The sequence below is a fragment of the Ascaphus truei genome, chromosome 14 (assembly GCF_040206685.1).
Source record: "Ascaphus truei isolate aAscTru1 chromosome 14, aAscTru1.hap1, whole genome shotgun sequence".
NCBI classification, from domain to species: Eukaryota; Metazoa; Chordata; class Amphibia; order Anura; family Ascaphidae; genus Ascaphus; species Ascaphus truei.
Window position 1 is genome coordinate 14,761,257 of NC_134496.1, and position 140,000 is coordinate 14,901,256.

The 140,000-nt window shown below is 48.7% G+C and overlaps 4 protein-coding genes and 1 long non-coding RNA gene across 5 annotated transcripts in view; 1 reads left to right on the forward strand and 4 right to left on the reverse strand.

Annotated features, from left to right (window-relative positions):
- LOC142465425 (glycogen phosphorylase, muscle form-like) overlaps positions 1-17,084 on the reverse strand; it is a 35,510-nt gene extending 18,426 nt beyond the window's left edge. The window contains exons 1-7 of the mRNA XM_075569383.1: positions 16,695-17,084; positions 12,627-12,728; positions 9,075-9,153; positions 4,735-4,838; positions 3,895-4,026; positions 1,556-1,667; positions 542-624 (exon numbers count right to left, since the gene is read on the reverse strand). Of these exons, the coding sequence (XP_075425498.1) occupies positions 542-624; positions 1,556-1,667; positions 3,895-4,026; positions 4,735-4,838; positions 9,075-9,153; positions 12,627-12,728; positions 16,695-16,937 (855 nt within the window). The 5' untranslated portion in view covers positions 16,938-17,084. The remainder of the gene's footprint in view (positions 1-541; positions 625-1,555; positions 1,668-3,894; positions 4,027-4,734; positions 4,839-9,074; positions 9,154-12,626; positions 12,729-16,694) is intronic.
- Positions 17,085-24,374: 7,290 nt separating this feature from the next.
- Positions 24,375-45,322, reverse strand: SF1 (splicing factor 1). The gene is given in 13 exon segments (XM_075569770.1): positions 24,375-25,661; positions 27,231-27,290; positions 27,293-27,379; positions 28,481-28,667; positions 29,412-29,604; positions 30,750-30,857; positions 30,952-31,067; positions 31,255-31,438; positions 32,475-32,564; positions 33,905-34,057; positions 40,002-40,077; positions 42,057-42,182; positions 45,168-45,322. Coding segments are annotated over 13 exon segments (1,698 nt in total). The 5' UTR covers positions 45,172-45,322; the 3' UTR covers positions 24,375-25,347.
- A 1,126-nt stretch (positions 45,323-46,448) lies between these two features.
- MEN1 (menin 1) lies at positions 46,449-82,566 on the reverse strand. Its single transcript, XM_075569769.1, is given in 12 exon segments — positions 46,449-47,669; positions 53,930-54,299; positions 58,070-58,222; positions 59,305-59,357; positions 59,360-59,412; positions 64,162-64,298; positions 68,375-68,462; positions 68,839-68,879; positions 69,126-69,254; positions 69,638-69,846; positions 73,950-74,751; positions 82,354-82,566. Coding segments are annotated over 10 exon segments (2,010 nt in total). The 5' UTR covers positions 74,734-74,751; positions 82,354-82,566; the 3' UTR covers positions 46,449-47,669; positions 53,930-53,936.
- A 360-nt stretch (positions 82,567-82,926) lies between these two features.
- On the forward strand, positions 82,927-85,635 carry LOC142465639 (uncharacterized). Its single transcript, XR_012787938.1, has 3 exons — positions 82,927-83,472; positions 83,635-83,692; positions 84,086-85,635. It is a non-coding gene; the product is annotated as an uncharacterized LOC142465639 (long non-coding RNA).
- An 8,151-nt stretch (positions 85,636-93,786) lies between these two features.
- LTBP3 (latent transforming growth factor beta binding protein 3) overlaps positions 93,787-140,000 on the reverse strand; it is an 83,003-nt gene continuing 36,789 nt past the window's right edge. Inside the window, exons 9-25 of the mRNA XM_075569384.1 lie at positions 139,035-139,054; positions 136,885-136,969; positions 133,095-133,190; positions 126,277-126,402; positions 126,062-126,193; positions 123,409-123,537; positions 123,157-123,276; positions 108,531-108,659; positions 108,010-108,177; positions 107,643-107,726; positions 102,823-102,951; positions 101,592-101,729; positions 99,820-99,960; positions 98,721-98,873; positions 97,660-97,740; positions 96,021-96,152; positions 93,787-95,057 (exon numbers count right to left, since the gene is read on the reverse strand). Coding sequence (XP_075425499.1) covers positions 94,906-95,057; positions 96,021-96,152; positions 97,660-97,740; positions 98,721-98,873; positions 99,820-99,960; positions 101,592-101,729; positions 102,823-102,951; positions 107,643-107,726; positions 108,010-108,177; positions 108,531-108,659; positions 123,157-123,276; positions 123,409-123,537; positions 126,062-126,193; positions 126,277-126,402; positions 133,095-133,190; positions 136,885-136,969; positions 139,035-139,054 — 2,015 coding nt within the window. The 3' untranslated portion in view covers positions 93,787-94,905. The remainder of the gene's footprint in view (positions 95,058-96,020; positions 96,153-97,659; positions 97,741-98,720; positions 98,874-99,819; positions 99,961-101,591; positions 101,730-102,822; positions 102,952-107,642; positions 107,727-108,009; positions 108,178-108,530; positions 108,660-123,156; positions 123,277-123,408; positions 123,538-126,061; positions 126,194-126,276; positions 126,403-133,094; positions 133,191-136,884; positions 136,970-139,034; positions 139,055-140,000) is intronic.

A 140,000-nucleotide genomic window follows, 5' to 3' on the forward strand; every position in this document is an offset into this window, starting at 1 on the left:
GCCTGCTGAGTGAGGGACACACTGGGAGAGAGGAGGGAGGGGCGGGAAAGAGGAGGAGAGAGGGGGCGGTAGGGAGGAGCATGGGAAGGGGCGGGAGGGATGAGGCGGGAGGGAGCAGGAGGGCGGGAGGGAGGAGGAGGGAGGAGGAGGAGGGGGCGGAGGAGGGAGGGGGCGGGAAAGAGGAGGAGAGAGGGGCGGTAGGGAGGAGCAGGGAAGGGGGAGGAGGGAGGAGGAGGAGGGAGCAGGAGGGCGGGAGGGAGGAGGAGGGAGGAGGGAGGGAGGGGGCGGGAGGAGGGAGGGAGGGGGCGGGAGGCGGGCGGGAGGAGGGAGGAGGGAGGGAGGGGCGGGGGGAGGGAGGGGGCGGAGGGAGGGAGGGGCGGGGGGAGGGAGGGGGCGGGGGGAGGGAGGGGGTGGGGGGAGGGAGGGGGCGGGAGGGGGCAGGAGGAGGGAGGGGGCAGGAGGAGGGAGGGAGGGAGAGAGAGGAGTGAGCGGGCGGGACAGAGGGGGAAAGAGAGAGAGGAAGGAGAGAGGCGGCACTCACGTTATCATTGGGATACAGCACACGGGAGATGTTCTCTGCCACATTACGGCCTAATACAGCCTGGATATAACCGCCCACATTAACTGCAGAGAGAGAGAGCGTTAGAGAAACAGAGACAGTGGGACAGAGCGAGAGAGCGAGAGAGCGAGAGAGATTCAGGAAGGTGGCTGGTTGAGGACCATTCAAGTCAGTGGAGATTTTGGCCAATAGCCATTAGGGCTTAATGAATAACACTGAGCGAGGGAAGAGAGAGTGCTAGAAAATGGCACAAAGCGACAGTAAAAGACTGTTACTGAGACACACAGAGAGGGAGGGAGAGAGAGGGGGAAGAGAGTGTGGTGCTAGATAGGGGTGCACAAACTCTTCTTCCTGCGCCCCGCCTGCTCGGCTCCGGCGTCAAGTGACGTCACGTGTCATGGCAACACATCGCTTGAACGTTAAGGTAAGTAAGTTAGAGGTCTCGCGCGATCCCTGGCATTTAATTTAAATGCCTTGGGGAGAGTGCAGGGCCTCTGTAACCGCGCCCCCCAGTTTGCGCTCCCCTGTAGCTAGAAAGAGGGAGAATGTGATCCAGCAAAGTGTGCATGTGCAGAAAAATGAGAGAGAGTGAGGGGGAGCGAGACTGAGGGGGAGCGAGACTGAGGGGGAGCGAGGCTGAGGGGGAGCGAGGCTGCGGGAGAGCGAGGCTGAGGGAGCGAGGCTGAGGGGGAGCGAGGCTGAGGGGGAGCGAGGCTGAGGGGGAGCGAGGCTGAGGGGGAGCGAGGCTGAGGGGGAGCGAGGCTGAGGGGAGCGAGGCTGAGGGGGAGCGAGGCTGAGGGGAGCGAGACTGAGGGGGAGCGAGACTGAGGGGGAGCGAGGCTGAGGGGGAGCGAGGCTGAGGGGGAGCGAGGCTGAGGGGAGCGAGACAGTGATGAGGTGTTATAACTTAGAATAACATCAAGCTATAAATATTGAGAGACGTGTGGAGCAGTCTAATGAGATTCAGGCGATGTAGAGGCAGCGGGAGACACTCACAGTCCTTCAGGTTGAATTCGTTGGGGGCTTTGGCTGACCAGAGTCTCATAGTGTTAACAGTGTTATTTCTATATCCTGGAATTGGCGTGTCATATGGGAGAGCGAGGACCACCTGAGGAGGAGAGAGAGGGGGGGGGGGAGGAGAGACAGAGGGGGGGAGAAGAAGAGACAGAGGGGGGAAAGAAGAGACAGAGGGGGGGAAAGAAGAGACAGGGGGGGAAGAAGAGACAGAGGGGGGAAAGAAGAGACAGAGGGGGGGGGAAGAAGAAACAGGGGGGGAAGAAGAGACAGAGGGGGGGGAAGAAGAGACAGGGGAGGGAAAGAGACAGAGGGGGGGAAGAGACAGTGGGGAGAAGAGACAGAGGGGGGGAAGAGACAGAGGGGGGGAAGAGACAGAGGGGGGAAGAGACAGAGGGGGGAAGAGGAGGAAGAGACAGAGGAGGAAGAGACAGAGGGGGGGAAGAGACAGAGGGGGGGGAAGAGACAGAGGGGGGAGAGGGAGGAAGAGACAGAGGGGGGAAGAGACAGAGGGGGGGGAAGATACAGATGGGGGTGGGGGAGAGACAGAGGGGGGGAAGAGACAGAGGGGGGGAAGAGACAGAGGGGGGAGAAGAGAAAGAGGGGGGGGAAGAGAAAGAGGGGGGGAAGAGACAGAGGGGGGGGAGAGACAGAGGGGGGGAGAGACAGAGGGGGGAGAGACAGAGGGGGGGGAGAGACAGAGGGGGGGGAGAGACAGAGGGGGGGGAGAGACAGGGATTACATCATACACTGTAACTCTATCACAATATACATAACAGTTACTGTATTGCAGTGTTACCCTATTACATATATCCCGCACTTACTGTATACATAATAGATCACAGTGCTAATCTATGTTACACAGTGTTACTCTGTATCACAATATGTCATAAACAATTACTCTATATCACATTGTATCAATCTCACACAATATTAATTTCAGATTCATTGTAGGTAGCGATACATTTCAGCGCCAACACAGCCGTTCTTCGAAGATAAAAGGACGATGTTCGGGAGCGGTCTGAACCTCACAGGTTATTTCTCAATACACTTAAAGAAGAAATCTATGAGGTTTCCATAAGGTACTTGAACTTTTAACTATACAATATCCATTGTATCACAATATATCACACAATGATAGACTACATATGGTGATACACAGGGACAGATGATATATGGTGATATATCACATATACCATGATATAGCACAGTGATAAACAATCTATTGTGTTATATCCCTCATGGACAGACTATATATTGTGATACAGTACATCAAACATTGCCAGGCTATATATTAGACAACCTTAGACCCTATTTGAGTCTGGCTTTCTTTCCTATTTAGGATATTGCGATGTAAAGTGACAGACTATATATTGGGATATATCAGAGTGACAGACTATATATTGGGATATATCAGAGTGACAGACTATATATTGGGATATATCAGAGTGACGGACTGTATATTGGGATATATCAGAGTGACAGACTATATATTGGGATATATCAGAGTGACAGACTATATATTGGGATATATCAGAGTGACAGACTATATATTGGTATATATCAGAGTGACGGACTGTATATTGGGATATATCAGAGTGACAGACTATATATTGGGATATATCAGAGTGACAGACTATATATTGGGATATATCAGAGTGACGGACTGTATATTGGGATATATCAGAGTGACAGACTATATATTGGGATATATCAGAGTGACAGACTATATATTGGGATATCAGAGTGACAGACTATATATTGGGATATATCAGAGTGAAGGACTATATATTGGGATATATTAGAGTGACGGACTATATATTGGTATATATCAGAGTGACGGACTATATATTGGAATATATCAGAGTGACAGACTATATATTGGGATATATCAGAGTGACAGACTATATATTGGGATATATCAGAGTGACGGACTGTATATTGGGATATATCAGAGTGACGGACTATATATTGGGATATATCAGAGTGACAGACTATATATTGGGATATATCAGAGTGACAGACTATATATTGGGATATATCAGAATGACGGACTGTATATTGGGATATATCAGAGTGACAGACTATATATTGGTATATATCAGAGTGACGGACTATATATTGGGATATATCAGAGTGACAGACTATATATTGGGATATATCAGAGTGACAGACTATATATTGGGATATATCAGAGTGACAGACTATATATTGGGATATATCAGAGTGACAGACTGTATATTGGGATATATCCGAGTGACAGACTGTATATTGGGATATATCAGAGTGACAGACTATATATTGGGATATATGGCTCTTACCTGAGTATCCACCCACTCTATCCCTTGTGCTGTGCGCTGAACTCGCCCATAATACTGCACAGGTAACATATACTCAGGCCGAGCCTTCTCCCAGGGGTTCCCATACCTCAACCAATCATCTGCCTCTTCCATCTGCAGAGGGAGAGAGAGAGAGAGAGATAGGGGGGAGAGAGAGAGAGAGATAGGGGGGAGAGAGAGAGAGATAGGGGGGAGAGAGAGAGAGATAGGGGGAGAGAGAGGGAGATAGGGGGAGAGAGAGAGATAGGGGGGAGAGAGAGAGAGATAGGGGGAGAGAGAGAGAGAGAGATAGGGGGGGAGAGAGAGAGAGAGATAGGGGGGAGAGATAGAGAGAGATAGGGGGGGAGAGAGAGAGATAGGGGGGGAGAGAGAGAGAGATAGGGGGGAGAGAGAGATGGGGGGGAGAGAGAGAGATAGGGGGAGAGAGAGATAGGGGGAGAGAGAGAGAGATGGGGGGAGAGAGAGAGAGAGAGATAGAAAGAGGAGGAGAGAAAGAGAGAGATAAGTGAATGGATGGATAGATGAGAGAAATGTGTGTGTGTGTGTGTGTGTGTGTGTGTGTGTGTGTGTGTGTGTGTGTATAGTATGTGTGTGTATAGTATGCGTATATATATTACACACACACACACACTGTGTATCACGGTTATGTTGGTCAATCACTCACAGCAACTTTTGAAAAAACGAAGTGATTTATATAAGTATATCTGCATGTATCTGTATATCTATATATATGTATTTTAAGTATAGTATATGCATATAAGTAAATGCATATTGCATATATGTATATCTATATATCTATATAGACACAAACACATAACACACCTGCCAGCCATTGGAGATCTTTTGGTTGAAGATCCCAAACTCATATCGGATTCCATAACCATAGGAAGCCAGGCCAAGGGTAGCCATGGAGTCCAGGAAACAGGCTGGCAGAGGGAAGGCAAGGAAGGGGGAGAGAGGGGGAGAGAGGGTGACAGAGAGAGAGAGAGAGAGAGGGTGGGGGGGAGAGCGCGCGAGAGAGAGAGAGAGAGTGGGGGGAGAGAGCGCGCGAGAGAGAGAGAGAGAGAGAGAGAGTGGGGGGAGAGCGCAAGAGAGAGAGAGAGTGGGGGGAGAGCGCGAGAGAGAGAGAGTGGGGGGGAGAGCGCAAGAGAGAGAGAGAGAGTGGGGGGGGAGAGCGCGAGAGAGAGAGAGTGGGGGGGAGAGCGTGCGAGAGAGAGAGAGTGGGGGGGGAGAGCGAGAGAGAGAGAGAGTGGGGGGAGAAAGAGAGATGGTGGGGGGGAGAGAGAGAGGGTGGGGGGGGAGAGAGCGAGAGAGAGGGTGGGGGGGAGAGGGTGGGGGAGAGAGCGAGAGAGAGAGAGAGGGTGGGGGGAGAGCGCGAGAGAGAGAGAGAGGGTGGGGGGGAGAGCGCGAGAGAGAGAGAGAGAGAGAGGGAGAGAGAGAGAGAGAGAGTGGGGGGAGAGCGCAAGAGAGAGAGAGAGAGAGAGTGGGGGGGGAGAGCGCAAGAGAGAGAGAGAGAGTGGGGGGGGGAGCCCGCGAGAGAGAGAGAGTGGGGGGGGGAGAGAGAGAGAGAGAGTGGGGGGGAGAAAGAGAGATGGTGGGGGGGAGAGAGAGAGAGGGTGGGGGGAAGAGAGCGAGAGAGAGAGGGTGGGGGGGGAGAGAGCGAGAGAGAGAGAGAGGCGGAGAGATAGGGGGAGGGGGAGGGGGAGAGGGAGGGGGAGGGGGAGAGAAGGGGGGAGACAGAGGGAAGGGAGGGGGAGACAGAGTGAGGGAGGGGGACACAGAGTGAGGGAGGGGGAGAGAGAATGAGGGAGTGGGAGAGAGAATGAGGGAGTGGGAGAGAGAGGGTGGAAGGGGAGAGAGAGGGTGGGATGGGGGTTAGTGAGAGGGGGAGAGAGAGGGAGGGAGGGGGGAAGGAAGGAGAGAGAGGAGAGGGAAAGAGGGAAAGCAAAAGAGGAATAGAGAGAGGGAAAGGGAATTAGAGAAAGATGGGGGATAAGGGAGAGACACGACGGGTAGAAAGAGATGGAGAAAGGACAGGGAGAAGTGGGGGGGAGGGAGAGGGAAAGGGGGAAGAGAGGGAGGGGAGATGGTGAGAGGGGGAGGGACAGAGATGGAAAGGGTGGAAGAGGGAAACAGGAGAGGGGGGAAGGGGGGACAGAGTGAAATAGGGGAAAGAGATATTGAAAGAGCGGGAAGAAAAGAAGGAAGAAGAGGGACATTATAAGACAGTGTCACATAGTGCCTCAGACACACAATACAGACAGCATTACCCCCCCACACACATACACACACACACACTCCCAACATCTCACACACACACACCATCCCATCACACAAACACACAGTCTCCCAACACACAAACATACACACAGTCTCCCAACATCACACACACACACACCCTTCCAACATTGAACACACACACACACACAACATTGAACACACAGCCTCCCATCACACCACACACACACACACACACACAGTCTCCCAATATCTCTCTCACACACACAGCCTCCCATCACACACACACACACACACACACAGTCTCCCAATATCTCTCTCACACACACAGCCTCCCATCACACACACACACACACACACAGTCTCCCAATATCTCTCTCACACACACAGCCTCCCATCACACACACACACACACACACACAACTTCCCAACATCACACACACGGCCTCCCAACATCTCACACATACACAGCCCCCCAACATCACACACACACAGGCTCCTAACATCACACACCCACAGCCCCCCAACATCACACACACACACACACACACACCCACAGCCCCCCAACATCACACACACACACACACACACACAGGCTCCTAACATTACACACCCACGGTGTCCCAACATCACACACACACACACACACACACACACAGGCTCCTAACATTACACACCCACAGCCCCCCACACACACACACACACATACACACACACACACTCACAGGCTCCTAACATTACACACCCACAGCCCCCAACATCACACACACACACACACACACACACACACAGGCTCCTAACATTACACACCCACGGCGTCCCAACATCACACACACACACACACACACAGGCTCCTAACATTACACACCCACAGCGTCCCATCACACACACACACACACACACAGGCTCCTAACATTACACACCCACAGCGTCCCATCACACACAACACACACACAGCACAGCACAGAGGCTCCTAACATTACACACCCACAGCGTCCCATCACACACACACACACACACACACACACACAGGCTCCTAACATTACACACCCACAGTGTCCCAACATCACACACACACACACACCCACAGTTTCCCAACATCACACACACACACACACACACACCCACAGTGTCCCAACATCACACACACATACACACACACACACTCACAGGCTCCTAACATTACACACCCACAGCCCCCCAACATCACACACACACACACACACACACACACAGGCTCCTAACATTACACACCCACGGCGTCCCAACATCACACACACACACACACACACACAGGCTCCTAACATTACACACCCACAGCGTCCCATCACACACACAGGCTCCTAACATTACACACCCACAGCGTCCCATCACACACACACACACACACAGCACAGCACAGAGGCTCCTAACATTACACACCCACAGCGTCCCATCACACACACACACACACACACACACACAGGCTCCTAACATTACACACCCACAGTGTCCCAACATCACACACACACACACACCCACAGTTTCCCAACATCACACACACACACACACACACACCCACAGTGTCCCAACATCACACACACACACACACACACACACACACACAGGCTCCTAACATTACACACCCACAGTGTCCCAACATCACACACACACACACACACACCCACAGTGTCCCAACATCACACACACACACACACACACACACACACACCCACAGTGTCCCAACATCACACACACACACACACACACACACACGGCGGAGATGTTTGCGGGGCTCAGTGCAGTGACATGCTCGGGGGCTCGGCGCTTACCTTCTCCGGCGGCTTCTCCCCTGCATGGTCCCATCATCCCTGCGGCGCCACAGGGTGTGTTGACGTCACATGGCATTCCGTTGTCATGGCAACACAATGCCATTTGGCGTCGCGCAGCCGTGATGATGGGACCATGCAGGGGGAGCAGCCGCGGGAGAAGGTAAGAGAGTTACAGAGGCCCCGCACTCCCCTACCCCCACCCCCCCGCACTCCCCCTCCCCCCATCCCCCGCACTCCCCCCTCCCCCCCATCCCCCGCACTCCCCCTCCCCCCAATCCCCCGCACTCCCCCTCCCCCCAGCCCCCGCACTCCCCCTCCCCCCATCCCCCGCACTCCCCCTACCCCCACCCCCCGCACTCCCCTACCCCCACCCCCCGCACTCCCCCTCCCCCCCATCCCCCGCACTCCCCCTCCCCCCATCCCCCGCACTCCCCCTCCCCCCAGCCCCCGCACTCCCCCTCCCCCCCAGCCCCCGCACTCCCCCCTCCCCCCATCCCCCACACTCCCCCTCCCCCCACCCCCCCCCGCTCTCCCCCCTCCCCCCCCCTCACTCCCCCTCCCCCCCTCCCCCCCCCCCCCCTCCCCCCCACCCCCCCTCACTCCCCCTCCCCACTCCCCCTCCCCCCCTCACTCCCCCTCCCCCCACTGACCCCCCCCACTCCCTATAATCCCTATAATCACGGGGCTCGGTGCAATATCACAACATCACACGCACACACAGCCTCACAACATCACACGCACACACAGCCTCACATTGCACACACACACACACCCTCAGACACAATATCACACGCACACACGCACACACACACACACACAACATACAGCCTCACAATATCTCACGCACACACAGCCTCACATTGCACACACACACAGACACACACACAGACACAATATCACACGCACACACACAAACACACACACACAACAAACAGCCTCACAATATCTCACGCACACACAGCCTCACATTACACACACAGACACACAATATCACACGCACACACAACATACAGCCTCACAATAGCACACACACACACGCCATACAGCCTCACAATATCTCTCACACACACAGCCTCACATCGCACACACGTTGCCTCAACATCACACACACACCTGCCAACCGCCCCAGACCCCCATTGCCCAGGCCAGCATCTTCCTCAATCTCCTCCAAATCTTCCATGTCGAGGCCTAGCTGTGAAGAGACACAACCAGAGAGACACAACGCAGTGAGATCAGGCGGAGAGAGACACAACCAGAGAGAGAGAGACACACACAACCAGAGAGAGATAGAGAGACACACACAACCAGAGAGAGAGAGAGAGACATACACACAACCAGAGAGAAACACAACCAGAGAGAGAGACACAACCAGAGAGAGAGACACACACAACCAGAGAGAGAGACACACACACACAACCAGAGAGAGAGAGAGAAACAACCAGAGAGAGAGAGACACACACACACACACAACCAAAGAGAGAGAGAGACACACACAACCAAAGAGAGAGAGAGACACACACACAACCAAAGAGAGAGAGAGAGACACACACACACAACCAAAGAGAGAGAGAGAGAGAGACACACACAACCAAAGAGAGAGAGAGACACACACACAACCAAAGAGAGAGAGAGAGACACACACACAACCAAAGAGAGAGAGAGAGACACACACACAACCAAAGAGAGAGAGACACACACACACAACCAAAGAGAGAGAGAGAGACACACATACAACCAAAGAGAGAGAGAGACACACACACAACCAGAGAGAGAGAGAGACACACAACCAAAGAGAGAGAGAGAGACACACACACAACCAAAGAGAGAGAGAGAGAGACACACACAACAAAAGAGAGAGAGACACACACAACCAGAGAGAGAGAGACACACACAACCAGAGAGAGAAAGAGACACACACAACCAGAGAGAGAAAGAGACACACACAACCAGAGAGAGAGAGAGACAACCAGAGAGAGAGAAACAACCAGAGAGAGAGACACACACACACACAACCAGAGAGAGAGACACCACCAGAGAGAGACACAGCCAGAGAGAGAGAGAGACACAATGCAGTGAGATCTGGCGGAGAGAGACACAACCAGAGAGAGATACACAATGCAGTGAGATCAGGCGGAGAGAGACACAACCAGAGAGCGAGAGACACAACCAGAGAGAGAGAGAGACACACAACCAGAGAGAGAGAGAGAGAGAGAGAGAGAGAGAGAGAGACAACTAGAGGGAGAGACACAATGCAGTGAGATCAGGTGGAGAGAGACACAACCAGAGGGAGAGACACAATGCAGTGAGATCAGGCAGAGAGAGACACAATGCAGTGAGATCAGGCGGAGAGAGAGACAATGCAGTGAGATCAGGCGGAGAGAGACACAATGCAGTGAGATCAGGCGGAGAGAAACACAATGCAGTGAGATCAGGCGGAGAGAGACACAATGCAGTGAGATCAGGCGGAGAGAGACACAATGCAGTGAGATCAGGCAGAGAGAGACAATGCAGTGAGATCAGGCGGAGAGAGAGACAATGCAGTGAGATCAGGCAGAGAGAGAGAAATGCAGTGAGATCAGGCAGAGAGAGACACAATGCAGTGAGATCAGGCGGAGAGAGACACAATGCAGTGAGATCAGGCGAAGAGAGACACAATGCAGTGAGATCAGGCAGAGAGAGAGACAATGCAGTGAGATCAGGCAGAGAGAGACACAATGCAGTGAGATCAGGCGAAGACACAATGCAGTGAGATCAGGCGAAGAGACACAATGCAGTGATATCAGGCGAAGAGAGACACAATGCAGTGAGATCAGGCAGAGAGAGACACAATGCAGTGATATCAGGCGAAGAGAGACACAATGCAGTGAGATCAGGCGAAGAGACACAATGCAGTGAGATCAGGCAGAGAGACACAATGCAGTGAGATCAGGCAGAGAGACACAATGCAGTGAGATCAGGCAGAGAGAGACACAATGCAGTGAGATCAGGCAGAGAGAGAGACAATGCAGGGAGATCAGGCGGAGAGAGACACAATGCAGTGAGATCAGGCGGAGAGAGACAATGCAGGGAGATCAGGCGAAGAGAGACAACTCTGTTACAGCCTCACTTTTGAGCTCTACAACTCACACCTTTACCCCCCCCCCCCCCCCCCACTCCCCCTCATCCCCGCAGCTTCCTGTAAAGCAGGAAAATATGTGAAATCTTTTTTTTTTTTAAATAAATCAGTTCTGTAGTATTAGATAAGTGACTTTTTATTTTTACTTCAACTCAATGCCATTTATATTCAGTTTTAACGCATCCTGTGATTTCTATAGCAGGTTTTAGCCCACCAACCCAGCAGTGCAAGATCTTTGCGAAACTTTCCTGTTTGTGATCATTTGTTGCCAATGTTCCCCAGCAGTTTGAGCTGCAAACTGTAACAATAGATAATGTTACCTTTGTAATATAAGGACACATTGTAGCTGCTGAGTGGAGGATTGATTGTCACTGAAAGGCGGCCATTATGTTAGGCACACAATCAGGATTCTTAGATTTATAACAGGAGCACCACACGATTGCCAGCTCAGGTAAGAATTTAGAATGATACATTGTCACACGCGTTACAAATAAGACACACGAGATATGTGACAGTGAAACGTCCCAGCAGCTGCGGCCCTGAATAGCAGAAGATGTGGGTCCTGTTGGACCTTACACTGGTACCCCCTTCATCCCGAGGGTCTTTAGCCGATTGGCCTTAAGGATATACTGTATGTTGTGCGACGCATTTAAATATACTTCCATATAGATATTAGCATATCTCCCATGGTACCGGAGGTATGCTCATTTTTCAGTACAGGCATCTCTCCCTAATTAATTTGGAGGGAGGTTTGAGGGGACATATATACCTCTGAATATATCTATTAAGTTAGGAAGTCCTCGTCCTCCGGGAAATGGCACACGTTAAGTTCTTTTAGCTTGTTAAGCAAATGAGTGTGTGTCTCTGTGTGTGTGTCTCTGTTTGTGTGTGTGTCTTGTGTGTGTGTGTATGTGTGTCTCGTGTGTGTGTGTGTGTCTCGTGTGTCTCGTGTGTCTCGTGTGTCTCGTGTGTCTCGTGTGTCTCGTGTGTCTCGTGTGTGTGTGTGTGTGTGTGTGTGTGTGTGTGTGTCTGTGTCTGTGTCTGTGTCTGTGTCTGTGTCTGTGTCTGTGTGTGTGTGTCTGTCTGTGTGCGTCTGTCTCTGTGTGGGTCTGTCTCTGTGTGTCTGCGTGTCTGTCTCTGTGTGTCTGCGTGTCTGTCTCTGTGTGTCTGCGTGTCTGTCTCTGTGTGTCTGCGTGTCTGTCTCTGTGTGTCTGCGTGTCTGTCTCTGTGTGTCTGCGTGTCTGTCTCTGTGCGTCTGTGTGTCCGCGTCTGGGTGTCCGTGTCCGCGTCTGCGTCTGTGTGCGTGCGTCTGTGTGCGTGTCTCTCTGTGCAGATTCCCAGCAGAAAGTCTCCGCATGTGGGACATAAAAGAGAATATTTGTCCTAAAAATGCCGGAGTTTTGCTCTTGCTTCAGCCCACCAATCCCCCCCCCCCCCATTCCTTCTATTTATGGGTCTGTTCATCATAACCCTACACTCAGATCATTGCACTTTACCTTGCTCCTGAGCGTAGTTGATCTCAGAATGTAGTTCCGGCTGTTAGTACATACCTGGTATGTGGCCTCATCACAGGCGTTTTCTAGTGCCAGATTCACCATCGTATTCTGCAGCGTCCGGCCCATATAAAACTCGAGAGAGAGGTAATAAATCCTCTGGGAGAGAGAGGGAGAGAGACCCAGTTATTCTCTCACTCTGTAGGTCTCTTGACCCCATTCCTTATTGTGACCTTTAGGACTATACTGTAGCGTAAGCTTTTCTGACCCTCACCAAACTCTGACGAATAGCATCACTAGGACTAAACATCAGATTGCAAGCTCTTTTTCTCACCCTCCTTTCCGGAGAAGACCCCAAGAACACCCCACTTCAAAATAGGATACGATGGCCCCAATGGCATCTTCCCAAGACCTCTAGGACTGGACATATCCAGATTGCAAGACTTTCAGTCCAACACAACTTTCAGAACAAGTATGGAAGCCCACCAGAGACCACTAGGACTAGGCATTAGATTGTGAGCTCTGCTTTTCTGCACCCAAAGGGTTGACCCAATGGCAACTCACCAAGACCACTAGCACTAGTCAGATTTTCCCCCAGCACTCAACTTCTAGAATGAATATGGAAGCCCACCAAGACCACAAAACCCTATCGCCCAATATTGCTTATCCAAAACCTCTAGGACTTTACATTGAAATTCTTCTTCCAACACGCAGCTCAGAGAAAGACCTAATGTGCCAAAAAAAAAAACCTCTAGAAAATCTCTACGACTACATACTATTGGATTATACGATCTTTGACGCATACCTCACTCCAGGAAAGACAACCCCAAGACGCCTATTCTAAACTTCTAGGGCTCCTGACTTCTGCAGGCGCACCTACAGGTTCTTACCTGGTCACTTAACTCTGCAACTCCCTACCCGACAGTATCTACTGGCAAGCTCCTCTTCAGGTCACAAGAAGGCTGCAAGTAATGTGCCACGGTGCAGGTTGGACAGCGATCTGTCTGAAAAGATTCATATTATCCCAATCTGATCTTCCCCGGTGGTCCAATGAAAGTATACGGCCCACCGCCTGGCTGCTATTTCCAATCTGTCTGCCCAGGTCTCATCGAGGCGGCTGGAAACTCGCCTTTTCTCTGCCCAAGGCAGGGATTGAATGAGCAAGCTTTTACAAAAATATATATTTGTTTTAATTCATACAAACTTTAATCTACATGCTCTGACAGTTTCTGCTACTGGAACTAATTCCACACGTTATACCGCTGTGAAACGGTGCCTCACTTGCTGAGAAGTTGATCAATCGTTCTACATTCTACTGACTGCATCAGTAATTAAGACTCTTCTCTCCAGGAAACTGGCAACTTACTGACTTCTCTGCCAAACTACCTGTTGACTCAGCAGAGGAGTACAGTATCTAGCACAAAAACGTCTAACTATTATTGCTAAACAACTCAGCAACTTAATATCCTCACTACGGCCGCGACCAGGGTGAAAGCGCGCTCGCTCATGCTCGAGCGCCGTGACATCACGCGCTGAAGAAGCTGGGGGATTCCTGGCCTGCAGGGTTGCACAATGGGGGGCGTGGCGAAGGCGTGCCCGTGACATCACGTGAGCGGTTCGCCCTCATTGGCTGAACCGCACACGTGACCGCGGCAATCGCTCAACAGACAAAAATGTTTGTCTCTGCACGCATTGCGCCTACCCACACGCACGTGCACGCAGTATGGACACTACAATTCAGGTACATTGTTTTGATCATGCAGCTCGCGAGTGAGCGCGCAATCACCCTGGACCGACCCGGCCTAAGAGAGTAGTCACAATGATATATTTTACCTTTTTGGAATACTTCTGGAAAGACTGAACACTAAAATTGGTTCTGCTAACAGGGTACCAAGGACCCTTGATGTGAGGTCCTGCATGTCAACTGGAGGAAACGTTACTCGGCACCGGGTAAGTTCATGCTTCGGAGAGTAAATACAAAAGGAAGACACTTTTGCTCAGCTGGGGGTGGTACATGCAGTCTCTATCTCCCATAACTTCCTCTCTGAAAAAAAGAGATTGCTAAAATACAAAGCTCTTTGTTTTCCCAACAATATACCATGGTCTTAGAACTTGGCCAAAGGTAGTCCGAGTATGAGGATCAACCTGGCCGATATTGCCCAAGGATGGATTTGTTGAATAAACTGGAACTTCTCTTGCAATCTGGAATTGAAAACAATGAAAACAGATCTAACAATCTTTTTATCACTGGCATTTCAAGACCAGCGAGTAACCAAATGCTCCTTAACCTTCCGTATGAGTGTCCCTTTGTCCAGACTATATGCTTGACCCCATCAAAAGTCCACATTTTCAGTGTACCAAAAGCTGGGACTGAGAGGTCAATAATGGTGGATTTTCTAAGAACACATGATCAAATTAACACTTCAAGAACTTTTCTGCATAGATCAAACTGTTATCATATTATAATAATAATAAATAGCACGTTCTTGTATAGCGCTGCTAGTTTTACGTAGCACTTTACAGATACATTTTGCAGACACAGTCCCTGCCCCGTGGAGCTTACAATCTATGTTTTTGGTGCCTGAGGCACAGGGAGATAAAGTGACTTGCCCAAGGTCACAAGGAGCGGACACTGGGAATTGAACCAGGCTCCCCTGCAGCAAACTCAGTGCCAGTCAGTGTCTTTACTCACTGAGCCGCTCCTTCTCCTTTTTCAAATGACTTGGAATTCTGTTTGGAGGTGGCTAAAAGATGTCAGAGTCCCGCTCCAATAACATGATAACCTCAACGCTAAAAGCGCTCAGTCTGAAGAACTTCTCAAAATGGAGAGAACCAACGGATACCTTAATGTCAACGTTTCCTCGGTCGCAGTTTTACCAGTTCACCTACAGAATGTTAAATGAGAGATTCTCACACATACCTTTGAGCTCTAATGAGCAGAATTGAGCGATACTTTTGGAATATTTGCGAATTTGCAGATCTTTTGAGTAAAGAGGTCATTTTCCTTTGCAATCTTATGTTTATGAAAGTTTCCAGCTTTATTGTTTGATAATGTATATGCTAAATGAGCCCGGAGTGCTTGTTTACCAGTCTGTTTGTTTATATGTTGGACCAGTTGGATCGCTTCCCTTGGTAACCCGAAGGAAGAAACTTTAAACATCGAATAGAAAACATTTTGGAAAAAAAAAAGTCTTGAAATTATCATTTTTTATTTCATTTAGTATTCGCACACATTGTGTTTCTTATCTCTGTACAGTTGTGCATATTAAATACACATATAAGGCTATATATAGTTGATAATCTCTACTTCCAACAAAAACTCAAGAATACCCAATAACCCCTTCAACACCTCTACGGCTTTATATGAGGTGGTAAGCACCTCTTTACACAAGAGATGACGCAATGAGCTAAATATACCTCTTGAATACCTCTAGAACAATATACATTTGTACTGTGAGATCTTCTGCTCGTGACTCACGCAAGAGAAGACCCAATGGGTCACAGACACCTCTCAAAAACGTCTAGAGGCTAGAGTTCTTCTTCACACAACAATCACCAGAGAAGACCAAAAGGGCCAGTGACTCCTTACAAATAACTCTAGAATTGTACGGTAGCCAAGTTCTTCTTCCAACAACACACAAAGACTCTGGGCACCAACAACCCCTTCCCAAAACCTCTAGGGCTACATGACATGGTAATCTCTTCTTTCAACAAATCAACTCAACTGAAGACCCAATGAGCCAACTACACTTCTGCAATACCCATAGGAATATATAAGATTGGATTGTAAGTTCTTCTTCCCACTTCCCACTGATGAGAAGACCCAATGAGCCATCAACATTAACCACTATAACTATATATTTTGGATTTTCTGACCCGAGATCCTCCGGACAGCCACCAACTATACATTAGATGGGAAGCTCCTCTTCACACAACAATCTCAAGAGAGGACCCAATGACCCAACACCTCTTCAATACTTCTACAACTATATATGATTGGATTGAAAGGACTTCGGACCCACAACCCACTCAAGAAATGACCCATCATAGTGTCGCCAAGACCCCTATGGTTATATAGGATCTTATAACCCTCAGGAGATCCTCCTCCCGACCACCAAACCTCACCTTGGGGTCGGTCTCGTAGTAATGCTGCTGAGTCCGGATCCACCGTCCCACCAGGTGGTCCCGCACGGTGTGGGCGAGAGCAAAGTAGTAGTCACGGGGAGTGGACACATTGCGATCTTTGACAAGGGTGAAGTGGAGGTGGCGGTTGAAGTTCTTCTTGAGATCAGAGACATTTTCAGCCCCAGCCAAACCCCGGACGCTGATTTGTTTCCGTTTCTCCTGGTCGGTTAATGGGCGAGACATGGCCAAGATGTGGTATAAAGAGATAGAAAGAGGGGATGGAGAGAGAGAGAGAAGTGGGGTGTGCAGAGCAGAGTGGAGCTAAGACAGCTCTGAATCCCTCAGGGTCTCCTCTGTCCCAGCACAGCCTGGCCCCACCCCTGCTGCATAAGTAAATAGCTACGGGGGGGGGGAGGGGGGGGTTGGGTTTATATAAGGGGTGAAGGATAGGAGAGGGGGCAGTCATAAATATATAATGAGAAGAGCGTCAAGTAACTCCTATCCCCTGGGCATAGGAGATGCTCTGCGGGGTCTCCGGAAGAGGAGGGGTTAACTGATGCTCTGCAGGGCTCTGGCCGGAGAGGGGTTAAGTGACACTGCAAAAGAGGGGTTAGGTGATGCTCTGCAGATTATATTTAGTCTGTCTCTCTGGTGTCTATATATAGCTGTGACCTTCAGCTGAGGGTATATATATTACAGGGCAGGGGGGCAGGAAAGAGGTATGGGTGTGTGGATGTATCCCCTCCTTCGTGTGACCCCCCCCCCCTCCTTTCCCGGAACATTCTGGGAAATGCAGTCTTCTGTGCTAACTCACTTAACCCCCACTCTGGCCAGAAACCAGCAGAGCCTCACTTAACCCCTTCCTGCAGAGCATCACGTATTCCCTCCCCTGCCAGAGAGCCTGCAGAGCATTGCTTAGCCTGTGTCCTGCCAAAACCATGCAGAGCATCACGTAACCCGTCCCAGAGCCCTGCAGAGCATTGCATCCGCTTTCTCAGGGTGAAAGAGTAAGGGACCCAATTGGTATGCAGAGCATTTCGCCTTCTGAAAGGTCAAGCTGAGACTGAGAGGGGTGGGAGGTGAGACATGGCCCCCTGCAAGAGAGAGACCACAGCTGTTACAGGGAGGAGAGAGAACTCTTATAGGAAAGTGTGAGGGAGCAGTACGTTAAAGAGACATCTCCTGTGAATGTGACAGTCCTATGTGACGTGACAGCTGCTCTGGTCTACGTGGGGAAGTCTATAATTACCTCCCCATAAGGGGGGACGACGTTAGATTGACAGGTAGACCTGCCAGCTGTTAAAGGTCAAAGGTGACACACAGGACAAGCCCCCACCACCACCCCGTGTCACCTTCAAATTGATTGTCAGCTCATGAGGTAAATGTGACAGAAGGGGGTAACCAGGCTCCCTTATAAAGGTCAAGCCCGTTTTAGTTACCCCTGATCCATGTATAAGGGTCCCAGAGAGTCAGCTCTTGGACCCAGTAACATTATATCACTGTGTTATACTGTCTGTATTAAAAGCATGCTTTGTGTTTTTCCCTTTCGGGCCATGCCAGCGAGCAGGGAGTGCCAGCGAGCAGGGAGTGCCAGCGAGCAGGGAGTGCCAGCGAGCAGGGAGTGCCAGCGAGCAGGGAGTGCCAGCGAGCAGGGATTGCCAGGGTATGAGATTCAAGGGGGGGTTTGCGGCAGAACCGTTGACAGAATGTGCCTAGGAGGTTGGGGTCCGGAGTTGTCTGTTCCCCCATAAATGTACCCGGGAATCCTGTCTGATTCTCAGATACATGTAGGCACATTGTCCCAGCAATATCTCCCCTTAAAAACGCAAGCTCGACTCACCACTAGGGTACCCTGCTTCAGCACAGCCGAGAAAGGAGAATGAGGCACAGGGATAAAACATGTATTCCTGTAGCTGAGGGAATCCCTAGGTTAAGGGGGATACCCCAGCTAGTGCCTAGGTGACCCCCAACCAGTATAGGGTTTGCTGGTGCCCCATCCGTATTTAAGGTTGGGGGGGGGGGAATAAGGCAGATAGAAATAAAACTACAACCTTTTTCCTTTTCTGTCCCCCAAGACTCAGAACTGTATTAAAATATACTTTAATATAATGTAATGTGCTTTCTACATTCGGAACCAATGTCCAAACAGGCTGCCGGAGCTAACCCATAGGCGCCGGTCAGTCTGCTGGACATCGGAGTTCAAAGCAGCCAGAGGATGCACAGAGGTGTGAAAAGCATTTGGTCAGCGGGGAAAAGCGGAGTACCAGGTCCGGAGATCAACGGCAGTCCTCCGGGATGCCACTTGTTCTGCCAGACCTGGTAGAGCCTGCCCAGCGGGTGGCATCGAGATAGCCAGGGAGAGAGGTGGCAGACTTGCGCATGTCTCTTGGCTATTTTGAATTTCCCGCTGACCCGGCTTTTCTAGCCGGCTTGGCTCTGATTGGTTGCTTTGGAAAGTTCCCACGCGTTGATTAGCTGTTCAGTTTTGTGAACGAAACTGAAAATACTATACTATAAGAATCAATGAGCTATTAAACTCAATGAGCCAATCAGATTCGGAGTCTCCGGTAGTAAGAGAGCAGGCGGCTTTTCAAAGTCGTTTCTGTGCGAATAGCAGAGCAACCGGCTTCGATTTTCTGAATAGCCTGCCCGCCAGAGACTAAGTCCAGCTTTTTGCGCCCAAGTTCTCAGAAATGATCGTCGCAGACGCGACTGGGATTTTATGCCGATTTGCATTCCAGGAGATTTGGACTAACTCAAGGTCAGGAGGGACCAAGTTCTCAGAAGAGAACGTGGCGGTGACGTGTGGAACTTTATGCCGGTTTGGGTTCCAGGAGATTCCTGACTAAGTCCCGGTCAGGTTATAACTCTCCCATAGAGTTCCCTGCACCTCGGAAAGTCTCGTTTTGAACCCCAGTCTCAAAGTAAGTGTCTTTTTGTCTGTATTTTGTGCATCATTGTGTGTAAGCGAATTTATGCCGAATAAATTACAATTTATTTTTTTACTTTGTTTTGCTCAATGAATGATCCCTGTAAAAAAGGTGTAAATAGCCTGGTCTCCCGTGACAGTAAACAAATAAGAATGGGCTATTGGAGGGAGGCGCTACCCTATAAACTCATGTACAGAAACTATTAATGTCCTCTAGTACAGGGGTGCGCAAACTTCCTGCGTTGTGCCCCCCTGCCTGCTCTCCTACTCAGTCGCGCCCACCTTACCTCCAAAGTGTCAAATGACGCTGCGGGGTCATGTGACATCCCGTTACGTGACCCGCGGCGTCATTTGTCGTCACGTCTCCATGGCTACGCGGTGTCATTTGACACTGTGTTGCAATGGAGATGCATGGACTGAAGCCGATAAGTAAATTTACAGAGGCCTCACGCTCTCAGCACGGGGCCTCTGAAAACGCCAAGCCCCCCAATAAAGTTGCGCGCCCCCCAGTTTGCGCATCGCTGCTCTATTACACAATTCACAAAATGTCATGGCACAAATCTTCTTCATGTAGACGGAAGTGTGTAACGGAAGTGACGTCATTGAACTGTGTTGGCCGCGCAGGCACAGAAGCAGACATAGCCACACACATGCGCAGAGGCAGCCAGCTCCGGCAACGCATGCGCAGATCCGGACACGGACACACACACACTGATATACGGTCCCCGAAGTAATCAGAAAGTTTCCAATGAAGAGAGACCATGGGAAAGTTGTACAATTGAACAATTTCCGCTGCTATCAGATGGTGAAAGGAACAAAGTAGCTGCAGTATCCACTATACAATATGGAAAATGTACAATAAACGTAGAATACTCAATAGACATGCGTGCATAATCCCTTCCAGAGTCTTACTCAGAAGCCTCAGCTCCTCCCCACAACACAGAGACTATACAATAATATACACAATTTCCCTGACAAAAGACAAAGAAGTTTCACTTAAAATGCACATGCTCGGCACACACTTTTTTTTATAATATAGGCAAGCCCTATAACTACTATTAAATATTTTACAATACAGAAAGACCCTATTATTATCCTACCATGCAGAGAAAGCCTATTATTGACCTATAGTACATACATGAAAAAAATGGGGGGGGGGGGGGAATTGGGAAAACATCCGTAACTGGTGCTTCCAAAAACTCACTGTGATATGTGGGAAATATGTGGGAAACTATAGGAAATTACTACAGGACATGAGTTTGGTCTGTATGTACTATAGAGGAAGGGCTGGAAGTAATGGATAAAATGTAACAATTACATTGGCATAATAGCAAACAGAAAGATCCTCTGACGCATTAACGCGCCACCCGGCGGGAAACGCGTCAGAGGATCCTTGTTTGCTTTTATGCCAATTGAATCATTACATTTTATCCATTGCTTCAAGCCCTTCCACTATAGTACATACAGACCAAATTCATGTCCTGTAGTAATTTCCTATAGTACACACAGATCCCACAGGTGACGCGCAGTATATAGACACGCTGCGGCACATGTTGGAATAATAATGTTTCCAAATAACCGATAATAAAAATAATAATGTTAAGGTCCTACAGGGCACATAGACCATATTATACAGGCAGACCCTATCACCACCCTATAGAACAGACCGTCCCTACTATCATCCTTTAGTACAAGTGGGTTAGATAACTGGCACACTTCCTTGGACTTTCTCCGGTGCCAGTACAGCCGCCCAGTGGCGCCCGATCTTTAAGCCGCTCGCGTTCAGCCGTGCAATCAACAAGATGCAACCGCACTGCAAAGTCGGTGGGGAATAAAGAACAGGTGGGACCTGCTGTGTATTCGTTTCACACCCTAATGTGCGGGGACTTTATAATATCTGCACATTAAGACGTGAAACTAATAAATATTACTAATAAACAGCGAATTCCGCTGTTTTGGGCACCTAATCTGCAGCGCCGTTACACCTTGTTCATCCTATACAAACCGCTCCTAAAACACCCTATGATACAGGCACACCATACTAACACCATATAGTGCAAACAGACCATATTAATATCCTTTAATACAAGGGTGCGCAAACTTTTCCCCATGCGCACCCCTGCCTGCCCCCCCCCCCCTCCTCCTCCTCCTCGGCAGGGTCATGTATCGGGACCCCGCAGCATCATTTGACACCGGGTTACCAGGACGACGTGTTGCTGGAAGGTAAGGTAAGTGTGTTATAGAGACCTCGCGCGGTCCTCCGGCATTTAAATGCTTGGGGGGAAACGCGGGACCTCTATAACTGACACCCCCGAAAATCTAGTGCACGCCCCCCCAGTTTATGCACTGCTGCTTTAATACAGTCCCTATTAAAGTCCTATAGTACAGGCATACCATACCCCATAGTGCACAGACCTTTAATGTTCTATAAACATCACTCACCCCAGACATGTCCATATGGCTCTAACAATGGCCGTATAATTACCCCATAAGGAACATGCAGAGGACAGTGGGATAACATCCCAACTGCCCCTGTGATCAGGAGATGGTTAGAGACAAAGGGGTAAGTTATATATACAGTAGTGTGAACCAGCAGTTTTCAGTTTAAAAAAACCCCACAAAAAACCTGCTTCAGACTATATACAATTTACTCCTAAAACTCTGGATTAAATTCAGATTAAGACACAATATTGTAGGAAACACTTTTTGACATCTTCATGCCTAAATCTCGAGGGCAAAAGGGATATTTGTGGGTTGGGTTTTCTGGGCGTTCTCTTTCAATCTGGAGTTAATCTTGATTTGGACACATTGGATGTAGTTCACTGGTGGGGTTTCCAGGTGACCTTTTAATTTGGATTCAATGTACAGTATATGTGGGGTCTGTAAAGTATGCCATTCTGGTTTTGGGGTGCATTTAATAAGCAACATCAGTGTCCATAATTTTATTTATTTTTTATAGTGGGATTCATTTTAGACTGTACAGACAATGAACAATCCTGTTGTTGGGTTTTATTCGGAACGTCTTTGGAGAACATCCAGACTAGAATCTATCCTTGTAAATAATCTGGGGGTGGGATTTCTGGGCGTCACTTTTTAATCTGGAGTAAATCCAGACTATGGCTGTGTGCATAGTGCGAGCGACAGCAAGTGCGACGCAAGCAAAATACAGCTGCTCGAGCTGGAGTCACTAGGCTGGTTCATTACTTTCCCCCATATGTGTCCTCCTGACTTCAAAAGACAGAAAAGCCCAATGCTATTCCTATCTTATATTCAGTTTGCAACATATTGCGCTATCTGGCCGGCCACATAAGCAGTTCAGCCAGAGGGCGAAGCAGCCTTGTGACATCACAGCCACGCCTCCCCGTCGCGAGCGATCCAAGTCCACAGATCCTCAGGCGACAGCCTCGGGTGCCTGCACTATGGACCATGCCTATGGCATCCTGGAAGTTCCCTCTGACCCTGCTTCAGGGCAATGTGCATGAGAGCACCTCAGGAAAAGGACTTACACAGAAGTGGCATTTCCTGGGTGGGACCCTTTCATTGGGAGCTCATTCCAAGATGTGGGTCTGGTTTGCGAGTGCTTGAACAGCTAAGGCTACGTCCATAGTGGTTCCAACGTTGCTCACACCAAATTCAAACCAATGGGAGGCCAATGCGCATGTGCATAATGCGTGCCAAGGCGACGGATGTATGGCGAGACAAACTTGTTTGCCTTTGCCACGCAACCTGTTAGGCCAATGAGGGCAAGCCAGCTCCATGACGTCCACACCCCCCAACACGCTGCTGCCTGCAGGACAGACATCTCTCCTGCTACAAGCGAGAGTGAAACCGCACGAACACTCTACATATGAGGCCCCAGAAACACTTAACTATGTTATAGTTTTTTTTTTATATATACTTTTTTTTTTATTAAAAAGTCATATTTGGTGACGCTCCTGGACTTTTTGGGTCATGGAAAATCCGTATTAACTCGGCGCCATTAGTACATCGTCTCTTTGTGCAACACTCCTGGTTGCTGAAGTCCATGAGAACAGTTCAGGATGATCTTGCAGACCAGTTATTTGGAGCATGCTCTGACCTTTTAATTAGAACTCAATGCAGATCGACACAGGATTTATGAGGGTATGCAAGCCTGGTTTATACATGGACGGCATTTCACCCAGACTAGGAATTGTGGAGACCCACAAATTATGTCTTTACTCCTGCGTTTGTCAAAGGAGAATGTTTCCTGGTTACAATAATTGTTAATCCAGATTAAGTAGCACTCGAGTTGGTTAGATTTTGCTGTAGGGGGATTTGAGGTTGCAATCACATTTAATGCAGATTATCAGACATGGTATAGTAGGGCATTACTCCATTTCCAGTGTATCCACTATAAAACAGGCAGGATTCAGAATTAATCCAGATTGTGGCATATCTGATCTCAAGGGGGATTCGTAGATTATTTTAAAATGGTCCCATAACAAAAAGGCCCATCTCATACAACCCTATTTGACAAAGTCCTGGCTGTCATCTGTTCAGTTCAAGTCAATCCAGTTTAAAAGAAAATGTGATATATAAGCTCCAGGGGAAGAGGAAGGAGGGAGGTATGGAAGGAAGGGGGGGGGGGGAGAGAAGCGTGTCACTGTCAGGCTGCAGGGAGGGAGGGGAGAGAGAGAAGAGAGGAGAGAAGCTCCCTCCTGTCACTGTCTGGCTACAGGCAGGAGGAGACAGGCTCCCTCCTATGTCATACTTAGAGAGAGACACACACATAAAAAAAACAATCCTTTTAATATGACACAAGCCCTTGTTACAGGGTAACCAGACAAAGCAGGCAGAAGTTGGGCAAGCGGGCAAAAGATTTGTCCACCCGTACCTAAATCCTATACAAGCCGCCGCCTAGAGGCAACCTACAAGGCAAGCGGCAATCATTGACAGAAATCTGCCCCCACCCACAATGTGTCCCCTTCATGTCAGGGTGCGGGGGTTGGAGGGGCGAAGGGAGAGATGCATATCATCTTTACCCGCTCTACCCCTTTGAGGGGGAAACTCACAGGGGCAATGAGGCTCTCCAGAATGAATGACGATGGGTTCCTCCAGTGTCTATACAAGGAGTTTAGGGGGGGGGGGGGAGAAGTAATGAAACAAGAAGCAACCTGTGAGACTAGAGGAATGTGGGGTGGGTTTATGGGTAATAGCAGAGATAAGAGGGGAGGATACTCCCCCGTGTGTGATTATGTCTCTAAGGTCAGGTAACGAGTCTGATGGCCAAAGAAGTGGGACTTGTGAGCGTTAATATGAAGGAGACTGGCTGGGCATGGCATGGAACTGAGCACCGTCCTGCAGTGGAGGGAAGGGGACACGGCCCCCTTCCCCTGGGATAGAGACCATTCCCACTCTCCATTTCTGGGGGGAGAAGGAATCTCGGCTTTGTGGTAGGTCGGGAGAAGGTACTCCCAATTGGAGAGGGGGGAGAAAGATTAGCGCCCTTGAAATGTGGGGCGCAGAGGAAGTTCTGTCCACCTTCCCTCCCGTTGTAGTATAAGGGGGGTAACAATAGCCCCATATTTCTCAGTTGTGGGCGGAAGGTGGGAGATAAATGATGAAGTGGGGAGGACACTCCCCTTGGTTGTGGTGGAGAGAGCAAGGAGAGAATATTTTACCCCATCCAAGTTTCAGTGGGTGAGTTTAAGACAAATGTACCCCCTTTGTTCAGGATCAGGGAGAGGGATTTCTTTCTCCCCCTCAGTTTTGTGGTGGCGGGGGAGGAGGGGCAGGGGGCATGGAGAAATGGGACATACCCATCCCCATCATGGTAACAAAGTTGGAAGGGTCGAGGGGGGGAGGTGGAGGGGGAGGAGGGGCATAGAGAAGGCTGGAGGTGCCCAGCGGAGGAGGGGGTGGGGGAGGAGGGGCACTCAGCGGTAGAGGAGGTTGGATGCCAGGCGGGGGGGCCACCAGGGAGCCAGTCTGGATCTGTGCGGCGGAGTTAGAGGAAGCGGCGCCCCCCCCTTGCTGCTGCCATGGAGGAAGAGAGCCCGAGCCAGAGGTTTGGGAATCTGTGGGGACAAAGAGCGTGTTAAACTCAAGAAAGTGGGGTGGTGGAAGAGAGAAGAAGAGCGGAGGGGGGTGGGTGGAGGAGGAGAGTGGGGGTGGGTGGAGGAGGAGGAGAGAGTGGGGGGGGGGGTGGAGGAGGAGAGTGGGGGGGGGGGGTGGAGGAGGAGAGAGTGGGGGGGGGTGGAGGAGGAGAGAGTGGGGGGGGGTGGAGGAGGAGAGAGTGGGGGGGTGGAGGAGGAGAGAGTGGGGGGGTGGAGGGGGGGTGGAGGAGGAGAGAGTTGGGGGGTGGAGGAGGAGAGAGTGGGGGGGTGGAGGAGAGAGTGGGGGGGGTGGAGGAGAGAGTGGGGGGGGTGGAGGAGAGAGTGGGGGGGGTGGAGGAGAGAGTGGGGGGGGTGGAGGAGAGAGTGGGGGGGGTGGAGGAGAGAGTGGGGGGGGGGTGGAGGAGAGAGTGGGGGGGTGGAGGAGAGAGTGGGGGGGGTGGAGGAGGAGAGAGTGGGGGGGTGGAGGAGGAGAGAGTGGGGGGGGTGGAGGAGGAGAGAGTGGGGGGGGGTGGAGGAGGAGAGAGTGGGGGGGTGGAGGGGGGGTGGAGGAGGAGAGAGTGGGGGGGTGGAGGAGGAGAGAGTGGGGGGGTGGAGGGGGGGTGGAGGAGGAGAGAGTGGGGGGGGTGGAGGAGGAGAGAGTGGGGGGGTGGAGGAGAGAGTGGGGGGGGTGGAGGAGGAGAGAGTGGGGGGGGGTGGAGGAGAGAGTGGGGGGGGTGGAGGAGAGAGTGGGGGGGGTGGAGGAGAGAGTGGGGGGGGTGGAGGAGAGAGTGGGGGGGTGGAGGAGAGAGTGGGGGGGGTGGAGGAGGAGAGAGTGGGGGGGGTGGAGGAGGAGAGAGTGGGGGGGGTGGAGGAGGAGAGAGTGGGGGGGTGGAGGAGGAGAGAGTGGGGGGTGGAGGAGGAGAGAGTGGGGGGGGTGGTGGAGGAGAGAGTGGGGGGGTGGTGGAGGAGAGAGTGGGGGGGGTGGTGGAGAGAGTGGGGGGGTGGAGGAGAGAGTGGAGGAGAGAGTGGGGGGGTGGAGGAGAGTGGGGGGGGTGGAGGAGAGAGTGGGGGGGTGGAGGAGAGAGTGGGGGGTGGAGGAGAGTGGGGGGTGGAGGAGAGTGGGGGAATGGAGGGAGAGTGGGGGGAATGGAGGGAGTGTGGGGGGAATGGAGGGAGTGTGGGGGGGAATGGAGGGAGAGTGGGGGGAATGGAGGGTGAGTGGGGGGAATGGAGGGTGAGTGGGGGAATGGAGGGTGAGTGGGGGGAATGGAGGGTGAGTGGGGGGAATGGAGGGTGAGTGGGGGGAATGGAGGGTGAGTGGGGGGGATGGAGGGAGAGTGGGGGGGATGGAGGGAGAGTGGGGGGGGTGGAGGGAGAGTGGGGGGGGTGGAGGGAGAGTGGGGGGGGGGGGGGAGAGAGAGGGAGGTTGGAGAAAAACACAAAGAATTGCACTCCCACCCATTCCATGACTACACCTCCCTCCCCCCTCCCTTATTCATCCCTCCTTCTCCCCCCCTCCCCAGACATGTAAATAAAAGGGTCCTTACTCACTCTGTTGCCAGGGAAGGGGTCCTCCAGGCTGGGCTCCCTGCTGCTGCTTGCCAGGGATGCAGAGAGGGGGCTGGGGGAGGGGCCGGGGCCACTGGGGGTGGCGGGGGGTGGAGGGGGCATTAGGCCCATGGGGTGAGAGTGCAGGAGTCCTGATAGGGAGGAAGAGAATGACTAATTCAGCCATAGAGCTCGGGGGGTGAGGAGGGAGAGCTGGGGGCAAAGGGCACGCATGGGGTGGCCGGGGGGTTACACGATTAGAAAAGCCGGCGGCAGAGGGGGAGCGGGACTGACAGCCGGGGGGGAGCGGGACTGACAGCCGGGAGGGGGGGGGACGGGACTGACAGCCGGGGGGGGGGGGGGGGAGCGGGACGGACAGCCGGGGGGGCAGCGGGACAGACAGCCGGGGGGGAGAGGGACAGACAGCCGGGGGGGGAGAGGGACAGACAGCCGGGGGGGGGAGAGGGACAGACAGCCGGGGGGGGGAGAGGGACAGACAGCCGGGGGGGGGAGAGGGACAGACAGCCGGGGGGGGGGGAGAGGGACAGACAGCCGGGGGGAGGGAGCGGGACAGACAGCCGGGGGGGGGGGGGGGAGCGGGACAGACAGCCGGGGGGGGGGGGGGAGCGGGACAGACAGCCGGGGGGGGGGGGAGAGCGGGACAGACAGCCGGGGGGGGGGGGGAGAGCGGGACAGACAGCCGGGGGGGGGGGGAGAGCGGGACAGACAGCCGGGGGGGAGCGGGACAGACAGCCGGGGGGGAGCGGGACAGACAGCCGGGGGGGAGCGGGACAGACAGCCGGGGGGGAGCGGGACAGACAGCCGGGGGGGAGCGGGACAGACAGCCGGGGGGGAGCGGGACAGACAGCCGGGGGGGGAGCGGGACAGACAGCCGGGGGGGAGCGGGACAGACAGCCGGGGGGGAGCGGGACAGACAGCCGGGGGGGAGCGGGACAGACAGCCGGGGGGGAGCGGGACAGACAGCCGGGGGGGAGCGGGACAGACAGCCGGGGGGGAGCGGGACAGACAGCCGGGGGGGAGCGGGACAGACAGCCGGGGGGGGAGCGGGACAGACAGCCGGGGGGGAGCGGGACAGACAGCCGGGGGGGAGCGGGACAGACAGCCGGGGGGGAGCGGGACAGACAGCCGGGGGGGAGCGGGACAGACAGCCGGGGGGGAGCGGGACAGACAGCCGGGGGGGAGCGGGACAGACAGCCGGGGGGGAGCGGGACAGACAGCCGGGGGATACTCACCCATGTGGTGGTGGGCAGGGGGGTGGCCCCCCTGGTGGTGTGGCTGCATCCAGTGGTGATGCCCACCCCCAAGGTTGTGCTGGATGTGGTGGCCGCCACCACCCCCTCCCATGTGGTGAGGGAAGGAGTGGGGGGCGCTATGGAGCGCTGGGAAGGGACGATCAGACGTCATCCAGGGCGGGCGGTTCTGAGGAGTGAGGAAGCGACACATTTGTGACGGTGACAGACGGAAGGGAGCTACAAGTGTCTCTTCCCTGCAGTGTGATTGGGTGGGGAGAGGGGGGAGGAGACCATGGGGCAGATTAATCAGGCCCCATTACCGGTAAGCCCACCCAATGAGAGTTACCACTGTACTGTTTACGCCAGCCCGTAACTGTGCTGGTGAATCTGCCTTTAAGTCCCATAAGTCCCTGCTACATACGACCATTTCTCCTCTGCTACAATTATATGGTGGCCTCACAAAACCTCATTCATTCGGCCCACAGTTTGACCCTATAAAAAGCCCACATCTCCCCAAAGAAATCCTTTTGAGGTCACATACCATTCTTTGAGAACCTATAAAAGATATTTTCATGGCGATCTTATGAAAGTCTATCTTACACCTCAAGAGTAAGGTAACTGCTACGGGTGAGATATAGGGCCATCTTCAGGGTGGTCGACTAGAAGCTCAACAAGCCCTGGGAAGGCAACTGTAGGACGGATTGTTTAGGGCCTTGGATAAATCAAGGGGAGATTTTAGAAAGCGTTATATTGTACTGTACTCCAGGGGGTATCTATAAAGCCATTTATAGGATTCAGTCTGACTGAGCCACTAATTGAGCCAGATGTGCTTAAGAAGGGATATCCTAAAAACCTGGCCTGTTTGCGGCCCTCGAGGACTGGAGTTGTGCAGGCCTGCTTTAGGGTAACTAGGTTTCACGGCGCTTCTCACCTGTGGCGGCTGGTTTCCTGCCAGCCCAGAGGGTCGCATTCCCCCCTGCATAGGATTGTGGGACGGGCCGCTGGAATGTACCATAGACGAAGGGACAGGGGCCTCCCCCAGCTCCGCCATGAGAGACAGGTACTCCTTATCCATCCTCGCCTTGTCCTGCGCAGACTGCGGCTCTCCGGGACGCACAGGGATACTGCAGAGAGGGGGATGGGTAAGATGGACAGCCTCGCTCTGATCTCTTCCTTCGGAGGTGACACGCATGTCCCATCGGGTCTGTTCTTACTACATATATGATCATTTCTCCTCTCTGGAACACGAGGTGTCGACATCAAAGCTTAACCCTATAAAGTGCCACCCACTCGTCTCATTCCCCGAGTGATTGGTCAAACAATGGTCTGGAACACCATATACAAGGAGATACCTCACACCCGCAGCTCCTCCAACATCGGAGACTTCCCCCATGACATTAACATAAGAGGACCAGTGATCGAGCAGAGACCACTACAAAATGCTATCCCGCTGCAAGGAAACCATGTAGACCCAAGGGAGACGAGCGAGACCGTTACATAAAGTGGTCCCTAATATTAGGATTAAAGAATTTAGACCCGTGATCGAGATTAAGAAAGTCCCTAATCTGGCAAACACAGAATGCAAAGCGGTTACACCGGGAGGAGAGACACCCCGGCAGGAGAGTCCCCAATCCCACTACTGTAACAGGCAGACCTGAAATAGAGGCAGCAGACCTCTTCTGTATAGAAGTGCTTAATACAACAATGACGTGATATAGACCTGAGACAGAGGGACCATTATATACAGTGCGCCCTAATCCAGGGGCGCGCGGCGGGTACAGAGGCCCTGCGCTCTTCCCCAAAGCATGACAAATAAACGCTGGGGAGCACACAAGGCCTCGAACGTACTTACATTGGCTTCGCGTCGCCATGGCAACGCGCGGCAAATAACACCGGTTCCTAGGTACGGGGGGGAGGGGCAGCGCAAGCACTGGGAATGAGAAGACAGGGAGGGCGCATCCCTGCCCTAATTACCAATGACAATGTAGACCTGTGACAGAGGGACCATTATATAAAGTATACTCTAGTGTGCCAATCGCGACGATGTAGACAGAGTACAATTGCATGAAGTAGGAATAGAGGCAGCAGACCTCTTCTGTATAGAAGTGCTCCCCAACACTACAATGAAACATTGCAGACCCCACATATTGAGATGGGGAGAGACCATCACAAAGTAATCCCAACTCCAGCTCGGATACAGAGCGGCGTACAATCCCGACGCTGAAGCAGCGCTGAGCACACGGGGAGCGGGGGGAACCCCCTGGCTCACCTGGTGAACTTGCAGTCGGAGGCGATGTGCCCGGCGCCCCCGCACTTGGTACACAGGGTGGTGTTTGTGATGCTGCGAGTCTCGGAGCTTTGCCAGGGGCGGAGGATCCTGGGAGGAACACAGACAAGGAGGTGGTTAGTGCCGGGGACATTAACCCTTCGGGGAGAGGGAGCGAATAAGCAGGGGTTACCACGGCTCTCACCTGTTGTCGTCCTCGCGCAGGGTCCCGTTGAGCCTCGCCAGCTCCCGCAGCTGCATCTTACGCAGGTCGTTCTGATCCTCGGGAGTCTCTATGCCCTGCTTCAAGATGTTCCGGATCTGGGGTGGAGAGGACGGGTCAGAAACATCTTAAATACCCTCCGAAACCCTCCGACCGTTGAGTCAGAGAACCCCGGCACGACGGTCATAGAGTTTGCGCCAGTTTTAGAGGACCCCTAAAACCCACATACGAGTATCACCGCCCCGTTCAGATGGGGTAAGAAGTGAGATCCTTGGTCCTGGTTACCTGTTCCACGGCCTTCTTGACGTTCTCCATGGTGTTGGCTGTTACCAGGGCATGGAGAGGCTCATCCTCCCCTGGCAGCATCTGTCCATCCTTCCTGCCCACCTTCCCCTCCTTCACTGAGCCCTTGCCCCGGATCATGATCTTGGCGTTACACTCCTTCTCTATGTTCTTCAGCGTGTTCCCCCTGCAAGACACGGGGGTTAGGGAAAGATGTGCCCCCCAACTCTAAGGGACATACTAAGCCCTTCCATGCCAAGGTACTTGCCCTGTGTATGGCCAAAGGAATTAGGATTTATTTGCACAACAATTTTAAAATAATGATGTGCCCATTTTGTGGTGTACCCTAGTAACCCTTACACTATCCCAGCATGTTACTGTTATTGGGGTGTACCCTAGTAACCCTCGCACTATCCCAGCATGTTACTCTTATTGGGGTGTACCCTAGTAACCCTCGCACTATCCCAGCATGTTACTGTTATTGGGGTGTACCCTAGTAACCCTCGCACTATCCCGGCATGTTACTGTTATTGGGGTGTAGCCTAGTAGCCCTCGCACTATCCCAGCATGTTACTGTTATTGGGGTGTACCCTAGTAACCCTCGCACTATCCCGGCATGTTACTGTTATTGGGGTGTAGCCTAGTAGCCCTCGCACTATCCCAGCATGTTACTGTTATTGGGGTGTACCCTAGTAACCCTCGCACTATCCCAGCATGTTACTGTTATTGGGGTGTACCCTAGTAACCCTCGCACTATCCCAGCATGTTACTGTTATTGGGGTGTACCCTAGTAACCCTCGCACTATCCCAGCATGTTACTGTTATTGGGGTGTACCCTAGTAACCGTCGCACTATCCCAGCATGTTACTGTTATTGGGGTGTACCCTAGTAACCCTCGCACTATCCCAGCCGGTTACTGTTATTGGGGTGAGTTGTGGTGTACCCTAGTAACCCGCACACTTGGGAGTTACAATACCATCTAACAGGTGACCATCTTCTCCTCCAATGTTGTACAGTGGGGATCATGGCGATGGGATAGCCAGAATGATGTTATAATGGGGGAGGGACTCCACATCGCCCAAATCTCCCGGGGAGGGTAGGTTGGGGGGTGATGTAGGTCCAGGCACCAAACACTAACCACAACATTAAATTAAGTGTAGGTTCCCTCAGTAAACCCAGGAGTAATTACTATCATTTGCCCCACCAGAGGTGCTCGTTCCTACCTGGGCCCGATAAGTAACCCTACAAAGTTGATCTCTGGGTATTCATCCTGAGGGATCATAACCTTGTCGCTGACGCGGGTGGCAGGTGGCCTAGAAGAAAGCAGGGGTAAGAACGGAGAAATGGAAAGGGGAGAGGGAAGGAGGAGGAGCGCGCAACGAGGAGGAGAGGGGGAGAGCGCGCAACGAGGAGGAGAGCGCGCAACGAGGGGGAGAGCGCGCAACGAGGAGGAGAGGGGGGGAGAGCGTAACGAGGAGGAGAGGGGGGGAGAGCGTAACGAGGAGGAGAGCGTAACGAGGAGGAGAGGGGGGAGCGTAACGAGGAGGAGAGGGGGAGAGCGTAACGAGGAGGAGAGGGGGAGAGGGGGAGAGCGTAACGAGGAGGAGAGGGGGAGAGCGTAACGAGGAGGAGAGGGGGAGAGCGTAACGAGGAGGAGAGGGGGAGAGCGTAACGAGGAGGAGAGGGGGAGAGCGTAACGAGGAGGAGAGGGGGAGAGCGTAACGAGGAGGAGAGGGGGAGAGCGTAACGAGGAGGAGAGGGGGAGAGCGTAACGAGGAGGAGAGGGGGAGAGCGTAACGAGGAGGAGAGGGGGAGAGCGTAACGAGGAGGAGAGGGGGAGAGCGTAACGAGGAGGAGAGGGGGAGAGCGTAACGAGGAGGAGAGGGGGAGAGCGTAACGAGGAGGAGAGGGGGAGAGCGTAACGAGGAGGAGAGGGGGAGAGCGTAACGAGGAGGAGAGGGGGAGAGCGTAACGAGGAGGAGAGGGGGAGAGCGTAACGAGGAGGAGAGGGGGAGAGCGTAACGAGGAGGAGAGGGGGAGAGCGTAACGAGGAGGAGAGGGGGAGAGCGTAACGAGGAGGAGAGGGGGAGAGCGTAACGAGGAGGAGAGGGGGAGAGCGTAACGAGGAGGAGAGGGGGAGAGCGTAACGAGGAGGAGAGGGGGAGAGCGTAACGAGGAGGAGAGGGGGAGAGCGTAACGAGGAGGAGAGGGGGAGAGCGTAACGAGGAGGAGAGGGGGAGAGCGTAACGAGGAGGAGAGGGGGAGAGCGTAACGAGGAGGAGAGGGGGAGAGCGTAACGAGGAGAGGGGGAGAGCGTAACGAGGAGGAGCACGTAACGAGGAGGAGCACGTAACGAGGAGAGGGGGAGCACGTAACGAGGAGGAGAGGGGGAGAGCATAACGAGGAGGGGGGCGTGAGCGTAAGAAGGGGAGGGGGGAGACCTAAGGAGGAATGAGAGGAGGAAGAGGATATCATCCAGATAGGAGATGGGAGATTATTTGAAGAGAAGAGGATGAGGGGAGTTTGGAGAGGGGGGGTAGACCAAGCAGAGAGAGAGAGAGAGAGGGAGAGAAAGACAGAGAGGGAGAGAAAGACAGAGAGGGAGACAGCTGTGGAGAGAGCAGAATATCAGACAGAAAGCCCCTTAAATTACTTGTAGTCTGCAGGCGGTTTGAAGTCGGGGTTCAGTCCCACCATCTCCGTGATGAGGTTGTGACGCTCCTCTTCCAGCTTTTTGCGTGTCCTGAATTCACGTGTGTTCAGCCGCTTTCCCTCGCTGTTATAGATGGGCTCCGGAGAGGGGGACCTGAGGGAGGGAGAAACTCGCGCGTTAGCAACCCCGAAACAGAGCCCAAAAACAGCAAGAGTCCAGCTGAGCTGCATACATTGGATTTTTTTTTTTTTTTAAAGAAAAGACACCTCTCCCTACAGAAAAGCCTTGTGTACCTGCTCATGCTGGATATTAAATGGATGCCGTTTTGGGTGGAAAAACGGCCGGTTTCAACCTTCGAAAAAATTAAAAAGTGCACTTTCTATAATCTCACATTGTAGAATTTGCAAAAAACGGTTATCCGTGGAAACATACCCTATATAAAGGTTTGTTGCGGTAATCCTTCACCCCCCATATGTTAACAAAACAAGCTTCCCTCGCGAAGAAGTTTTACACCGTTTTCTGACTAACAACTTGGCTATTTCTTCTTTTCAGAAAAAAAAAAAATGTAAAAACCAGGTGAGCAAAAATGGAAAGATTTGACGGTAATATAAAGAGAGAAAGAAAAAGTAATTCTCATGGAAATGGATTCTATTGAAATTGGGAACTGTAACAGCAATCCCGTTTGTTGGGGGGGGGGGGGAGAGATACTTACTATAGACGCTCCAGGAATCCCGCAGTATTCCACTACTCCACACTCTCCGAAAGACGCTGAACCCCCTGATGGAGCTGACTTTCTATTAGTACGGGCGGCCATATTTGTGGTCGTCAGGAAACGACAAAACCTTTAACGCCATTTTTACAGGCGGAACCCCTCAATCCTTTTAAGGTAAAGTTATTCTCCGGGGATAATGGCTATAAAGACTTTAGAAACAGCAACAATTTCCATTGCAGAAACACTTTAAATCACGTTTTACGGCATTATTTTACCTTTCCCTACAGTTTCTTTTTGCCAGGGAAAAAGGTCAACGGGAACGCAGTCGCTGCAGGGCCGGGGAGGGGCGCGAAACGCACAGTCGCTGCAGGGCTGGGGAGGGGCGCGAAACGCACAGTCGCTGCAGGGCAGGGGAGGGCGCGAAACGCAGTCCCTGCAGGGCCGGGGAGCGCGAAACGCACAGCTGCTGCAGGGACGGGGAGAACGCACAGCCGCTGAACCAGATTAGAGCCGGACTCAGCCTTTGCAGCAGAAAAAAACTCCCGTTTTCACCCTTTTTTTTACCGACTTAAATTTCCCATTTCTGCACAGAATGTAAATGTCCCCCGTCACCTGGTTTTTAGCAACAAAAAAAAAGGGAGAAAATCTTGCCCTCCTACAAGACATGGACTCGTTATAAATTGCCTCTTCTGCCGCCACAAACGGCTCTTTACCAAACCTATTACAATTCCCGTCTAAAAAATCCTATATATTTCAATCCCTGACCAACCTAGAGAATCATTGAAAACAGCGGCCCCTTTTCAGTGTGGTCAACTGCTACCATGCGCGGAACCATATAATGGAGTATCGCAAAACCCTATAAACACCCCAAATGTGGAGGGGACACGCTCAGAGAAGGGGCCCGACTAGGGCACAAACTCCCTTTCGTGCTAGTAAAGAGAAAGTCAGCGGGTTAAAGCTGCAAAATGTGGTTAAATACTCGGACGAGAACGCAATTTATTTGAGGTCTGCTTTGAGAAAAGAAAAGCCAACATTAGGGTTATTGAAACACTTTAGCTTCTGATAAACATTTTCTTTTTAAATGGGGGAGGGGGGGGGGGCAGATTGCTTAAAAACCTGTTTAAAAAGGTGTAAAGGTTATTAACCATTCAAAAAAGAAAAGGGTTAACCTCTCTAAAATAGTCTTTCCCCAGCAAAATATTGGTTAATGACACATTAGGTGCGGAGAGAAAGAGGGTGAGGTTATGGATATATATATATAAAATCAGATTTAATCTCGATTCTCCCCCTCCCCGCCATTTCTCTGGCATGAAATGCTTTAAGGTTACTGAATGCACTTTGCGCATAAATTCAATTTATGCTCTTTTTTTTGACGCTAGAAAAGTGTTAGAAACAGTTAAACGGAAAGGCTGTTGAAGACACGTTTGGGAGAAACGGGAGCGTTAACGGTAAAATAAAGTGGTTATTCGTTAATAGGATCCAGTCTGTTAAGGACTGGCGCTGTATCGTATAACTGGACCTGCATCTTCTTTCCGGTCACACTGATACTATAACGTTGCAGTGAATTATTAAGGCCAGCAGAGGCCATGTTTGAAACCCTATAGCCACCCCGCTAAATGATGGTACCTGGATGTGCTCTCCCACCCTGCAATACACACTTACAATGCTGCCAAAAGAAATAAACATGGATATTTCCAGGCTGATGTTGCTGTGCAATACAGACAAATAAATATATTAAATACATGTATTCATAGCGTTCCTGGCTTTCTAGTGTGGACTCTACAAAATGATAATAAATAAGATATACAGGTTGTGTATTTTCTGCTAACATGCAACAGGTTAAAATGTAATTTGTGTCACAAGACCGATTGTCCCCCAGAGGTTTATAACCAGCAGACAAATACAAAATGTCCATACAATAGATGTATATATGTGTACATATGTATATAAATATTGTATATGTACTAGTAAGGAAACCTATTAACACTTACAGTGTATAGCTATATTGGTGTCTATATGGGCATATGTAAAAGTATAAATATCAATATATATCTACATACACCTACAAAAGTATATGTAAACACCTAGTTCTATAAACAGATTATTTATATGAATATATATTGTATTATATATATATATATATATATATATATAATATTCAATATATACGCTATTCTGTGTTTTTCTAATCTAATGCAAAACATTATGTAACTGGACTTTGTCCTAAAAATACATTTAATATATAACTCCAGGCAGATCTACATATCCCGATGTATAAAATGATTTCTTTCCTTCTGCCCGCCAGCACAATAGCCGATGGTCAGTGGCACACCGAATATGCCGTCATCCTTCATTCACAGGTGTATACATCAAATATTTATAAGCAAATTGGATAAATATATACACACCTTTATGTAACTATGTGACTACTACACATGGTCCTGTTTTATACATAACATGCACATCATGTTCTTACACTGTGATGTTTAGGGGGGAAATTAAACAGATTGTGTGTGTGTGTGTGTGTGTGTGTGTGTGTGTGTGTGTGTGTGTGTGTGTGTGTGTGTGTGTGTGTGTGTGTGTGTGTGTGTGTGTGTGTGTGTGTGTGTGTGTGTGTGTGTGTGTGTGTGTGTGTGTACCTTCATTCTGTAGCCACGTTCTGACCACAAAAGCCCATGTGGGGACGGGTACAAGAATGGGAATCCACCCGTAGTGGGGTAGGCTCTTATGATACCCCTTGTTAAAATAGCCCGTCATGAATAAAACCATTAAAATCAACTCATTATTCAATCAGAAAAGGTACATCGCTGTGCTCCGAGGCAGCCACATTGGATTTTGCAACATCGCAGCAGCCAGAGGCTACGTGCAGAGACTCCTCTTCTAACGGCCCAGGAAGTGCAGAGGCCAGAGAGAATCCCATGTGATGTAAAAGCCAAGATGATGCATCCATAGCCCCTTCCCGGGCGCCAATGCGGAGAGATTAACAGGATGGAGCCGCGACTTCCAGACCTAAGCACTCAGAAAACTGCTTTCACATATTACTGGGGGTCTTCCGATAATTCCCCAAGCAGGGGCCTTATTACCCCCCCAACGCTTTAACACTAGGTTCTGGTAGGTGTGCTTTAGGAAAGTAAAAACAAATTATAATCCAGGGGGGTTTTATCATAAAAGGATTTTTGTAGGCGCAAAAAAATATGATATATTATACATATATATGCAGTAAAAAGGTGTCATTTCCCAAAATGACAAAGTATTCCCAAATATGTTCTAGATTCAGAACAGGGGGGACCCCCCGTTATCGCTCTCGCCATCCTATGCAAAATGGGAATAGGTTACTTAAAGTATTAAACATGATATTTATGGGGTTGCTTTAGCGATGGTGGAACAGAATTATAGTTTTTGGAAGTTAATATTTAGAGACGTCTGAAAAATATTCAGTTGGTCTTTATTTTACATGTAAATTTTTTAATATTTTTTTCCAACTTCATTTTATTTGCAGTTTTCAAATGGGATACAGAAAATAAAAAGGCCAGCGTTTATAATACTAGTTAACTTGTTAGTAATCGGTGAAATTATGTTGCATGTCTCTCCTTTCAAATATTTATGTGATTTTTTTAAACCAATACAAGAAAAATAATCTAAGATGATCTGTAAAGGTTTTCCATGTAAAATCTCAATTTGAAATTTTTCATTTACTAATAAAAAAATAATAATAATAATACGGTCTTCTGTTAAATAATCTCTAGATTTGTTTCCCTACAGCATTCAGTGTATTTTTTTATCCCAATAATTCGTATTTCTAGATGTTACTCGAACAAAAAGGGCCTAGATTCCATTCCCCACCGCCCCTCAAGAGTTCTAGATATCTTGAATTAACACTTTCCAGCACGCTCAAACCCCACCAATGTGTGTGCGTCAAAAGGAGTGCTACTAGGCGTGGCAAATGTATACAACAAAAGACAGGGGAGCCCAATGCTACATCCAATTGACAAAACATATATGGTAATAAGTATAAAGTTAAATATTTTAATAATAATATTTTCTTGGTCATTTAGTTAAACCCTTTGGCCAAAGCGTCATAAGCCTGCATACCAACGTCAAGGTATAACCAAATATGCAGGTCCTACACTACACTGTGAACCTTTCCTTTTACCTCTGTATGAGGCTAAACAACCACAGTGGGTCCTGTACGTACAGCAAAATGAAAAGGCCTCCCAAGTTAAAAAGGGGGGAGGGGTGAGCTCTGGGAGGAGGGGCACCTACCTCCAAACAACGGTTGCCAGTCAGAAACTGAATTAACACACATTCCAAGCTCGCTCAAACCCCACAAAATATATATATATATGAAGAAAATATTATTGAAGTATTTAACTTTATACTAATTACCATATGTTTTGTCAATTGGATGTAGCATTGGGCTCCCCCGTCTTTTGTTGTATTCTAGATATCGTGCCCTCATTCTAGATGTCCCACATCCCACAACATTTCCAGAATACTCCTGAGCATAATGTTCTAGCTTTCTTTGCACTGAAATATTCACTACATACCCCCATGTAACAAGGATGTGCCTGCTAAAAAACATCTGACTCATTTGATATTTAGATTTCTAGAGTTGTCCCCCATGAGCATTTCTGAATTTCCATCATTTCTCATTTTCTTTGCAATAAAATTAACATCTCAGCCAGATCATTTTAGATTTTCAGGAAGAATGTTTTTGAATATTTAAACTCATCCCGCTAGATTAGGTTTCCTTTTTCATTCCAGTTTTAGCTTTTTTCCCCATTAAATAAGGTATGCAGAGACCACTTGTTTGGGAAAATGTCGGATGACCCCACTAATCTAGAAAAAAAAAAAAGCCAGATGTGAAGAACTAGTTTCCTGAACCCCTTAACCAGTGTCTGGACGCCCCGCTTCACACCACCACAATTCCTAAAGCAGCAATCCCGCCTGGGATCTTACCTGAAACAGGGGTCCCCCGACGCTGATACGCAGTCCCTCGTTGTCCAGGTACCCCCAATTTAATTTTTTTGTGAAGGTTGACCAAACAAAAATGGCAGCGCACTGCAAACATGAAAGGGTGGCAAACGGAAACCAGCAACGTCATGCTTTTCCGTTGGCCACCAGCGCAACACTGAAACCCAGAAGCCATATTGTTTCACCTATCGGCCCAACGGACCCATGGTCCATCACAGGCTTGAATAAGGGGTACCCGGAGATCGGGGGACAACCAATGAGCTTGGGAGACCTCATGATTCAGGTAAAAAAAAAAAAAAAAACTATTTGCAGGCGGGTTTGCTAATTTAAGCGATTCTTAACGAGCCCAAGAGAAGATTAAAGCGTTACTGTCAGCCGATACACGCGAGTGGAGGGGGAGGGGTTCCCAACCTGTCTTCTGGGTTAGGGGGGATTCCGAGGTCTCCCGTGCGAAGCTTGCGAGTCAGATCCTCAATTTGCAGTTGAACTGGAAGAAAGCAGGTTAGAAAAAAAACAAAAAAAAGGAACGGGAAAAAATTGTTACAAACCCAAAAAGGAGAAAAAAATTAAACCCAAACAATTACGCATCATTAATATACAGATCATCGGGAGAGAGAATGAGTTAACATTTCATTGGTTAACTGCAGCGAATGTAAGACTGGCAAAGGGTTAAATGGTGGCAGTGGGAAGTGGGGTTTGGTTAACCTGTTAAACACCTTTTATGGACGTTGTCCTGATACAACAACCTGTGCAGGGTCTAAAATGGCCTAACTGGGGTCAGCAACATGCTAAATCCCCTAAAAGAAGGGCCCCGAGACAGTGGGATCGCTAACTGAAAATGACATTCAGTCTGACCTTTAAAGGTAAAGTTTGCAAAGGGCTCTGGGACACTTAACGTCAGGCAGAAGTCCTATCCTTCAGAAACCGGCTTTGGTAAAGGTTTAACCCTTTTCTGACAGCACATTTGAAGTATGATTACGGCCTGCCAAGGTTTATCTCTACCTTCACTTGTTGGAGTAAGAAACCTTGTCGGTGCTAGTCCGTCCCATCACACACTGGGCTGGTCATTGAAGCAAGACTGCATTGCCAACGATTCTGGGAAGTTCAACAACATCTTTTTCCCCACGTTAAGGTCAGGGGTTGTAATTAGGACTAGCTCGTTACATATGGCATATGTTGCCAGAACAAGAAACCTATTATTCCTATTAAAGGGACAATTAACTTCCATCAATAGGGTCATGGGACCTTTTTTTGTTAATTTAGGTGAACCAAAGTATTTCACTTGAACTGTAATTACAACTAAAATTAATGTAGTTTAACACAAATAACCAATTAAATAAATACATAAAGCATTTATGTAAAATGTGAAACAAGCTACTATTGATTAATGCAATTGAGAAATACAAAATGTATTTCATTGGTAAGCAGTAATTCCCTTGTAATTGAATATAATTAATGTAATATTCACTGCAAAAAGAGTTTTAAAAAGTGTTTTTCATTGTATAACCCCATTTATTTTACTGTAACCATCTATTGTTATAGCTGTGCCTAGGACATACTTGGAAAGGAGAGGTAACAATGTATTACTTTCTGGTAAAACATTTTTATAAATAAATTAAATTAAAACCCAACAATTATATACATCAAATCGTCAAGTTAAAGTTGAATTTTAATATGGTATTAATGAATTTTAAGGTAAATTATATGTAACGGAACAAGTGATACATTCCATGAGCAAGAGTCTAATTAATCAAAGAAAAACATTTCAAATTGAATTAGTAAAAGTACATTACGTTTTATACTTGCAACAACCCATTAAAAAGGTCATGCAATGGGAGGAATTAATGAACGTAAAACCTACTACACGAAAACGCCCGTTTAATTAACAAGTTTAACGTAACAGTAAACAAAATAAGGTTTACGTGCGCATTTCTGCAAAATAATCTTAAATACACAATGAATTGCAAGAATTTGAAATGAACACGTAAAATTAATTCCAATAGTCATTTTCAACGGCACAATGTCAAAATGCCAAAAGCAGCAAAAATTGGTCTTAAATTTTACGAAGTGTTAATAGCGACTTAATCTCCCGCAAAGTTTAACGAGTCAAGGGTTACGGACGGAGATAATTCAATTTATTAGACGCCTAGTCCAGGTGGAATTTGAGCGGTTTATAGAACAGGGCGTGTGAAGTCCGTTTCCTAAACACGCAAATTCAAAATTCATTTACTGAAACGGAATTAAAGCCGTTTCCTAAACCACATTAAAATCTTTGACAAAATGCAATTCCGTGAGATTTCAGAGCCCCGTTAATATAAACGGTTTCATTAGCAGGTAAAAATAATTGAAAAACTGTATTAGGACATTCAAATACCAATTTAAAATCCTGTTCGTCTAAATACACATTTTTAATAAATGGGGACAGTAGGTGAAGGAGGTCGGGACAGTGTGAAGAGTGGAAATTACCTATATATGCTCTCTCCTGCTCACGACTGAGCCCGGGGGGGATTACAGTTGGCATCCCTGGGATGATGGTCTTCTGGTCGGGGGTCTCATCATTCCAGCGACTGCGCTTACGTTTCCGGGAGAAATCTGAGGGGACAGACAGGTGCTGATCACAGACAGTTCCCACACTCACAATAATTCAATGGTGATCAGGAAAAAGCAGAATATATGTTGCCTATATATGCAAGGTAACCCTTGCCTTACACACAGCAACATCTTAAATAATATCAATCTGATCATTTATAGTCATATACTGTATCCCAATGATGAAACCACAAGGGAGGAGGGGCGCGCAAGCGAGTATATATCTACAAAAACAGAAATGTCAGGCGCAACATCCAAAGTGACAACATATAGTACAGTGTGTTTGTGTATATCTATACAGGCAGTCCTCGGTTATCCGACACAAGGCGTTACTCAAAATGGCGTTGGATAGCGAAACGTTGTAAAGCGAAACGCGTTTTCCCATAGGAACACTGTTTAAATGAAAGGTTCCTTTCCTGAAGGCATTTTTAACACTAAAATACACCAAATATTGTACTCAGGCAATAAGATACGCAGCACACACAAATTATATAGTGTATATACTGTATTATACATGTAATAACATAATAAATAATATATAGTATAATATTATATAGTATAATAATATATTATATATATGCTCTTCTGACACTTTGCAACGTTGTTTATGTGTATGTGTGTATTTCACATACACAAACAACGTTGCAAAGCGTCGTAAGAGCGTTGGATAAGCCATTTTGGCGTTGTAAAAATGAATATAGGTATGCATTACATAGCGTTGGATAAGCCATTCGTTGTAAAGCGAAGCCTTGTAAAACGAGGACTGCCTGTATATCTATCTATACACACACGCATACATACATATACCAGTGTGTATATACATATAGCAAATCGAAATTACTGTATGCTCATTTGCACGTCTTAGACAGGTCTGCAACCCCGCCTTTCACCATTATCACCCAGCACACAGCACTTCCACTGCAGCAAGGGATTCTGGGAAATGACATGCAAATGAGCACACAGTGCCACCTTTTGCTTCAAATCCATTTTGACATGGACCCCTATGAGCTTATGCTTGCTGCATTGCACAGCTTTTCAGCACAGCCTGGGTTAAGATGCATAGCCAGCAAACCCACCCACAGACAGCTGTTCCGACCTTAATGAATGGGTCTCCTCAGTGTGGGGTTGGCTATACTGGCTTTGCAAAATGGAGCAGGGATCGGTTTCACCACACTTAGTAAAGTTATGGTGGGTAAAAAAAGTGACAAAAACCCTCCACAGTAAAGCATATAGCAAATGGAAATATTACTGTATGCTCATTTGCATGTCTTAGGCTGCGCTTATAGCGCCGGCGACGCGACGTTGCCCGAAAACAAATGTATTGCCGCCATCGCGTGCGCTTATAGTATGCGCGACAAGACGAAGCAACAGCAGCGACGCGAAATTTGGTAGCCAGTCAAATTTGATATTTCAGAGGTGGTCGCCACATGTGAGCCTCTGAACCAATCAATGACCTGGTCGCCCGCGACATAGCAGCAAAACGAATTACAACTTTCGCTAGCGGCGATGGATGACGTCACCCGTTGCGCGCACTATAAGCGCGGCCTTAGACAGGCATGCAACCCTGCCTTTCACCATTATCGTCCAGCACACAGCGCTTCCACTGCAGCAAGGGATTCTGGGAAATGACATGCACACGTATATACACACACACACACACACACACACACACACACACACACAGAGTAAAGAAGTCGGGGCACACAACAGTAATAATGCAAGATATTACTAAACTGTACTATGCAGTAGGGCAGGAGTGCATAGGGCAGGGGTGCGCAAAGTGGGGGGCGCGGGCGGTTGCAGAGGCCCCGCGCTCTTCCCCAAGGCATTTCATTTAATGCAGTGGGATCGCGTGAGGCCTCTGTAACTCAACGGGATTCAGAAGCGTTGTAGCGCATCGTCATGGCAATGCAGCGCGGGACCACGTGACATGACCCGTCGCCATAGCAACACAGCAAGGGGTCACGGCGTGACGTCACATGACCCCGCTGCGTCATTGGACACAGGAAACCAAGGTGGGGGGGGGGGCACAGCGTAAATAGTTTGCACACCCCTGTAGGGCACCGCAGGCGGTACAATAACCGTCCTGGCGCTCCGTGGCACCACGCTTCCACGCCCAGCGTCCCGCTCCCGGAGTAACGCCCCACTGGGTGGTCCAGACAGAGCCAGGACAGTTATTGTACTGTTTGCCATGAGATATAGATCTACAGTGATCTATATCTATATACAGAAACAGCTCGAGAAAGGACCTTGTTAGACGGAAACGTTGATCTGGAGCATGCTGCTTGCCTGGTGTGTCATTAAGTTACTATTCTTCATTTGAGAGTGCTGCGGACGTGTGCGCACACACACACACACACACACACACACACACACACACACACACACACACACACACACACACACACACACACACACACCTTCCTATTCTCACTTCCATGTCCCACATTATACAGCAGAATGACATATACATCTATATTCTGCCCAGCCCTTGCACCGATTATACATAACCATCACCGTACAATATCATTCTATATTAATACACAATGTCAGCCTCAACACACTACTACACAGTGCAAAGGTAGTGTGTATAGCATGTTTAATTATATACATTAAGTACACATACAATCCCCCTATGTACATATAGAGAAATAGTGTGTGTGTATACATGATATATACACACACACACACACACCAAAGTCAAATCGTATTAAAATATTCGATTGTAAGCTCTTCGGGACAGGGACTCCTATTCCTGTCAGATCTGAACCACTTCTTACCATGTTGTGCTATATAAATGTCACGTGTATTACTGCTGTGAGGCGCTATATAGAGATGTACATAAACATATATACATATTTATGTGCTCAACACTTCTACATGTTATATACAGAAAATGTACATAATCTTTATAACAAACCCTGGTAACGTATATAGTACACAGGTATATGTTCAATTAAATTAACACAAATGAGGCCTACTCCTCACCCATCACGTGGCCTCGCTCGGTGACGTCACTACGCACTTCCTCCTCCCTTTTTCTCCCACTTTGGGACGACTGAGCCCAAAGGTGCAGAGTACCGGCTTTTATAACCTAGGAGGCCCAGCCCCTTTGAAAGCAAAGACGACGGTGATTGGCGGGAATGGAGCAAAGGAAAAATATGATTGGATAAAGGCAGTGTCAGTCATAGAAGGGGGGCGGAAAAAGATGGTGATTGGAAGACTGTGATTGGGCAAGACGAGTGTCAGTGAAGGCAGAAGAAGGAGCACGCCTTAAAGCGCAGAGTGCGCTTGTTGATTGGTTGCAGGCCACAAGGGGACTTAGGTGATTGGAGGAAATGGGTGCCAGTGTTGTTGAGACCAAGGCGGGAACAGTATAACCTGGTCACTACATTAAGCCGAGCTCTGGTTGGACATAATCTGCCGCCAATCAACGGCCACACCCACGTAGCTCGCCCAACAAGAGCGAGACCCGCTATGGACCGCCCTCTTCCTCCCACCGCCGCAGCACAGATTGGGCTTCGATGCCGTCGCTCAAATCCAGCCCCGGCGGCCATCTTGTGAGATTCCCTTGTCAAGAGCCTGTCTGCCCGGGGATAAAATGGCGGCCACGTTTATAGAATAAACCAACGCAATTGAGGTGTTCATTAAATCTATGAATTAAGGTTATAATGACTCCATTGTGTTGTGACGGTGACTGTTTAACTCCATTCTGGTTACTAGCCTGTGAATATAGTAAAGTGGGTGCTTCAAAGTGTCCGGAATATATATCGTCCTTAATCAGTGATATAAATACATGCTCTGGAGTGATGCTCTATTATGGAGTGGGTCTGGATTAATAGCATGAGTGAATTACCAGTCAGTTGATAATAAAGTGCCTCCTGAAGTGAACCAGCAAGATGAAAATAAATCCACTTGTAGTTGACACATTGGAGTCAAACTAAATTAAGACTGGTATTGCATATACTTGTCTTGGCCCCCTGCAGACGCACTTACCAGAACTCCCTCCTACTGTCTCTGTACGTTCTCCCTACCTATCAATTAGACTGTAAGCTCCTCGGAGCAGGGACTCTTCTTCCTTAATGTTACTTTTATGTCTGAAGCACTTATTCCCTTGATCTGTTATTTATATTATCTGTTATTTATTTGATTACCATGTGTATTACTACTGTGAAGCGCTATGTACATTAATGGCGCTATATAAATAAAGACACACAATACACTTGTAAACATAGAAAAATAAAGCTAATTTCTTACCCACTCCTGAGCCTCCACGAGTCCCTGATGGCGTGTCCAGCCGCTGATGTGAAGATCCAACGCAAAAAAGAAGAGAACAGCCGCGCACTGCCAGGGAGCCAGGTGGTTAAAAATCAATACATTTATTAATCAAATAAGCATCACCCACGGTGTTAGTGCCACCCTCCTACGCGTTTCGTCTTCTGGGTAACGGCATGCAAATGAGCACACGTGACACCTTTTGCTTCAAATCCATTTCAACATAAATCCCTATAAGCTTATACCTGCCGTATTACACAGCTTTTCAGCACAGCCTGGGTTTGAGAAGTGCAGACTCAGTAACCCTACTCAGACAGCAGTTTTGACCATTTGGGTCTCGTCAGTGGGAGTATGGTTACACCGGCTTTGCAATTTGAAGCTGGGAGAGGCTTCAGCCACACATTGGGTTGAAAAAATAAAAACCCTCCACCGTATAGCGTACAGCAAATATTTGCTAAATAGGTACAATTGGCTGCCTGACGCGAGAGTAGAGGAGCGCTCCACTGCCTGCCTATTGTTGGATGCAGCTCGAAACCTTTAGCTAGTTCCAACAGTCTATAGATTAATAAGTGATTTGATAAATGATCAGTGGATCATAGGGTAGTCATCCTTATTTCTATTTTATGTATAATATGATTGTAAGGCCTTCGGAGCAGGGACTACTTTTCCTAACTTTACTTTTATGTCTAATGTGCATATTGCCATTATGTGTATTGTTTTCTCACGTGTGTTACTGCTGTGAAGCGCTATGTACATGGAGGGCACTATATACATAAAGATATACATACATTTAAATAACAAAAAACAAAAGTACAAGTGTTTTATCTTAATAACAATCTCGGACTAGAATAAATTGAAGGTAATATGGAACCCACATTGCAGGTCCTCACTGAGTGTAAGGTCCTATACCCCACAGTGACAGATCTACTAAAGTGTACCTATCTTCATGTGCCCACTGTTGGAGGGTATTTATTTATATTCAGCCTTTGTCTCCCCACTGTGGATGAAGCCTCCCCAATGATCTTGTAGGTACTGCATATACAGCCTCTTCAACATGTTGCTCCAACACGTTCTGATTTCATCCTCCCATCATACTTTCGGTCATCATTTTTGTCTTTTAGTATCCCTTGGATTCCAGTCGAGTAACATCGTTGTCCAACGATGGTCATTTCTTCTTGCGTTATGTCCGTCCCACCGCCATTTTAATTTCTTCACCTGTAATGATATAGTTACATAGTGTCAGGATCGGGGCTAAGCTCCGTCCCCTGGACGCGTCACGCGGCGTCATGGCGGACACGCGTAAGGCTCTGCCCGAGCCACACTGCTGGGAGGCAGAACTCTGGAGGGACGGACTTCAAGCTCTGCTACCGCAACGCAAACTTGGGGGACAGGTTCCGATGACACGGGCGGCACGCGTCGCATGCTACCTGCTCGCACACGCCTCGCCTTAAGTAATAATGATAAGATCAATCTCAGCTGTTCCTCACCTGCTGCACATTCCGTTACCTCCTATCAGCACACAGCTTATGTGTAATGACCTCCCTCCCTGCAGTCTTTCCATTGGCTCTCATTCCTTCATATGCTCAGTCTGCCCCTAGGCAATTGGCTGAGCATAAACTTCTGTTTATGTACCTGTGCTTGCTACTATCTGTTCGTTGCTGTTCCTTGCCTTGTCCTTTCGTTGTGACCTCGGCTCGTACCTGGATCTCAGCCTTCTCGAACCCCTGAACCTCCGCCTGCTTCTGGATTCCTGCTCTCTTCTTGACCTCAGCTATGGATTATGACTACTCTCCACTCTCCAATCCTGGACTACGGCAAGTACCTTGACCTACCCGAACTCTCCTACCCTGACCCGGCTACACGACCCTGACTCTGCAATCCAGACCTGGTCTCACAGCCACCCAATGGCAAGTTTGCCAGGAGTTCCTGCAATCGGGCAAAGGGCTTCACGGGATGCTAATGGTCATGCGCTAACTTCACACTTCACCCGCTTAGCATACCTGACCAAGCCCCTTGCACGGCGGCAGCAAGTCTACCTTTCTCCAGGATGCCCGAACATCTGCTAGGCACACAGTTTACATATAGTTCCTGACAGTTAGCACTTTACCCAGGTCAGTGTCTTTTGAAGCCACGGACTTTTGCAGACACTCTGGATCCTTCGCTACAGGGGGTCTCAGAAGTCCTGACTGACATTATACATGTCTCATCCCTGACCACACATGACAATGATGAATGCTTAATGTATCCGCTGTCCTTCCTGACTGAAATGCAAATGTACCTGTTCCTATAACTTTAAAGTATTCAACTCCCAGTATTTATACCTTTAAATAAATGTTACAGTTCTGATAACTATACTATATGTCTACCCCCTAGCACTCTGCACACCAAAAATTAGAAAGCTAGAACATTCCTATCCAAAGTTAGCTGCTTAATTGGGTGAGCGCTATGATGCTGTTTGTGGTTAAACTTTTCCTCTGCAGTTTAAGGTCGGATGCAATGTTGCAATCCCCGACCGCAATCGTTAACCGCAGACGTACTTTACCAATTGACCTTAATTGAATGGGGAAACCACATTATACAATGTTGCAATCCGGCGTCTTTCCCTGACCGCAGACCACTTAACCAATTTAACTTGCGGTTAAGGCTTTCCTTGCTTCTCTGCGGTTATACCGTGCTACAGTGTTGTAATGCCGGGCGCGACCACATAACCACAGACACGCTTATTCAATTAACCCTTTAAACAGCACTAGAGGCCCCTTATTCCAAGCAGGCGTATTTTAAACACATTAATGCACATCACTAGGACTGTCGTCAGCCCTGGGCTGCAGAACTGACACTCTGCAGTTATTTTAACTGACTCAGGGGAACCCTGTCACATAATCTATACTTATGTGCCCCTTATACCTGACGGGATACACACAGACTGTTCTCACATAATTACAGGGTTGCCGGCATCACTGGGCTGCAGAGCTGACACTCTACCTTTACCCACTATAACTCAGAGGACACAGTTTCATGGTTTATACAGTTGTTACATGATATGAATCTCATTCCCTTATTCCTGGGGAAGAGACACAGGCATTTCACATACATTTACAGGATTATTACCTTGGTTTGGTTGCAGCGCTGACACTCTACAATCCCTAACCTGGTTCAGGGGTACCCAGCCAGGCATAATACCTTTATTAATGGCCCGGGGACCCCTTCACCGTCACAGTGGGTCGACTATTAAACACACACGCCGGTATGTTGAACAAAGTGGAGAAATACTCGTCTCAAAATGACCAACGAATGGAACTGTTCCAATGCTCAGTGCAAACCATTAGTGACCAGATCATCTGTGACCCCCCTTCACACTGGTGCACAAGCAGCGGCTGCCCTCAGTCCCATTCCGTTGACCCCGGCTTTGGAGCCACGACTACCTACCCCCAACCGTTATGGAGGTGACCCTTTGAGCTGTCGGGGATTTTTGAATCAATGTTCTATTCACTTTGAACGGTTGCCATCCCACTTTCTTTCTCAATGCTCTAAGGTGGCATACATCATATCACGACTGACGGACGATGCTCTGGCATCTTACCTGCGATATTAACCGCTTCACCAAGGAATTCCGGACAGTATTCGATCCCAGGATGACCCCATGACGCAAGGTAACCGCCGCCTCATCTCTCAAATGTTTCTTATGGTAACCGTTCTGTGGCTCGGTACGTGGTCGAGTTTCGCACCATAGCTGCCAAGACCAGCTGAAATGACGAGGCCTTGACTGCAGCTTTCTGGCAAGGGTTGTCCAAAAACCTCAAGGATGATTTGGCTGCACAAGAATGTCCCACTGAATTAGAAGACCTCGTGGCTCTGTGCATACGAATGGACAAACAACTTCAAGAGAGAAGGACAGAGAGAGCGACGCCAGCAAGGTATGCAATCACTCCTTACTCGTCCTGCAGGAGTCTTGGATCCTTCTTCTCCGGCCGTAGAGGAACCTATGCAGCTGGGAAGTACCCGCTTATCAGCTGGCGAGAAACAGCGAAGACATCGCGTGGTCTCTGTCTTTACTGTGGTAATACCGGACACCTAGTGAGCGCCTGCCCACTTAAGTCGGGAAACGCCAAAGCCCAGTGAAAGCCGAGAGGATCACGCTGGGAACCTTATCTTCATCTCCTCCCAAACTCTCAACCAGGATTTTTGTCCCCATCATCTTATCCGGAGACACCTTCAGGACCACTACACGGGCCTTTTTGGATTCCGGGTCAGGAGGGAACTTCGACAAGGGGTTCGCCGAAAGGAACAAGATTCCCTTAATATACAAGGATTGTCCCATAGGGCTTGAAGCCATAGACGGTCGTCCTTTACAACCCTCCTTTATATCCTTGCAAACCATAGCTATCTCCTTACTGGTCGGCGAAGACCATTCTGAGAGGATTCAACTGGATACTATTCATACGCCGTCAATAGACGTCATTCTGGGTCTACATTGGCTCCAGTTACAAAACCCTCGCATTGACTGGACGGAGTCGCTGCCTCTTCACTGGAGTCCCAGTGTCAAGATAAGTGTTTGATCTCTTTCAAAGGTCTAGCAGGGGTATCTCTACCAGAACAGGCTAAACTACCAGATATCTACAAAGAATTTTCGGGACGTCTTTGATAAGGCCCAAGCCGAGCAACTTCCACCTCATCGGGCTTTTGACTGTCCTATCGATCTCCTGCCAGGTGCCATTCCTCTGCGAGGATGCTCTTATCCGGCGTCTCCTCCTGAAACCAAGGCCATGAAGGAGTTTATCCAAGAAAACCTTCATAGGGGTTTCATTCGTAAATCCTCATCAGGTGCAGGGTTTTTCTTCATGAAAAAGAAGGATGGTTCACTCAGGCCCTGCATCGACTACCGCGGACTCAACAAGGTAACGATTAAGAAATCGGTATCCACCGACATTGATTTCGGAGCAGTTTGACAGACTACAGGGCGCCACCATCTTCACCAAGTTGGATCTGCGAGGAGCTTACAACTTTGTAAGAATTCGTCAAGGAGATGAGTGAAAGACGGCCTTTAACACTCGGGTTGGACACTATGAGTACCGGTGATGCCCTTCGGACTCTGCAACGCACCCGCGGTGTTTCAGGACTTTGTCAATGAGATCTTCAGGGATATTCTCCATCAATACGTGATTGTTTACTTGGATGACATCTTGATCTTTTCTAAAACTGTACAGGAACATCCGTCAGAGGGGCGCCTATTCACAGCATCTACTTTTCATACTAAAGTAATGGAATGGGGTCACGCATCCAAAAGTTCGGGTCATCCAGGCACAAGGAGGACGATCAACCTTCTGGAACGGACCTTCTGGTGGCCAGGAATGTGCAAAGATATAAAGAACTTTGTCTCCGCATGTGCCACTTGCGTTCAGAACAAAACGTCTCGGGGTCTTCTTTAACCTCACCTGATTCCGGATCGTCCATGGACTCATCTTTCCATGGACTTCATCATAGAACTGCCTATATCTAAGGGGATAGATACTATTTTGGTGATGGTTGACCGCTTCTCTAAGCAGGCTCACTTTATTCCGCTTAAGGGTCTACCCAACACTCTCAGACGATCAGAAATTTTCCTCAGTGAGATCTTTCGGCTTCATGGAACACCTCAAGTCATCGTCTCGGACAGTAGATCACAGTTCATTTCTAAATTCTGGAGGGCCTTCTGTCTACAACTGGACATTGCCCTTCACTTTTCTACCGGCTTCCATGCTCAAACCAATGGTCAAACCAAACGGACCAATCAATCCCTCGAGCAGTTCATTCGCTGTTTCATTTCGGATGCTCAGGACAATTGGACGGACCTTCTGCCATGGGCTGAATTTTCCCATAACAATTTACGAAACAAATCCACCCAAGAATCTCCCTTCTTCACCAACTAGGGATTTCATCCTTCAACTCTTCCTACCACAGTCCTCAAATCTGGAAGGGGAGATGTGAGGGAAGGAAGAGGGAGATGTGAGAGGGGAGATGTAAGAAGGAATCTGGAGATGTGAGAGAAGGAAGAGGGAGATGTGAGAAGGGGGGAAAGATGTGAGCAGAGGGGAAGTGAGTGGAGATGGGGATGTTAGAGGAGGGGGGTGAGAAAGGAGAGGCAGAGCAAATGTGAGAGAAGGGGGAATGTGAGTGAGGGTGGGTATGAGAAGGAAGAGAGGGGGAGTGGTGGGGGACTTCCAGGGCTGCCGACAGGGGTGAGTGGACCCCCCATGGTCGACAGATAAGACATGGCCTTCCCCTCGTTCAACAACCTGGGAGACGGGGGGGAGCAGACTTTAATCTTGAGGAAACCTGTCAGCGCGCACACACACACAAACACACAAAATTACACACTGATGCACATTTGTACACACACACACATGCACTGACTCAGTGTACACACACACACACAAATTCATACAATTACAGTGACTCACATGCACACAATTATAGATTGACGCACATTCTTACACACAATTACAGGCTGACGCACACGCACTAACGTATTCTTACAAACACACAATTACACACTGTTGCCGCTGATGATTCGTGTAAACACACACTTACAGACTGATACACATTGTACACGCAAATTATACAGCTCACAAATTCTACCCACACACAAATTATACATACCACAATTGTACACACACACACACACATTATCCATAACTAAAGTCCAAATCGAGCACATACAATGATCCAGTCTGACACAGTCACACACACGGACCTGAGGAAGGGATAACTTTGTGCTACACATTTAAATACAAATAAAATGGTCTGCGGATCCTTTGATCATTTGGGAGTGTGGCCATCTCCCCTTCTCTTCACTACGGTGATATTGTGTTGTGGGGGAATGCCAGCACAAAGGCACAAAGCCCCGTTCAATACCTTAATGAAATTATATCGGAGTAACGGGAGTGCAGAGCAAGTACTTGTAATTTACATACTTACACACACAATTATATAAGTTGACGCACATTCACACTCGCACACATGCACTGACTCGCATTCCCCCAGACACAATTATACACTGCCGCACAAAATGATACACACTGACGCATACACATGCACATAAATTTACACACATGCGCGTTCACCCACGCACAGAATTAACCACCAGGACACATTTACAAGCGCACACAATTATACATGCATTCATACACACAATTATACATACTGACACATTCATACATCACGATATGTGTTTAATTTGCCAAAAAAACACTTTATTCTTTACCGAGTAACAAAAATAAAAACTCTTTCAAGTGACGTCGACTGTCTTACACTCTCTCTCCTCCGTGTGTCTCGCTCTCTCTGCCCCGCGTCTCTCCCTTTACCCTCCTCCTCCCCCCCACCGTGTCGCTCTCTCCTCTTCCCCCCCACCCGTCCCTCTCCTCTCTCCCCCCCTCACCCGTCTCTCCCTCCTCTCCCCCCCCCCCCACCCATCTCTCTCCCTCCTCTCTCCCACCCACCCCTCTCTCACACCCCCTTGCGCTGCCTCTTCAGATATCCCAGGTTGTAGTCGCGTACGCCGGACCCCCGGACCCTCTTCGGCTGCACTTGTGACTGAGCTGTGAGCTGCAGTTTTATCGCGCTGGAGTTGACTTTTCCCGACACCAGCAGTTCCTTCATCCCCCTCATCTTCTGACTCTGGAAGCTGAGCGTTAGCACTCGTGCAAGCTCTGCTTCCTCCCCCTGCTCATGCGAGGGTCCCCGGTAAGGAAGGGGAGCGGGGGTCTCCTCGGGCTTGGACTCCCGCCGGGGCCCCCTTCTCCTGGTGTCGTCGGGGTCATCGTCCTCGTGAGAAAGATCTGAGCTCGCTAGTGTCACCTGCTGCCGGACCTGCGTGCGAGAGAAGGGATCATGCGTGACACACGACACGAGCTCTTGCACGCTTCAGGATACGAGTTCAGCTGCGCACATGACTTCTGTTGCACACTTTTGCTGCACTACGTGCCCTTGCACGATACACACATTCTCGCACACTTCTCTCACACGCCACCACTCTCACTTCCCTCCCCTTGTATGGGATTGTTGCACACAGCAGTGAAAGCCCCACTTACTGTACGTGCTACGGGCTGCCCACTACAAATACCGCACAAGGCTCTGCACGTTTAGATCTCCACATCACACAAGCTACATATTCTCACAGACATTAAACCCTTGCATTCGCCCACGCTGTGTCTCTATATTATTACATGGCCTTGGCAACACTTCAGTCTATGTGCTACATCCACCGTTTGCACGCTTTCCATTTCTATGCTCAGCTTACACGCTTCCTTTTTCCATGCAGGGCAGCACTAATCCTCCAGCAGACACGTATCCCCCAGATCATGAATTCTTTTACTCTCTCTCCCCTCGCTCGCTCGCAACAGCCTCCCCTCGCTCGCTCGCACAGCCTCCCCTCGCTCGCACAGCCTCCCCTCGCTCGCACAGCCTCCCCTCGCTCGCACAGCCTCCCCTCGCTCGCACAGCCTCCCCTTCCCCCTAAGCTCGCACAGCCTTCCCTTCCCCCTAAGCTCGCACAGCCTCTCCTTCCCTCCTCTCGCTCAGCCTCTTCTTCCTTCTCCTCCCTCTCGCTCAGCCTCTTCTTCCTTCTCCTCCCTCTCGCTCAGCCTCTGCTTCCTTCTCCTCCCTCCTCTCACTCAATCGCTCCTTCCCTCTCTCCTCCCGCTCAGCCTCTCCTTCCCTTCTCCCGCTCAGCCTCTCCTTCCCTTCTCCCGCTCAGCCTCTCCTTCCCTTCTCCCGCTCAGCCTCTCCTTCCCTTCTCCCGCTCAGCCTCTCCTTCCTCCTCCCGCTCAGCCTCTCCTTCCTCCTCCCGCTCAGCCTCTCCTTCCTCCTCCCGCTCAGCCTCTCCTTCCTCCTCCCGCTCAGCCTCTCCTTCCTCCTCTCGCTCAGCCTCTCCTTCCCTTCTCCCACTCAGCCTCTCCTTCCCTCTCCTTCCCTTCTCCCACTCAGCCTCTCCTTCCTCCTCCCGCTCAGCCTCTCCTTCCTCCTCCCGCTCAGCCTCTCCTTCCTCCTCCCGCTCAGCCTCTCCTTCCTCCTCTCGCTCAGCCTCTCCTTCCCTCTCCTTCCCTTCTCCCGCTCAGCCTCTCCTTCCTCCTCCCGCTCAGCCTCTCCTTCCTCCTCCCGCTCAGCCTCTCCTTCCTCCTCCCGCTCAGCCTCTCCTTCCTCCTCCCGCTCAGCCTCTCCTTCCTCCTCCCGCTCAGCCTCTCCTTCCTCCTCCTCCGCTCAGCCTCTCCTTCCTCCTCGCGCTCAGCCTCTCCTTCCTCCTCGCGCTCAGCCTCTCCTTCCTCCTCGCGCTCAGCCTCTCCTTCCTCCTCGCGCTCAGCCTCTCCTCTCTCTCGCTCCTCTCCCGCTCAGCCTCTCCTCCCTCCTCTCGCTCAGCCTCTCCTCCCTCCTCTCGCTCAGCCTCTCCTCCCTCCTCTCGCTCAGCCTCTCCTCCCTCCTCTCGCTCAGCCTCTCCTCCCTCCTCTCGCTCAGCCTCTCCTCCCTCCTCTCGCTCAGCCTCTCCTCCCTCCTCTCGCTCAGCCTCTCCTCCCTCCTCTCGCTCAGCCTCTCCTCCCTCCTCTCGCTCAGCCTCTCCTCCTCCTCTCGCTCAGCCTCTCCTCCCTCCTCTCGCTCAGCCTCTCCTCCCTCCTCTCGCTCAGCCTCTCCTCCCTCCTCTCGCTCAGCCTCTCCTCCCTCCTCTCGCTCAGCCTCTCCTCCCTCCTCCTCGCTCAGCCTCTCCTCCCTCCTCCCGCTCAGCCTCTCCTCCCTCCTCCCGCTCAGCCTCTCCTCCCTCCTCCGCTCAGCCTCTCCTCCCTCCTCCCGCTCAGCCTCTCCTCCCTCCTCCCGCTCAGCCTCTCCTCCTCCTCCCGCTCAGCCTCTCCTTCCTCCTCCCGCTCAGCCTCTCCTTCCTCCTCCCGCTCAGCCTCTCCTTCCTCCTCCCGCTCAGCCTCTCCTTCCTCCTCCCGCTCAGCCTCTCCTTCTCCTCCCGCTCAGCCTCTCCTTCCTCCTCCCGCTCAGCCTCTCCTTCCTCATCCCGCTCAGCCTCTCCTTCCTCCTCCCGCTCAGCCTCTCCTTCCTCCTCCCGCTCAGCCTCTCCTTCTCCTCCCGCTCAGCCTCTCCTTCCTCCTCCCGCTCAGCCTCTCCTTCTCCTCCCGCTCAGCCTCTCCTTCCTCCTCCCGCTCAGCCTCTCCTTCCTCCTCCCGCTCAGCCTCTCCTTCCTCCTCCCGCTCAGCCTCTCCTCCCTCCTCCCGCTCAGCCTCTCCTCCCTCCTCCCGCTCAGCCTCTCCTCCCTCCTCCCGCTCAGCCTCTCCTCCTCCTCCCGCTCAGCCTCTCCTCCCGCTCAGCCTCTCCTCCTCCTCCCGCTCAGCCTCTCCTCCCTCCTCCCGCTCAGCCTCTCCTCCCTCCTCCCGCTCAGCCTCTCCTCCTCCTCCCGCTCAGCCTCTCCTCCCTCCTCCCGCTCAGCCTCTCCTCCTCCTCCCGCTCAGCCTCTCCTCCCTCCTCCCGCTCAGCCTCTCCTCCCTCCTCCCGCTCAGCCTCTCCTCCTCCTCCCGCTCAGCCTCTCCTCCCTCCTCCCGCTCAGCCTCTCCTCCCTCCTCCCGCTCAGGCCTCTCCTTCCTCCTCCCGCTCAGCCTCTCCTTCCTCCTCCCGCTCAGCCTCTCCTTCCTCCTCCCGCTCAGCCTCTCCTTCCTCCTCCCGCTCAGCCTCTCCTTCCTCCTCCCGCTCAGCCTCTCCTTCTCCTCCCGCTCAGCCTCTCCTTCCAAATCCCGCTCAGCCTCTCCTTCCTCCTCTCGCTCAGCCTCTCCTTCCTCCTCCCGCTCAGCCTCTCCTTCCTCCCGCTCAGCCTCTCCTTCCTCCTCCCGCTCAGCCTCTCCTTCCAAATCCCGCTCAGCCTCTCCTTCTCCTCCCGCTCAGCCTCTCCTTCCTCCTCCCGCTCAGCCTCTCCTCCCTCCTCCCGCTCAGCCTCTCCTTCCTCCTCCGCTCAGCCTCTCCTTCTCCTCCCGCTCAGCCTCTCCTTCCTCCTCCCGCTCAGCCTCTCCTTCTCCTCCCGCTCAGCCTCTCCTTCCAAATCCCGCTCAGCCTCTCCTTCTCCTCCCGCTCAGCCTCTCCTTCCTCCTCCCGCTCAGCCTCTCCTCCCTCCTCCCGCTCAGCCTCTCCTCCCTCCTCCCGCTCAGCCTCTCCTCCTCCTCCCGCTCAGCCTCTCCCTCCCGCTCAGGCCTCTCCTCCCTCCTCCCGCTCAGCCTCTCCTCCCTCCTCCTCCCGCTCAGCCTCTCCTCCCTCCTCCCGCTCAGCCTCTCCTCCCTCCTCCCGCTCAGCCTCTCCTCCCTCCTCCCGCTCAGCCTCTCTCCCTCCTCTCGCTCAGCCTCTCCTCCCTCCTCCCGCTCAGCCTCTCCTCCCTCCTCTCGCTCAGCCTCTCCTCCCTCCTCTCGCTCAGCCTCTCCTCCCTCCTCTCGCTCAGCCTCTCCTCCCTCCTCCCGCTCAGCCTCTCCTCCCTCCTCTCGCTCAGCCTCTCCTTCCTCCTCCGCTCAGCCTCTCCTCCCTCCTCCTCAGCTCTCCTCCCAGCCTCTCCTTCCCGTGCTTCAGTCTCTTCTCCCCTCACTCTCACTCCCCTCTGACATACTCACCTGTGCATCAAACCTCCCCAATGACTGCACGAGGAAGGTGGCCCACCCCACGTGCAAGACGGGCGTAGGGCTCCCCTCTTCCCATTTACAGATCCCGTCGTAAAAACGGAGGAGGTGCGCAAAGCACGAAGGATCCTGAACACCAGAACCAGCCTGCAAGAGAGAGGGGGGAGGGACAAAGAGACAGGTCAGGAGAGAGAGGGGGGGAGGGACAAAGAGACAGGTCAGGAAGAGGGGGGGGGGGAGGGACAAAGAGACAGGGGATAGAAAGACAGGTCAAAGAGAAACAGGTCAGGAGAGGGGGGGGGAGGGACAAAGAGACAGGTCAGGAGAGAGAGGGGGGGGGGAGGGACAAAGAGACAGGGGATAGAAAGACAGGTCAAAGAGAAACAGGTCAGGAGAGGGGGGGGGGAGGGACAAAGAGACAGGTCAGGAGAGAGAGGGGGGGGGAGGGACAAAGAGACAGGGGATAGAAAGACAGGTCAGAAGAGAAACAGGTCAGGAGGGGGGGGGGGAGAGGGAGGGAGGGACAAAGAGACAGGGGATAGAAAGACAGGTCAGAAGAGAAACAGGTCAGATGGGGGGGGAGGGAGGAGGGACAAAGAGACAGGGGATAGAAAGACAGGTCAGAAGGGAGAGGGGAGGAGGGACAAAGAGACAGGGGACAGAAAGACAGGTCAGAAGAGAAACAGGTCAGATGGGGGGGGGGGAGGGAGGGAGGGACAAAGAGACAGGGGATAGAAAGACAGGTCAGAAGGGAGAGGGGAGGAGGGACAAAGAGACAGGGGACAGAAAGACAGGTCAGAAGAGAAACAGGTCAGATGGGGGGGGAGGGAGGGAGGGACAAAGAGACAGGGGATAGAAAGACAGGTCAGAAGAGAAACATGTCAGGAGGGAGAGGGGGGGGGGAGGAGAAATCAGGGTTGGGGGAGACGGTCAGGAGAAGTGGGATATAGAGATGGGGGGAGAGAGACAGAGTGGGAGAGGTGGAGAAGGGGGGATTGAGAGATACGGGGGAGAAAGACAGGACGGGAGAGAGGGGGAGAAGGTGGAAAGGGAGATAGGGGGGTGGGAGAGTGTTAATATATAATATAGGGAGAGGAAGAGAGCGAGAGAATGGGGACGATGAAGGGAGAATGAACATAGCAAGAGAAAGTGAGAGATCGAGATGTAGTGAAGGAGAGAGAGAGGTTAAAGAGAAGTCTCCCGACCCCGCCCCCTGCCGGGTCATTTACCCGACTGTCCGGCGACATCGCCGCCTCTTTCAACAGGTTGGGTATGAGATCGTGGCAACATCAAAGAGATCCTTATATATCTCCTCATCCTCCCGGCAGTAATTATATCTAGAGAATGAGAAGGGAGTTAGGGGGTGGGAAGGAGGAAGGGAGAGGGAGGAGAGAGCGCGCGACAGAGAGGGAAAGGGGGGAGAGAGTGCGCGACAGAGAGGGAAAGGAGGGAAAGGGAGGAGAGAGTGCGCGACAGAGAGGGAAAGGGAGGAGAGAGTGCGCGACAGAGAGGGAAAGGGAAGAGAGAGCGCGCGGACAGAGAGGGAAAGGGAGGAGAGAGCGCGCGACAGAGAGGGAAAAGGGAGGAGAGAGCGCGCGACAGAGAGGGAAAGGGAGGAGAGAGCGCACGACAGAGAGGGAGGAGAGAGCGCGCGACAGAGAGGGAAAGGGAGGGAGAGAGCGCGCGACAGAGAGGGAAAGGGGGGAGAGAGAGCGCGACAGAGAGGGAAAGGGAAGAGAGAGCGCGCGACAGAGAGGGAAAGGGAGGAGAGAGCGCGCGACAGAGAGGGAAAGGGAGGAGAGAGCGCGCGACAGAGAGGGAAAGGGAGGAGAGAGCGCGCGACAGAGAGGGAAAGGGAGGAGAGAGCGCGCGACAGAGAGGGAAAGGGAGGAGAGAGCGCGCGACAGAGAGGAAAGGGGGGCAGAGAGCGTGCGACAGAGGGAAAGGGGGGCAGAGAGCGCGCGACAGAGGGAAAGGGGGGGGGAGAGAGAGCGCGCGACAGAGGGAAAGGGGGGGGAGAGAGCGCGCGACAGAGGGAAAGGGGGGGAGAGAGAGCGCGCGACAGAGAGGGAAAGGGGGGAGAGAGAGCGCGCGACAGAGAGGGAAAGGGGGGAGAGAGCGCGCGACAGAGAGGGAAAGGGGGGGAGAGAGCGCGCGACAGAGGGAAAGGTGGGAGAGAGCGCGCGACAGAGAGGGAAAGGGAGGAGAGAGCGCGCGACAGAGAGGGAAAGGGGGGAGAGAGCGCGCGACAGAGAGGGAAAGGGAGGACGAGAGCGCGCGACAGAGAGGGAAATTGAGGAGAGAGCGCGCGACAGAGAAGGAAAGGGAGGAGAGAGCGCGCGACAGAGAGGGAAAGGGAGGAGAGAGCGCGCGACAGAGAGGGAAAGGGAGGAGAGAGCGCACGACAGAGAGGGAGGAGAGAGCGCGCGACAGAGAGGGAAAGGGAGGGAGAGAGCGCGCGAGGAGGAGAGAGCGCGCGACAGAGAGGGAAAGGGAGGAGAGACGCGCGCGACAGAGAGGGAAAGGGGGAGAGAGAGCGCGACAGAGAGGGAAAGGGAAGAGAGAGTGCGCGACAGGAGAGTGAAAGGGAAGAGAGAGCGCGCGACAGAGGGAAAGGGAGGAGAGAGCGCGCGACAGAGAGGGAAAGGAGGAGAGAGCGCGCGACAGAGAGGGAAAGGAGGAGAGAGAGCGCGACAGAGAGGGAAAGGAGGAGAAGAGCGCGCGACAGAGAGGGAAAGGGAGGAGAGAGCGCTGCGACAGAGAGGGAAAGGGGCAGAGAGCGTGCGACAGAGGGAAAAGGGGGGCAGAGAGCGCGCGACAGAGGGAAAGGGGGGGAGAGAGAGCGCGCGACAGAGGGAAAGGGGGGGGAGAGAGCGCGCGACAGAGGGAAAGGGGGGAGAGAGAGCGCGCGACAGAGAGGGAAAGGGGGGGAGAGAGCGCGCGACAGAGAGGGAAAGGGGGGGAGAGAGCGCGCGACAGAGGGAAAGGTGGGAGAGAGCGCGCGACAGAGAGGGAAAGGGAGGGAGAGAGAGCGCGACAAAGAGGGAAAGGGGGAGAGAGAGCGCGACAGAGAAGGAAAGGAGGAAGAGAGCGCAAGGGACAAGAGAGCGCAAGGGACAAGAGAGCGCAAGGGAGAAGAGAGCGCAAGGGAGAAGAGAGCGCAAGGAGAAGAGAGCGCGCGACAGAGAGGGAAAGGAGGAGAGACGCGCGCGACAGAGAGGGAAAGGGAGGAGAGAGCGCGAGACAGAGAGGGAAAGAGGGGGGAGAGAGCGCGAGACAGAGAGGGAAAGGGGGGAGAGAGCGCTCGACAGAGAAGGAAAGGGGGGGAGAGAGCGCGCGACAGAGAGGGAAAGAGAGGAGAAGAGAGCGCAAGGGAGAAGAGAGCGCAAGGGAGAAGAGAGCGCAAGGGAGAAGAGAGCGCAAGGAGGAGAGAGCGCGCGACAGAGAGGGAAAGGGAGGAGAGAGCGCGCGACAGAGAGGGAAAGGGGGGAGAGAGCGCTCGACAGAGAAGGAAGGGGGGGAGAGAGAGCGCAACAAAGAGGAAAGGGGGAGAGAGAGCGCGACAGAGAGGGAAAGGGAGAAGAGAGCGCAAGGGAGAAGAGAGCGCAAGGGAGGAGAGAGCGCGCGATAGAGAGGGAAAGGGAAGAGAGAGCGCGCGACAGAGAGGGAAAGGGGAGGAGAGAGCGCGCGACAGAGAGGGAAAGGGAAGAGAGAGAGCGCGCGACAAGAGAGGGAAAGGGAGGAGAGAGCGCGCGACAGAGAGGGAAAGGGAGGAGAGAGTGCGCGACAGAGAGGGAAAGGGAGGAGAGAGAGCGCGACAGAGGGAAAGGGAGAAGAGAGCGCAAGGGACAAGAGACCGCAAGGGAGAAGAGAGCGCAAGGGAGAAGAGAGCGCGCGACAGAGAGGGAAAGGGAGGAGAGAGCGCGCGACAGAGAGGGAAAGGGGGGAGAGAGCGCTCGACAGAGAAGGAAAGGGGGGAGAGAGAGCGCGACAGAGAGGGAAAGGGGGAGAGAGAGCGCGACAGAGAGGGAAAGGGGGGGAGAGAGCGCGCGACAGAGAGGGAAAGGGGGGAGAGAGCGCGCGACAGAGAGGGAAAGGGGGGGAGAGAGCGCGCGACAGAGAGGGAAAGGGGGGGAGAGAGCGCGCGACAGAGAGGGAAAGGGGGGGAGAGAGCGCGCGACAGAGAGGGAAAGGGGGGGAGAGAGCGCGCGACAGAGGGAAAGGGGGGGGGAGAGTGCGCGACAGAGAGGGAAAGGAGGGGAGAGCGCGCGACAGAGGGAAAGGGGGAGAGAGCGCGCGACAGAGAGGGAAAGGGAGGGAGAGAGAGCGCAACAAAGAGGGAAAGGGGGAGAGAGAGCGCGACAGAGAGGGAAAGGGAGAAGAGAGCGCAAGGGACAAGAGAGCGCAAGGGAGAAGAGAGCGCAAGGGAGAAGAGAGCGCGCGACAGAGAGGGAAAGGGAGGAGAGAGCGCGCGACAGAGAGGGAAAGGGGGGAGAGAGCGCTCGACAGAGAAGGAAAGGGGGGAGAGAGAGCGCGACAGAGAGGGAAAGGGGGAGAGAGAGCGCGACAGAGAGGGAAAGGGGGAGAGAGAGCGCGCGACAGAGAGGGAAATGGGGGAGAGAGCGCACGACAGAGAGGGAAAGGGGGAGAGAGCGCGCGACAGAGAGGGAAATGGGGGGAGAGCGCGCGCGACAGAGAGGGAAAGGGAGGAGAGAGCGCAAGGGAGAAGAGAGCGCGCGACAGAGAGGGAAAGGGAGGAGAGAGTGCGCGACAGAGAGGGAAAGGGAGGAGAGAGCGCGCGACAGAGAGGGAAAGGGAGGAGAGAGCGCGCGACAGAGAGGGAAAGGGAGGTGAGACCGCGAGACAGCGAGGGAAAGGGGGGGAGAGAGCGCACGACAGAGAGGGAAAGGAGGGGAGAGAGAGCGCGCGACAGAGAGGGAAAGGGGGGGAGAGAGAGCGCGACAGAGAGGGAAAGGGGGGGAGAGAGAGCGCGCGACAGAGAGGGAATGGGGGGAGAGAGAGCGCGACAGAGAGGGAAAGGGAGAAGAGAGCGCAAGGGAGAAGAGAGCGCAAGGGAGAAGAGCGCACGACAGAGAGGGAAAGGGAGGAGAGAGCGTGAGACAGAGAGGGAAAGGGGGGGAGAGAGAGCGTGACAGAGAGGGAAAGGGGGGGAGAGAGCGCTCGACAGAGAAGGAAAGGGGGGGAGAGAGAGCGCGACAGAGAGGGAAAGGGGGAGAGAGAGCGCGACAGAGAGGGAAAGGGAGAAGAGAGCGCAAGGGAGAAGAGAGCGCAAGGGAGGAGAGAGCGCGCGACAGAGAGGGAAAGGGGGCGAGAGAGCTTGACAGAGAGGGAAGGGAGAAGAGAGCGCAAGGGAGAAGAGAGCGCAAGGGAGGAGAGAGCGCTGGAGAGAGCGCTCGACAGAGAAGGAAAGGGGGGGAGAGAGAGCGCGACAGAGAGGGAAAGGGAGGAGAGAGCGCGCGACAGAGAGGGAAAGGGAGGAGAGAGCGCGCGACAGAGAGGGAAAGGAGGGAGAGAGCGCAACAGAGGAGGGGGAAGAGAGCGCGACAGAGAGGAGGGGGGAGAGAGCGTGACAGAGAGGAGGGGGAGAGAGAGCGCGACAGAGAGGAGGGGAGAGAGAGAGCGCGACAGAGAGGAGGGGGGAGAGAGATCGCGACAGAGAGGAGGGGGGAGAGAGATCGCGACAGAGAGGAGGTGGGAGAGAGAGCGCGACAGAGAGGAGGGGGGAGAGAGAGCGCGACAGAGAGGAGGGGGGAGAGAGATCGCGACAGAGAGGAGGGGGGAGAGAGCGCGACAGAGAGGAGGGGGGAGAGAGATCACGACAGAGAGGAGGGGGGAGAGAGATCACGACAGAGAGGAGGGGGGAGAGAGAGCGCGACAGAGAGGAGGGGGGAGAGAGAGCGCGACAGAGAGGGGGAGAGAGAGCGCGACAGAGAGGAGGGGGAGAGAGCGCGACAGAGAGGAGGGGGGAGAGAGAGCGCAACAGAGAGGAGGGGGGAGAGAGAGCGCGACAGAGAGGGGGAAGATAAGAAAGGGACAGGAGAAAGATAGAGGGAGAGCAGTCTCACTCCTGAATGACAGCAGCAGTCTCGGCCCAGGCTCTCAGCGCATCACGTGCGTTCTTATTTCGGCAGTGATACGCGGCCAGATATATGTGAGGATATAAATGCTGATTCTCATAGTGTATCCGAGAAGAGTTTACAGCCTGCGAGACAGACACAGAGAGTGAGGGAGATAAGAGGCACAGAGAGGGAGGGACAGAAAAGGAGGGACAGAGAGGGAGAGAAAAGGAGGGAGAGAGGGAGAGAAAAGGAGGGACAGAGAGGGAGGGAGAGAGGGAGAGAAAAGGAGGGACAGAGAGGGAGGAAGAGAGAGGGAGGAAGAGAGGGAGAGAAAAGGAGGGACAGAGAGGGAGGGATAGAGAGGGAGAGAAAAGGAGGGACAGAGAGGGAGAGATAGAGAGGGAGGAAGAGAGGGAGAGAAAAGGAGGGACAGAGAGGGAGGAAGAGGGGGAGAGAAAAGGAGAGACAGAGAGGGAGGGAGAGGGGGAGAGAAAAGGAGGGAGAGAAATGGAGGGACAGAGAGGGAGGAAGAGAGGGAGAGAAAAGGAGGGAGAGAAAAGGAGGGAGAGAGAGGGAGGGACAGAGAAGGAGGGAGAGAGAGGGAGGGACAGAGAGGGAGGGACAGAGAGGGAGGGAGAGAAATGGAGGGACAGAGAGGGGACTTGATGGTGAAGGTGCGTTCTCGTTCTTCCCTCTGCGTTTCGCCTTTAGAAACGCGTTGAGTGTCCAGTCAGCCAATATCCAGAGGGAAGACCGAGAACGCACCTTCACCATCAAGTCCGGAGGTCTCAGAAGTACCGGAAGTGACGCGAGCCCCCGGCGCGGATGCGGAAGCGTTCCGGAGTAGCGAAGCCCAACACGACACACAGGGAGATCGCGCCCCACTGTGTACCCGTCATCCGCTGCTGATCACGCTGTTTTATTTCATCCCAAGTGTAAGCCTCCATTTGTACTTTGCCTTATTAACATATATTTGCTGTCTGCACTATATGGTCTGTTTCTCTTTCTTGGAGATCGGTTGCTGGTAGTTTGATGCATCAACCACAGGGAACATCCACCCCTCAAAGTTGGATGACTGCTCCTTTTTTGCGAGCAGCCATTTGTGAGCCCCACACTATCATTACAATCGCTTTAGACATTGCTACGCTATGTGATGTCCCTTTATTTTACATGGCTGCACGCTGCGCTCCTCTGGTTCTTCTGGAAGAATTGAACATGCAAGACTTTTGGAACAGTCTTATACCAAGGGCTGAGTGTGTCTGTTAAGCCTCCTATATTAGAGCACTATAGTTCACTGTATATTGTCACTTATATTTTGGCACTTATATTTTTGGCACTTACTATTTACATACATTTATCACATAATTATATGCACGTTATTTGGGTTTGTTAGAGCGCTATCAAGCACCTTTTCTGTTTTGTGGAACAGAACCTGCCTACCGCTGAAACCCTGGAGGGGCGTATAACTAAATCACTGGATCCATGATATTGAAATCAGGGCACAGGTAGCTTTCACAACTTCAGTAAGCTTAAATAATCAAAGCAAAGCCCCGTATCAGAACAACGTGGCGTACAAGCAGAGATATACTCAGCACTGTCCAGAGCAGTCTCGAGTAGTAGCGGATCAGCAACTCAGCAAGCCAGTTAACGCAAGGAGCAGCCATGAGACAACGCGGCGAGATTTCAGCATGTCGGCAATCTTGGATGGAAAAGAGGAAGGGGTCCTGGCCGACCACCCGAGGGGGGCTGAAATATCGACACGCTGTCTCATGGTTGCTCATGGTGTTTTTCACAGCCTGCTGGCTACTTCCCTGGACGAATGATAACGCCCATTCACAAGAAAGGAGACAGGCTGGACCCATCCAATTACAGAGGCATCTGTGTCGGCTGCACCCCGGGGAAACTGTTCAACAGCAGAATCCTCACCTTCCTGACAGAGCAGAGAGAGGCTTCCTGCCAAACCACTGCACCACGGATCACATCTGCACCCTACACCACCGCACCACGGATCACATCTACACCCTACACAGCCTGATCAACAAACACGTCCACAACACCAACAAGGGCAACATCTTGTGTTTTATAAATTTGTAAAATGCCTTGAACGCCATTTGGCACCAAGGTTTTTCCTGAAAACGCTGGGGAACGGGGGAAGACGACATACTCAGACCAAACTAAGGAGATACCAGCCCAACTGTAACGCTGCATGTGGGATTCTGCAAACAGCTTCCCCAAATACCCAGGAGTACAGCAAACAGTGCAAGCCGGACTGAGCTGGGCGCTTCCCTCTACTGCTCACCAGACAGAAGAGCAGTCAAGTACTGGGCCCACCTAACCCACAGCACCCCAACTTACAGCTGGTAAGAGACGTGTGCAGAGGTGTGCAAATGGAGACTGTTTTAGGGTGAAATTATATCTTGGCTTTATTGAGCCTGTTCCTTTATCCAGGCAAAACATGCAAAAACAACAAAATAACAAACCCCTATCCCTGTGTAAGGGCTAACTTACTTCCCAGACCCTATCTGCAGGACTGGAGGGATATTCCCATTACCAGCCTATCACCCCAAAGTCTCAGGAAGTACCTTAAGCAGGTGGCCCTCCATGTCAGTCTCTGGCAGGTTCCTGGGTCATCTGTGTCCAGAAAATATAGGTCTCTGGTTGTCCTAGGTGTCTTGATCTCAGCACAGCCTTTGTGCTCAAGACAGTGTCTGTGTGCAGGCTTCTCTGCTCTCCTTCTGTCAGCCCAAATGCGAGCTAAGGAATCTCTCTCCTGTTTCCCACATCAGGCTTTTTCTAATAGTCCTAATCAGCCAGGTTGAGTCTGGTTGATTGCCTGTGTGCAATTAACCAGCACACTGCTGGATTTAGAGGCAGCTTCTCTCAAACAGTGCTGCAGAGCAATGAGAAGCCAGGAGATCCTCACTGTGCCATCAGACAACTTCTCACTCCCAGAACAAAACCACAGGCACACAGACGTACAGACGTAAAAATACTCAAATCACAAGCAGAATAAAGGAACAACATGTGATGTGGAAAACTGAAATCCAGCTCTCAAAGAGGCTGGAGACCTATCCCTTCCTATCGAAAAAACTACTACCCATTTTTAGGGTATAGGAGCGCCCACAGACTAAAAACAGACACAGAACTGGAAGCCCAGAGAGAACAGACTGCCAGCAGTGTGTGAGTCAGAAGAGGAGACATACTGTATGTCCTCCTGCGCTATGGAGGGGGGAGAGAGAGAAGGAATGAGATGGGGGAAGGAGTGGGTAGAGGGAGGAGAGAGAGAGAAAAAAGGAGAGAGAGAGAGAGAGAAAGAGGGGGAAGGGAGAGAGAGAGAAAGAGGGGGGGGAGAGAGAGAAAGGGGGGGGGGATAGAGAGAGAAAGAGGGGGGAGAGAGAGAGAGAAAGGGGGGAGAGAGAGAGAAAGGGGGGGGGGGAGAGAGAGAGAAAGGGGAGAGAGAGAGAGAGAGAGAGAGAGAGAGAGAGAGAGAGAGAGAGAGAGAAAGGGGGGAGAGAGAGAGAGAGAGAGAGAAAGGGGAGAGAGAGAGAGAAAGGGGGGAGAGAGAGAGAAAGGGGGGAGAGAGAGAGAGAGAAAGGGGAGAGAGTGAGAGAGAGAGAAAGGGGAGAGAGAGAGAGAGAGAGAGCGAGAGAGAGAGAGAGAGAGAGAAAGGGAGGGAGAGAGAGAGAGAGAAAGAGGGGGGAGAGAGAGAGAAAGAGGGGGGAGAGAGAGAGGGGGGGGAGGGAGAGAGAAAGAGGGGGTGAGGGAGAGAGAAAAAAGCGGGGGGGGGAGATAGAAAGCGGGGGGGGGAGAGAGAAAGCATGGGGGGGAGGGAGAGAGAAAGCAGGGGGGGAGGGAGAGAGAAAGCGGGGGGGAGGGAGAGAGAAAGCGGGGGGGAGGGAGAGAGAAAGCGGGGGGGGGAGGGACAGAGAAAGCGGGGGGGAGGGAGAGAGAAAGCGGGGGGGAGGGAGAGAGAAAGCGGGGGGGGAGGGAGAGAAAGCGGGGGGGAGGGAGAGAGAAAGCGGGGGGGAGGGAGAGAGAAAGCGGGGGGGGGAGGGAGAGAGAAAGCGGGGGGGGGGAGGGAGAGAGAAAGAGGGGGAGGGATAGAGAAGGAGAGGGGGGAGGGAGAGTGAAAGAGGGGGATGGATAGAGAAGGAGAGGGGGGTGCGAAGGAGGGGAGGGAAAGAAGAGTGATAGAGATAAAGAGAGACAGAATGCTCACTTTGTGATACAGTTCAAGAGGTTTGAGATGTCCAGGGGTTGAATCCAAATCTTCGAGATCAGCCAAATTACCCAGAGCCATCGGGTACCTGAGAGAGAAGGAGAGAAGGACAGAGAGAGATAAGGACAGGCAGAGAGAGATAAGGACAGGCAGAGAGAGATAAGGACAGGCAGCGAGAGAAAGAAGGACAGGGGAGAATGTGTGAGAGAAAACTGTCTGAAAGGAGAGGGAGACTTTCATGGTGCCAACCAACGTAGAGAGGGGCCAAATAGTCTGAAAAGCCGACCGAGTTTCAAATGGGAAAAAGGCAGTCTCAGCATTAGAGAGTTAAAAAGAGAGAGACAAAACATTAGACGTAAGAGAGGGGAAAGAGAGACCCAGCCACAGTTAGAGAGTGAAGGGCAGTCATGAAGATGTCAGAGAGAGACAGCTACAGAAGGAAAGAATCTGTAAATGTGTCTCACTTGTCCAGATGACCTCCATCATACAGCACCCACAGCAGCTTCTACGTACAGAGATAGAGAAATAGGAGATGTCACAGTGCAAGGGGCAGAATATCATGATATTATTGTGTCTCAGCCTGCCATCCTGTCATTGGGTCACAGTATCTTTGAGTCATCCTATCACTTGTTCACCCTGTCATCAAATCATTGGGTGATAATGTCATTATGTCATCGAGACCTCCTGCCATTGGGTCACCCTCTCACTGGGTCATTGTGTCACCATGTCCGTGTGTCAGTGTTCTCGTCACCTGCTGCAGCTGCAGTAACTCCAGGCTGTCAGTGTGAGCGTCTATCGAAGGGTTAATGGCACAAACCATGAAGGCCACTTCCATGTGACGGTCACAGCGCAGGTACCGGCCATTTAAATACAACCAGCTCTGGAGAGAGGGGAGAGAGAGAGGGGGAGAGAGAAGAGGGAGAGAGAGAGAAGAGGGGTGGAGAGAGGAGAGGGGTAGAGAGAGAAGAGGGGTAGAGAGAGAAGAGGGGGAGAGAGAAGAGAGGAGAGAGAGCGAGACAGAGAGGAGGTAGGAGGAGAAAGAGGGGTTTGTAAGAGAAATTGTAAGAATTCTGACTCAATGTTGATGGTAAACGCTTTCATCTATCAATACCTACATTCAACCAGAGAGAAAGAGCGCTAGTAACAGTAAGACACACATACACAGTGACAGAGCTAATCACGGAGGTAAAAAACAGTGAGAGAGCCAGGGACACCGAGAACTATGACAGAGAGACAGTCTGAGCTGTAGGAGTGAGACCTCACCTTCTCCGAGACCCCGGCGCTCACAGACTGCCCTCTCCGGTCCTCGTTACCCTTCCCGTGCCAGGTCACTTCTGCCGTCTGTTCCCCGTCTCTCCCAAACACCACCCAGGCGTGGTCTTCCGAGAGTGCCAGGTGAACGTCAGCGAGACCCAGAGCTTGGCAGGCGGCCACCACCGCGAAGGCCACTCCGGGGGAGTCCAGCTTTGTGCCTGCAAGAGAAAGAAAGGGGGGGGGGGGGAAAGGAAAGAGTGGGGGGAGAAAGAAAGAGGGGGAGAGAAAGAAAGGGAGGAGAGTACTTTTACTCCTCCTGTGTAAGAACACGCTCATCTCTATCCCTCCATTCAAACATCATCTACTCAAGAAAGCTCAACTCAGTGATACTCCCATCAGTTCCACTGCGTTCTCACCCATTCAATGACATTCAAGAATTCTCTCATCTATCTCTCCTTTAAAACACGCCTTCAGCCACTCAACTACACGCCCATCCATTCAGCGGACATCAAGCACATATCCATCTACCCAATAATCTTCGGCACACCCTACCCAATTAGCTCCTCAAAAAAAGCTCCCATACATTCAACAAGACTCTCACCCATTCAGCGATGCTCTTATCCACTCAACGACCTTCAAGAAAGGTCGCATCAATCATGCCCTAATCTAGCTCACGACTAAAAGATCCCGATGGATGACTCCATAACTGCCGCTGTACATCAATACAAAACTTTTAATTGGAAAATTCAATAAAAATAATGTGTCGGGAAACAATACAATGCACAACAGAAACGGAAGGTCCCTGCTCAGCTCAATATTCACGTACTAGAGGGGTGTTATCTGGGAGAGAAGCACATGAGGAAAACACGGGAGAACAAAGAATCCAATGTTATGCACTCTACCTCTACTAATTATAAAGTAAAATAAATACATTTTATTGAAAATATTCAAGGTAGCATATTAGCGCTGGTGTGCAGCATAGGATGGGATAAAGTATGACCATAATTGATCACCCTATATTCATACTAAAAAGTATATAACTGAAATCTGTTTGGGTCAAACCGGGTATCGATCCAAGAGAACAGGTGTATACTCAAACTTACCCCCTTTCCTCACTGGCTATAGGAGTTTTCTGATTTGATATGTAAATATACAGTGGGAAAGGAGGGGGAGGGGTAGGAAAGGTAAAGGAACCTCTGCTCAAGCTGAATTAAAGTATAGGGTAGATAAGGTGCTAAACTGAGAATGTATTGATTAATGAACCAGAAGAGAAAGAACTCAGTTTAAAGTAGCACTCTATTATCTGTAGTAGGATAGTGTGGTTGATTTAAAAATATATCTTTATCGAATTAAATGTTAAAATATTGGTGCATGGAGTGGAATAAAAAGATCAATGGACACTCTGTCTGATGACTCAGAGTGTTTCACATACAATGTCAGATGTGCTAATAGATGAGTAGTTACAGTGGATCCTTGTATTAAACCCCCTTTCACAGAGGCGGATTAGTTTCAATTGCTATTTGATAAAGCCTAGAGCAGCAGAGTATGCTGCATGTTAGGAGTGTACAGCTCTGTCTTTCTTACAGTGGATCCTTGTATTAAACCCCCTTCCACTGTAAGAAAGACAGAGCTGTAACAGGGGTTAGGCAGAACAGTTACAGCTGACTTGCCAATTAGCATTGTCTTTCAAACAAAGTTACAGACCATCACCCTCCTCCTGCTGCTCTAGGCTATATCAAATCGCAATTGAAACTAATCCGCCTCTGTGTACACTGCATCCCTCTTCTGGCCAGGGGGAATGCAACTACTCATCTATTAGCACATCTGACACTGTCACCTCTAGACTGCTAACAGCGGTCTAATCAATAGTAGCGACCTGCTACAGCTAGCACTGTTCCAGCTATTAGACACAAGTTGTCGTCACTATATGTGAAACACTCTGAGTCATCAGACAGAGTGTCCATTGATCTTTTTATTCCACTCCATGCACCAATATTTTAACATTTAATTCAATAAAGATATATTTTTAAATCAACCACACTATCCTACTACAGATAATAGAGTGCTACTTTAAACTGAGTTCTTTCTCTTCTGGTTCATCGATATGTAAATGCCTGAGACTACAGGACCTGCTGATGTATGCCAGGTACAATCTGGAACCCACGGGGGTAGCCACTAGCCCAATTTGTCTGCTGTTATTACTGACTGGACTCAGCTAGAGTCCAAAGGATTTAGAAATGCTACAATAGCCTTTTACCAACAAGGCGTCTTTAGCATCTACAAATTCATAGAGAACTACAGTACCGGCATACATCAGCAGGTCCTGTAGTCTCAGTCAGTCATTTACATATTAAATCAGAAAACTCCTATAGCCAGCCCCAGTGAGGAGCGGGCGTCAGTTTATTGAGTGTACGCCTGTCCTCTTGGATCGATACCTAGTGTGGCCCAAACAGATTTCAGTTATAGACGTATTAGTATGAATATAGGGTGATCAATTATGGTCATACTTTATCCCATTGTATGCTGCACAGCAGCGCCAATATATGCTTTCTTGAATATTTTCAATACAATGTATTTATTTTACGTTACACAGGAAACAATACAAACCAATTAAAAGGGATACAATCCCGACTAGACTGGACCTCGGCTCTGTCTGATACTGGGGGTCCACCTCGGATCACGGCATTTTCTGCCTAAGGAACGGTCGCACTCTGCACGTCACCGTGTGCGACGTCAGAACAGCCCGATGCGCGTTTCACCCAACCAGGGCTTCTTCAGTGGTGGCCGGGCTTTGTAAGATGTCAGCCAATTACTGCATTAGGCGTTTAAAGCCCCATATCGTATTACTCTCCTGTTCGAACGTGACAATGCGCTCATAGGCGCCATCTTTAATTACAATTGTTATGCTTTGGCAGATAAAAACATTTAAAAAAAAGCATTACACTTTTGTATGGAGATCTTGTTATTTTTAGATATGTATACTGTTTGTCTCTTGATAATGAATTGGCTTATATGCTTATTTGGCCAGGGTATACATGATATGTATTTAATACATCTTTTATTATAAGCTTAGTTTGCACTTTTAATCTTTGTACTACACGTACTTATCTTCAACTCAAAATGTATTCTTGATGTAATATCTTCTTGCTGATAAAGAATGTATATATTACCCAAACATACTAAGTAATTGTTTAACTTCAGAGTTTAAGATGTGATATATTGTCTGAAAGTAGTTGGTGTACAGTATTATAGTATTATAGTATAGGGAATGCCACGTGTAGTAATAATGGCTAGTAGCATACAAGATGGTTAAAAAAAAAAAAAAAAAGGTATTTCTGGAAATCTTCAAATGAATTATTTTGTGGATTTCAAGTAATCTAAAAGGATGTTTTTATTCTCGAAATGGCAAGATATCCACAGTTACCTGTCAATCTTAAGGTAGTGATGGAGTTCTTTTGGGATATAGTGAGGTCTGTCTGAGATGGTACACTGGTATAAGATAGTAATTAGAATTCTATTAAAAAGCTGAATATAGGAAACCCTCATTGAGTCCTTGTGGTAATAGACTGCCCAGAGTCCACTCTAGTTGGGATTTTATTCCTTTTAATTGGTTTGTTTTGTTTCCCCCAACACATTCTTTATTGAATTTTTCCAATTAAAACATAACTTTTAATGTATAGAGGCCGTTCTGGAGGCATCGATAGGGATCTTTTGTATATAGTCATACACAGGTCTCATTCCATGATAGCACCTCTCTAGCCCGTATTTTGACGTTTGAGCAGGTATTTTTCCTTCTCGTTTAATTAAGTCAACTTCACGCTCATGCACTTAACGAAACTCTCATTCACTCAAAGTTCTTCTCCATTAAACTCTTCTGTTCAGTGATGTTCAAGACCGCTTCATCAATACACCAAAAACCGCTCATTCATCCCTTCATTCAATACCGTTCGACCAGTCAAGAAAGCTCTTATTCACTCAATAATGTTTCCATCTATTCAAAGACACGCTCAGCAGTTCAGCAACGCTCATCCACTCAACAACATTCAACTCTTTTTCTCTCCATCTAAAAAACTTCAATCCTTCCATCAAGAACACTCCTATCTATCCCTCCCCACATTTAACCACACATCTGCAGAATACCCCTCTTCCATCCACCCCTACATTCAAGATCTCTCCCATCCTTCCACCCACGCAAGAACACTTTTGAAAATGCTCTCATCTATTCATACTTCCACTCCCCCCTTCAGCTCTATTTTACTCCTTTGAACAGCCCAACACTCTCCCTCCTCCCCCCCGCCCTCCAGCACTCTCTTCCCCTCACCTGTCACGAAGCTGAACAGCGATTGTATATGCGCCCTGTCTTTGAAGTAGGAGCGGCTCAGCCCATTCCAGATGACGTCCGACACCCTCCGTATCAGCTCCCGGCCGGAAACTCCCCCTTCCCTTGGGTAACAGGACAGATCCACCGCCCCACGGGTCTGTGCCGTGAAGCGAGCATGCAGGGCCTGCGCCACCGATAGCTCCAGTATTGGGAAGTATGAAACCCCCTGCCAGGCCGGCTCACCTTCTGCATTCTCACCCGATGTCACTGCACTCTCCTTCCTTTGTACTGTCCCTACACTCTCCCCTGTATTGCTGCTCTCTTCGCACACTGACTCCTTAGCCTTTCTTCCCTCAGAGCTCCCTCTTCCCGCCCTGATGACCTCCTTGGTCAGGATTGCTCCTGTGTCCCCGAGACTGACCTCGCTTTCTTTCCTTGCACGCCCTCCAGTGGAACCCTTTTTTGCCAACTCGCCCCTGGTCCCTCTCTTCCTCTGCTCTGCCCTAGTGCCCTCTCTGGGTCCTTTGTTAGTGGGTTCTCCACTGCCCACCACAGTTCCATCTCCACCAATTTTGGCGACAGCCGAGGGAGCCCCGTGCCCAATGTCAGTAATGTTGGTGGGCACTACACGATTGACGGCCAGGAAGTGTTCAACGAAGCCGAGAGCAAGAGACAGCAGGGCCAGGTCAGGCTCAGGGCGTGACAGCTCCCATCGAAAGAGAGCGACAAGGGAGTCCAGCGAGCGCAGGGGGAAGAAAGACTTCTGGGAGGGGAGGAGGCCCATGGCGGGGAGAAGAAAGGGCTGTGGGGAAATAAAAAAGAAAGAAAGAGAGAGGGGTAGAGGGAGAAGAAAGATGGGGCAGAAAGGTAGAGAGAATGGGGAGAGAGGGAAGAGATATGTCAAATACTGTATATACTGATAGACCGCATAACAGGTACACCAGAAGAGGGGTGGGGGGGGGGGGGGGGAGATAAATTATCCCAATTTAGAGTGTGCAGATTATTCCACTGTGACTGCTATGAATGTGTATGAATGACGTGAGAGGAGTACAAAGGAGTGAAAAGAACAAAGATAACTGAGGGACATGCAACAGAAGAGGAGAGCAACTGAATAAGATGGAACTTCCAAACAATGTATGTATGTAAAGCTCTGATGCCACAGCCCCTGTGGCTTTGAAAGGTATATAGTCGTTGTATAGGTTAAAAAAAAACTAATTAAATGTATTTAAAAAAAACTTTTTTTTAATGAAAATAAGATTGGTAAACAAAAAACATTCTAAGAACCGATTAAAGATGCCTAATCTTCAGAACGTGTCATTTCAAAATACCTTCTTTTTAAACACACAATGTTCCTTGTCAAAAATTAATTTTCCTCAGTACTCAAAAGAAAGGTTCAAGACTGACTTCTACAGCGAGAGAGATATAGGTATATGTATGTGTATTATATATGTGTATTATATAAATAGATACACACACACACACACTACTTTTAGGTTGAAATGACTAATTACGGTGTTGTGATTGGACTCCGGGGCGTGTGCAGGCAGCGTGGCTGTCACTCACCACTGGAGCATGGACACCAGCGCCCCACAATGCATTGCTCGTGCCGCTGTGGTTTGGCCCCTCGGCGGAGTGTCAGCTACGCTTCCTCCACTTACCTTTTGTACTTCAGCCCTATTGTCAGACGTAAGGACAAGGGTATTTATTATTTGGGGTGGGAAGGAGGGGTCTGTACGGGATTGTATGAGGTGGGGAGGGCGGGGGGGGATCTGTGCGGGATTAAAGGAGGTGGGTAAAACTGTACGGGTTATGAGGTGGGGGGGGGATCTGTGCGGGATTATGAGGTGGGGGGGGATCTGTGCGGGATTATGAGGTGGGGGGGAGGGATCTGTGCGGGATTATATGAGGTGGGTAGGGCTGTGCGGGTTATGAGGTGGGGGGGGGAATCTATGTGGGATTATATTAGGTGGGAATCTGTGCGGGATTATGAGGTGGGGGGGAGGGATCTGTGCGGGATTATATGAGGTGGGTAGGGCTACCTGTGTGGTATTATATTAGGTGGGAATCTGTGCGGGATTATATGAGGTGGGTAGGGCTACCTGTGTGGTATTATATTAGGTGGGAATCTGTGCGGGATTATATGAGGTGGGTAGGGCTGTGCACGTTATGAGGTGGGGGGGGGGGGTCTGTGTGGGAATGTGATGGGTAAGGCTGTACGGGTCTTTGTGGGATTATATGAGGGGGGGGGGGCTCTGTGGGTTGGGAGGTGAGGGAGGAGGGCGGTCCTGTGCGGATAATACAAGGGGTATTTTATTTATCTGTAGGCCAGTAATTCATGTATAATTTGTGGTTAACTAGTGACTTTTATCCTTGACTAGTGAATCTTAGTGAATTATTTTCCAGCCCTGTATGTATGTGACATATATATATATTTTGTATCATCTTCAGCCCTGGTCTCCTCACTGCTGGATGAAGCCTCTTCAATGATCATGCAGCCGCTCTTCTCCACGTTGTTTCAAACACGTTCTTAGTTGATCTTGCCATCATCTTAGTCTCTCTTGGGATCCAGTTGAGTACAGTACTATCTGTGTCCATCAATGATCATTTCTTCAGGTGATATGTATAGCCTTCCACTATTTGAATTTCTTAACCTTTGTGATGTCATAGACATTTTTCTGTTTCAAACCCATTCATTCTTTTTTCTACCTTTATGGGTAATACCCAGCATGCTTCTCTCCATACTTCTTTACGTTGTATGAACTTTTAAAATGATCTTCTCTTTTAAGGTCCAAGCTGATGAAAGAATACTCTATGCACGCAGTTGTTTCAGTTGTTAGTCTTCCTTAAAGGCTTTCTTGCGTCCAGGAGTTTTTAATCAGACCAAGGGTTCATTTTTTCTCCACCGTAGAACCACCCACTTCACTAGATCAAGGGGGAGCCCGATAGTGTATTATCATCATTAATCATAAAATGCACATGACTAAAATCACTCACAAACGTACAGTAACAGTCAATTTCAGCTTTGGGCCACATTCTTATTTTGGCAAGTTCTCCCATTTGTTACTGGAGGTCTTCTGAACTTGAGGAAATTGTTATTTTTGCCACATCTGAAAATCGTGGCCAACTCAAATGTTCACGCTTGATTTGGATACCTTTATCTTCTCAATCTAACGTCTTGAACAATTCTTCAAGTGTTGCTGTGAAACGTTTTGGCGACATGGTGTCTCCCTGTCGCACTCCCTTGCTGATCCTAAGGCCCAGGACATATTGCCCTCAGCGTCGCTGAGCCGCGCTGAACAGATGCACAAAGCCCCTGCATCTGTTATCAGCGCGGCTATAGTTTCCCCCTCCGCATGCGCGCTGAGGAGGAGAAACTCTTCCGAGAGCGGCAATTTGAAATTTGCCGCTCGGGGAAGCGGAGGAGCGGTCACGTGACTGCTCCCATCCAATTGGGCTGCAGCCGGTCCTACACCGGCAGCACAGAGATCTGTGTGTGTCTGTGTGTGTGTAGGAGGGGGGGAGCGGGTGATGTGTCCCCCTTCTGCCCCGATCCCTGTCTCCCTTCTGCCCCGATCCCTGTCTCCCTTCTGCCCCGATCCCTGTCCCCCTTCTGCCCCGATCCCTGTCCCCCTTCTGCCCCGATCCCTGTCCCCCTTCTGCCCCGATCCCTGTCCCCCTTCTGCCCCGATCCCTGTCCCCCTTCTGCCCCGATCCCTGTCCCCCTTCTGCCCCGATCCCTGTCCCCCTTCTGCCCCGTGCGTATGTGCATTGTGTGTGTGTGTGTATGTGTATGCATGTGTATGCGTGTGTGTGTGTGTATGTGCGCATGTGTGTGTGTGCATGTGCATGTGCATGCATGTGTGTGCATGTGCATGCATGTGTGTGTGTGTGTGTGTGTGTGTGTGTGTGTGTGTGTGTATGTGTATGCATGTGTGTGTATGTGTATGCATGTGTCTGTGTATGTGTATGCGTGTGTGTGTGCATGTGTGTGTGTGCATGTGTGTGTGTGCATGTGTATGCATGTGTGTATGTGTGTGTGTGCATGTGTATGCATGTGTGTATGTGCATGTGTGTATGTGCATGTGCATGTGTGTATGTGCATGTGTGTATGTGCATGTGCATGTGCATGTGTGTGGGTGCATGTGTGTATGTGTGTATGTGTATGCATGTGTGTGCATGTGTGTGCATGTGTGTGTGCGTGAATATATTTATCAAAGTTGCACAATGTTAATAAATAATTTATTCTCACAACATGTCTTTTTTTTTTAATTTTTAAAATATTATATAATACACACACACACACACACACACACACACACACACACACACACACACACACACACACGTTCCCCAGTGACACACAAACACACAGACCACTTCAAAGTGACACACACACACACACTGACAGCTACCAAGTGACACACACACACACAGTGATACCCGCCTCCCAAGCGCGCTTGCTGTCTCCTCTGTCAGGATAGCAAAAAACGCCTGGTAGAGCGAGCAGCAGCAAGCGAGAGCGAGCAGCAGCACCTAAGCGCTTACTATGTCCAAGGCCTAAGGCTGCGCTTATAGTGCCAGTGACGGCGACGTCACGCTGCGGTTGCTGGAAAAATCAAATTGACTTGACTTCCAGCGATTGCGACTAAGCCGTCGCTCCGCTTCTACTATAAACGCACGCGACGGTGGCAATATATTTGTGGCAACGTCGCATCGCTGGCACTATAAGCGCAGCGTTCTCTCGCTTGTATCTTCATGTAATCTAATGGTTGATGTAGCATTCATAAATGTTCTTTATATTATCAAGGAACGCTTCTTCAACATTGTCTTCTTAATGCATCTAGTATCGCTGAGGTGTGGACAGAATCAAATGCTTTTTCGTAATCTACTAATCATAAAATGATTAGTAGATCGTATTGATTACTTCGGGAAATCACTTCTTGTACGACTTGGATGTGGTCCATTGTGTTGTATCTAGTGTGAGATCTCGCTTGTTCTCTAGGCTGGGCAAAGTCCAGGGTCTGTTGCAGCCAATTAGTGAGCATCTCCATAAAAATCTTATGATTGGAAGTAGACTGGTCTGTAGTTCTTGAGGTCTTCTGTGTCACCTCTCTTGTGGATGTGGATAACTATGGCATTACAACATTGTTCTGCATGTTTCCTCTTCAAGCCGCATGTAAAGAGTTTTACAAGGAGGTTTTCTACTTCATCCAGTGTCTTTCAAGATTTAGTTATAATTCCCTCTTCCCGGGGGTCTTCCCATTCTTCATGGATTTTGCCTGTTATCTGTGTTCCTCATACAATTACACGCCCAAGTTCTCAACTCTCTTTGTAAGGTCACAGTCTTATTGTTGATCCATCTTCCTGAGAGTGCAATGATTTGCTTCTTCCAAACCATTAGTCGTTGCTTTGCCTTCTTTGAGCTTTCCTTATCTTCAGTAGTCTTCACCATATCACTGTTACATCTTCAGTTATACAGCAGGGCCCTAGTCATGCGGCGGGTTCCGTTCTAAGGACCTGCCGCAAAGCGAAACAGGCGATTTTCGTTATGTGTGTATGCGCAGACCGGCAATGCGCCGTTCTACGTATGCGCAACATCGGCAATAACCCCCATTCTGCGCATGCGCGACCCCGGCCCGTTCTGCGCATGCGTAGAAATGGCAGCCCCCTTCTCTGTACCGCCGGATCGCCAAGAAGCGGGGCCTTCCTGTACGCTTGCAGCACAGCTCTGCATATTAAATTGTTATTCTTGCATTTTGGGATTGCTTAATTTCTCGTCTCCTCCCCATTAAATTGTTTTGTCTCATCAGTTATTTCCTTATCCTATTTTTTGGTAAGTAATTCCTCCAGTTTTTTTCTGCGCTTTCAACAACCGTCGTAAAAGTTTTTCAGAATTGTTTGTTAAAAGTGCCCCCTTGAATTTCGAGCTGAAAAGATTTTTCGGTTCTATTTGAAATTTTCTGCAGTTATTTTTCAGGTTGATTGTTTCCATCTTTTTAATCAGTTTTCTTTTTAACTTCGCATTCAGATGTAATTTTTAGCAAATCAATCTGTAATAATGAATTGTGTCAAAGCAGTTAAGGATTCTGAAGTCTTCAATCACGCGTTTGTTAGGATACCATCAATTTCATTCCTGACTCCACTGGGTCCATCCCATGCCCATTTTCTATTTGGATTCTTCTGGAAGAATGAATTCCTGATGGAGAAGTTTTCACATTCTGCAAATTCTCCCAATCTGTCCCCACGTTCATTCCCGTTACTGTAACAGTACTTACCCACTGATGCTTAGTCTTTCTGTGGGCACCAGTCTTTGCATTGAAATATGCCATGATGATCTGAGGTGACAATTTCCTTTGCTGTTAAGTTGGTTGATTTAATGGTGGAAGTCTCCACTTCATGGTCTGTGTGACTGGATGTTGGAGCAGACACCTGGATTATTTTGTCAACTGAACAACGATTCTGGCTGCTCTTTCCCAACTATGGTGTTTCTCCATCTCCTGTTAACTCCTGCAGCCTACTCCCCTGATTCTTCCATGATCTGTACCTCTATAATAGAATCGGTGTCCGCTTTTAGAGCTCAATGAGGCCTTCATCTTTTCTTCTTACTTCACTAAGGCCCCTTCTTAGAACCCCTTTAGCTTTTTGGTGTGTTCCATAGTTGGAGGTTGAGGTCTTACTTGCCATGCCAGACTCATGTGCATGTTGGTATGTACCTTTGCCACTTCTGCCGGGTATATTGTTCCAGCTTTCATAGTACGGTTAAACCTATGACCATAAGTGCCACTATACATCTTCCTAAGCCACCTTCCTGACACTTTGAGGCAGTGAGATAAGGATTTGAGGGAAAGATATAGATATATCCCACATGAATCTGATCAAGGTGTGTGTGTGTGATATATATATATATATATATAGATAGATATATATTTCCCATCTCCCCATCTATTTTCGTTTTGTGCATCCCCTGTCCCTGTTTTCCCCACACTATTTTTGAGGGTCCACCTACAAATTACCCACTCGTGTGACATTACTCCAAGTTTATTATTGTTAAGTACTTGTATTAAATATTAGCATTTTTGGCATTCACCTTGGTTTACAGTTTTACTTTATAGTTTGGGAGTGCTGAAACATTTGTTGTGTTTTAAGGTTTATATATACATGCAACTATAAATGAATAAAATATGAAGACTAATGAGCGAATATATAAAATGAGTATGTGTGTATAGCTATTATAAATATCACACATATTTATACATATATTATACACACAAATATAAATGTAAAAATAATACAATTCAAAACCTTGTAAGTCTTGCTTAATACACATTAGATACTGTAGCTGGGGGGGGAGGGGGCGCGCAGGATTTTTCACGGGGGACGCGGCGGTTGCAGAGGCCCCTGCGCACTTCCCCACAGCATTTAATTTAAATGCCGGAGGATCGTGCGAGGCCTCTGCAACTCTACTTACCGTGATTCAGATGGCTGCGCTATGGCAACGCAGCGGCAAATGACGCCGCGGGGTCATGCAACGTGACGTCACATGCCGTCACCATGGTGGTAGGGGATCTTTGAAGTGGAGCCACGCCTTTGTGATGTTAACAGTGGTGACTTGTTCTGATCGATGTACTACTATGGCAACCCCCGCACATTTCACAAATCTGCATCCTCTGAAATGGCTCCAACAGTGTGGAACAAAATACCCTCAGAATGCCACTTAGTATGCAACACAAAATAAGGTCATTCAGCTCCTGGTTTTGATTATAATTAATTTTTATAATAATCTTATATTTATGCCTGTATTTGTTACATTCATATTCAATTATGTCTCTCTTATATATTTTATTTCACCTTATTTTGTCACACTGGTCTAAGGATCTGTAACTATTATTTTCAGTATTATGATACACCAATGTTTTATTATGATGTAGGCTATTCCTTTATTTAATCTTTAGATATTGGGTCAATATCACCACTTCCATTTGTACTATGTGGCATTTTGAGGGTTGGAATAACTTCAGATAACTAAGGAAGTAGCATAGCATCTGCGAAACACATCGATCTGAGTGAGTATACCGTTAACAGGATGCCTGGGATCCTCTGCGAACGGAGACGCTGGGAGTAGGATCCCAGAGGTGCAGCCCAACTTGGCCACTGATGGAAGACAGACAGCTGATGTGCATTAAGCAAGACTTACACTTGTAATTTATGAATTTTCACCAATTTTATTATTTTCCTTATTTAAGGCTTTTCATGCTATTCGGAGCCTCGATTGCATTTGTATTTTAGCACTGTTGATTATATATATATTACACACGCACACATATGTACGAGAGACACACAGAGAGAGAGACACAGAGAGAGACACACAGAGAGAGACACACACAGAGAGACACACACACCTCACCTTTTACACAATGCGACCCCCACTTCCGGTCTGTGCGTTCCAGAGCCAGCAACCCCGTCTCTTCCGCCCGCTTCTCGCTGTGCACTTCATGCCAAGCGCCTCTCTCCTCTGTCTCCCAAGTTTCGCTTTCACTGCATGCGTTCCAAACAATCGTCCCTATCAGTGCGTTTCAAGCCTCCTTGCGTTTCACCCTTCACCCTCTTTCCTTTTTCCGGTATGTGCGTTTCAAGCTCTGCGTATCCAAGGCTCATTCACCAACCCGCCTCAGCCTGCTTCCATGATGCAGGGCGTTGATTGGTCCAAACCATTTAGGGAGATAGGCTAAGGTTTGCTGGGAGTTGTAATTCTTTCCCTCACACATAGTCCCTGATCATAGTTACATATTGGATAGTATATAGTTGCATAGTACATAGTATAGAAGCAGAGATTCAGATGGAATCATACTACCTACTTTTAATAATATTGTAATTACACATTATAAATAATGTTAATTATCAGTGTACTATATATATATTATAATGAGTTCTAAATAATTAAGTTATAAATGTATTATAAAATGATGTTATAAAATGTAATTAGTGTTTATATATAATATTATATTATACATAAACCCTAATAACATTAATAGGTAAATAAATCAATATTACAATTAATCGATAGCGAGAGTGAGCAGGTGCCACGTTCTTATCGTTCTTCGATCTGGACAATGGCAAAATACTATTTAAGGACACTTTTAAAGATATATATTGGCTCCCAGGGAGCTATTTAAGTCTATAATGAACTTCTCTGCTTAAAAAAAGGTACGTGTTCATGGGATATACCGGTATATGACTGTGGAGTACCACAAAGAAAAACAGATTCTGATGAGCTTTAGGAATAGGAATGTCCCCTTCGAGATTGTTGTCGAGTTAGGTCGTCAGTGGTGCAATAATGTATACTAAAGATGTAATCATTGGATATGATCATATTAGTTGTGAGTAAGGAGCTTCCAGCAGCCAGGACAAATATCTAGGAGTTTGAGTCTGAGAACCTTGACACTAACACTAGAGGCGCTTCACAGGACTGGATGAACCAGCTGACTGCTTTCAGAAAGTGACCCAGCACCAGAAAGATTACCAGGTATTTATACAGCCAAAGGGCACAGTATTGCTGGTGCAGTATTTAACAGAAAAAGATGAAAACTTCGCTGTCATGTGATGTTACATTCGCAAACACACAGACAAGTATCGCTTATCCGTAATCTGTGTATCCACTTTGGAGCTCTCAGCAATTTCTCTGCAGGTGGTGTAGGCTTGGATCCTCCGCTATCCCCGTGTGGTCGCACAGACTTGTGTTCCAGGTACTTGCATCCGTCTCTCGCTGGGTCCCGTGGCTTAGGCCGCGCTCATGGTGGGGCATTGCTACGTGTGCGCGTGCATGTTCGCGACTCTTCTCTGCTTCCTTATTGAAGGTAGCATAGTACTGGCGGCGATGTAGCGCGTCGTCGCTGCTACAGTTTGGAGAGACATGTAAATTTGTCTTTCCAGGCGGCTGTCGCGTGACGTCAGCGTCACGTGAGCTGGTTCAGCCAATGAGGGGGAACCAGCTCCGTGACGCGTTCGCCATGCACCCAATCGCCTCCCCAATCTCCTGCAGCCAAGTGCACAGATCGCTGTGGTTGCAGGAGTGCACGCGCCCGTGCCGTCACCATGAGCGCGGCCTTACAGATATTCCGGTATTTATTTATTCCCAGGAGCCCATAAATCATTGGGCATACCCCCACGCGTTTTATAGCGGCAAGCTACTTCATCAGGGAGATGGAAACAAGTGCCTGGAACGCAAGTTTGTAGAACACAAGTCTGTAGAACGCAAGTCTGTGGAGCGCAAGTCTGTGGAGCGCAAGTCTGTGGAACGCAAGTCTGTGGAACGCAAGTCTGTGGAACGCATCCCGGGCTCTTATCGTGTCATTTTTTTTAGATTTCTGCTTTGAAACTGAGATTGGACTGAGCCTTTATCCGAAGAAGCAACACTTTGGGACTGCTTGATGTGCTTTCAACATCTATGAATTAATTTCTTGATTATTTCTTGATCAATTATATTGAGATTTTTTTTATATTCACATATACTTTCATATGAGAACTTTCAAATTAATATATAAAATATATTTTGCACAATTTAAGAATTTGAAGAGATTACAGTAATTATTGATAGTATCACTCTGATTTGTACATACAATTATATTAACATTTTATGTAAACTTACAGTACGTTTTTTTACTGTTTCACAGCTTGTAGTTTTAATTATATAGATCTAACTTGGCTACAAAACTATCCTTGACTAGTGACTATGAGTGTGACGGGGAGGAAAGGGTTAATACCTGATTTGCCATGCATTACTGTTGTTGCCCTGTCCCCGCCATTTTTATTCCCCATGTGCAGGCCATTCCCTGTCTGCGAGGGTAAAAGACAAGATGCATTGTTTGCCATACCCTCTAACCAACACATGATAGAAGATCTTAAATGTAAGGCAGGAGGTATTTTTTTGTAAGTCTAAGCAGGAATTACTTGGACATCCAGCTGTGATATGGGTGAATGAGCTTCGGTATTTTTATGACCAAGCCTGAAAGGGTTGTAATTATTTTTATGATGGAGCCTCAAAAGGCTCCCACAGATTTAGAGTCCCCCTGTCTAAAAGAGTGTCAATTATGACATTACCCAGAGGCCCATAATGTATACAATACTGGCATACTGATGCACAGCAGATGTCAGGCTAGTGACACCTCTAAGTCAGAGACCAGACACAGTGGCCCCAAGAAATGGATGTAGCCCAGGTATGCTAAGTGGCATGGGCATCAACCTGACCCATGCGCCCTGCCCACCGGACAGCCCTTTTGACCGGTCTTATGAACTGTGGGTCACTTGGCTATTCGTGGTTTTTTTTTGTTCCCACGAGGGGATTTGATCCACATGTTAAAGATAGCTTTGGCCAGTCTATAACTGTGGCTTCCCAGGTATTTCCCAGTGTGATTCCTGAATTTTAATCCATGATGTAAAGATGCAAGACTTTGTTCCAGTACAGCAGCAACCAGTCCAGGAGTGAAGGGGTTAACAACCACATAACCACCGGACTTTTAAAACCAAGGCTGCATTTCTTGCACTGGCAAGCAAAGGACCATTTCTTTCGTTCCAAGGACAATTTATTTCGTTTCCTGATCCCAGTGAGTGTGGTTTTAAGTGTATTCTGCAGATGTCGTGTGTTTGTCTATTAAGGAAATAAATCACCATTTATTTTGCAACTTGTTCTGTTCAATCAAGTACCCAGAAATATAAATGTGTTGATAAAAGTTGATGTCATCGTGACAATGAGTAAAGTGATAATATATCACAAACTAACACATATTGATTTTACATGTAGCCCTCTTTCCCCCCCCTTAAGTGAGATTGAGGTGGGTAGGTGTGTCTGACTACTTATCAGTGTGGTGCTATACCTGTTTGGCAACCAGGAGAGCTGAGCTTCCGCCACGGGGAACCTGGGGTATGTACTTACACTCGGTGCAGCGCCTCCACTGATGAGGGATCTCAACGGGGTGAGAGTGTGCCCGCACCAGAACAACCATACAGTAAATACACACCGTGTGAATAAACAGTATTTACTGAGCATAACCTGTAACTCCAATAACACCTCTTTGCATAACATCAAAACAATATATCAATAACAGTGCATCACTCTGAATGCATACCATTCCCCCACCCACATGTCCATCATCACATTCCCCGCAGTCTCTTGAGTGTCCCCAACAATAAAGACCAGTGTGAGTGTGAGGGATAGCGCTTCCCTGTGTTGGGGCCCGGTGGTGCACTTAATATATACTACCTCCCTGACCAGTCCTGGTCAGGAAAATCCTTGGAACTCAGCAGCACCGCACAGTGATCCCACGGCGTGCTGCGCTGCTCTCTGCAGGAATGGGTGCACACGCTGCATCCACAGGAAAGGAATCTCGAGCTGGAATGCTTCTTTAACACAGTCTCTGAACACGCTGTCAGACAGTCAGATGCTGTCAGACAGCAACCCTCTTGCTGCTTTGAATAGGGTGAAGGAGTCCCTGTCCTAAGGCCAACACTATGCCATACAGCTTCCTCTGGTGTCATAGGGGACTAACTGGGCCCTGGGGTATACCTCTACCCTAGTCCCTGCATGCAGAATAACTCTCCCTGTAACTTCTGTCGGATCCCAGACTCTGGCAGCTCACCACGTGCAACTGGCACTGGTGATATACACACACTGAACAACTAGCTCCTAACTCACTTATCCTAACGCGCCTGCAGCCGACACACAGCTCTCAGTCAGCCGGCAGACAGTAACACACGCTGCACACACACTGCACTCAGTACAGGCAGCGTCACATGCAACACTCCACACAGCAACCTGGAACCCTAACACTAACACTAACAGCTACGCACTGCAAACTTCTGGAACGCGTACAGCAACTTGCTGCACACTAGCACTATGCCTTCTTGTCAGGCCTCACAGCACTGCCAGCCGTGATCCTGACAAGACAGCACACACACACGCACTAAGGGCAGCGTCCCTATCTGGGCCGTCCCTCAGCACTTACCCACTAACCTGGTGGGGAGTTGGGGCCTTACTTGGGATGTGGGGACCTTACTCGATGCAGGAGCTGCATATGCTCTCTGCACCCTTCCTTCCCTCACAGCTCCCCAGCTCCAACTGACAAACGTGCTGCAGTCCAAACAATGTATCCACTTTCCTTGCCTGGCCTTCCTAAGCCCTATTGGCTCCCTGGTGTCACATGGGGCATACAGAGGCTCATGGGACTCGTAGCCCCTGCTCAGAGTCTTCCCTGGTAGGCTAGGGGTTCGCGGGCTTTTGTTACCCTCCACTGCGCGTGTGCAATCTTTCCCGGGCTTTCTCTCTTCTCCCTGAGCTGTCCCTATGCTCGCGCGAGCTATCCCTAGCTCTGGGGCTTTCCCTGCGCCTACGCGTCCACTGCGCATGCGCGAGACGGTCCTTAATGGCGGCGCCCTGCTCTGCGGCCGCCGGGACCTTAGAGACGCGATCGCGGCCTTAGCAACGGCCCGATCGCGTCCCCGGCAACCGGCCGCAGGCAGGGGAAGCCGCGCTGCTCCCTGCTCCAGCCCCCACCCTTGGAAGCAGCCGTCGGGTCTTTCGGCACCCGCGATCGAGCTGCCCAAGGGGAGGGGGGTCTCAAAGAGCTGCGGGAGCTCCAGGCTACATACAGATTAACAAAACACTAACAGGGCAACTCAAAGGGCTGAAAAACCCCACCCACAGCAGTGGCAACAAGCACAAGGTTTCAGAGACAGCAATTTACCATATACAAACTCTAAGGGGCTTATGCAGAGAGGTACGGAGCAGAAAGGCTTAAATTCGCCGCAGGTTTGGCATTTAATTGTGTCCTATGCAGGGTACTCCGGTAGCGCGGTGTGCATGAAATTACTAATTAGGCGAGTTTCACTTCACGTGAAACTCGCCATTCTGGCGTGACGAGGAGCAGCTCCTGAGAGGCTGGGAGTAACAGGGCTCAGCTGAGAGTGCAGGAGGCGTGGCAAGAACTCCCGGGCTGAGCGGGGGGCGGACGCAGGCATGGCGCGCATGTTACAAGTGCCAGGGATAGATGCGCGCTCTGTAATCCAAGAATCCAAGATGATGGCCGCGGCGTGAGTAGCAGGAAGTGCCGCGCACCGGCAGGGGTAGCGATGAGGGGCAGAGGCAGCAGCAGCTGCAGTACTGGGGTAAAGCTGCCACCTTCCCTCACTAAGCGAGGATGAAAATCTATTACTAAATGCTAAAATAACAAAGGAAGAACTGGAAGAGGCTGTGAAATCGTTAAAAATTTCGAAAACACCGGGTACGGACGGCTTCACGAATGTTTACTATAAAAGATTTTTGCCGATCCTGTCTACCTACCTGTTGAGTTTGTTTAACTCTTTCTTAGAGGGGAGTCAGATCCCGGCCTCAATGTCTCTAGCAAACCTTGCAATTATTAATAAGGAAGGCAGAGACCCGGTGAATTGTGGGAGCTACCGCCCAATTTCCCTCCTAAATAATTACCTTAAATTGTACAGCAAAATTTTGGCGAATAGGTTGAACCCTATACTCCCCAGGTTAATCAATATTGACCAGGTTGGGTTTGTCGCGGGTAGACAAGCCTCAGACAACACCCGGAAGATAATTAATATTATAGAACATGTTCATCTCACCGACACCAAGGCTGTTCTGATAAGTTTAGATGCAGAGAAGGCGTTTGATCGTATAGATTGGCTATTCCTTGACCATACTCTGAGGAAGTTTGGTTTTAATGGATCATTCCTAGAGGGTGTCAGAGCTCTCTACCGCAATCCATCTGCAACGGTCAGGCTTCCAGGTGGATTAAGCGAAAGGTTTAATATTAAAAATGGGACGAGACAAGGTTGCCCTTTGTCCCCCCTTCTCTTTGCCTTAACCATTGAACCTTTGGCATCTAAAATTCGAGGAAATCAAAATATCCGAGGGATAGTAATTGGACCAACAAATTATAAAATTTCCCTATTCGCTGACGATGTCATTCTAACATTATCTCACCCCCAAACTTCCCTTCCTAACCTTCAAAGGGAACTATTGGACTTTGGGAAAATATCTGGTTATAAAATCAACAGCGACAAATCAGAGGCTCTAAATTTAAATCTAAGTGACTCGGAAGTGAAGTTGCTTAAGCTCAATTTCAGCTATAGGTGGAGTTCCCCATACATTAAATATCTGGGAGTGAATGTATCAAGGAGCTACCACTCACTATATCAGTATAATTACCCAGTCCTTTTTAGGAAAATTAAACAGGATCTAGATAAATGGGAAGGTTACCAGATCTCATGGATTGGGAGAATGATTTCGGTAAAAATTAATATTCTCCCGCGACTTCTCTACTTTTTTCAAACACTCCCGATCCATATTCCTGGCTTTGAATTGAAAAACATCCAAAACAAAATATTCAAATTTATTTGGCAGGGGAAGAGGCCCCGAATAGCTAGATCGGTTCTGCTGGCTTCAAGGACAAGGGGGGGTCTGGGAGTTCCGAACATATCTAGGTATTACCAAGCTGCTCAGTTGCGACAAGCAGTGATGTGGAATGCTGACCCGGGAAGCTATTGCTGGAAGGATATAGAGTCCTATCACGCTGGGACGCCTTCTCTGCCAGTCTGCCTTTGGGGTATGGAAAGAGAAGATATGCAAATACACAAGTTTTCTTTGTGGACCATGAGACACACATGGGAGGTATGGAAAAAAATCGAAATTCCGATTCAACCTTGCCCCCGCATGCTCGCAGCGTACCCCAATTTTTGATAACCCGAAATTTCCACCGGGCTGCGAGCCTAGACAGTTTAACCAATTCACATCTAAAGGAATTGAAACGATTGCTGACCTACTCTGCTTGGGGAAGTTCCTGAAGTTCCAAGATTTGCAAACAAAATATGAGAACGCAGAGCTAAACGCGTTCAAATATCTCCAAATTAGACATTTCCTACAAAAAATCTCCCCGAAATTGGAGTTTCCCCCTCTAATTAATTTTGAGAGGATGTGTAAAGTTGGTGTATACCAAAAAGGCCTGATAACTAAACTATATGCTGAACTGGAGATTTCAGCAGATTCTCCAACCCATGACTATCTGCTCAAATGGGCAGCGGAATTAAATGTGGTTATCAACCAGGAGGATTGGGAAGCAATATGGGAATCAGCTTCAGGAACTTCCATATGCACCACGACAAAAGAGAACATTTATAAAATATTATTCCACTGGTATCTTACCCCAGTGAGACTTCAAAAAATCTATCCTCCGACCTTTGCTGGAGAGGCTGTGGACAAAAGGGAGACATGGAACATATTTGGTGGTCATGTCCAGAAATTCGGAAATATTGGCTTATGGTTCAAACATTGATAAAAGAGATAACAGATCTCATGATACCTATTGATCCAATGACCTTCCTATTGACTAAGCCACTGGAACGAATTGTCCGTCCAGTAAGGAAATTGATCTCCTTCATTCTTACCTCGGCGAGATGTGCAATTGCGGCCTCCTGGAGGAAAGTGTCTCCCCCCTCCAAGCAGAAGTTAAAAAATAGAATAAACGAAACAATGCAGATGGAAAAGTTAACTGCATTTCTGAAAAACTCCTCAGAGGCCTTTTTACAAAGTATGGGAGCCCTGGTTGATTAAGTAAAAAGATACAGCAAATACTGTTCTCTGCTGGAGGCAAGACAGACAGGATCTGAGGGCTCTTTAATTCCTCGCTAAGAGATACAGTCTACTCATAGGTGGTTGGCGGCAGGAGAGGAGGTCGACTTTCGACTCTAATCCCCCCCCCCCCTCCTCCCTTCCCTCTTTTTTTTTTTTCTAGCCGCTCTCCTTTCTGGTTGGGTCAAATATAGACCCTGGTGCATCACCCAAGTGGGTGACATTCTTTTCTGTCCTATTTCTCCAAAATTTATTGTATTGGACAAAATGTAACTTACTATGTGTGCGACTTTTGTGATTGCCCAATAAAAATGTTTGGGGGGAAAAAAAACATTCCATTGAGTATTTTTGATTTTTAAATCATTTATGGAATGATCTGGTAGCGAGAAATGATGTCCCACGGGTGAGCAGTATCTCCCTTCTTCATGGTGTTGTATTGAGTGTCTGTGCGTATTCATTCTGCCTTGAAGATTTTGGCTGGTTTCGCCGATGCAGTGTAAGGAATCGGGGAACACGTCCTTTGCGACATGTTCCCTCCTTACCTGTCATCTCTCAGACCTCCGCTCTGGCACCAGGGCGTGCGCGCACCCCCGCTCTGCTTACAGAGCGCGCACGCGCAGCTCTTCTAGGGTGCCACGGAGCTTAGCTCCGCCCCCTCGGGCGTGCCGCGCTTCTCTCGCGCGTGGCACGCACAAGTGACGATGTGCACCATTCCCCAGCTGCGTGGCAAGTACTCGTCAAGCCCACTTGTCTCCTGCAGCCAATCCTTGCCTCCGCGAAGGCCGCGCCTCCGCTCCGCCTCCCTTGCTACTGGTTCCTGTGTGCTACAAATACCCTGCAGTTCCTTTCCTACCTTGCTGAGCATAACTTGTTGTAGCCTTGAGCTCCTGCGTCTGTTGTGCCTTGCTCCCTGTCCTGTGTTTTCTTGCAGTTTAACCCTTCGTGTACTGACCCGGCTTGATCTTGGAACCTCTCTGGATATTGACCCCGGCTTACCCTCAACTCTGCGGACCTCTCCGACCCAGACCACGGCTATACGGACTTCCACGATTCTGACCTGTCCAACCCCAGACCACGGCTTAACGGACTTCCACGATTCGGACCTCTCCAACCCCAGACCACGGCTTAACGGACTTTGACTATTCTGACCTCTCCAACCCCAGACCGTGGCAAGTATCAGAACTAACCCACTCTCTCCAACCCAGACCCGGCTACGTTTGACAATCCGCCTGCCAGGCACGCTTCCGCTGCTGTGGGTGCGTGGTCCTATACTTCCCCACCTCAGTACCGGGGTCCCGTCTTGCTCGTGGGCAGCACAAGTGTTACATGTAGCATCCTTGGTTACATTTGTTGCATTGAATCATATAAACTAAATTCCTGGATGTGCAGCAGTGTGAGCCTTTAACATGGAACGTACCATGGTTGTGTCTGGCTGTGGAAACTTGACATACTGTATATGTTTGCAGAGTTTGCAGCGTGTGTTGTTGCACGGCTTTGTGCCATTATCAGTGTCTTTAAGTTGGTTATTAAGTTTTCTGCTGACTAATTTCTGTTTGAGGTTTGGTGGTTGCCGGAACGCAAGAATGGGAGGTTTGGGGAATATTTCTTTTAATATCACATCCTCTGCCAGCATGGGTTGCAGATCTTTGATTATTTTTCGTATTCCCTCTAGGGTAGGGTTGTATGTGGCCACTAGTGGTATGCGTGTGGCTCTTTCTGTCTGTATTGTAGCAGGTGTTCTCGTGGGGCTTTTAGTGCAGATGTAATAATTCTCGCAATAGTCTTTGGTTTGTATCCCTTCTGTCTGAACGATTCGGTCAGGGTTGTGAGATGCCTTTTTCTGTCTTCAGTGTCAGAGCATATGCGGTGGTGTCTTATAGCCTGGCTGTGTATGAGATCTTGTTCTGTATGAGAGGGATGGAAGCTGGAGCTGTTGTGGTAACTGCATCTGTCTGTTGGTTTCTTGTATACAGATGTGTGTAGTTTGCCATCTTTCAGTGTTACTTTTGTATTTAGAAAGTTTAATAGGTTTGCCCAATAATCCATTTTGAGTTTAATTGATGGATGGAATGAGTTCAGGGACTCGTGGAATTGTTTTAGGTTTCCTTCACCCTTTGTCCATATTATAAACAGGTCATCAATGTGTCTGTAGTATTAGTAGGGTTTGTGGGAGCATGTGGTTAGGAATCTTTGTTCAAGATTTGCCATGAAAAGATTGGCATATTGCGGTGCCATCTTGGTACCCATTGCAGTCTACACACAGCTGTATATAAGAAACCAACAGACAGATGCAGTTACCTCCACAGCTCCAGCTCCATCCCACCCACACAAAAAGAGGTATCATACACAGCCAGGCTATAAGATACCACCGCATATGCTCTGACACTGAAGACAGAAACAGGCATCTCACAACCCTGACCAAATTGTTTAGACAGAAGGGATACAAACCTAAGACCATTGCCAAAACTATTACATCTGCACTAAAAGCCCCACGAGAACACCTGCTACAATACAGACAGAAAGAACCTACCACACGCATACCACTAGTGGCCACATACAACCCTACCCTAGATGGAATACGAAAAATAATCAAAGATCTGCAACCCATGCTGGCAGAGGATGTGACATTAAAATAAATCTTCCCCAAACCTCCCATTCTTGCGTTCCGGCAACCACCAAACCTCAAACAGAAATTAGTCAACAGAAAACTTCACAACGAACTTAAAGACACTGATAGTGGCACAAAACCATGCAACAACACACGTTGCAAACTCTGCAAACATATACAGTATGTCAAGATCCCCCCACCAGTCACAACCATGGAACACTCAATGTTAAATGATCGTCCTGCTGCACATCCAGGAATGTAGTTTATATCAGATGTGCACAACAGATTTCAGGGGGGGCTACTCAGCGTGAGGCCTCTGTAAATTCACTTACCAGGCCTCGCGTCCAGGTGTCTCCATGGCGATGGGTGTCAAATGACACCGCGGGTCATGTGACGTGACGTAGAAGCACTGTATGCTGGGTGATAATGGTGAAAGGCAGGGTTGCAGGCCAGTCTAAGACATGCAAATGAGCATACAGTAATATTTCCATTTGCTATATATATAACTTATTCCTCTGACGCACTATTTTTGCAGTTCTTCACGTTCTCTCTCTAATATTAATTATAACATAACATAATAATAATAAATAAAGGCTTTATTTATCTGGAAGATTGTAATTTTTATTTTAATATTAAAAGTCATACAAATAATACACTAAAAAGAAGCAACATAAATATATATATATATATATATATATATATACAGTGTTCGACAAACCTATACATTTGCACGCCCCGGGCGAGTGGATTTAACATCGTGGCGAGCTCCTATTGGGCCAAGCAGCACACGTGTGGTACTAGGTGGCGAGTAGATTTTTTGGTGATTTGTCGACCACTGTATATATATATAAAGAATATCACTTGTGAGCACATTCACATGTGTGTATATATATATATATATATATATATATATATATATATGTATATATATATATGCATATATACATTTATGTATATATATATATATATATATATATATATATATATATATATATATATATATATATACAGTATATATACACACACACACATATATAGGTAAAGAGAACAGAAAGCACTCCAATGTAGAAATCCAAACAGGGCCTGGTGCTAGTCTCATAAGAAAGCAAAAATGTACATTACCATCCAGCAGGGCAGCAGAACAGCAAGGTCTTATGTGGCTGTTATTATATATTTTTTCAGTATATTTACTTCTGAGTGCTGCCTCTTTCTTGCTGTTCTGCTGCCGTGCTGGATGGTAATGTACATATATATACACATATATATATATATATGCAGTGGTTCCTTCGCCCTTGCAGATAGCTGCATAGCGTCGTTATGTCTGTCTGTGTGCTGCAAAGGAGGATATACAGGTATACAGGACTCTTTCCTATAAATATACAGGGGATCTGGGATTTGGAGTGACAGCTCCTGGGTCGGTTCTGTACTAGATTATATACAGCACTGTGGAAATAGTTTGTGGTATATACAAATAAATGATTTTCCACTCCTCTCTCTCAGTCTTTCCTTCCTCTCTTTCCCCCCTTTCTCTCCATCCCTCCCTATCTCTTTCCTCCCTCTCACTCATTCCCTCTTTCTCTCCACACCCTCGCTCTGTCTCTCTCTATAAGTCCTGCTGCCTTTGGTGCTGTGTTTTTGTCTTTGGTCCTCAGCTTGAATGAGGGGAGTGGGAGTGGGGGGGGGGGGGGGGAGGGACGCTGTTGAGTCTGAGCGCGCAGCTATCTCTTCCTCTGCGGAATGCAGATGTGGGGGTGTCGGGAGCGCGTGTAGCCTTGTTTACACACGCATCGGAAGGATCCCTCCGTGTTAATACACCGGCTGTTTTTGCAGAGAGATCCCTGTGGGTTCCTCTGTCTGCATTCATCCAGATCTGGGGGTCAAAAAACAATTATCAATCAGCCAATAATCAAATGGTGATCAATACACAACCATCAATATAATATCAAGAAACCAATAATTAACACACAAGAACCATTTACTGATATACCAATACTCAAATCCCTTATCAATACACCAATAACCATTCAGCAATCAATATACAAGAACCAATCATTTATTAATACACCAATAACTGATCAAAACACAAATAACCAATTATTTATCAATACACAAGAAAGAATCAGTTGTTGATACACCAATAACCATTAACTTATTAATACACAAGAACCAATCACGTATCAATAAACAATAACCAATTACTTATCAATACACCAATATCCAATCACGTATCAATACACAAGAACTAACCATTTATCAATAAAGCAAGAACAAATCACTTGTAATAACACCAATAACCAATTACCAATTCATAAAAAACATTACTAAGCATCAAACAATAACCAATAATATATCAATACACCAATACCCAATCTCTTATCAATACACTAATAACCCACCAATATTCAATACATAAAAACCAATCATTAATCCATAGACAATAACTAATTAGTCATGAATCATCTAAAAATCAGCCATCAATATTCCAATAACCAATTAATGCATGATCAGCAATACCTTATCAATCGGCCAATAATCAAACAGTGACCAATGCACAATAACCAATAATCAGGCATCATTCACCAATGAATAATCTCAATTCTTTTATTGAGAACTATTATTTTAATATCAATAGTATCAATATACAATAACAAATCACTTATCAATACACACTAGCCAATAACTTATTAATACACAATAACCAATCACTTATCAATAAACAATAGCCATTAGCTTATTAATACGCCAATCACTTATCCGTATGCCAATTAAAAATCCTCAATCACTCAGTTGATAACCAAGCCATGATCCATAAGGACGCAGAGCTATAGCTCACCAAGGCAGCGGGTCCTGGTGATATCCAGCTGGAAGCCCCCATGACACTCACATGTGAGCCCATGAGAACCCCTCACACAGAGACCGTTCACACAGGTGCACTCATCAGACTCCTCCTCTGAACTGTCACCACCTGAGAGAGAGAGAGAGAGAGAGATCGTGAGAGGGATGGAAGGGTGTGAGAGAGAGATCGGGAGAGATGGGGATGGGAGGGTGGGAGAAAGAAAGAGAGGGGGAGCGAGAGAGAAAGGGATGGAGAGGGAGAAAGCCAGGGAGAGAAAGGGGTGGGGGGAGGGAGAATGAGGAAGAGAGGGAGAAGAGAGCAATACGAAGACATAGATGCTGGAAATAAGTGAAAGAGTCTCGGAGAGAAAGGGGGACTGAGAAAGCAAAAAAAAAAAAAGAGAGAGAGATGGACACGAGGAAGAGAGAGAGAGGGAGAAAAAGAGAGAGAGGGAAATAGAGAGAGAGAAGGACATGGGGAAGAGGGGGAGAGAGAAAGAGAGAAGGACACTGGGAAGAGGGGGGGATAGAGAGAGAGAGAAGAACACTGGGAAGAGGGGGGGATAGAGAGAGAGAGAAGAACACTGGGAAGAGGGGGGGATAGAGAGAGAGAAGAACACTGGGAAGAGGGGGGGATAGAGAAAGGAGAGCGTGAAGGACACTGGGAATAGAGATGGGGATAGAGAAAGAGGAGAGGACAATGGAAAGAGAGGGGGATAGAGGAGAGAGCATTTTAGGACATTTGGCCACAGCCATTTGACCGCAAACAAATCGTCACCAGCGCTCCGAATCAAGAACTATTCAGCGCGGATCACCTCGCCACCGGTCACCTCGCCGCCTTCCACCATCTTTAACTACCCTCAGATCTCCCCAGCAGGACACCTCATGCGGCTGCCGCTCCGCCTGCATTCCCCGGGAAGTTAAAAAATGTGTTCTGGCTGCTGGTGGCCGCGCTGGTGCTCTGGTGGTGCACGTGCACAAATGCAGTCTGAGCGGTGCAAGGTGCTCTGTGGCTGTGGAGATCCAAGGACAGAGGTGCCCTGCGGCTGTGGAGATCCCAGGACAGAGGTGCCCTGCGGCTGGGGAGATCTGATGACAGAGGTGCCCTGCGGCTGGGGAGATCTGATGACAGAGGTGCCCTGCGGATGTGGAGATCCAAGGACAGAGGTGCCCTGCGGCTGTGGAGATCCAAGGACAGAGGTGCCCTGCGGCTGCGGACATCTGATGACAGTGGTGCCCTGCGGCTGTGGAGATCCCAGGACAGAGGTGCCCTGCGGCTGGGGAGATACAAGGATATTTAAAGATGGCAGTTGGTGGAAGGCAGCGAGGTCACCGGCGGAAAAGATGACCTGCGGTGAGTAGTCCTGGCCAAATGTCCCATTGCAGGAGAGTGAGAGACTGAAGAAGAGGGAGAAGGAGGGATGAAGATTGAGAGAGAGTGGTCTAGCTAGGTAGTGTAGATGTTAGTGAGGGTGTGGTAGTGTAGATGTTAGTGAGGGTGTGGTAGTGTAGATGTTAGTGAGGGTGTGGTAGTGTAGATGTTAGTGAGGGTGTGGTAGTGTAGATATTAGTGAGGGCGGGGTAGTATAGATATTAGTGAGGGTGTAAGAGTGGCGAGCCAGGGGGTATGGCATTACCCCTGCGAGACTTTTTCACGTGGTGGGCACTGGACTCCCAGAAGGAATTGGCCTCGCTGTGAGACACGGAGCACGTCTGGGCTGGGAAATAGATGGGAAAATACCCAAGAGACAGTCACAGGGGCGTATACTGTATACAGGGAACAATCCTTATATAGCACTAGGTATATAGGTTATAGTACACTAGAGTTAGTTACTCCGTCTGGGGGTATTTTAGGCATTATTTACTCCATTCATGTGTCATTTAGACGTATTTGAGGGGATTGTTATCCCTTGTGCTATGTTAGGTATAATTACCTGACACTCGTAACCCAGTGGGGGGCATCCCAGTCTCTATTCCCCTTATTAAGGCTCATTATCAGACACTGTTGCCCCATGAGGGGACACCTTCCGTTCTATTACCCTATTGAGAATCATTACCAGGCACTGTTACTCCTGTATGTAGGTGGAATCTCACTCTCTATTCCCCTGTTACTCTAAGTCTCATAATAAGACAATGTTACCCGAGTAGGTAGAATCTCACTCTCTGTTCCACTATTATCCCACAGTATGACCTCTGCAGGTGAAACACCTCACTCTATTCCCCTATTAAATCTCATTACCAGACACTGTTACCCAGTAAGTGGAATCTCCCTCTCTATTTCCCCTATTAAGGACCATTACCAGACACATCTCCCTCTCTATTACCCTATTCAGTCTCATTACCAGACTCTGTTACTCCAGTAGTTGGAACCTCATTCTTTATTGCTCTTATCTGGGATTATTAACAGACACTGTTACCCCATTAGGGGGACTCTTACTCTCTATTTCTCCTAGTAAGGGTACTAACCGACAATGTTACCCCAGTAGATAGAATTTCTCTCTACCCCCTACTAAGTCTCAACATAAGACACTATTACCTCAGTAGGGAGGATTTCACTCTTACCCCCCACCCCCTGTTAAAGCTCATTACATGACACTGTTACTGCAGTAGGTGGACTTTCTCTATCACCCCTATCAGGGATCATGACCAGAAATTGTCTTCACCAGTCCTCCTGCGGACTCATCTCTTGATCCCTTACCATGCCTGGGTGGGCAGGAAATGCACCTCAGTCCCCACCCCTGCCCCTGCCGGCAGCAGCACTCGGCCAGCGACAGCTGGGACCCCCCCATAGCGCGGGAACAGATCCCGTCCACACCTCGCATTCTCCAGCAGATATCAAGAGCCTCTCGGTCTGTGAGAGAGGAGGGTCTGTTACTGTGTGTGGGTAATGCTATTTTGTAGCAGTATTTCATCTTATGTTGTCACATTGTGTTGTTTCTGCTTTGTACTGTATTTCTGTGTCATGTTACATTGTGCTGCATGATGAATTGTGCTTTGTATTATTTAATAATGTGCTATGTGATATTATTTGGTTGTGTTAACACTGCTTTGTGCTATTGTTTGTTGTATTAAGTTCCACTTTATAGACTTATTTGTGTGTGTTTTAGTGTGTGTTGGGATCTTTGTGTGTCTGTGTGTGTGTCCCGTCCCTCTTTGTGTTAGTTTGTGTGTGTTGTGTCATCTGATTTTGTCTGTAAAAGTCTCTATCTAGTCCTTTGTGTGTGTTAGTGTGTCTGTGTGCTGTGTCATTGAATTGTGTATCAAAATTTGTTTAGTCCCTCTTTACGTGTGTTTTAGTGTGGTTTCATCTGATTGTGAAACTGTGAATGTGTGTGTGTTAATGTCTGTGTGTTGTGTCATCTGATCATGAGTCTGGATATGTTCAGTCTCACTTTGTGTGTTGTGCTGACTGTGTGTTTCTGAATGTGTTTAACCTCTCTTTGTTTGTGCCTGTCTGTGTTAGTGCTTGTTGTCTGACCTGATTGTGTGTCTGCGAATGTTTTCAGGTCCTCTTTGTGTGTGTTAGTGTGCGTCTATGTTGTGCCATCTGATCGTGTGTCTCCAAATGTGTTTAGTTCATCTTTGTATTGGTGTGTTGTATCATCTAACTGTGTCTCCTTCAGTCTGTCCAGTGCCTCTTTGTGTGTGTATGTGTGTTTATGCTGTGTCATCTTATTGTGTTTCTGTGAATATGTTAGTTTCCGCTTTGTCTTTGTGTGAGTTTGTTAGTGTGTGTTTTATGTCATCTGATTGTGTTTGTAAATGTGTTTAGTCCCTCCGTGTGTGTGTTGTGTCACCTGATTGTATGTCTGGGGGGTTACAGTGTCTCCCCAGGGGGTCCAGGCTCCAGGGAAGGGTGCACTCGCAGTGAAAGGAACCCATCGTGTTTACACAACGCCCGTTGCGACACAATCCAGGGTCGCGACACTCGTCAACATCTGCGGGAGAAAGTGAGGGGGGGGGGGTGAGAAGCGGTATTAATGATGCAGTGAAATGGTAATAAAGGAAGCAGAAAGGTATTTGAGGAAGCAGCGAAGGGCTGTTAAGGATGCTGCATAGGGGTATTATTGGGGCAGTAGGCGTATTACGGGGCAGTAGGGGTATTATGGGGGCAGTAGGCGTATTATGGGGGCAGTAGGGGTATTATGGGGGCAGGCATTGAGGGAACAGGACGAGAGTTACAGTGAGGAGATGTAGCACATTCAGGGTCCAAATATTGAGGAAGGAAGTGGAAATGGAAATACAGTGAGGAAGCAATCGAGATACAGTCATGGGGTGACAGAAATACAGTGATGGAGCATCATAAATGCAGTGACGTGTAATAGAGATGCAGTGATGTGTAATGTAGATGCAGTGATGTGTAATACAGATGCAGTGATGTGTAATGTAGATGCAGTGATGTGTAATGTAGATGCAGTGATGTGTAATGTAGATGCAGTGATTTCTAATGTAGATGCAGTGATGTGTAATGTAAGATGCAGTGATGTGTAATACAGATGCAGTGATGTGTAATACAGATGCAGTCATGTGTAATACAGATGCAGTGATATGTAGATGCAGTGATGTGTAATGTAGATGCAATGATGTGTAATGTAGATGCAGTGATGTGTAATGTAGATGCAGTGATGTTTAATACACATGCAGTGATGTGTAATGTAGATGCAGTGATGTTTAATACAGATGTAGTGATGTGTAATAGAGATGCAGTGCTGTGTAATGTAGATGCAGTGATGTGTAATGTAGATGCAGTGATGTGTAATGTAGATGCAGTGATGTGTAATGTAGATGCAGTGATGTGTAATACAGAAGCAGCGATGTGTAATACAGATGCAGCGATGTGTAATACAGATGCAACAATGTGTAATACAGATGCAGTGACGTGTAATGTAGATGCAGTGATGTGTAATAGAGATGCAGTGATGTGTAATACAGATGCAGTGATGTGTAATGTAGATGCAGTGATGTGTAATGTAGATGCAGTGATGTGTAATACAGAAGCAGCGATGTGTAATACAGAAGCAGCGATGTGTAATACAGAAGCAGCGATGTGTAATACAGATGCAGCGATGTGTAATACAGATGCAACAATGTGTAATACAGATGCAGTGATGTGTAATGTAGATGCAGTGATCTGTAATAGAGATGCAGTGATGTGTAATGTAGATGCAGTGATGTGTAATGTAGATGCAGTGATGTGTAATACAGATGCAGTGATGTGTAATGTAGATGCAGTGATGTGTAATACAGATGCAGTGATGTGTAATGTAGATGCAGTGATGTGTAATGTAGATACAGGAATGTGTAATACAGATGCAGTGATGTGTAATACAGATGCAGTGATGTGTAATGTAGATGCAGTGATATGTAATGTAGATGCAGTGATGTGTAATGTAGATACAGGAATGTGTAATACAGATGCAGTGATGTGTAATAGAGAGGCAGTGATGTGTAATGTAGATGCAGTGATGTGCAATGTAGATGTAAGGATGCTGTATGAAGGATGCAGTGCAGAGGTATCAGTGATGCAGTGAGGGGGTGGGGGGATAGGATGGGAGTACTGCACACTCACCCAGCTCAGCATTGGGCAGGCACAGCTTGTGATTGGGGTGGTAGTGGGTGTGCTGGGGGCAGCGGCAGTAGAAGGAGCCCCGAGTGTTGATGCACTGGCCATTCACACAGTTTGATTCATCTACACACTCATCCACATCTGGGGGGAAAGGAGGGGAGACCTTAGGGACAGCAAGAGGTGGGATTGCCTACCTAGCCTGCCCATAATACCCATCTCCATGCATATCTCCTCTAATCCCTCTCACTGCACCTCTTTGCTCTCTAATATTGCTCTTCATGCCCCACTCGTAGCAGCAGTTTGTCTCGTCTCTCCCTCAGCAGTCGCTTTCCTCCACTCCCTTTCAGTAGACTCTCCCTTTCCAATTCCATGCGCTGCATACGTTGCTATTCTCTCCTCCGACATGTGGTCTCCAAGAACTCTCTCACCCATGCACTACAGCAGCCTCTGCCTCCTATCTCCCTCTTCCCTGACAGTCTCCATTGCTTCTTTCTTGGCTGTAATTGTCTCTGCCCGGGACAGGGTGAAATCATTTGTTGATGAGTATGCCTGGGAAACATACCTCTGACTGCTGAAGCCAGCAGTCAGAGGGTTAACCCAGTTAGAGGTATCTGAGCTATCAGGGCTGAATTAAGACAGCTATCAGGCAGCTTGATAAGGAGGTTACTGCTGGTAGTGGCTGTCTGTCTCAGAATACAGAGCTCCTGTCCAGCCTGCTGGATCCAGAAGGATTGCCTGGACTCTCTCTCTCCAAACAGATAAGGAATTGATCTTATTTCTCTATCCCTGAATGTGTTATTTAAAGCTGGTAACCGGTTTAGTCGGCCAGCCCATAGCTAAGCTTATATTGTACAGTTCGCCTCCCTACCGTGGAGTAGGCATTGTTTTTATGTTTTGTTTTTGCCTTAAAGGGACGGTGTGCCTAATGTTTATTTGATTGTGGAAAATAAACCACTGAAATTAAAAACCTTACCCACTGTTTGGGACTCTTACAGTCCCTACCGCAAGGCCGTCCTGTCACACTGCCTATCTCATTTCTCTTCCCACTGGTACATTCTCTTACCAATGCACAACAGCAGTTTATATCCTCCTCTCCTCTCCCTCTATCTCCCCCTTCTCTCATTTCTCTCTCCTCCTCTCCCTTTCTCTCTCTCCCATGCACTGGAGCAGCCTCCTCCTGCTCTCTCCCATGCACTGGAGCAGCCTCTCCCTCCTCTCCCCCTTTCTATCTCACCCATGCACTGGAGCAGCCTTGTATCGTAGTAATAGCCATGTTTGCAGTAGCACTCGTAGCCGGGCTGTGTGTTCACGCACTTCCCCTCCTTGCAGATCTCTTGTCCAAAGAGTTGACACTCATCGATGTCTGTTGAAGAGATCAGTCCTGGTTATGTCTCACCCGTGATCTCTAAACTTCAGGTCACATTCTTGCACCCTCTCTACTCTTCTATCCTGGAACCCTGACATCTGACCGAAGGACATGCCAAGAGAACATTATCCTTCCAGGTGTCCCCCATTCACCTCTGCCCTTCAGGTAATCCTCAGGTCCCCATCCCAAACCTTGACCCAGAGGTCATCACCTTAGCTCCCTCGTGACCTTAGACTCTCAATTCACCTCTAAGATGTTTGGGATGTCCACCCTCTCCACTTGACCTCTGACTCTAAGTCCCTCATGAACCTCTGAGCCTATCACTTTTCCCTCCTGTAATTTATCACCCTCAAGTCATTAATTACCTTTGATCTCTCAAGATAATGGCCATAACCTTTAGGTCATCATCACAACCACGCTATGCGACCTTTGCGTTCAAGGCCTCTTCTTGACCCCTAGGAGGTGCTAGCTCTGCCTAGTTTTACCCACAATGCACACAGATTCTCCTCTCGCCATCTCCAACCCTCAATCCACTTACAGTAACCAGAAGTCACCTAATGACCCCTGGCCTTCAGATCGAACCTCAACTTCAGTATTCAGTAGCTTTCCAACCACAATCTGGTATGATTGACCCCCTTGAGCTTGTGTGTCCTGATCTGTGTGATGGAATTACAGTTTGATTTCAAGTGCTGTGAGGAGTTAGAACCAGGAGTTGGAACAAGGTATAGTATATTGAAATACTGTAAATTGTTAGTACTTATAACTCCATAGTTGCAACAATGAGCCGGATTGAGAATGCCACTCAATGCACATCTTGCCACATGTACTGTATGTGCACTTGGAGCAGCTGTTCCAGGGAGCATACCGCAGTGAGAAGTGTGAGCGGGTGGTCTCTTTAGAGTCAGAGATGGCTGATCTGAAGAGGAAACTTGCAATATTGAGGGACATTGATAATCTTGAAAGGAGTTTAGTGCTCACTAAGCAGGCCCTGGCTGGGACTAGTGGTGTAGATGGTGGAGCTGTGAGTGAGGTACAGGTAGGTAGCTGGGTAACAGTTAGAAGGGGAAGCAGAGGGAAGAGGAAAAGGCTGGCTAGTTCTGAGCTGACCCATCCCAATAGATTTGTCAGATTGGGTGAAGAAATGGCAGGAATGGCAAGGCTGGGGGAGACTGATTCCTCTAGCAGCCAGGGGAATAGTTCCTCCAGCGCAGAGGGAACTCAGGATACTCAGAGAACAAGAAAGATTGTGGTAGTAGGGGACTCCATTATTAGGGAGGTAGATAGGGCAATCTGTTGCCATGACCGCATGAACCGAATAGTTTGTTGTCTCCCGGGGTCTTGAGTTCGGCACATTGCGGACCGGGTAGACAGATTGTGGGGGGTGGGGCTGGGATTGACCCGGCGGTCTTGGTACATGTTGGCTGCAAGCTTAAGGCAAGGACCTCCAAGGTAGTATTTTCTGGAAAACTACCAGTGCCATGCGCTACCGCAGGGAGACAGTCAGAGATCAGGGAGGTTAATGCATGGCTAAGAAAGTGGTGCAGGAAGGAGGGTTTGGGGTTTTTAGAGCACTGGTTTCCTTTTATTGAGAGGTGCTATCTTTATGGTAAGGAGAATGTTAAAAAGGTTGGAGGAGATTTAAAACTAGCATAGATGGGAGGGACAAGAAACAGATAACAAACTAAATAGAATAGATAGGGATGGGGACATAGCAAGGGTCATGGAGGCAAGTGCGAGTTTGACAAGCAGTGAGATACCCATAGTAAATACAGATAATACTAGAAAATTTCTAAAGACTAAACCTAGTGGGCGCAGAAAGGAAGAAGCAGATAAGATAATAGTACAGGCTGAAAAAAACCTTAAATGCTAAAGCAAGAAGCCTGACAGATAAAATGGGGGAGCTTGAATTAATAGCTGCAAGGGAGCAGTATGATATCATAGGCATTACTGAAACACGGTGGGATGAAACTCATGACTGGACAGTTAATTTAGAGGGTTATTCCCTTTTTCGGAAGGCTCGAACAAATTGAAGGGGAGGTGGAGTATGTTTATATGTTAAACCGGATCTAAAACCTATTCTAAGGGAAGATGTTTATGAAGGGAATGATGAAAATGTAGAGACTTTGTGGATAGAAATTAGCAGTGGAGGTAAAAGTACAAAGAAACTATTTGTAGGGATATGCTATAAACCACCAAATATCTGTGAGATTGTGGAAGCTAAAATACTTTAGCAAATGGAGAAGGCATCAAAACTGGGTCATGTTTGCATAATGGGTGATCTTAGTTATCCAGACATAGAGTGGGGCAATGAGATCTTACCACGAAAGGGAACAGGTTTTTGGGGGTGCTTAAAGACAATTACATGACTCAAATTATTGAAGAACCAACCAGCAGAGGGGCAGTTCTGGGTTTGGTAATATTAAACAATGTAGAAGTAATAACAAATATTCAAGTCCGGGAACTGATCAAAAACTGATCAAAAACCTTATTATACGGGGTCAACAAAGACTTTACATTTTAGAAAGGCAGATTTGAATAAATTGAGGAATAATCTGCAAGTAATACACTGGGATGATGTTTTTGCAGGAAAAATGTAGAAGATAAATGGGCAGTCTTTAAAACATTGTTAGAAAAGCACACTTATCAGTGTATACCCTTGGGTAATAAGTATAAAAGAGACAAATCTAAACCCGGGACTTTTCCCCATGCGTACCCCTGCCTACTCTCCTCGGCGCCTCGCGCAAAAACCCTCCCCCCCCCCCGCGTCAAATGACGCACGGGGTCATGTGACATCATATTGCCATGGTAATGTGACATTACGTGACCCCATGGCGCCATTTGATGCCGGGTTAACATGACGACACGTCGCTGGAAGAGAAGTGTGTTATGGAGGCTTCGCACGGTGGAGAGCGCGAGACCTCTATAACTGCCGCGCCCCCCCAGAAAATCTAGCTCACCCCAGTTTGCGCACCCCTGGTCTAAACCAATGTGGCTAAATTAACAGGTAGGGGAGGAAATGGACAAGAAGAGGAAGGCGTTTAGATTCTTTAAGTCAGAAGGGACAGAGACATCGTATCAGAATTATAAGGAATGTAACAAAAAATGCGAAAGGGCAATAAAATGAGCAAAAATGAAAAAAGGATTGCAATAGAAAGTAAGATCAACCCTAAAAAGTTCTTTAAGTACCTTAATAACAAAAAAATAAGAAAAGAAAATATAGGACCCTTTCAGTGTGAGATGGGTAGGCAGATTAATGGAGATTGGCATCGAGATCAAAGTCTCCATCTTTGCTGATGATACTACATTGTGTAAGGTAGTAGAATCAGAGCATGATGTAATTTCTCTTCAGAAGGACTTGGAGAGATTGGAAACTTGGGCAGGTAAATGGCAGGTGAGGTTTAATACAGATAAATGTAAGGTTATGCATTTAGGAAACAAGAATGAACAGGTCATTTACAAATGAAATGGGGATAAATTAGGAGAATCGATGATGGAGAAGGATTTAGGAGTGCTTGTAGACAGCAGGCTTAGCAATAGTGCCCAAAGTCATGCAGTAGCTGCAAAGGCAAACAAGATCTTATCTTGCATTAAACAGGCAATGTGATGGCGGATACAATAGATGTGTTATAAAAAAAGGTTGGACATCTTTTTAGAAAGGAAAGGTATACAGGGATATACCAAATAAGTAAACATGGGAAAGATGTTGCTCCAGGGAGTAAAACACAAAAATAGAGACTAGCATGAATGAAAAGATCCAGAGGAGGCTCACATATGAAAAAATATTATCTTTATTGGATCATAAGAGATCCCCAACACAAAATGCGTATTATATTGTGTTGGGGATCTCTTATGATCCAATAAAGGTAATATTTTTACATATGTGAGCCTCCTCTGGACCTTTTCATGTATGCTTAGGCAGTGCCCTGCTAGTCTCTATGTCTGTGTATTACTCTCCTCCCTGGCAGACTGGCCACCTTACTTCCACAATGAACACCAGGATGGACAGGACTATTGGAGACCCACAAAGTGAGCTTTCTGTGGATTATATTATATGCTGGACTTTTATACTGGTTCTGGGGAAATGTTTACTGTGCCATATTGGCTATTTGTGTTTGGCCATCAGCAAGACTAGGCACCAGTTTCCTCTCCCTTATTCATGGGACATTAATACCATTATCCATACTGGAGAAGGAGGTTATTGTGGATTTCGTTCATGATATATGTGGACGCAGTTGCTTTTTGAAGCACCCGATCTATCTTGCTATTGATACAGGGAGTAATCTGATTGCCAATTATTGGAGTCAGAAAGGAATTTATTTTTCCCTTATGAGATATCATTGGATAATGTGTCACTGGGGTTTTTTGTTTGCTTCCTCTGGATCAATAAGGAAGTATAGATATAGGATAAAGTATCTGTCGTCTAAATGTAGCATAGGTTGAACTTGACGGACGAATGTCTTTTTTCAACCTCATTTACTATGTAACTATGTAACTATGTAACTCCAGTGCCCTATGAACCCTTCCAGAATTCTTCCTTGTGACCTCTAACACCTCACCGCCAGCCATGACCCCCAGTGTTTTCAAGTTGCCCGTCTTATGACCTTTGACTTTTCTCTGCCCTTGACCCAAACACTCACCCTCACTGGCCCTAGAAAGCAGACACTGACCCCTGACCTTTGATCTCTTACCTCGGTAGGTGGGGAGTCCGTAACTCATGATGTCAAGGTCAACAATGAATCCAACTCCATCCGGACAGAGTGAGAGGAACTCAACTGAGGAAGAGAGAGGGAGAGAGAGGGAGGGATATAGAGAGAGAGAGAAGGAAAGAGACAGAAACAGAAGGTAAAAGATAGTGAGAAAGGGATGGGAGAGAGACAGCTAGGGAGAAAGAGAAAGTTAGGGAGAGACATCCAGTGAGAGAGGAAGAGAGAGGATCAAAGCAAAATAGAGAGATGAGCTACAAGAGTGACAGCCAGACTGAGAGAAACAGTCAGAAAAGGTGCATTAGAGATAGATCATCTGAGGGTGCCTGGGGCTGTAGTTGCCCTGGAGTACCTGAGCTATGCACTGGGCAGGGGTAGATCTCACAGTGGTCCCCCCATCCTGCCCCTAAGGAGCAGCAGCATTGCTCCCGAGTGACATTGACAGCAAGGACACTATCACAGAAGAGAGAGTCATCCAAACTGAGGAAGCAGTCTCTGTGATCCAAGCCCCGGGGTATCTCTGAGAGAGAGAGGGAGAGAGGAGGAGATGGCGGATGGGAGGGAGGGAGAGAGAGGGAGGAGAAGGAGACAGAGAAAGATGGTTGGGGGGAGAGAAGGAGAGAGCGATAGTGGGGGGGGGAGAGAAGGAGGCGAGACAAGGAGACAGAGAGGGAGGGAGAATGAGAGAAAGAGAGGGGGAGAGGAAGAGGGGGGAAGGGAGAGAGACGGGGGAGGAGACAAAGAGAGAGGGTGGGGGTAGAAGGAGACAGGGGGTGGGAGGTGGGAAGAGACATCAGTAAGAGACAATAGTACACGGTTCCTGTTGGGTGTCACCATCACTCAGTGACATTCCCCATTTCTTTCCCCACTCACCCTCACATCTCTTCCTGTCCTCACTGGGCATGTACCCGCTGTCACACACGCACACGTATGACCCCTCCACGTTCTCACACGTCCCGTGAGGGAAGCAGAGATCAGACCTGAGGGAACACTCATCTATATCTGAGAGAGATGGAGATGTGACTAGGGGTGATAGATAGGGGAGAAAATATATAGATAGGTAGACAGACAGACAAGAGATATGCAATATATAGATATATATACACAAGGTGGGTATCAAGGACTTAACCTGCCCGACCAACCACAGTGACATGTTTATTAAAGACAGGCTCCCTGGGCAATGCCTGTTAACAGTAGATAAGACCATAAGACACTGAGTGGTCGTAACGTCATGCAGAGGAGTGTGGGTATGGATAGTCCGGGAATGACAGACACACACACACAGACAGACAGAATGTGGGAGTGAATGACAGACACACACACACAGACAGACAGAATGTGGGAGTGAATGACAGACACACACACATAGACAGACAGAATGTGGGAGTGAATGACAGACACACACACATAGACAGACAGACAGAATGTGGGAGTGAATGACACACACACACACAGACATACAGACAGACAGAATGTGGGAGTGAATGACAGACACACACACATAGACAGACATACAGAATGTGGGAGTGAATGATAGACACACACACATAGACAGACAGACAGAATGTGTGAGTGAATGACAGACACACACACAGACAGACAGACAGAATGTGGGAGTGAATGAGACACACACACACAGACAGACAGACAGAATGTGGGAGTGAATGACAGACACACACACATAGACATACAGAATGTGGGAGTGAATGACAGACACACACACATAGACAGACAGGCAGAATGTGGGAGTGAATGACAGACACACACATAGACAGACAGACAGAATGTGGGAGTGAATGACAGACACACACACATAGACAGACAGACAGAATGTGGGAGTGAATGACAGACACACACACATAGACAGACAGAATGTGGGAGTGAATGACAGACACACACATAGACAGACAGACAGAATGTGGGAGTGAATGATAGACACACACACACATAGACAGACAGACAGAATGTGTGAGTGAATGACAGACACACACACAGACAGACAGACAGAATGTGGGAGTGAATGATAGACACACACACACATAGACAGACAGACAGAATGTGTGAGTGAATGACAGACACACACACAGACAGACAGACAGAATGTGGGAGTGAATGACAGACACACACACAGACAGACAGAATGTGGGAGTGAATGACAGACACACACACATAGACAGACAGACAGACAGACAGAATGTGGGACTGAATGACAGACACACACACATAGACAGACAGACAGAATGTGGGAGTGAATGACAGACACACACACATAGACAGACAGACAGAATGTGGGAGTGAATGACAGACACACACACACACACAGACAGAATGTGGGAGTGAATGACAGACACACACATAGACAGACAGACAGAATGTGGGAGTGAATGACAGACACAGACACATAGACAGACAGACAGAATGTGGGAGTGAATGACAGACACACACACACACACAGACAGAATGTGGGAGTGAATGACAGACACACACATAGACAGACAGACAGAATGTGGGAGTGAATGATAGACACACACACACATAGACAGACAGGCAGAATGTGGGAGTGAATGACAGACACAGACACATAGACAGACAGACAGAATGTGGGAGTGAATGACAGACACACACACACATAGACAGACAGAATGTGGGACTGAATGACAGACACACACACACAGACAGACAGGCAGAATGTGGGAGTGAATGACAGACACACACACATAGACAGACATACAGACAGAATGTGGGAGTGAATGACAGACACACACACAGAGACAGACAGAATGTGGGAGTGAATGACAGACACACACATAGACAGACAGACAGAATGTGGGAGTGAATGACACACACACACACAGACATACAGACAGACAGAATGTGGGAGTGAATGACAGACACACACACATAGACAGACAGACAGAATGTGGGAGTGAATGACAGACACACACACACAGACAGACAGACAGAATGTGGGAGTGAATGACAGACACACACACATAGACAGACAGACAGAATGTGGGAGTGAATGACAGACACACACATAGACAGATAGACAGAATGTGGGAGTGAATGATAGACACACACACACATAGACAGACAGGCAGAATGTGGGACTGAATGACAGACACACACACACAGACAGCAGACAGAATGTGGGAGTGAATGACAGACATACATAGACAGACAGGCAGACTGTGGGAGTGAATGACAGACACACATAGACACACAGGCAGAATGTGGGAGTGAATGACAGACACACACACACAGACAGACAGAATGTGGGAGTGAATGACAGACACACACACAGACAGACAGACAGAATGTGGGAGTGAATGACAGACACACACACAGACAGACAGACAGAATGTGGGAGTGAATGACAGACACACACACACACAGACAGACAGAATGTGGGAGTGAATGACAGACACACACACAGACAGACAGACAGAATGTGGGAGTGAATGACAGACACACACACAGACAGACAGACAGACAGAATGTGGGAGTGAATGACAGACACACACAGACAGACAGACAGAATGTGGGAGTGAATGACAGACACACACACACACAGACAGACAGACAGAATGTGGGAGTGAATGACAGACACACACACAGACAGACAGACAGAATGTGGGAGTGAATGACAAACACACACATAGACAGACAGACAGAATGTGGGAGTGAATGACAGACACACACACAGACAGACAGACAGAATGTGGGAGTGAATGACAGACACACACATAGACAGACAGAATGTGGGAGTGAATGACAGACACACACACAGACAGACAGACAGAATGTGGGAGTGAATGACAAACACACACACAGACAGACAGACAGACAGAATGTGGGAGTGAATGACAAACACACACACACACAGACAGACAGAATGTGGGAGTGAATGACAGACACACACACACACACAGACAGACAGAATGTGGGAGTGAATGACAGACACACACACACAGACAGACAGAATGTGGGAGTGAATGACAGACACACACACACACAGACAGACAGAATGTGGGAGTGAATGACAAACACACACACAGACAGACAGACAGACAGAATGTGGGAGTGAATGACAGACACACACACACACACACAGACAGAATGTGGGAGTGAATGACAAACACACACACAGACAGACAGACAGACAGAATGTGGGAGTGAATGACAAACACACACACACACAGACAGACAGAATGTGGGAGTGAATGACAGACACACACACACACACAGACAGACAGAATGTGGGAGTGAATGACAGACACACACACACACACAGACAGACAGAATGTGGGAGTGAATGACAGACACACACATAGACAGACAGACAGAATGTGGGAGTGAATGACAGACACACACACAGACAGACAGACAGAATGTGGGAGTGAATGACAGACACACACACACAGACAGACAGAATGTGGGAGTGAATGACAAACACACACATAGACAGACAGACAGAATGTGGGAGTGAATGACAGACACACACACATAGACAGACAGAATGTGGGAGTGAATGACAGACACACACATAGACAGACAGACAGCATGTGGGAGTGAATGACAGACACACACACACACAGACAGACAGAATGTGGGAGTGAATGACAGACACACACACACATAGACAGACAGAATGTGGGAGTGAATGACAGACACACACACACACATAGACAGACAGACAGAATGTGGGAGTGAATGACAGGCACACACACAGACAGACAGACAGAATGTGGGAGTGAATGACAGACACACACATAGACAGACAGACAGAATGTGGGAGTGAATGACAGACACACACACAGACAGACAGAATGTGGGAGTGAATGACAGACACACACACACATAGACAGACAGAATGTGGGAGTGAATGACAGACACACACACACATAGACAGACAGACAGAATGTGGGAGTGAATGACAGACACACACACACACAGACAGACAGAATGTGGGAGTGAATGACAGACACACACACACATAGACAGACAGACAGAATGTGGGAGTGAATGACAGACACACACACACATAGACAGACAGACAGAATGTGGGAGTGAATGACAGACACACACATAGACAGACAGACAGAATGTGGGAGTGAATGACAGACACACACATAGACAGACAGACAGAATGTGGGAGTGAATGACAGACACACACACACATAGACAGACAGACAGAATGTGGGAGTGAATGACAGACACACACATAGACAGACAGACAGAATGTGGGAGTGAATGACAGACACACACACACAGACAGACAGAATGTGGGAGTGAATGACAGACACACACACATAGACAGACAGACAGAATGTGGGAGTGAATGACAAACACACACACAGACAGACAGACAGAATGTGGGAGTGAATGACAGACACACACACACACACACAGACAGAATGTGGGAGTGAATGACAAACACACACACAGACAGACAGACAGACAGAATGTGGGAGTGAATGACAAACACACACACACACAGACAGACAGAATGTGGGAGTGAATGACAGACACACACACACACACAGACAGACAGAATGTGGGAGTGAATGACAGACACACACACACACACAGACAGACAGAATGTGGGAGTGAATGACAGACACACACATAGACAGACAGACAGAATGTGGGAGTGAATGACAGACACACACACAGACAGACAGACAGAATGTGGGAGTGAATGACAGACACACACACACAGACAGACAGAATGTGGGAGTGAATGACAAACACACACATAGACAGACAGACAGAATGTGGGAGTGAATGACAGACACACACATAGACAGACAGACAGAATGTGTGAGTGAATGACAGACACACACACAGACAGACAGACAGAATGTGGGAGTGAATGACAGACACACACACACACAGACAGACAGAATGTGGGAGTGAATGACAGACACACACATAGACAGACAGACAGAATGTGGGAGTGAATGACAGACACACACACATAGACAGACAGAATGTGGGAGTGAATGACAGACACACACATAGACAGACAGACAGAATGTGGGAGTGAATGACAGACACACACACATAGACAGACAGAATGTGGGAGTGAATGACAGACACACACATAGACAGACAGACAGAATGTGGGAGTGAATGACAGACACACACACAGACAGACAGACAGAATGTGGGAGTGAATGACAGACACACACATAGACAGACAGACAGAATGTGGGAGTGAATGACAGACACACACACACACAGACAGACAGAATGTGGGAGTGAATGACAGACACACACACACATAGACAGACAGAATGTGGGAGTGAATGACAGACACACACACACATAGACAGACAGACAGAATGTGGGAGTGAATGACAGGCACACACACAGACAGACAGACAGAATGTGGGAGTGAATGACAGACACACACATAGACAGACAGACAGAATGTGGGAGTGAATGACAGACACACACACACACATAGACAGACAGAATGTGGGAGTGAATGACAGACACACACACACACATAGACAGACAGAATGTGGGAGTGAATGACAGACACACACACACATAGACAGACAGACAGAATGTGGGAGTGAATGACAGACACACACACACACAGACAGACAGAATGTGGGAGTGAATGACAGACACACACACACATAGACAGACAGACAGAATGTGGGAGTGAATGACAGACACACACACACATAGACAGACAGACAGAATGTGGGAGTGAATGACAGACACACACATAGACAGACAGACAGAATGTGGGAGTGAATGACAGACACACACATAGACAGACAGACAGAATGTGGGAGTGAATGACAGACACACACACACATAGACAGACAGACAGAATGTGGGAGTGAATGACAGACACACACATAGACAGACAGACAGAATGTGGGAGTGAATGACAGACACACACACACAGACAGAATGTGGGAGTGAATGACAGACACACACACATAGACAGACAGACAGAATGTGGGAGTGAATGACAGACACACACACACATAGACAGACAGACAGAATGTGGGAGTGAATGACAGACACACACATAGACAGACAGACAGAATGTGGGAGTGAATGACAGACACACACATAGACAGACAGACAGAATGTGGGAGTGAATGACAGACACACACACACATAGACAGACAGACAGAATGTGGGAGTGAATGACAGACACACACATAGACAGACAGACAGAATGTGGGAGTGAATGACAGACACACACATAGACAGACAGACAGAATGTGGGAGTGAATGACAGACACACACACACACACAGACAGACAGAATGTGGGAGTGAATGACAGACACACACATAGACAGACAGACAGAATGTGGGAGTGAATGACAGACACACACACATAGACAGACAGAATGTGGGAGTGAATGACAGACACACACATAGACAGACAGACAGAATGTGGGAGTGAATGACAGACACACACACATAGACAGACAGACAGAATGTGGGAGTGAATGACAGACACACAGACAGACAGACAGACAGACAGAATGTGGGAGTGAATGACAGACACACACACACAGACAGACAGAATGTGGGAGTGAATGACAGACACACACATAGACAGACAGACAGAATGTGGGAGTGAATGACAGACACACATAGACAGACAGACAGAATGTGGGAGTGAATGACAGACACACACACACACACACAGACAGACAGAATGTGGGAGTGAATGACAGACACACACATAGACAGACAGACAGAATGTGGGAGTGAATGACAGACACACACACAGACAGACATAATGTGGGAGTGAATGACAAACACACACACAGACAGACAGACAGAATGTGGGAGTGAATGACAAACACACACACAGACAGACAGAATGTGGGAGTGAATGACAGACACACACACAGACAGACAGACAGAATGTGGGAGTGAATGACAGACACACACACAGACAGACAGACAGAATGTGGGAGTGAATGACAGACACACACACACAGACAGACAGACAGAATGTGGGAGTGAATGACAGACACACACACACTGACATACAGACAGAATGTGGGAGTGAATGACAGACACACACACACATAGACAGACAGACAGAATGTGGGAGTGAATGACAGACACACACACACAGACAGACAGAATGTGGGAGTGAATGACAGACACACACACATAGACAGACAGACAGAATGTGGGAGTGAATGACAGACACACACACATAGACAGACAGACAGAATGTGGGAGTGAATGACAGACAAACACACACACACAGACAGAATGTGGGAGTGAATGACAGACACACACATAGACAGACAGACTAAATGTGGGAGTGAATGATAGACACACACACACATAGACAGACAGGCAGAATGTGGGAGTGAATGACAGACACAGACACATAGACAGACAGACAGAATGTGGGAGTGAATGACAGACACACACACACACACAGACAGAATGTGGGAGTGAATGACAGACACACACATAGACAGACAGACAGAATGTGGGAGTGAATGATAGACACACACACACATAGACAGACAGGCAGAATGTGGGAGTGAATGACAGACACAGACACATAGACAGACAGACAGAATGTGGGAGTGAATGACAGACACACACACACATAGACAGACAGAATGTGGGACTGAATGACAGACACACACACACAGACAGACAGGCAGAATGTGGGAGTGAATGACAGACACACACACATAGACAGACATACAGACAGAATGTGGGAGTGAATGACAGACACACACACAGAGACAGACAGAATGTGGGAGTGAATGACAGACACACACATAGACAGACAGACAGAATGTGGGAGTGAATGACACACACACACACAGACATACAGACAGACAGAATGTGGGAGTGAATGACAGACACACACACATAGACAGACAGACAGAATGTGGGAGTGAATGACAGACACACACACACAGACAGACAGACAGAATGTGGGAGTGAATGACAGACACACACACATAGACAGACAGACAGAATGTGGGAGTGAATGACAGACACACACATAGACAGATAGACAGAATGTGGGAGTGAATGATAGACACACACACACATAGACAGACAGGCAGAATGTGGGACTGAATGACAGACACACACACACAGACAGCAGACAGAATGTGGGAGTGAATGACAGACATACATAGACAGACAGGCAGACTGTGGGAGTGAATGACAGACACACATAGACACACAGGCAGAATGTGGGAGTGAATGACAGACACACACACACAGACAGACAGAATGTGGGAGTGAATGACAGACACACACACAGACAGACAGACAGAATGTGGGAGTGAATGACAGACACACACACAGACAGACAGACAGAATGTGGGAGTGAATGACAGACACACACACACACAGACAGACAGAATGTGGGAGTGAATGACAGACACACACACAGACAGACAGACAGAATGTGGGAGTGAATGACAGACACACACACAGACAGACAGACAGACAGAATGTGGGAGTGAATGACAGACACACACAGACAGACAGACAGAATGTGGGAGTGAATGACAGACACACACACACACAGACAGACAGACAGAATGTGGGAGTGAATGACAGACACACACACAGACAGACAGACAGAATGTGGGAGTGAATGACAAACACACACATAGACAGACAGACAGAATGTGGGAGTGAATGACAGACACACACACAGACAGACAGACAGAATGTGGGAGTGAATGACAGACACACACATAGACAGACAGAATGTGGGAGTGAATGACAGACACACACACAGACAGACAGACAGAATGTGGGAGTGAATGACAAACACACACACAGACAGACAGACAGACAGAATGTGGGAGTGAATGACAAACACACACACACACAGACAGACAGAATGTGGGAGTGAATGACAGACACACACACACACACAGACAGACAGAATGTGGGAGTGAATGACAGACACACACACACACAGACAGACAGAATGTGGGAGTGAATGACAGACACACACACACACAGACAGACAGAATGTGGGAGTGAATGACAAACACACACACAGACAGACAGACAGACAGAATGTGGGAGTGAATGACAAACACACACACACACAGACAGACAGAATGTGGGAGTGAATGACAGACACACACACACACACACAGACAGAATGTGGGAGTGAATGACAAACACACACACAGACAGACAGACAGACAGAATGTGGGAGTGAATGACAAACACACACACACACAGACAGACAGAATGTGGGAGTGAATGACAGACACACACACACACACAGACAGACAGAATGTGGGAGTGAATGACAGACACACACACACACACAGACAGACAGAATGTGGGAGTGAATGACAGACACACACATAGACAGACAGACAGAATGTGGGAGTGAATGACAGACACACACACAGACAGACAGACAGAATGTGGGAGTGAATGACAGACACACACACACAGACAGACAGAATGTGGGAGTGAATGACAAACACACACATAGACAGACAGACAGAATGTGGGAGTGAATGACAGACACACACATAGACAGACAGACAGAATGTGTGAGTGAATGACAGACACACACACAGACAGACAGACAGAATGTGGGAGTGAATGACAGACACACACACACACAGACAGACAGAATGTGGGAGTGAATGACAGACACACACATAGACAGACAGACAGAATGTGGGAGTGAATGACAGACACACACACATAGACAGACAGAATGTGGGAGTGAATGACAGACACACACATAGACAGACAGACAGAATGTGGGAGTGAATGACAGACACACACACATAGACAGACAGAATGTGGGAGTGAATGACAGACACACACATAGACAGACAGACAGAATGTGGGAGTGAATGACAGACACACACACAGACAGACAGACAGAATGTGGGAGTGAATGACAGACACACACATAGACAGACAGACAGAATGTGGGAGTGAATGACAGACACACACACAGACAGACAGAATGTGGGAGTGAATGACAGACACACACACACATAGACAGACAGAATGTGGGAGTGAATGACAGACACACACACACATAGACAGACAGACAGAATGTGGGAGTGAATGACAGGCACACACACAGACAGACAGACAGAATGTGGGAGTGAATGACAGACACACACATAGACAGACAGACAGAATGTGGGAGTGAATGACAGACACACACATAGACAGACAGACAGAATGTGGGAGTGAATGACAGACACACACACACATAGACAGACAGAATGTGGGAGTGAATGACAGACACACACACACATAGACAGACAGACAGAATGTGGGAGTGAATGACAGACACACACACACACAGACAGACAGAATGTGGGAGTGAATGACAGACACACACACACATAGACAGACAGACAGAATGTGGGAGTGAATGACAGACACACACACACATAGACAGACAGACAGAATGTGGGAGTGAATGACAGACACACACATAGACAGACAGACAGAATGTGGGAGTGAATGACAGACACACACATAGACAGACAGACAGAATGTGGGAGTGAATGACAGACACACACACACATAGACAGACAGACAGAATGTGGGAGTGAATGACAGACACACACATAGACAGACAGACAGAATGTGGGAGTGAATGACAGACACACACACACAGACAGACAGAATGTGGGAGTGAATGACAGACACACACACATAGACAGACAGACAGAATGTGGGAGTGAATGACAGACACACACACACATAGACAGACAGACAGAATGTGGGAGTGAATGACAGACACACACATAGACAGACAGACAGAATGTGGGAGTGAATGACAGACACACACATAGACAGACAGACAGAATGTGGGAGTGAATGACAGACACACACACACATAGACAGACAGACAGAATGTGGGAGTGAATGACAGACACACACATAGACAGACAGACAGAATGTGGGAGTGAATGACAGACACACACATAGACAGACAGACAGAATGTGGGAGTGAATGACAGACACACACACACACAGACAGACAGAATGTGGGAGTGAATGACAGACACACACATAGACAGACAGACAGAATGTGGGAGTGAATGACAGACACACACACATAGACAGACAGAATGTGGGAGTGAATGACAGACACACACATAGACAGACAGACAGAATGTGGGAGTGAATGACAGACACACACACATAGACAGACAGACAGAATGTGGGAGTGAATGACAGACACACAGACAGACAGACAGACAGACAGAATGTGGGAGTGAATGACAGACACACACACACAGACAGACAGAATGTGGGAGTGAATGACAGACACACACATAGACAGACAGACAGAATGTGGGAGTGAATGACAGACACACATAGACAGACAGACAGAATGTGGGAGTGAATGACAGACACACACACACACAGACAGACAGAATGTGGGAGTGAATGACAGACACACACATAGACAGACAGACAGAATGTGGGAGTGAATGACAGACACACACACAGACAGACATAATGTGGGAGTGAATGACAAACACACACACAGACAGACAGACAGAATGTGGGAGTGAATGACAAACACACACACAGACAGACAGAATGTGGGAGTGAATGACAGACACACACACAGACAGACAGACAGAATGTGGGAGTGAATGACAGACACACACACAGACAGACAGACAGAATGTGGGAGTGAATGACAGACACACACACAGACAGACAGACAGAATGTGGGAGTGAATGACAGACACACACACACTGACATACAGACAGAATGTGGGAGTGAATGACAGACACACACACACATAGACAGACAGACAGAATGTGGGAGTGAATGACAGACACACACACACAGACAGGCAGAATGTGGGAGTGAATGACAGACACACACACACATAGACAGACAGACAGAATGTGGGAGTGAATGACAGACACACAGACAGACAGACAGACAGAATGTGGGAGTGAATGACAGACACACACACACAGACAGACAGAATGTGGGAGTGAATGACAGACACACACATAGACAGACAGACAGAATGTGGGAGTGAATGACAGACACACATAGACAGACAGACAGAATGTGGGAGTGAATGACAGACACACACACACACAGACAGACAGAATGTGGGAGTGAATGACAGACACACACATAGACAGACAGACAGAATGTGGGAGTGAATGACAGACACACACACAGACAGACATAATGTGGGAGTGAATGACAAACACACACACAGACAGACAGACAGACAGAATGTGGGAGTGAATGACAAACACACACACAGACAGACAGACAGAATGTGGGAGTGAATGACAGACACACACACAGACAGACAGACAGAATGTGGGAGTGAATGACAGACACACACACAGACAGACAGACAGAATGTGGGAGTGAATGACAGACACACACACACAGACAGACAGACAGAATGTGGGAGTGAATGACAGACACACACACACTGACATACAGACAGAATGTGGGAGTGAATGACAGACACACACACACATAGACAGACAGACAGAATGTGGGAGTGAATGACAGACACACACACACAGACAGACAGAATGTGGGAGTGAATGACAGACACACACACACAGACAGACAGAATGTGGGAGTGAATGACAGACACACACACATAGACAGACAGACAGAATGTGGGAGTGAATGACAGACACACACACAGACAGACAGACAGAATGTGGGAGTGAATGACAGACACACACACACACACAGACACACAGAATGTGGGAGTGAATGACAGACACACACATAGACAGACAGACAGAATGTGGGAGTGAATGACAGACACACACACAGACAGACAGAATGTGGGAGTGAATGACAGACACACACATAGACAGACAGACAGAATGTGGGAGTGAATGACAGACACACACACACACAGACAGACAGACAGAATGTGGGAGTGAATGACAGACACACACACACACACACACACAGACACACAGAATGTGGGAGTGAATGACAGACACACACATAGACAGACAGACAGAATGTGGGAGTGAATGACAGACACACACACAGAAAGACAGAATGTGGGAGTGAATGACAGACACACACACACACAGACACACAGAATGTGGGAGTGAATGACAGACACACACATAGACAGACAGACAGAATTTGGGAGTGAATGACAGACACACACACACACACAGACACACAGAATGTGGGAGTGAATGACAGACACACACATAGACAGACAGACAGAATGTGGGAGTGAATGACAGACACACACACAGACAGACAGAATGTGGGAGTGAATGACAGACACACACACATAGACAGACAGACAGAATGTGGGAGTGAATGACAGACACACACACAGACAGACAGACAGAATGTGGGAGTGAATGACAGACACACACACACACAGAGACACACAGAATGTGGGAGTGAATGACAGACACACACACAGACAGACAGACAGAATGTGGGAGTGAATGACAGACACACACATAGACAGACAGACAGAATGTGGGAGTGAATGACAGACACACACACAGACAGACAGAATGTGGGAGTGAATGACAGACACACACACAGACAGACAGACAGAATGTGGGAGTGAATGACAGACACACACATAGACAGACAGACAGAATGTGGGAGTGAATGACAGACAGACACACACAGACAGACAGACAGAATGTGGGAGTGAATGACAGACACACACACACACACAGACACACAGAATGTGGGAGTGAATGACAGACACACACATAGACAGACAGACAGAATGTGGGAGTGAATGACAGACACACACACAGACAGACAGAATGTGGGAGTAAATGACAGACACACACACATAGACAGACAGAATGTGGGAGTGAATGACAGACACACACACAGACAGACAGACAGAATGTGGGAGTGAATGACAGACACACACACACACACAGACACACAGAATGTGGGAGTGAATGACAGACACACACACAGACAGACAGACAGAATGTGGGAGTGAATGACAGACACACACATAAACAGACAGACAGAATGTGGGAGTGAATGACAGACACACACACAGACAGACAGAATGTGGGAGTGAATGACAGACACACACACAGACAGACAGACAGAATGTGGGAGTGAATGACAGACACACACATAGACAGACAGACAGAATGTGGGAGTGAATGACAGACACACACACACACAGACAGACAGAATGTGGGAGTGAATGACAGACACACACACAGACAGACAGGCAGAATGTGGGAGTGAATGACAGACACACACACAGACAGACAGACAGAATGTGGGAGTGAATGACAGACACACACACAGACATACAGACAGAATGTGGGAGTGAATGACAGACACACACACACATAGACAGACAGAATGTGGGAGTGAATGACAGACACACACATAGACAGACAGACAGAATGTGGGAGTGAATGACAGACACACACACATAGACAGACAGAATGTGGGAGTGAATGACAAACACACACACACATAGTTACCTTGACACATGTGCTGGTTGTGTAGTTTGTAGCCGGGAGGACACACACATCGGAAGGAGCCTGGAGTGTTCACACACTGTCCCCCCACACACAGCAGGGGCGACAAACACTCATTGATGTCTGCAACACAAACAGAACTCTGTGTGAGTAAAATTCTGGGTATGTGTGTGTGCATCGTGTGTGTGTCATGTTGTGTCTCTCCCCCTCCCTTTATCTCCCCCATCTGTCTCCCTCTGTCCTTCTCTCTCTCACCTTCACACACCGGCGGTCTCGTGCTCCTCAGTCGGTATCCACTCTGACACTCACATTTGTAGTAACCCGGAAAATTGAGACAGCTCCGAGAGTCTCCGCACACCCCAGAGCGCAAGCACTCATTAATATCTGAGAGCGAGAGAAAAAGAGGGATAGAGGAAGAGAGGGATGGGCAGAGAGGAGGGGGGTGGAGGGGGAGAGAGGGAGAGAGTAGGGAGAGGGTGAGAGGAGGGAGAGGGTGAGATCGAGAGAGTAGGGGGAGAGGGAGAGAGTAGGGGGGGAGAGAGTAGGGGGAGAGGGAGAGAGTAGGGGGAGAGTAGAGAGAGTGGAGGGAGAGGTAGGGAGAGGAAGAGAGGAGGGTGAGGGAGAGGGGGAGAGTAGGGAGAGAAGGGTGAGGAAGAGAGTAGGGAGAGGGGCAGAGTAGGGGGAGGGGCAGAGTAGGGGGAGGGAGACAGTAGGGAGAGGGAGACAGTAGGGGGAGAGTAAGAGAGTAGGGATAGTATAGGGAGAGGGAAAGAGTAGTGGGAGAGTAGGGAGAGAGTAGGGGGAGAGTAAGAGAGTAGGAAGAATATAGGGAGAGAGCAGGGAGAGGGAAAGAGCATGGAGAGGGAGAGAGCAGGGAAATGGAGAGAGCAGGGAGAAAGAGAGAGCACGGAGAGGGAGAGTGTAGGGAGAGGGAGACAGCAGGGAGAGGGAGAGAGTAGGGGGAGAGCAGGGAGAGAGGGAGAGAGTAGGGGGAGAGTGAGAGAGTAGGGGGAGAGTAAGAGAGAAGTGGGAGAATAAGAGAGTAGGGAGAATAGAGGGAGAGAGTAGGGGGAGAGGGAGAGAGTAGGGGGGGAGAGAGTAGGGGGAGAGGGAGAGAGTAGGGGGAGAGTAGAGAGAGTGGAGGGAGAGGTAGGGAGAGGAAGAGAGGAGGGTGAGGGAGAGGGGGAGAGTAGGGAGAGAAGGGTGAGGAAGAGAGTAGGGAGAGGGGCAGAGTAGGGGGAGGGGCAGAGTAGGGGGAGGGAGACAGTAGGGAGAGGGAGACAGTAGGGGGAGAGTAAGAGAGTAGGGATAGTATAGGGAGAGGGAAAGAGTAGTGGGAGAGTAGGGAGAGAGTAGGGGGAGAGTAAGAGAGTAGGAAGAATATAGGGAGAGAGCAGGGAGAGGGAAAGAGCATGGAGAGGGAGAGAGCAGGGAAATGGAGAGAGCAGGGAGAAAGAGAGAGCACGGAGAGGGAGAGTGTAGGGAGAGGGAGACAGCAGGGAGAGGGAGAGAGTAGGGGGAGAGCAGGGAGAGAGGGAGAGAGTAGGGGGAGAGTGAGAGAGTAGGGGGAGAGTAAGAGAGAAGTGGGAGAATAAGAGAGTAGGGAGAATAGAGGGAGAGAGTAGGGAGATGGAGAGAGTAGGGGGAGAGTAAGAGAGTAGGGAGAATGGAGGGAGAGAGTAGAGGGAGAGGGAGAGAGTAGGGGGAGAGTAAGAGAGTAGGGAGAATATAGGGAGAGAGTAGGGAGAGAGCAGGGATAGGGAGAGAGCAGGGAGGGGGAGAGAGTAGGGTGAGAGGGAGAGAGTAGGGGGAGGGAGGGAGCAGGGAGAGGGGGAGAGAGTAGGGGGAGGGAGAGAGTAGGGAGAGGGAGAGAGTAGAGAGATGGAGAGAGTAGGGGGAGCGGGAGAGAGTAGGGGGAGAGTAAGAGAGTAGGGAGAATATAGGGAGAGGGAGAGAGCATGAGAGAAAGAGCAGGGAGAGGGGCGGAGTAGGTAAAGTGAGGGAGTAGGGAGATACCGTAGTAGGGAGAGAGGGAGGGGAAGAGAGGAGTGAGATAGTAGGGTGAGCGGAGGGAGAGAGAGTAGGGAGAGGGAGATAGTAGGGAGTAGGGAGAGAGTAGGGAGAGGGAGATAGTAGGGAGAGGAAGAGAGGAGGGAGAGAGGGAGGAAAGGGAGAGAAAAGGGAACGGTAGGGAGAGTGAGAGAGAGGAAGAGAGTAGGGAGAGGGAGATAGTAGGGTGAGCGTAGGGAGAGGGAGAGAGTAGGGAGAGGGAGAGAGTAGGGGGAGGTAGATACAGTAGTAGAGAGAGATGGAGGGGAAGAGAGTAGGGAGAGGGAGATAGTAGGGAGAGGAAGAGAGTATGGAGAGGGAGATAGTAGGGGGAGAAAAATAGTAGGGAGAGGGAGGGGAAGAGAGTATGGAGAGGGAGATAGTAGGGGGAGAAAAAGAGTAGGGAGAGGGAGGGGAAGAGAGTATGGAGAGGGAGATAGTAGGGGGAGAAAGAGAGTAGGGAGAGGGAGGGGGAGAGTAGGGAGAGGGAGGGGGAGAGAGTAGGGAGAGTAGGGAGAGGGAGGGGGAGAGAGTAGGGAGAGGGAGGGGGAGAGAGTAGGGAGAGGGAGGAGGAGAGAGTAGGGAGAGGGAGAGAGTAGGGAGAGGGAGGGGGAGAGAGGAGGGAGAGGGAGAGAGTAGGGAGAGGGAGGGGGAGAGAGTAGGGAGAGGGAGGGGGAGAGAGTAGGGTGACACACAAATTGGATTATTTTCTAAAGTCTCATGGCTGCAAAACTGGCAAAATCAGTGCAAACCATAGTTCCTTTAATGAATCTGGTGCAATCCTTTAGCACTGCTTTTGCCCCCTTTTTTGAGCCGGTAGGTCTTACTAAAGAACCCTTACAGAATGCCGTTCTCTTACCTACACACGAGCGCTGTCCATGTGTCACCTGCAGTCTGTACCCGCGGTGACAGTGGCAGTTAAAGGACCCAGCCGTGTTGAGACACACGCCCCGTGCAGGGCCACACGGGTCACCGTCACACTCATTGACGTCTATAACACAGTGGCAGATACTGTCAATAAACAGGCGTCTCCCCCCCTCCCGCTCTCTCATTCACCCTCTCATTGTTACTCACCTATGCAATATTTCCTCTGGGGGTGGGGATGATACCCGGGGTAACAGCTGCAGTGATACCCCGAGGGGGCAGATACACACTCTCCATGTCCACATAGATTCCTGCTCACCTTACACTCGTCTGTTCCTAGGGGAAGAGAAACCCTCAGGGTAAACCCCAGGGGGGGCATTTATAGCCTCCAGGAAATACCCCCCCAGGGGCATCTAAAGACAGCAGAATATAGCCCAGAGTGGGCATCGAGACCCTGCAGGATATACCCCCAGGAGTTTATCTAGAGCTTACATGATATCCACCCAGGATGGGCAGCTAGAACCTGCAGGATATACCCCCAGGGTGGTCATTTAGGACCTGCAGCATATACTCCAAGGCGCATCTAGAACCTGCAGGATATACTCCAAGGGGCATCTAGAACCTGCAGGATATACCCCCAGGGTGGTCATTTAGGACCTGCAGCATATACTCCAAGGGGCATCTAGAACCTTCAGGATATACCACCAAGTGAGCAACTACAGCCCGGAGGAAGCAAGCGAGGGTAATTCCAGTAAGGAAATAGTGGAGGAGGTTACTCATGGACTAAGGGGTCAGCAGCCTTGTTAGTATACTCCTAGAATTGTCAGGCCCTGGCACACACAGGCTCATTCTTCCAAACGTAGCATGACATTATCAGTAATATGTTATTATGCAGAGTGAATGGACAAACAGCAACACAAACAGCAACAGCAACAGAGCTTCGGAATAACCCTTCGTCAGGTAAGGTGTCCATAACGTGCCCCTCACAGGTAATGTATCCATAACGTGCCCCTCACAGGTAATGTGTCCATAACATGCCCCTCACAGGTAATGTGTCCATAACGTGCCCCTCACAGGTAATGTGTCCATAACGTGCCCCTCACAGGTAATGTGTCCATAACGTGCCCCTCACAGGTAATGTGTCCATAACGTGCCCCTCACAGGTAATGTATCCATAACGTGCCCCTCACAGGTAATGTGTCCGTAACGTGCATCTCACAGGTAATGTGTCCATAACGTGCCCCTCACAGGTAATGTATCCATAACGTGCCCCTCACAGGTAATGTGTCCATAACGTGCCCCTCACAGGTAATGTGTCCATAACGTGCCCCTCACAGGTAATGTATCCATAACGTGCCCCTCACAGGTAATGTATCCATAACGTGCCCCTCACAGGTAATGTGTCCATAACGTGCCCCTCACAGGTAATGTGTCCATAACGTGCCCCTCACAGGTAATGTATCCATAACGTGCCCCTCACAGGTAATGTATCCATAACGTGCCCCTCACAGGTAATGTGTCCATAACGTGCCCCTCACAGGTAATGTGTCCATAACGTGCCCCTCACAGGTAATGTGTCCATAACGTGCCCCTCACAGGTAATGTGTCCATAACATGCCCCTCACAGGTAATGTATCCATAACGTGCCCCTCACAGGTAATGTATCCATAACGTGCCCCTCACAGGTAATGTGTCCATAACGTGCCCCTCACAGGTAATGTGTCCGTAACGTGCCCCTCACAGGTAATGTGTCCATAACGTGCCCCTCACAGGTAATGTATCCATAACGTGCCCCTCACAGGTAATGTATCCATAACGTGCCCCTCACAGGTAATGTGTCCATAACGTGCCTCTCACAGGTAATGTGTCCATAACGTGCCCCTCACAGGTAATGTGTCCATAACGTGCCCCTCACAGGTAATGTGTCCGTAACGTGCCCCTCACAGGTAATGTATCCATAACGTGCCCCTCACAGGTAATGTGTCCATAACGTGCCCCTCACAGGTAATGTGTCCATAACGTGCCCCTCACAGGTAATGTGTCCATAACGTGCCCCTCACAGGTAATGTGTCCATAACGTGCCCCTCACAGGTAATGTGTCCATAACGTGCCCCTCACAGGTAATGTGTCCATAACGTGCCCCTCACAGGTAATGTATCCATAACGTGCCCCTCACAGGTAATGTGTCCATAACGTGCCCCTCACAGGTAATGTGTCCATAACGTGCCCCTCACAGGTAATGTGTCCATAACGTGCCCCTCACAGGTAATGTGTCCATAAAGTGCCCCTCACAGGTAATGTATCCATAACGTGCCCCTCACAGGTAATGTGTCCATAACGTGCCCCTCACAGGTAATGTGTCCATAACGTGCCCCTCACAGGTAATGTATCCATAACGTGCCCCTCACAGGTAATGTGTCCATAAAGTGCCCCTCACAGGTAATGTATCCATAACGTGCCCCTCACAGGTAATGTGTCCATAACGTGCCCCTCACAGGTAATGTGTCCATAACGTGCCCCTCACAGGTAATGTATCCATAACGTGCCCCTCACAGGTAATGTGTCCGTAACGTGCCCCTCACAGGTAATGTGTCCATAACGTGCCCCTCACAGGTAATGTGTCCGTAACGTGCCCCTCACAGGTAATGTATCCATAACGTGCCCCTCACAGGTAATGTGTCCATAACGTGCCCCTCACAGGTAATGTGTCCATAACGTGCCCCTCACAGGTAATGTATCCATAACGTGCCCCTCACAGGTAATGTATCCATAACGTGCCCCTCACAGGTAATGTGTCCATAACGTGCCCCTCACAGGTAATGTGTCCATAACGTGCCCCTCACAGGTAATGTATGCATAACATGCCCCTCACAGGTAATGTGTCCGTAACGTGCCCCTCACAGGTAATGTATCCATAACGTGCCCCTCACAGGTAATGTGTCCATAACGTGCCCCTCACAGGTAATGTGTCCATAACGTGCCCCTCACAGGTAATGTATCCATAACGTGCCCCTCACAGGTAATGTATCCATAACGTGCCCCTCACAGGTAATGTGTCCATAACGTGCCCCTCACAGGTAATGTGTCCATAACGTGCCCCTCACAGGTAATGTATCCATAACGTGCCCCTCACAGGTAATGTGTCCATAACGTGCCCCTCACAGGTAATGTATCCATAACGTGCCCCTCACAGGTAATGTATCCATAACGTGCCCCTCACAGGTAATGTGTCCATAACGTGCCCCTCACAGGTAATGTGTCCATAACGTGCCCCTCACAGGTAATGTGTCCATAACGTGCCCCTCACAGGTAATGTGTCCATAACGTGCCCCTCACAGGTAATGTGTCCGTAACGTGCCCCTCACAGGTAATGTGTCCGTAACGTGCCCCTCACAGGTAATGTGTCCGTAACGTGCCCTTCACAGGTAATGTGTCCGTAACGTGCCCCTCACAGGTAATGTGTCCATAACGTGCCCCTCACAGGTAATGTGTCCATAACGTGCCCCTCACAGGTAATGTGTCCATAACGTGCCCCTCACAGGTAATGTGTCCATAACGTGCCCCTCACAGGTAATGTATCCGTAACGTGCATCTCACAGGTAATGTGTCCATAACGTGCCCCTCACAGGTAATGTGTCCATAACGTGCCCCTCACAGGTAATGTATCCATAACGTGCATCTCACAGGTAATGTGTCCATAACGTGCCCCTCACAGGTAATGTGCCCATAACGTGCCCCTCACAGGTAATGTGTCCGTAACGTGCATCTCACAGGTAATGTGTCCATAACGTGCCCCTCACAGGTAATGTATCCATAACGTGCCCCTCACAGGTAATGTATCCATAACGTGCCCCTCACAGGTAATGTGTCCATAACGTGCCCCTCACAGGTAATGTATCCATAACGTGCCCCTCACAGGTAATGTATCCATAACGTGCCCCTCACAGGTAATGTGTCCATAACGTGCCCCTCACAGGTAATGTGTCCATAACGTGCCCCTCACAGGTAATGTGTCCATAACGTGCCCCTCACAGGTAATGTATCCATAACGTGCCCCTCACAGGTAATGTATCCATAACGTGCCCCTCACAGGTAATGTATCCATAACGTGCCCCTCACAGGTAATGTGTCCATAACGTGCCCCTCACAGGTAATGTGTCCGTAACGTGCCCCTCACAGGTAATGTGTCCATAACGTGCCCCTCACAGGTAATGTATCCATAACGTGCCCCTCACAGGTAATGTATCCATAACGTGCCTCTCACAGGTAATGTGTCCATAACGTGCCCCTCACAGGTAATGTGTCCATAACGTGCCCCTCACAGGTAATGTGTCCATAACGTGCCCCTCACAGGTAATGTGTCCATAACGTGCCCCTCACAGGTAATGTGTCCATAACGTGCCCCTCACAGGTAATGTGTCCGTAACGTGCCCCTCACAGGTAATGTATCCATAACGTGCCCCTCACAGGTAATGTATCCATAACGTGCCTCTCACAGGTAATGTGTCCATAACGTGCCCCTCACAGGTAATGTATCCGTAACGTGCATCTCACAGGTAATGTGTCCATAACGTGCCCCTCACAGGTAATGTGTCCATAACGTGCCCCTCACAGGTAATGTATCCATAACGTGCATCTCACAGGTAATGTGTCCATAACGTGCCCCTCACAGGTAATGTGTCCGTAACGTGCATCTCACAGGTAATGTGTCCATAACGTGCCCCTCACAGGTAATGTATCCATAACGTGCCCCTCACAGGTAATGTGTCCGTAACGTGCCCCTCACAGGTAATGTATCCATAACGTGCCCCTCACAGGTAATGTGTCCATAACGTGCCCCTCACAGGTAATGTATCCATAACGTGCCCCTCACAGGTAATGTATCCATAACGTGCCCCTCACAGGTAATGTATCCATAACGTGCCCCTCACAGGTAATGTGTCCATAACGTGCCCCTCACAGGTAATGTGTCCATAACGTGCCCCTCACAGGTAATGTGTCCATAACGTGCCCCTCACAGGTAATGTGTCCATAACGTGCCCCTCACAGGTAATGTGTCCATAACGTGCCCCTCACAGGTAATGTGTCCATAACGTGCCCTTCACAGGTAATGTATCCATAACGTGCCCCTCACAGGTAATGTATCCATAACGTGCCCCTCACAGGTAATGTGTCCATAACGTGCCCCTCACAGGTAATGTGTCCATAACGTGCCTCTCACAGGTAATGTGTCCATAACGTGCCCCTCACAGGTAATGTGTCCATAACGTGCCTCTCACAGGTAATGTGTCCATAACGTGCCCCTCACAGGTAATGTGTCCATAACGTGCCCCTCACAGGTAATGTGTCCATAACGTGCCCCTCACAGGTAATGTGTCCATAACGTGCCCCTCACAGGTAATGTGTCCATAACGTGCCCCTCACAGGTAATGTGTCCATAACGTGCCCCTCACAGGTAATGTGTCCATAACGTGCCCCTCACAGGTAATGTGTCCATAACGTGCCCCTCACAGGTAATGTGTCCATAACGTGCCCCTCACAGGTAATATATCCGTAACGTGCCCCTCACAGGTAATGTGTCCATAACGTGCCCCTCACAGGTAATGTGTCCATAACGTGCCCCTCACAGGTAATGTGTCCATAACGTGCCCCTCACAGGTAATGTATCCATAACGTGCCCCTCACAGGTAATGTGTCCATAACGTGCCCTTCACAGGTAATGTGTCCGTAACGTGCCCCTCACAGGTAATGTGTCCATAACGTGCCCCTCACAGGTAATGTGTCCATAACGTGCCCCTCACAGGTAATGTATCCATAACGTGCCCCTCACAGGTAATGTATCCATAACGTGCCCCTCACAGGTAATGTGTCCATAACGTGCCCCTCACAGGTAATGTATCCATAACGTGCCCCTCACAGGTAATGTGTCCATAACGTGCCCCTCACAGGTAATGTGTCCATAACGTGCCCTTCACAGGTAATGTGTCCGTAACGTGCCCCTCACAGGTAATGTATCCATAACGTGCCCCTCACAGGTAATGTGTCCATAACGTGCCCCTCACAGGTAATGTGTCCATAACGTGCCCCTCACAGGTAATGTGTCCATAACGTGCCCCTCACAGGTAATGTGTCCATAACGTGCCCCTCACAGGTAATGTGTCCATAACGTGCCCCTCACAGGTAATATATCCGTAACGTGCCCCTCACAGGTAATGTGTCCATAACGTGCCCCTCACAGGTAATGTGTCCATAACGTGCCCCTCACAGGTAATGTGTCCATAACGTGCCCCTCACAGGTAATGTATCCATAACGTGCCCCTCACAGGTAATGTGTCCATAACGTGCCCTTCATAGGTAATGTGTCCGTAACGTGCCCCTCACAGGTAATGTGTCCATAACGTGCCCCTCACAGGTAATGTGTCCATAACGTGCCCCTCACAGGTAATGTATCCATAACGTGCCCCTCACAGGTAATGTATCCATAACGTGCCCCTCACAGGTAATGTGTCCATAACGTGCCCCTCACAGGTAATGTATCCATAACGTGCCCCTCACAGGTAATGTGTCCATAACGTGCCCCTCACAGGTAATGTATCCATAACATGCGTTTGACACGTAGTGTATCCATAACAAATCTTGATGTTGGTTACATGTTAGTTACTGTATGTTTATTAAAATGAGTCGCTCCAGTAGATATGTCTGATAATTATAACATAACATGTTCATACGATGCTGAATTTTTCTGTGTGGCAGGACTCCCACCTCCACGTATATACCCCAGGGGGCAACTACAGGCTGCAGGATATACTCCGGTGGGCAAATACAGCCTGTGGGATATACTGCGGGGGGCAACTACAGCCTACGGGATATATTCCGGGGGGCAACTACAGCCTGCGGGATATACTGCGGGGGGCAATTACAGCCTACGGGATATACTCCGGGAGGCAACTACATCTTGCAGCCTATTTCATGGTTGGAAACTACAGCCCCATGGGCAATTACTATGAAAGAACTGCCCCAGTACTCACCTGTAACCTGCGTGGGGGCAATTTCAACTGCGCTCCGGGTGTAATACTCAGCAGGGATCTTTCGAACAGCAACGGTTGTGGGTTTGAGGGCAATTTCTGAAAAAAATGTGAAAGTGATTGCAGAAATATACCCTGCTATATACACACAGTGACTGCAGAAATATACCCTGCTATATACACACAGTGACTGCAGAAATATACCCTGCTATATACACACAGTGACTGCAGAAATATACCCTGCTATATACACACAGTGACTGCAGAAATATACCCTGCTATATACACACAGTGACTGCAGAAATATACCCTGCTATATACACACAGTGACTGCAGAAATATACCCTGCTATATACACACAGTGACTGCAGAAATATACCCTGCTATATACACACAGTGACTGCAGAAATATACCCTGCTATATACACACAGTGACTGAAGAAATATACCCTGCTATATACACACAGTGACTGCAGAAATATACCCTGCTATATACACACAGTGACTGCGGGAATATACCCTGCTATATACACACAGTGACTGCGGGAATATACCCTGCTATATACACACAGTGACTGCAGAAATATACCCTGCTATATACACACAGTGACTGAAGAAATATACCCTGCTATATACACACAGTGACTGCAGAAATATACCCTGCTATATACACACAGTGACTGAAGAAATATACCCTGCTATATACACACAGTGACTGCAGAAATATACCCTGCTATATACACACAGTGACTGCGGGAATATACCCTGCTATATACACACAGTGACTGCGGGAATATACCCTGCTATATACACACAGTGACTGCAGAAATATACCCTGCTATATACACACAGTGACTGCGGGAATATACCCTGCTATATACACAAAGTGACTGTCCGAATATACCCTGCTATATACCCTGCTATATACACACAGTCACTGTGGGAATATACCCTGCTATATACCCTGCTATATACACAAAGTGACTGTGGGAATATACCCTGCTATATACCCTGCTATATACACACAGTGACTGTGGGAATATACCCTGCTATATACACACAGTGACTGTGGGAATATACCCTGCTATATACCCTGCTATATACACAAAGTGACTGTCCGAATATACCCTGCTATATACCCTGCTATATACACACAGTCACTGTGGGAATATACCCTGCTATATACCCTGCTATATACACACAGTGACTGTGGGAATATACCCTGCTATATACACTGCTATATACACACAGTGACTGTGGGAATATACCCTGCTATATACCCTGCTATATACACACAGTGACTGCGGGAATATACCCTGCTATATACACACAGTGATTGTGGGAATTTGATTAAGCGTGGGTGACCACGCGAAACGCGTAAGAGGGCTCTCTTACTGTTTTTTAACGTGCCTTTAATACATTTTTGCACCTAGATCTTTTTTGCAGTACTGGTCATATGTTTTTCAATAGCAGTTGCACCGCCGTCTACAACCAATTGCATGCGGATATTCCTTGGTAGGAGCACGCCGACAGCACCAGGATCTCCACACGGTCAGCAGCGAGTAACTTTATTATATATGTGACTTCCTTTATGTGATCATCCAGTTCCTATACAACCATTTTGACTACCACATAAGATATGCCTATTGCAGGCTAGTGGGTGTCACAGATAGTGGTGTTTTAAAGGGACAACAGTGTGTGGATTTTGGAGTCCTGAGTTCAACAAGCTGTTTTGGTTTGGAAAACTATGGAGATTTATATGCTACAATAGGCATCTCTAATACATGGACATTTCCTGGTCAGCATCGCTAGGGGTACTTCCTCTATTTTTTCTTGCTTTGACTAAAAATATATTATAGCATGAAGATTTTTTTTTTAATTAGCAAGTCATATGACCCCACCCTCATTAAACAATCAGAGTACCCCACTGGGAATTTAAGAACAGTTTCTCCACACACTGGCGACCCCTTCCCTCCCAGTGATGACCTACATTAAACCAATAAACCAGTGCTATTGCACCAGACCGATATGGTCACCAGGCTGCCAGGCTGCCCCCTTAACTGCGCGTGTATGCTGGTCAGAGACCGGGACGCAACCGCAACTAACACTGAGGGGAGCAGGAAACACTGAGAGGAACGGGCAGGCTTACCGCATGCAGCTACTGGGAATTCAGTCCGGGCTGTAGCCGCATGCGTCGACGGTATCTCCAACCGCACTCCTCCGCTACCCCGCTCCAGCCAATGGAAAAGCGCGTTAGGTGACCTCAACGCGTTTCGGAACTGTGACCTTCGTCAGGAGATCACGCTTGAGGTCACCAACGCGCGTCTTAAAGCCCAGGCTACCAATAGGAGTATGCCTACACTCCCTGCTGTCCAATGATAATGCAGCAGTGCATAGCCCGAGCTAACAATAAGATATATCCAATAGACCCTGCAATTCTTTCATGGAAGCGCAAATCTGAGCCAATAGTAAACATAATAAAAACCTAGGCATGTAGCATGTAGGTAACCAAACATAGCAGTCACAAAAATCAAAATCAAAATAATAATACGATAAAATGTACACATGATACAATAAAATACCATAAAACGGCAAACTCCAAAGACATTTAAAAACATATATCTTATCTTAAAAAAAGGCGTCAGCTCAATTAGTTCGTTAAAACCTTTCAGGTGCTTAGAATCAAATGTAAAAGATATATGTTTTTAAATGTCTTTGGAGTTTGCAGTTTTATGGTATTTTATCGTATCATGTGTACATTTTATCGTATTATTATTATTTTTATTTTTGTGACTGCTATGTTTGGTTACCTACATGCTACATGCCTAGGTTTTTATTATGTTTACTATTGGCTCAGATTTGCGCTTCCATTAATTAAATTTTTTTTCTTGATGCTATATAATTTTAGTGATTGATTTTTAAAAGCATACTCCATTTAATGAGACCACACACTAATTAATCCCTGGTGCGCTTTGTGTATATCGTTGTCGTTTATAAGACATACATTTTATCTTATTTTAATATTACAGTACTGTAGCAGGGGGTCTCTGGAGCTGAACCGCGTTGATTTCAGGTCCGGAGACCCCCTGCTTGCCGAGTTATAGGCCCAGGTATGGGGTGCCGGTATCCCTCTGTTTGGTTTAAATCCCCCGATCACGTGGGAGAATTTAAACATGGCTGCCGGGATACCGGCTCCTCATAACTGGGGCCTGTAACCCGGGAAGCAGGGGGATACCGGCACCCCATAACTGGGGCCTGTAACCCGGGAAGCAGGGGGATACCAGCACCCCATAACTGGGGCCTGTAACCCGGGAAGCAGGGGGATACCGGCACCCCATAACTGGGGCCTGTAACCCGGGAAGCAGGGGGATACCGGCACCCCATAACTGGGGCCTGTAACCCGGGAAGCAGGGGGATACCAGCACCCCATAACTGGGGCCTGTAACCCGGGAAGCAGGGGGTCTCCGAACCTGAAATCAACGCGGTTCACCGTCACCTATATGCATAGGGAATATACACTGCTATATACACACAGTGACCGCAAGGTGTCACCGTCACTGATGCCATAGGGAATATACCCCGGTATATATACACAGTGACTGCAGAGTGTCCCCATCACCTATATGCATAGGGAATATACACTGCTATATACACGCAGTGACCGCAGGGTGTCACTGATACCTCTAGGGAATATACCCCGCTATATACACACAGTGACCACAGGGTGTCACCGTCACCCATAGGGAATTCGCCCAGCTATATATACACAGTGATCACAGGGTGTCATTATCACCTGGATATGGTATCCCCTGGGTTGTCACAATTAAAGGGGTCAGGTCCACAGACTCTTCCTCTGGGTTTGTACCATACGCTGGAAGCTGTAAGTGAAATAGAGTGGTATAGATACAAACATATATATATATATATATATACATGTTATGGTGGGTGAAAAAGGCTACAAAAAAACTAGACCGTTATCATATACCCAATAAAAAATATCACTCGTGAGCACACACACACACACACACACACACACACACACACACACACACACACACACACACACGTGTGTGTGTGTATATATACACACACGCACTAATATAGGTATACACACATTTCCATATACTGTACATATATCATCTTCCACCCTTGTCTCCCCACTCCCCCAGTGATCCCCCAGGTACTGCGGCTGCAAGCCTTTGCTCTCCATGGTGCTCCTACACATTTGATTTCCCATTTTACTTGGTCTTTTGATATCCCTTGGAATTCAGTCAAGTACCATCTCTGTCCAACGAACGTCAGGCCCGGCCCACCGCCATTTCAGTCTCTTCCCCCGCGTGATGATGGGTAAGTAATACACTCACATTGTGTTAAAAATATAAAAGCGTTTAGATCAAGCGAAATGGATCTCAGCAGTGGAAAGAGTGATTCCTTTGCCTCCCCTGTCTCTCAGCGTGCGTGTCACTGGTGCGTCTCACCCAAACCGGAAACCGGAACTGACGTCATCCGCTCGCAGGGGCTCCAGTCGCTTGTGGATCTCACAGGTCAGTGTCACTCTACGCGTTTCACCGCACTCGGTTTCTTCAGGACAGTCTGGACTATGTCCGTTTCTTCTGTACTTACTAAGGTCACTAATCCCCTTGAGAGAACCATCTTCGACGGGCTGCTATTCAAAGATACCTTTATGTGAATAGCACTCACCCTATGTTTGTGAGTATTTTGCACATAGATTCTTGAATATAATTTTTTCAACATTTATCACGTTTATTGCACTATCAGAATATTTTTTCGGTTTTCATGGTTTGCGCTTCCTGCTGATCTACACCTCTTCACTCTTCATGGGATCGAGAGAAGGATCCCCCCCTGGGTTATAGCGGCATCCATGATTTGTCTGTATTGGTATCACATTTTTTATTAAGTTTATCACAGTAAGATTGTGTTCTAGGCAGGTTGTTTTTTATTTGATATTCCTAGAGCGCCACTATTGATAAGTTTGTCTATTTCACTTGTACCCGTGTGATGATGTCAGAGACTTTTATTCCGTTTCGAACCCATACATTCTTTTTCCTGTCTCTTTGGGTAATACCCAGCATGCATCGCTTCATACTTCTTTGATTTGTCTGAAGCTTCTGAATTGTCTTCTCATTCAGGGTCCAAGTTTCACATCCATACGTGAGCACGGGCGGGATATACACGGGTGGTGTTGGGTGCCAGGACAACGGTGCCGGCATGACGGAGGAACGGAGTGACGCAGCGACGCGACCCCCACGTGGTGCGGAAGCACTTCAAATCTGGAGGAGCTGGTCCCAGCACACCAGGCCTGACGGACGCGGCAGAGAAAGGGAGCGGAGTCCTGCAGACAGCCCGGAACTGTTACACCACAGAAGTGCTCATTCTCAGTGCTCTTGATGCACTGACGTTCTGTAAGTGCATTTTTATCTTTTCTTGCCTACTAAAGTATTACATACTACACCATGAGGTGTGCGCTTTTTTTCTTGTTTCTCTCTGTCTCTGTCTCTGTCTCATGTGTGTATATATACAAATATATACACACAACAGTCCAACAAGACAGTCTCTTATCTCTTTCTGTTGTTGTATCTGTAGGGGAAGGCCTCTCTGTTCTCCTGGGTCAGCATCCTTGTGTGCCATGGCACTCTCTGTGTCCAGGTATAGAGGTCTGTCCCCTTGTCTTGCTGTCAGCATACAGTCCTTTTGTGTGCATCAAGACATCATATTTTCCTCAGGTCAGCCCAGTTGTGGGCTAAAGAAATCTCTGCAGTCCTCTTTCTCCTTATGTCAGTCCAAATGTGAGCTAAGAAACGCTCTCCTGTTTCTCACATCCGGCCACATCACACACCTAATACCCCCCCCCCCCCCCACATCACACACATAATACCCCCTCGTCATTTCCTTATTGGCTAAAAAGTGAGAGCAAAAACTTACCATGGGAGCAGTGACTCCTCCTGGGAGAGAGAGGGAGACATATATTTACTCTGGTCATTCATTGTATATTCCTATATATAGGTCTAGAGGGTCCTATCTCTGTATGCCTTTGACCCACACCATAGTCCTAACAGTGTCAAACCTCATACCATAGAGGGGTCAGTCTCTGTATGTCCTAGAGGAATTAGACTATGTATGCTCTTGTCCTAGAGGGGTCAGCTTGTGTCCTAAAGGGGTCAGTACGTGTATGTCCTTGAGGAATTAGACTATGTATGTCCTAGAGGGGTCAGCTTGTGTCCTAAAGGTGTCAGTACGTGTATGTCCTTGAGGAATTGGACTATGTATGTCCTAGAGGGGTCAGCTTGAGTCTACCTGTGTATGTCCTAGAGGGGTCAGTCTGGGTTCTAGATGGGTCAGCCTGTGTGTGTCCTAAAAGGGTCAGCCGGTGTGTCCCAGAGGCATTGGCCTGTGTCCTGGAGGGGTCAGTATGTGTGTGTCCTAGAGGGCCAGCTTGTGTCCCAGACCTGTTTGCCTTTGTGTTCTAGGGATGTCAGTCTGTGTCCTAGAGGTGTCACCCTGTGTGTCCCAGAGGCATTAGCCTGTGTCCTAGAGGGGTCAGTAGGTGTGTGTCCTGTTCCCCTGTGTGTCCTATAGGTGTCAGCCTGTTTGTACAAGAGGAGTCAGTCTGTGTGTGTCCTAAAGTGGTTATTTAGTGTGTCCTAGAGGAGTTCAGCCTTTGTGTGTCCTAGAGGTGTTAAGCCTGTGTGCGTTCACTAATGAAGTGCCTGTGAAGCCGTGTGGCTCTTGTTTGTCGCTCTGGCGTATAATTCTCTATGTGTAATAGTTCCCGTATCTCTTACACTGTCTGGCTGTCAGTGTCATTGTTTGGTCTTTTCTGTGTGTGTCCTAGAGGTATCAGTCTGCATGTCCTAGATGGGTTAGACAGGGTGTCCAAGAGGGGTCAGT